This window comes from Podarcis gaigeae (genome assembly GCF_964106915.1).
Source record: "Podarcis gaigeae genome assembly, chromosome: 16".
Lineage (NCBI taxonomy): Eukaryota > Metazoa > Chordata > Lepidosauria > Squamata > Lacertidae > Podarcis > Podarcis gaigeae.
Window position 1 is genome coordinate 18,112,496 of NC_139693.1, and position 140,957 is coordinate 18,253,452.

Here is a 140,957-nt window from a genome sequence, read left to right on the forward strand (position 1 = left end):
CCACCACATGGTCTGAGGGACAGTGGACTGGCCCCCTGCGGAAAAAGTTTGCTGACCCCTGCTAAGTACCTCTGTGATGGACAGCAAAGCCAGACCAGAGTTTGGTGATGCAGTCCCTCAGAATTCCACCAGAGGGCTGGAGCCTCTCTGAATGAGTACTAAGCAGAGTGGGAGGAGGAAAATAAAAGGAGCAGTTTCTGAGGGAGTTTCTAGACTGGGCTTGGTTTGAGTTTCTTGGGAGAGTTTTACACCAGGAGCTAGCTGGAGGGCTGACTTTGAGCCAGGAGAAGTAGCAGCTGTGTGGATACAGCCTACATGGGTCTCATTCTAGTCAGGAGTGGAGAGATCTTCTAGAAAGAGAAGACTCCCAAACCAGTAGCAAGGGGTGTGGCAATCCTCAGGGTCTGTTATACTATTTACTTCAATAAGAGTATGTAAACGCAGTCAGTAACATTGGAAGATATGGATGGATCAAGGACGGCACGCAGGAAGTCACTTACACAGAATTTCCCTCCACAGAAGCAGAAGACAACCATTGGAAGACAAAGAAGGTCATTCATTTCTATAAATCTTTTACGAACTGTATTACACTCTGCAAACATTTCTGTGTGCTCGGATATTCAATTGCCTTCAAACCAGCCATGGCCATTATTGCATGAAATCCATCTTGAACATGATACCATGTCACTGGCACACCATTGTCCTCTAACCGCTTCTTGTACAACAGCCCATCGTCCCGGAATCCATCATATTCACAGGTTAGAATGAAAGCCTCTGGGAGCTGGCGGATTATGTCATCCTCTGCGTGAAGGGGGGCAAACATTGTCTCATAACCTCTTTTAACTTGTTCATAAAGTTCTTCTGAAAATGGAGCAGGTTCTACAGGAACATAGCCCCTAGCTTTAAATTCTTCCGGAATGTTATCAGCATTGATCCATTTTTGGTATTTCTCTCTCAAATCAGGAGGGACATGGGCGCCTTTCAGAACTCCATCTACGTTCATTGTCTTCCCAGTGAGATATGTCAAACCAAAACTGACAGCTCTTTTCCGGAACAAGGGAGGAACTGAATGGTTTTGCTGATAGGATGGCAAATTGAAGTCCATTCCTTGGAGGAATGGGTAAATGAGGACCTGAGCTCGCACTCTTGGGAGGTCCTCTCTGGTCACCAGTTCTTGGCAAATGGTTGCAGCAAAAGTGCCTCCACTACTCTCCCCAGCAATGGCAATGCACTTGGGGTCCACTCCATATTCCTTTGCATTCTTCAGAAAGTGTATTACAGCAGTTAAACAGTCCTCTACAGGGACTGGATACGGATGCTCAGGAGCTAAACGAAACCTAAAGAGAAAATAAGGTATCATCATCATTTGACATCATACTTGGGGCTGAGGTACCTTCAGCACCCCCAAGGAGGCTGGGTCCCCCCCAAGCTGATTGACATTTCCATTCAAATGGTTATGTGCTCCACGTCATGTGATCATTTATGCAATATGGGACTTACCGTGGGGGGGGGGGGCAATATTTACTCAGGTTGGCACCCCTGCTTTCACGCAAGCAAGACAAATTCCAGTCAGGCAGATGCCACTCAAGGAGGGTGAAAAAGAGGGGCAATGGTGCAGAGGTGGGGGTCTGCGGTGATTTCAGAGGGAAGAAGAGGAGTTTGGATTTGATATCCTGCTTTATCACTACCCCCTACCCTGTTTTTCCCAACCTGTAGAAGGACCAGACTCCAGTTTCTCATGGGACGCGGGTGGCGCTGTGGGTAAAACCTCAGTGCCTAGGACTTGCTGATCTTAAGGTCGGCGGTTCGAATCCCCGCGGCGGGGTGAGCTCCCGTCGTTCGGTCCCAGCTCCTGCCCACCTAGCAGTTCGAAAGCACCCTTAAGTGCAAGTAGATAAATAGGTACCGCTTTATAGCGGGAAGGTACCGGTAAATGGCGTTTCCGTGTGCGACACTGGTGCTGGCTCACCAGTGCAGCTTCATCACGCTGGCCACGTGACCCGGAAGCGTCTTCGGATGGCGCCGGCTCCTGGCCTCTTAGGTGAGATGAGCGCACAACCCTAGTCAGTCAAGAATGGCCCGTACGGGCAGGGGTACCTTTACCTTTACCTTTAAGGAGTCTCAAAGCGGCTAACATTCTCCTTTCCCTTCCTCCTCCAAAACAAACACTCTGTGAGGTGAGTGGGGCTGAGAGACTTCAAAGAAGTGTGACTAGCCCAAGGTCACCCAGCAGCTGCATGTGGATGAGCAGGGAATCGAACCCGGTTCACCAGATTACGAGTCCACCGCTCTTAACCACTACACCACACTGGCTCTTCAGGGAGAACTGAAGAGGCCTGGAGTGGAGCATTGAGCCCCAGTGCCTGAGGTTTTCCATGATAATATAATGCTAGTTCACATCCTGTACTCAGTGGCCAGTCGCCAATCATTGGAGAAACTCACAATCAGAACATGAGTCTTGTGGTACTTTCCCTCCCACAGCTTCCAGCAACTGGCATTCAGAAGGACACTGTCTCCACCTGCAAAGGCAGGCTATAGCCATCATAGCTAGTAGCCACTGGTAGTCTTATACCGTGTGCATTTGTTTAATCCTCTTTTAAAGCCACCCAAGTTGGAGGCCATCATTGCCTCCTGAGGGAACAAGTTCCACAGCTTAACTACACACTGCGTAAAGAAGTACTTTCTTTTAGGTGAATCTTCTAGCATTCAGCTTCATTGAATGTCCACATGTTCTAGAGTTAAGAGAAAGGGACAAAAACATTTATCTACCGTAGTTTTCGCCCTATAGGATGCGCCGTCCCATAAGGCGCACCAAGTTTTTTTGGGGGGAAATAAAGGGAAAAAAAATATTTCCCCCCCAGGCGCGGGGCTGGGGCGGGGGAGGCCCGAGCTTCCCCCGACCCCAGTCCCCAAACAGGCAGCTCTCTGCAAGCTGTGGGAGCCCAGCGCTGGCTCTCGCTGCTTGCGGAGAGGTCCGCGAAGCCTGGAGAGCGAGAGGGGTCGGTGCGCAACGACCCCTCTCGCTCTCCAGGCTTAAGCGAAAGCCTGCATTCACTGCATAGGACGCACACACATTTCCCCTTCATTTTTGGAGGGGGAAAAGTGCGTCCTATAGGGCGAAAAATACGGTAGTTTTATGTAAGAGTAGTTTAATGTTCCTTATATGACGCCTTGGAAGGAGTTTTGTCTGAAAGGCAGGATAGAGATAATCGCAACAGATAGAACTAGCATAGATTGAGAAGCCATATCAGCCTCTCATGGTGGATAAGGTTATCCATGAATACTAGTCACAAGGCAGATGGGCCATCTCCACTATCACAGGCAGTAATGCTTCTGAATATCAGATGATGTACGTTGCAACTGTGAGCAGTGCTCCTGTGTCTGAGTCCAGCTTGTGGGCTTTTCATTGGGATATTTGGTTGGCCACCGTGAGAACAGGATGTTGGGCCCCCTTTGGCCTGATCCAGCTTCTTATGCTTAAAGCCAGAGGGACTGGGTCCAAAGGCATAAAAATCAAAATACAAAGGTGAACACCCATTCTAAAGGTTGGCAAATTCACCACATTGGCTTTCACCTCTCGAAGTAATGAGTACAAAAACCATTAATATGAGAAGCAATTGGGCAACTTATGATCAGCTACTAACTAAGGTTGAAGGGAAATGGAAGCTAAAACCGTATGAGCAAACAAAGGAACATGTTTACGATTGGCTACATCACCATCAGGTGAATCAGATGTTTAGTAGAGATATCAAAGAAAGAGGCTATGCAGATAAAGACTCAAAATTCCAGACAGAAATAATAAACAATAAAGTGAAAATTATATCTAAGATATATAGGATGTTGTTGGACTGGAATTTAGGCGATGAGGAAGTCAAATCGGTGATGATCCATTGGTCAAGGGATATAGGTCATAGTATACAGTTTGAGGATTGGGAGAAACTTTGGAAGGAGGGGGTAAACTTTACGGCGTGTACTTCGATAAGGGAAAACGTCATGAAGATGTTTTATAGGTGGTACTTGACACCCATGAAATTATCAAAAATGTATAAGGTGGATAATAAGTGCTGGAGATGTAAAGACATAGAGGGCTCCTTCTACCATATGTGGTGGGAGTGCCGAAGGGTGAAACAATTTTGGGAGAAAGTACACACTGAATTGAAGAAGATATTAAAGTACACGTTCATAAAGAAACCAGAAATCTTTCTTCTAGGGATATTAGGACAAGAGATAAAAAAGGAAGATCGCAGATTGGTATACTATGCGGTTACGGCAGCAAGGGTAGTATTAGCCCAGAAGTGGAAACTACGGGAAACCCCAACGGTGGAGGAGTGGAGATCTAAGTTGTCAGATTACGCAGAGTTGGATAGATTAACAGGAAAAGTTAGATACATAAGAGACCAAGTGTTCACCAAAGATTGGGAAAAGTATGTAGATTATCTGGAATGTATTAGTGAAGGGCAAATAACGCTAAAGGGATTTAGAGACGCACTGTGAAAGACTAAGAGTTATTGTGCAAAGCAAACAGGAATTAGGAATCGGTATAATGACAATATAAGTAATGAAACGTGTAATTTTATTTATTGCTTCGAATGATTTACGGACAGGCTGAAGGAAGCCCCGTAAGAGACAACTATGTTATGGATGATATGGAAATGATAATTGCTGTTTATTATTTTTAATTTTTCTTTTCTGTGTATTTTCTTTGTATTTGTGTGTTACCTTGTGTTCTTTTTGGAAATAACTAATAAAAAAGAATGAGGACAATTCACGATGTTGGCAAAATCAGCCGTTTTCTGGGCTCATGTGGAAGGGTTAGAAACTGAAGCATGAAGATACTTACTCAACACACATAACCACCGAGTCGGTTCCGTGGGCAAGCGAATGGCAGATCCTTTCAGAAGTTCCTGGGAAAAGGCACACAACCTTTAACGAGTTTCTTTTGGCAACAACTAAGCTGAACTGAACCCTTTATAAATGGGGCATCACTAGTTGAAAACCATTATGTACATTTTGTTCCCTCCTGGTCAGCAGTTTCAATGGGTAAAACTCAGAACAGAACAAAAAAATCCATACTTTTAAAGCAAGGTGTGCTAGGAAGAACAAAGACTGGGATCCATTTTGGACTGGCTAGCTAAAGGCTCGCTGGGAAAGATGCGTTTGAGTCCAGTGCTGCACAGCTGTGGGAACAAGCCCTGCTTGAGATGACCAAGGACTCCCTCCATGCAGAATGAACATGTAAATTTGTGAATAAGTCAGAACAGGACCAAACAAACCTCAGAGCACATTTTGGGGCTTATTCAAATTAATTCTGGCCATCTCTGGAAGACCTTTCATAGAAGTCCATTGAAGTACGAAGCACAAATACCTTCTTTGGCATTTGTCATTGGCCTTGACATTAGGAATTAATACAGAACCAGACATCTCTGCAACAGGAAGGCTCAGCCCTGTTTTCTTACCACACAATCCCATCCTGCCATGTTAAGCTGCCTACACTTCGGAAACTTCAGCTGGTGCAGAATTCAGCAGCCAGGTTGCCCACTGTGGTTTGAGCATATAATACCTGCATTATATGACTGCAATGCAGTGTGACTGCATTGGCTGCCAATTTGTTTCTGGGCCCAAGCCCAGAACTGTTGTGGCTCCCCGTTTGTGGAATGCTCTCCCCCGGGAGACTCACCTGGCGCCTTCATTTCATATCGTCAGGTGCCTTTGGCTAATTAACCAATAGACGGCCTTTTAAACTGTGTGTAGGCACAGGTTGTTGACATTGTTTGTTGTTATTCTTTGTATTGTTATAGATTTGGGGGGAGACCACCCTAAACCTTAGAAATTAATAAGTGGTAGGATTTTGATTATTATTTGGAGCAGGCATAGGCAAACTCCGGCCCTCCAGATGTTTGGGACTACAGTTCCCATCCTCCCTGATCACTGGTCCTGTTAGCTAGGGATATGGGAATTGTAGTCCCAAACATCTGGAGGGCCGGAGTTTGCTTATGCCTGATTTGGAGTATGGAAGGGAAGATTGGAGGCCAGCGGAAAAAACACTTTCCACGTCAGTGCCTCACTTGGATAGAGGCCTTAACATGACAAAGGGGCTGGTGGCACATATGCGAGGAATTCTTGGGCCTGAGCAGAAAGAGGTTGTCAGACTCATGGCAATGGGGGGGGGGGGGTTTGAGTTTTCAGGAAAAGAGTTTCTTTAGAGCAGTGTTTCCCAAGCTTGGGTCTCCAACTGTTCTTAAACTACAATTCTCACCATCCCATACTACTGGTTTGGCAGAGAGTGGAGGTGGTACCCAACCTTTGTAGCAGTATTCATAAAGATAAAAATAAAAACCCAGAGGCAGCACAAACCACCCCCACCCCTGCATAGCAAACATTTCATGACCTTTACATTAAAGTATCACCCCAAATTCTCCACAAACAACAAAGTGAACCATTTCAAAAACATTTCAAAGAACTTACGGATGCTTGCAAATAGTGCAATCCCTCCATGAAGAAAGATGATTCCTTTCCTGTTCCCAGCAGGTGATGTCTTGGGCCAGTACAGCCTCACAGGTACCCCATCAAAAACCAGATCCCTTGTGATCATTTTTGGGTCCTTCACTTCTGGAAGGAGTAGGTTTAGGATCCTGAGTATGGAATATCTCTGGCAGATGCCCAGTTTTTCCAGAATTCCTCCCTGTTTAAACCAAACCATTTAGCATTTTAAATCAGCATTATATATATGTATTGCATATATGTATTGCCTATGGAACAGAAACCGTGCATGGGAGATGACTGCGCTGTTTATCCTTTCCTTCCTCTTGGGATGGAAAATTATTCTCTTTGAGCAGCCCAGAAGTGAAGCCCCTGCCCACTCCCCTTTCCTAGTATGCTTCCTGTTATTTCAAACCTTAAGACGCAACACAAATTGGGGGTATTCAGTGTTAGTACTACTCAGGATAAATCCACTGGAGTGCATAAGAACCTAAGTAGTGTAGGAGTACAAATATCCAGAGTGTGGGGATCAGATGGGATTACTATGAGGAATTATAAAATATGCATCAAGCCATTGTGTCAGCTGTGAAAGCATGGTGTTGATTGGGTTTAATTCATTGACAGTAATTTCTGATCAAATCCCACAACCCTCTGCATCTCTGGCCATTTCCTCTACTGTCCATTTCTCTCTGCTTGCGTACACAGCCCAGCTGCCAGTTGCTTTGCCAGGCATCACAGCTGTCAACCGTCCCCTATTTGGCGGGAAACTCCCTTATCCCAGCGCCGTTTCCCGCTGCTGTCCTGGATTGATGATGTCCCGTAAATTTCCCCGGTTTCAAAGGAAGCAGCTCCTCTTCCTCCCTCCCTGCCAGCCAGGGAGGAGGGAGGCTCCAACTGTGTTGCTTGGCTGTGTTGCTCACCCAATAAGGAGTCTAAGAATGACTGGGGGATGGAGCTTGCATGCCTTGTGCCGATCAAATCGGCCGCGTTGCCTGGGGACTCGCCTTTGCTCAGCGCTTCCCAGCGGAGAGGTGACGGTGTGGTAATATTGAGGCTTGGAAGTGAGCAATAGCCCTGGCGGAGCTGGTCTGAGAAACGGAGAAAGGTCTGCTTATGGAAAGTAACTGCAGCACTTACCAAGCAACGGTCAGCGGGACGGAATGAGAAGCAAGGAAAGGTGGGGGGCCACCAGGGGGCGCATTGGAAGATGGCCGACAATAACATCTCTCCGACCCACACGAGGCAATTAAGAGGTTGATATGGGAGTATGCAGCCTCCCTTGCCCCACCCCAAGGGAATGGGGGGACTGCCTTGCCAGCTGTGCCCATAATTCACCCCCGGATTCGAAAGAAGGGGTGACCGGGCACTTGGCACAAAGGCCTTGGGTGGGGCCGCTCTCCCGGACGCTGTTTCTGATCGCGCACTGGTTTGCATTACTTCGAAATATATAATTGGATAAAGAAGCAAATGCACATACTTCAAGTGAAGATCGGGTGTAAAGACTGCTGATTAATGGGATCTATGTGCGGAGCGACAGGCTGGACAATAAATCAAGTGGGGGACAGGAGGCGGGCAGGTGTGGAGGATTCCCTGGTCCTGAATGGGGTAACTGTGCCCCTGAAGGACCAGGTGTGCAGCCTGGGAGTCATTTTGGACTCACAGCTGTCCATGGAGGCACAGGTCAAATCTGTGTCCAGGGCAGCTGTTTACCAGCTCCATCTGGTACGTAGGCTGAGACCCTATCTGCCTGCGGACTGTCTTGCCAGAGTGGTGCATGCTCTGGTTATCTCCCGCTTGGACTACTGCAATGCACTCTACGTGGGGCTACCTTTGAAGGTGACTCAGAAACTACAACTAATCCAGAATGCGGCAGCTAGACTGGTGACTGGGAGCGGCTGCCGAGACCATATAACACCGGTCTTGAAAGACCTACATTGGCTCCCAGTATGTTTCCGAGCACAATTCAAAGTATTGGTGCTGACCTTTAAAGCCCTAAACGGCCTCGGTCCAGTATACCTGAAGGAGCGTCTCCACCCCCATCATTCTGCCCGGACGCTGAGGTCCAGCGCCGAGGGCCTTCTGGCGGTTCCCTCATTGCGAGAAGCAAAGCTACAGGGAACCAGGCAGAGGGCCTTCTCGGTAGTGGCGCCCACCCTGTGGAACGCCCTTACAGCAGATGTCAAAGCGATAAACAACTACCTGACATTCAGAAGACATCTTAAGGCAGCCCTGTTCAGGGAAGTTTTTAACGTGTGATATTTTACTGTATTTTTGGCTTTTATGGAAGCCGCCCAGAGTGGCTGGGGAGGCCCAGCCAGATGGGCGGGGTATAAATAATTTATTATTATTATTATTATTATTATTATTATTATTATTATTATTAAAAGACTGGTATGTTGGACTGAAATGGAAAGGGGGAGGAGGAAAAAACTTTTCTTTTTTTGTCTTATGTGAGTACCCAATAATCCTCCCTCCCAGAGAGAAAGAATCGTTGCAAATTACTAATCACAAGCTGGAGATTAAAAAGCTGTGTGGAAATGAATTATTGATCAAAGAGAGGCTGGTGGGAATATCGGGAATGGAAGGAAAGCTTTGTGACGCAGTTTCAAATGGAAATTCGTCAAGTCGGCCTGCCCACAGGAGGACGGGGGGAGGAGGACCGTGGTCATCGGAATGTGAATGTATGGTTATCGGAACGTGAATTTGACCCGGCAGGGCCCCCTGAGATACAGATTCGCAGGCCGGTAGAAATCACGGACAAACTGTATGAATGTTTTTTATGGAGGTGTGGAAATGGTGGCTGTCCTTTATGTGATATGGCTCCTGGAGAGTGTAAAATCCACACAGGATATGTTTGTTTTCAACCCGCTTGTGAAGATTATCAGAGATCGTAAAGAAAGGAATATATGATTACAATAAGAAGATGAGGAAAACAATAAGGAGACTATCTGGACAGAACTGGATATAACTGTGAAATTAAAGCAGCAGCAAGAGCAATGTTTGGATCTCTTTTGGAGCGCGAAGTATGGGTACCCCCAATAAAATTTTAAAAATTTGGCTGTATAATTTGGAACTAATGTGATTTGGAATTAATGTGATTTGATTGGCCTGTTAATAAAAATTATTTACAAAAAAAAAAGAGAAGCAAAGAAAGGTTATGTTGGGATCCACCTCTGAATTACCTGATGCAATTTGCCAGGAAGGCCACTGGGTGGCAGTACATTACAAGAGACCGAAGCAAAAAGACTGAAACATGAAAAGAGGGTGCCGTGATTGTTTGCAAGGGCAAAAGCCCACCTACAGATTAGCTGAGCTCTTTACTTTGGGAGCTGTGATCCCTTATTCCGGCTGCAGATCCCTTATTTTCAAATCTGAAAGTTGACAGCTATGCCAGGCATGCATCCTGGGCTGTGAAAGATAGTGGGCAGGTTCTTTTGATGTAGCTTTTCTGATATGTTAATCTTAGGATGTTAATCTTAGGGCCGGGAAATAGATCTCACATGAAGGTGATAATGATCCCTGTCCTCCTGGCCTCCTTCTTATCATTTATATTGCTTGTTTGTGACTTCTGGGGTTGCTGGGTGCACTCCTTTGTAGTTCTGTTTTGTTTACCCCAGAAATATGCATGCTAACGGTAATTAGTTTTTGTAGGTTAACTTTGTCCCCACGTGGGGTTTGTTGAAATGCTCAGAGGAAATCTGATTGGTTCTTCCGAGCACGGTGACAAAAGTTCTTTTGTGAATAAAACGACCTGGGCTGGAGGGTGGACAGGAATTATTATTATACGCAACCAGTCTTGCTGGTTCAAGCCTCTGTGTGTATTTTCATAATCAGAGTTCAATTCTTCCTTTACTTTGGGAACGCCTCAAAGCAGAGCCTGCTGGATTAGTACCCATCTACTCCAGCATCTTGCAGTTGTCAACCAGGTGCCCCAATGGGAAACCCACAAACCCGGACCCAAGCACAGGAGCTCTCTCCCCTCCTGTGTTTTCCAGCAACTGGTGTTCAGAAGCATTGCTGCCTCCATCTCTAGAGCCAGAGCTGGTTAATAAGCATCCATAGCTATTGCCTCCATGAATTTCTCTATTTCTCGTTGGAAGCTATTCAACTTGGCAGCCATCACTGCCTCTTGTGAGAGTGACTTCCATGGATTGAATATATTATGTGTGAAGAAGTCCTTTCTTCTATCTGTCCTGAATCTTCCAACATTCAGCTTCATTGGGTTGTCTACAAGTTCTAGTGTCGTGAGAGACGGAGGAAAACCTTTCTCTCTCTATTTTCTCCATAATCTTAAACATTTCTATCACGTCGCCTCTTACTTGCCTTTTCTCTAAACAAAATATTTCAAATGTTGCAGCCCTTTTTAGAGAGGTGTCGCTTCATCTCTGTAATATATGTAAAATAAACTTACCAGTACAAATCCATATCCCACTAAGAGATTTAAAAGTATCAATGGTGCAGGACGGCTCATTCCTCGAGGCACGTGGGTCCTGGCAAGAGTATAAGAAACTCCCCACACTAACAGCAAGAAATGAATGAAAATAGTTGTATATAATATCAGCATCCACAGAGTTCCACCAAATGCCATTTCCCTTCAACTCAGAGGCACAGAGACAAGGACTTCGACTTAGACAAGGCTGGTGGCTTTTATAAAAGAACAGTCGATGTCACCTGCAAGAGAACATCCTCGGCCAACCCACTTAATCTCTCACCTGAGAAGAAAACAAATGGTTTAGGAATGTGGTAATATCGTGCAGGCTAATCATAGACTTGCTTAACAGCTTATCTTTAGAATGACTTGTGGTTAGAATGCCCGAAAACAGGCTGGCTGACAGTTGAAATGGACGCATGCTTCAGCAAATATAGAGCTTGCTTATGCCCAGTGGTTGTCAGTATGTGGCTTTATTGCTTGAGTCATTGTGTAAAAGCATAGGAACACAGACCAAAGAAGGAGGAAAGAAATTAGGAGGAATGGTCATCAAATTCAGAGTAATGGGAGATGTCAACAAAGGGGGGGGGGATTTTAGTATTTTAATTGGGTGGATGTGATAGGCTGTAAACCCTGCACATACCCAGCCAATGGGGAAACAGGAGGGAACCTGCCTCGGATATAAGGGATATAAGCTTCGGTCTTACTATTTTGGGGTGTGTCTGCTTTTGGACATCTGATCTTGCAATTACGTTATTTTGTAATCAATAAACACTCTGCTGCTTATTAATTTTGTTCAGATTTTGAGGATCTCACACCCACTTTTAACATTCCTCACACAGGGTGTGAGTGTATGTTCGTTGGTGTGAATTTGCCTAAACTCCCCTGTCAAATGTCAATCAATGTCCCTGCAGTCATTATTAGCACTAGCTCAGGTTTCCAGACCATTTCCAAATTCAACTCCTTGCATAACACGTTGCAGTAATCCAAATGGAAGGTAGTCAGTGTTGATTTGTCCTCAAAATAATGCTGCAGGCCAGCACCTAATACCATGACACCATAGGGTGGAGGTGATGAGCGCAAGGAAGGAAAGCCAACATTGCTGTGGTGTTGCGTTCGCAAAGTAAAGGAAGGATTGAACTCTGATTAATAAGAATACACACAGAGGCTTGAACCAGCAAGACTCTGGGAAGGGTGCGTATAATCGTGTCTCTCTATGCTTGTCCGTGTTTTTTTCGCAGCCCCCCGGCCCAGGTAGTTTTATTCACAAAAAAGCTTTTTACACAGTGTTCCTAAGAACCAATCATATTTCTTCTGAGCATTTCCACAAACCCACGTGGGGACAAAGTTAGATCAAAAGAAATTATTTTAACTACAAAGACTACTACTCTGAGCATGCATACCTAATCTGAGAGTAAATAAAAGAGGACTAGAGAAACTCCGGAGATCACAAACAGGAGTAAACAAGAGAGGATGGAAGGATGGAAAGGAGATAGGCATCATCATCCTGCTTGGCAGGGGGTTGGACTCGATGGCCCTTGTGGTCTCTTCCAACTCTATGATTCTATGATTATCACCTTCCTGTGAAACTATTTCCAGGCCCTAAGATTAACATCCTAAGATTAATTAAGATTATATAAAAAACTACTTCAAAGGAACTTGCCCACTGTCTTTATGGCCCAGGATGCCTGCCTGGCGAAGCAACTGCTGTGTACGTGACATGTGAGGAAGAGAGAAATGGAACAGGGATGCAGGGGTGTAGATTGATCAAGAATCATTTCAAAATAGTTTAAACCCAGTCAACGCAATGCTTTCATTGCTGACACAGATGGCTTACTCTATATCTGTTATAATTCCTCATAGCAATCCCACCTGATCACTACATCTCTGGATATTTGCACTCCTACATCTCGCCATTTTTTATTTTTATTTTTTATTTATTGTGTACAGAGAAGCTTAAGAGAGGAGAGGCATTGTGTCCTCATAATCTTCCTACATGTGTTTCTGTATCAGACATTCCTGAAGGATGTTACCGGAAAATCCGAGGGCTCCCTTGGGTAAAATCAAGACACCAACGAGATTTGAAGCAAATCAGCAGCCTGTAGGCTTGGTCTTTATTGAAGAAAGACTGTCGCGACAGGACTCCCACCGCCCACAAGGTGAAGCAAGAACAGTAGGGCATCCCTGCCCCTAGGTAAGCAAAGGAACAGGTTCCTCTCACTTCGGGTAGGGAAGCTGCTGGTACATCACTAGAGGGCATTCCAGAGGTGCCTCTTCCCTACAATGGCGATCCATAGGAGAAAATTTATTAGGAAAGGAAACAGTTAATTTAAGGTAAAATTAACAGAAGCTAAAGCGCAGGAAGGACATCCATCAACAATATCCTTAGCTTGTGTCAGAGGAATGAAAAAATAGTTTAAAATCAGCTGCTTAGCTCCCTGGTGTAAAAATGCATGGCTGTCAATTGGATTAGAAAATAATGGACAGAAGGATTTCAGAGCAGAATCAGCATGTTGATTTCCTTCTGAAATTATATCCTTGAATTCTGTATGGGAGCAAAATGTGAGCAGCATAGAAAGGCATAGTTCTATGCATTAAGAGATATTTCAGTGTTGAGATCAAAGAGTAGATTAAAATCTAGCATAGCAGAAAGATAGGAATTAGCCAAAGGTGATAAAAAGATATCCCACTTCACACAAAAATCACAAAATGCAGTGGAAGTGTAGGCTGGTCTCTGTCAGTTTTCTGATTAGCTGCAAAAAAAAATATGCCAGTTATTTTCAGAATCCTTATACGTTAAAACACTCTAGAGGTGTTGGATAGGAACCTGTATTGGACAGAAACCAATTTTCAGGGTACCTGTTGAATTAAAACTAGGCGTGAATCTTTAGGAGGGTTAAAATAAACTATCCCAAGTAAATGTAAACAGATAGGAAAGAAAAGAACTCATTAGGGACTTGTGATCCTGTTTAGAAAAAAGCAAATAATAAGCAGTAATATCAAATCCAGTGTTAGGCAATTCAGAGTGTAGCCACTCTAAAATCACTATTCTGTCAGCAGTGTCTGGGGGAAAAGTAGTCCTGTAGGTGAAAGCATTGCATTAAAAGAATCACGCGTATGAAGTGACCCCAAAACTCTGCAACTGCTGTAAAATAAATTCATTAGGAATTTTAAGTCAGGGAGGAAAGGAGAAAAAACAGTCTGCAAAAAGCGATTAAGAATGAGTCTCACTGTCTGAGGTGGAATCAGACCTGTGTGCTATGTCTTAATTGTATACACCACCATAGGGAACTGGAACTGAAAAGTAGCAAGTTCTGCTGTCATTAGATTCAAACCAGCACTGCCCTTAGCGGCATGGCGCAGATTTGTCACAAGAGACTGTGTGTTAGAAGCAATAGCTGGCTCTGCTAATTTAGCTTCAGTAAAAGACTGACAATCAGCTGGCACAACAGTCTTTGTTTTCCCATTTAAACTCAGGCTGGAAGGCCATCCATTGTGGCATTGCCTGTCTTTAGCAGGATGCACTGAAGGAGACAAAGCTGCTTCTAGGAGCTAGATTTGTGAGTCTCGGTGTCAATATTCTGGCAAGGCTTACTCATTTGAGCAACATCTGTTTCTGGCTTCTGGTACATCAGCATTTTCATTTTCCTAAGCCAATTGTTTCATTGAAACTTCAGAGGCGTCAAGGTTTGGAATTAAAGTACTGGCTGCTCTTAGCCCATCAAGAATACCATGCAAGCCATTTTCTGTCACACTTCGCTTCAATTTTTTAAAAACTGCAAAGGGCAATGATTCATGGGCTCTCTTTTCCCGTGCATTCTGAACAACAGGAGAGACTGCTAATAATGGTAAGGTGTCAGCTGTTTTTTCTTCACTGCTTCCTTCTGCCATAATTGGAATAGTCAATTTTTGCACTGTGGTCTGAGCCCCTTGCAGGCATTGGTCCACCAAAGAAGGTGGCATGGAATTTACATTCGACCCAGGCAAATCTTTGGCAAAGGAAGGTGCCAATGGAATTACCTTTGGCATGACCTCAGAGGAGAGAGGCTGGAAATCTAGAGGCTGAGATGGAGGGAACAATATTATGATAATTTAAAAAGCAGCTAGGGGTTGCAACAATGTGGGAGCATTCACAGAGACAGCTGGTGGCTGGAGCAAAGGGTTAGAGAGCTTTCCAACTGCGTCTCTACACAAATGCCAGGTGTGCAAAACTTGTACAGATGCCTCAGGATGTCTATGGAGTGCATCTCCCAGCTCATTCCATTTCTTAATGTCATAAGTACCCCCCTCTGGAAACCAGGGGCACAGTCTATAAATCTCTAACAACAATTTTTCTACTGGGGTGCTAGATGCTTATCATGCCCTTCCTGAGCTAGCAAAAATAATAAATTATTCCTATGCTTTTCCTGCACATGTGAAAGCTTGCTTCCCATGATCTTACCTGAAGGGTAATAGATGCGCGTCTTTGGGGCTCGTTCCAAGCAAATGAGATCCTAAGTCCGGGAATCGTTTTGCAGGAGATGATCCATCGCAACCGAGGGATAGCAGGTTGCTAGCTCCGAGGAGAGTCCAATCCTGGAGGTTTCCTTTCGCTGAGGTTTCCTTTTGCTGTGCCTCAAATGCTGAGGTTTTCTTTTTAGCTTTGCCTCACACGCTGAGGTCCCCCCCCCCCAAGCCTCACATGGTTCCCTTTTGGGTTTGCCTCACCTGGAGCACCACTCAGTGGCGTAGCATGGGTTGTCAGCACCCGGGGCAAGGCAAGTAATTTGCGCCCCCTAACCCGTGGATTTGCGCCCCCCAAACCCATGGATTTGCGCCCCCTAACCCTTGCGCCCGGTGCGGCCAGCCCCCCCTGCACCCCCCACGCTACGCCACTGGCACCACCTGAGGTGTTCTCAAAGTAAAGGAAGGGTTGAACTCTGATTAATAAGGATACACAGAGGCTTGAACCAGCAAACTCTGGGAAGGGTGCGTATAATAATCTCTGCGTGCCTCCACCCCTCGGCCCAGGTCATTTTATTCACAAAAGAACTTTTACAGAGTGTTCGTAAGAACCAATCAGATTTCCTCTGAGCATTTCAACAAACCCCATATGGGGACAAAGTTAAACTACCAAAACTAATTAAGCACACATATTTCTGGGATAAACAAAACAGAACTACAAAGGAGTACATTTGGCAACCCCTGAGGTCATAAACAAGCAATATACATGATAAGGAGGATGGCCAGGAAGACATTATAACCATTATAACCTTCAGGTGAGATCTGTTTCCTGGCCATAAGATTAACATCCTAAGATTAACATCAGAAAAGCTACATCAAAGAAACTGCCCACTGTCTTTGATGACTCAGGATGCCTGCCTGGCGAAGCAACTGGGCTGTGTAAGTGACTTGTCAAGCAAGAGAGATGGGCAGTAGAGGAAATGGCCAGAGATGCAGAGGGTTGTGGGATTTGATCAGAAATTATTGTCAATGAATTAAACCCAATCAACACAATGCATTCATCGTGGACACAATGGCTTGATGCATAACCTCATAGTAGTTCCACCTGACCCCACACTCTGGATATTTGCACTCCTACAAGGTCATTCATTTCTATAAACCTTTTAAGAACTGTATTACACTCTGCAAACATTTCTGTGTGTTCCGGAATGCAAGTGGCCCCCAACCAGCCAAGGCCATTATTCCGTGGTATCCATCTTGAACATGATACCATGTCACTGGCACACCATTGTCCTCTAGCCGCTTCTTGTACAACAGCCCATCGTCCCGGAATCCATCATATTCACAGGTTAGAATGAAAGTCTCCGGGAGATGGCGGATTATGTCATCCTCTACTAGAAGGGGGGAAAACATTGTCTCAGTACCTCTTTTAACTTGTTCATAAAGTTCTTCTGAAAATGGAGCAGGTTCTACAGGAACATAGCCCCTAGCTTTAAATTCTTCCGGAATGTTATCAGCACTTATCCATTTTTGGTATTTCTCTCTCAAATCAGGAGGGACATGGGCGCCTTTCAGAACTCCATCTACATTCATTGTCTTCCCAGTGAGATATGTCAAACCAACTTTGACAGTTCTTTTCCGGAACATAGGAGGAACTGAATGGTTTTGCTGATAGGATGGCAGATTGAAGTCCATTCCTTGGAGGAATGGGTAAATGAGGACCTGAGCTCGCACTCTGGGGAGGTCCTCTCTGGTCACCAGTTCTTGGCAAATGGCTGCAGTAAAAGTGCCTCCACTACTCTCCCCAGCAATGGCAATGCGGCTGGCGTCCACTCCATATTCCTTTGCATTCTTCAGAAAGTATATTACAGCAGTTAAACTATCCAGTACAGGGACTGGATACGGATGCTCAGGAGCTAAGCGATACCTAAAGAGAAGGCAAGATGTCATCAGCATTCATCATGTTAAGTCATGGGCAAACATATCAGACGACACAGCGATTCTTCCAAAGCAGCTCTTTATTTGTAAGCTGGAACAGAACTGAACAGAGGAGCTCGGTCAGCCTGCTTATATAGAGCTCCACTAGAATGCAACAATAACCATTTTCGGTAACTAGCCGATCACTGAACGTCACTTTCAATCCTTCATTTGAATATAAACTATCCAATCACTGAAAGTCACTTTCGATCCTTCATTTGCATAACTATCTACAGTATCCCCCTGCTGGCCCAGGGTGAGAACTTCAGTACATAACATATCATACACTTTGCAGCATTTTCCTGCAATGGCATATATATCAAGGGTGGCACCCCTAGGGCCACATTCCTTTCTATGCAACCTTCCTGGGGGCCACATGTCAGCTGTGGGTGGGACCAGAGAGCAAAATGGAAAGCAAATGCAAACTTTCCCACTGGACAAGTAGGTTGGTTCCTACACACAGCCACATACCTTTCTCTACCCTCCAACCAAGCAAGCAAGACACATTCACACTAGTCAGATGCCACACAAGGATTGTGCAAAGGAGTGGTATTGGTGCAGGGGTGGGGTCTGGGGTCAGAGGGAAATGAAGTGGCCCAGAGTGCAGCATTCAGCCCCTGTGCCTGATGCTCTGCACCCAAATATAATGCTAGTTCGGCATCCCATTCTCAGTGGCCGCTGGTCAAATCTGATTCCGACCATAGAGGCAGACTATAGCCAGCATAGCTAGAAGCCACTGGTAGCCTTATACTCTGCCCAATTATTTAATCCCTTTTCAAAGCCATCCACATTGGAAGCTATCTCTGCTTTCTGTGGGAATTAGTTCCATAGTTTAACTTTGCACTGTATGGATAAGTTCTTTCTTTTATCTGAATCTTCTAGCATTCAGCTTCATTGAATGTCCGCATGTTCTAGAGTTCAGAGAGAGCGACAAACACATTTCCCCAGGACACATTCCACACGACATGCCTAATATAACCAACTTCTATATTTTGAATGTTTCCTTGATTTAATTTTCCATCTCAGGAAAACAACCCCAGTTCTGAATCACCTCCAGTATGTCCCACCATGCCTTCCTGAGATCAGTGCTTCCCACTCTTTCTGCCCACTTTAAACCATACGGCCTTAAAGCGAAGAACTCCAGTTCACCCACCTTGGCCAGGAGGCTTCAATCATGCACCAAAGGTGCATTTTGGCAGTGAGGGCAGCCATTGGGAGAGATGATGTCGGGAAGGCTTGCCTTGTAAAGGGCTCTGAAGTCCTGGCAAATGACACTTCTCCCATTGCCCAATGTACCACTGTTCTCACTGGATGGTAAGTGTGGCTGACGGGACAGTTGGGAACAGCTTGAGCTTATTTGCCGGAGAGAAGATCACCTTCACTCCAGCTGCACTTTCCCTCTCAACCACAGGGCCATTTTGCCTTAGGAGAAGAATCCTAATGGCTTTTTATGGGTTGATGTGGTGGTTTTCTGTAAAAGTAGTTTAATGGCCTGATCCAGCAGAGCTCTTCTTATCATTAAAGCCAGAGGGATTGGGTCCAAAGGCATAAAAATCAAAATACAAAGGTGAACACCCATTTTAAGGTTGGCAAATCCATTATGTTGGCAAAATCAGCTTTTTTCTGGGCTCATGTGGAAGGGTTAGAAACTGAGGGGAAATACTCTTTTTCTGCTACAACAAGCAAGAAGATACTTACTCAGCACACATAACCACTGAGTCAGTTTGGTGGGCAATGGAACGGCAGATCATTTCAGAGGTTCCTAGGGGGGAGGAAACACATCACACACTGCCTGCTGTGAGCAATTATTTGTTACGCTCCATTACAAATTTCCTTGGTCGTTCACATTGAAAGCACTGTGAGTTGAATCCACTGTGAGTTAGTCCTACTGAAAGTAAACCTGTTGAAATTAACAGATATGACCAATGCTTTTCCCCCCAGGGGGTACACAAGGGTATGCAGGACCGGCACCTCTTTAACAATTTCATGGTGAGTACTGGCACCTCTCTTTCTAGAAAAAAAGGACTGGATATGACTAATATTGCTGTGTCATAAATGTCTGTTTTTAATGTCCATGGAGGCACTGGTCAATTCTGCGTCCAGGGCAACTGTTTACCAACTCCATCTGGAATGCAGGCTGAGACCCTACCTGCCCGCAGACTGTCTCGCCAGAGTGGTGCATGCTCTAGTTATCTCCTGCTTGGACTACAGCAATGCACTCTACGTGGGGCTACCTTTCAAGGTGACCCAGAAACTACAACTAATCCAGAATGCGGCAGCTAGACTGGTGACTGGGAGTGGCCACCGGGACCACATAACACCAGTGTTGAAAGACCTACATTGGCTCCCAGTACGTTTCCGAGCACAATTCAAAGTGTTGGTGTTGACCTTTAAAGCCCTTAACGGCCTCTGTCCGGTATACCTGAAGGAGCGTCTCCACCCCTATCGTTCTGCCTAGACACTGAGGTCCTGTGCCAAGGGCCTTCTTGCAGTTCCCTCACTGCAAGTAGTGAAGTTACAGGGAACCAGGCAGAGGGCCTTCTCTGTAGTAGTGCCCACCCTGTGGAATACCCTCCCACCAGATGTCAAAGGAAAAAAACACCTACCAGATTTTTAGAAGACATCTGAAGATAGCGCTGTTTAGGGAAGCTTTTAATATCTGAAGGACTATTGTATTTTAATATTTTATTGGAAGCCGCCCAGAGTAGGTAAGGAAACCCAGCCAGATGGGCGGGGTATAAATATATTATTATTATTATTATTATTATTATTATTATTATTATTATTATTATTTCATAAAATATATATGCTACTTGATTGTAGAAAACAACAAAAACCATGTATAGGCTGCACAAATCACCCCCACCCCACCCCCGTCCACGGCAAACATTTCAGGATCTTTACATTAAATTACAATGACAAATTGTCTTCTAACAATACAGGCGAACCTCTACTTGCGACCACAATCCGTTCCAGAGGCCCGTCTGTGGCATTTGCCCCCTAGGATGTGTCAAGGAAAGGGTTAAAATGGGTGTGAGGTGATTGGCCAGTGAGAATGTGAGGGGGGAGTAAAAGATAGAGTGGGAGGTTTTGAAAAGTCAGTTGAGGTCTGGGGGTTGACGGTTGAGGTTTGGGAGTTGGGAGTTGAGGTTTGTCAGTTGGGAGTTGAGGCTTGGGTGTGGGAGAAAGAAGAGGGTGGAATACGCAGTGGGGGTTGAGTTGTATTTTGAGAGAGTGAGAGGAATTGTTAGGGAGTTACATAGATAGTTGGGAATAATTCAGATTGAAGTTGTAGGAACTAAGATTAGGAAACTGACAAGAGGAAAATAAACTGCAACCACATGCTTGTTCCTGCTCTTAAAAATAAACTTAATTATTTGTTTATGTTAACAACTGTCTGGACTCCATGTGTCCCCGTGAGAAGTGAGGTGGTGGCAGCAAAGAAAGCAACCACAGTGGTGGCACAGGGTCAATAGACCATGAAACGTCCGGGGACCATGTGTGATCACCACAAAATTGGTGGTGCAGCGGTGGGATAACAACCGAACCTGCCGCCACAAAATTGGCGGCAGTAGCGGGATTCGATAAGTCTAAGTGCCTGTGAGGGGAAACAATACACCTGGAGAGGGGAAGGGTAAAACCAGTGAAGAGATTACCTGGCCTGAGGGTGTGATTGAGGATAAACCCCAGATTGCCGTTTGGCCGAGATAACAATAAGAGCAAGAGATCTCAAAAGACTGTTCTGGCGGAGGCTTAGGCTCAGGATCAGAGGAAGTAAGCTTGAAAGGTTAGAGGAAAACACTTAAAGCTATACTTTGGGGACCGGGGTCTTGGAAAGCCAAGCCAGGAGGAACAGTGCTGCGAGTAAAAGTCTCTTATTTAATTAGTGCAAAATACTGACTCAACCATAATGCCACCCAAGAAGACTAAGCACCCAGTGAGAGAAAACCAACATGAAAGCTCTGGAGAAGAGAATGGGAATCCCCAGGGGGAAGAAACCAGAATAGAAGAGATGACTAAAACCCCACCTGAAGCAGAAGTTCCACAGTTTTCAGAGGATTTTGAAAAGTGGAAATTAGTACAAGAATATAACTTGAAATTAGAGCTTGATAAAAATAGGCTTGAGAAAGCATTGGAAATAGAAAAATTGAGGGCTGAGCAGGAAAGGGAACAGCAGCGGTTCCAGTTAGAGATGAGACGGTTGGAACTAATGGTATTAGAAAATAGTAATAATAGTAATAACACCGATGGGCAGAATCAAATGAAGATAGATTTAAAACGCTTTCCTGAATTTAGAGATAGGAATAGCCCAGAAGCATTTCTAATAGCCTTCGAGAGAGCCTGTCACGATTTTCAAGTAAAAGAGGAAGATAAAATGATGATCTTGAGAGCTAGAATAAGCGGTCCTCTAGCCGAATTATATGCTCAAATGACTGAGGAACAATCCGGAAATTTTGAGGTGTACAAGCAGTTAGTATACACACGCTTTGGGATTACCTCAGAGCAGTTGAGGAAAAAATTTAGAAGTGTGACAAAGGTGAGGGAGGAAACCTATGCGCAGATGAGGGCAAAGATAAAAACTTACCTCACAAGATGGTTAGAGCAAGAGAATGCAGACACAGTACCTAAGATTAGAGAAGTGATGGCGTAGGAGCAATTTTACGACACAATAAATGGCCAATTGAAGTACCTGATAAAAGAAAGAAACCCCAAGACAATAGAGGAAGCAGCAGGTTTAGCCGATAAAATAAATGAAATCTGAGACCATGGATTTGATGGGCCAAAATTTGGTGGGAGATATTGGGAAACAAACAAGAATAACTTTCAGCAAACCAAAGGAAAGTTTACCTCAGAAACCGATAAGAGAGGCAGCCCCTCATCGGGAAGCCCACATGAGAAGGCACACACCCATACAGAGTTTACCGAGGGAAAAGTAAATAAAACAAGTTATGCAGGACCCAAAGACATTTCATGCTGGAGATGTGGGAAATTAGGTCATAAACGTTTTGATTGTAAAACAGGAAAAGAAACATCTAGTTATAGTACCACACAGAAACAGACATATTGTATCCAGTCTGTGGAGCAGAGCCCAACTAGCCAGGTTGTCAAGGAAACAGACATGCCAACTAGGCCTGAGTCTGCTGAGGTAGTAGAGGCCAAAGTCCTGCACTGTTATGTGATTCAACAAGATAATCTCTTGTTAAAGAACGCTGGAGAGTATATCTGGATAGACGGAAAAAGATATCTCGGGTTAAAGGACACGGGATCGCAAGTCACCATAGTCCACCCGGATATAATCAGGGATGATGCCATAATTCCAGGAAAAGGAATGAAATTAAAAGGAATTTCGAAACAAGCAGAAATCCTAAAGGTGGCAGAAATAGATGTCAGATTCAAAAACTGGGCAGGGAAGTGGCAGGTAGCCCTGTCGGAAGAAATTCCCGCCCCTGTGCTCATTGGTTGGGACATTTTAGAACATGTGCAGAGTACTTTCATAGTTACCAGAGCAAAAGGGAGCCCACAGTCACCTAAACCTGAGGGGGGTGGATACAGTAGCAGAGGCAGACAATGCTGAAGGACAGCAAGGGAATGATCAGTGTGAGGAAAGAAAAGACACCTTTTTATTTCCTTTGACTAAAAGTCAAACCTCAAGTTTTGCCAAAAAGCAAAAAGAAGATACTGAGTTACAAAAGTACTTTGAGGCAGCCGAGTCGGAGAGGTCGTTAACTCCTGAGTGCCCAGAACGGTTTTGTTTGAGCAAGGGCCTTTTATATCGAGAAGTCCTTGACCCACCATGCGGGGGGGGGGGGGGGGAGAAGTGAAAAGACAGTTAGTAATCCCTCATACCTATAGAGAAAAGATTTTGCAACAAGCCCATAATAGCATTGTTGGTGCACACATGGGAGTTGTACATCATATCGACACTGGAGATGCTAAGCCAATTGCTGTCAACCCACATAGAATAACTGGAGAGTATGTGGGGAAAGGTAGCAATGAGATAAGGGCAATGCTGAAGGCAGGGATTATAACCACTTCGGAAAGTCCCTGGGCAGCACCCATAGTGTTATTAGACAAACCTGATGGAGCTATTAGATTTTGCCTAGATTATAGGAAGCTGAACCATGTCACTAAAGCGGATGCATATCCAATGCCACGTTTAGATGACCTGAATGAAGCTATAGGCCAGTGTCATTACATCACCTGCCTAGACTTAACAAAGGGGTACTATCAAGTAGAAATGGACCCTAAGGACCAGGAGAAAACTACGTTCAGAAGTCCTTTAGGGTTGTTTGAATTTAAAGTAATGCCCTTTGGCTTAAAGAATGCGCCAGCAACTTTTCAGCGATTGGTGGACAAAATCCTGAATAGCTGAAGCCGTACATCTGGGGCCGAACTTTTACTTTATGTACTGACCATTCACCCTTTTTGTGGTTGAGGACAATGAAGACCAACAGTAAGTTGTTGAGGTGGGCCCTATCACTGCAATATTTTAATTTTATGATTAAAAATGTGAAAGGGACCCTGAATACCGTCACAGATGCTTTGTCCAGAAGACCTGCAGCTGAAAGTTAACTCAATACCTAACATGTAACAGGTTTTTGTATATATATATATTTTACCAGAACACAGTATTTGATGTGCAAATGTTAGATGTGATGTGAAGGGTGAAATGACAGGTTAGGAAATGTTTATTTGCCATAAAAATGTACTGCTGATTGATCACTAGGTTAAGTTATCCCTCCTGAGTCAATCTTCTTAAGGGGGGAGGAATGTGGCGTTTGCCCCCTAGGATGTGTCAAGGAAAGGGTTAAAATGGGTGTGAGGTGATTGGCCAGTGAGAATGCGAGGGGGGAGTAAAAGATAGAGTGGGAGGTTTTGAAAAGTCAGTTGAGGTCTGGGGGTTGACGGTTGAGGTTTGTCAGCATAGGCGCCGACTCCATGGGGCCTGAGGGGGCCCGAGCCCCCTCAAAAATTCGTTTGGGGGGGCTATGCCCCCCCAATAATTTAAGAAAATTATTACCATCAATTTCGCTTTATAACATGCAGATTTTTTCTCCTAAAAAGTAAGGGGAAATGTCTGTGCATGTTATTGAGCGAATGTGTGGTCCCTGGAGCTGACTCCGGGGCGCAGGGGCAAAAATAGGCAAAAATCAGGCAAAAATAAGATCTGGCTGTCAGGCGGAAGCTGCTGCTTTCCTGCATTCTGCCTCAGGGTCTTACTGCCCACCCTCTTCTGTTGCTGCATTTGCTCAAACTCAACAAAGAGCAGGGAATCCCCTGCCCTCCTGGCAAGCAGAGGGTTAAGGAAAGGATCGAGTCCTTCCTTCTAATTCTTTCCTAGTCACACTGCGTGCAGGCTCCAGCCCACCACCTCCTCCTCTCCGTGCTCTAGGGACTCGCAGGTGGGAGAGAGAGAGAGAGAGAGGGCTGGCTTGGGGGGGGGACTTTTGCCTTCCTTTCCTCCCCCCCACCCCGTTAAACTCCTCCCCTGCATTCTTAGCCAGCTGCTTCTCCGCACACCCCTCTTGTGCTTCTTGTCCCTTCTGTGTTTTTCCTTCCCTCCCCATTTAAAACGTGGTGACAAAGCACGGATCCACATGGATCCTCAGGATTTTTGCATTGGGTCACCCCAAATTCACCATCAGATCACATTACATGTCCATGGCTACAGTCTGTACCAAAAAAATCACGCACCCACTGTTGCCTGGGGCTGCAATGGTGCAAAAACGTGGTTACAAAGCATGGATCCACAGGATCTTTGCACTGGGTCACCCCAAATTCACCATCAGATAACATTGCATGTCCATGGCTACAGCCTGCACCAAAAAAATCACGCACCCACTGTGGCCTGGGGCCACAATGGTGCAAAAACGTGGTTACAAAGCATGGATCCTCAGGATTTTTGCATTGGGTCACCCCAAATTCATCCATCAGATCACATAGCATGTCCATGGCTACAGCCTGCACCAAAAAAATCACGCACCCACTGTGGCCTAGGGTCACAGTGGTGCAAAAACGTGGTTACAAAGCACGGATCCACATGGATCCTCAGGATTTTTGCATTGGGCTATTCCAAACTCACTGTCAGATATTAAAAATCTTTATAAAATAGAGAATTAAATACATAGGTAAAGGTAAAGGTACCCCTGCCCGTACGGGCCAGTCTTGCCAGACTCTGGGGTTGTGCGCCCATCTCACTCAAGAGGCCAGGGGCCAGCGCTGTCCGAAGACACTTCCGGGTCACGTGGCCAGCGTGACATCGCTGCTCTGGCGCGCCAGAGCTGCACACGGAAACGCTGTTTACCTTCCCGCTAGAAAGCGGTCCCTATTTATCTACTTGCACCCGAGGGTGCTTTCGAACTGCTAGGTTGGCAGGCGCTGGGACCGAGCAACGGGAGCGCACCCCGCCACGGGGATTCGAACCACCGACCTTTCGATCGGCAAGCCCTAGGCGCTGAGGCTTTTACCCACAGCGCCACCCGCGTCCCTTTACATACAGTATTACAGTATTTACATACAGTATTAGGCATACTGTATTAACTTTATTACCTGTATTAAAGCATTAACTTTGAGATATTATTTTTATTTAATGAACCCTCAGCCTTATTCAAAGTAAGCTTAGATTAGCTATTTCACTTATTAATCAAAGTGCTATTACTGTGCGACAGCAATATTTTATGTTTTATTCTTTTAATGATAGTTTAGGATTTATTTAAATATCATTTCAGTCTTTTCAGAGCTATATATTCACTGCTCTGTAATAGTCTATAAGCATAATTGTTACTGTAAATTAAATTAGCTTTTTACGAAAATACAGTGCGTGTTTATGTTTTGTTTCTTTTTTCAAAGCCAAAAAGTGTTTCAGGCTTGTCAAGTTTCCCGGAGTGTGGAGTTATAGAGAGTCAAGTTTTCGGGGTTCTAATGTTGATCATATGACTCTAAAATACTTTTAAAAAACTTTAAAACTCACTAATTTTCATCTAAAATTTAGAAAACTTCCCGGGGCAGGACCCCGGTATGGCCCCCCCCCATATTTTTTATAAGTCGGCGCCCCTGTTTGTCAGTTGGGAGTTGAGGCTTGGGTGTGGGAGAAAGAAGAGGGTGGAATACACAGTGGGGGTTGAGTTGTATTGTGAGAGAGTGAGAGGAATTGTTAGGGAGTTACAGTGGCGTAGCATGGGTTATCAGCACCCGGGGCAAGGCAGGTAATTTGCGCCCCCTAACCCGTGGATTTGCGCCCCCTAACCTGTGGATTTCCCTAACCCCCAGATGTTGCGCCCGGTGCGGCCGGCCCCCCCTGCACCCCCCACGCTACGCCACTGGGGAGTTACATAGATAGTTGGGAATAATTCAGTTTGAAGTTGTAGGAACTAAGATTAGGAAACTGACCAGAGGAAAATAAACTGCAACCACATGCTTGTTCCTGCTCTTAAAAATAAACTTGATTATTTGTTTATGTTAACAACTGTCTGGATTCCGTGTGTCCCCGTGAGAAGTGGGGTGGTGGCAGCAAAGAAAGCAACCGCAGTGGTGGCACAGGGTCAATAGACCGTGAAACGTCCGGGGGCCCTGTGTGATCGCCACACTGTCCTTATGGCGAAACGGGTCGCTGGGAGAGGCGCCATTGTGCGCAGGCACAGACGACAATTGCCCGCTTCTGTGCAGGTGTGAACGGTAGCAAACCCGCCAGTTACTTCCGGGTTTGCCGTGGTCGCAGCTTAGAATTTCTGCGAGTGGTGACGGTTGTAAATAGAGGTTCTACCATTTCAAACACATTTCACAGAACTTACGAATGCTTCCAGCCACCGCAGCACCTCCATGAAGAAAGATGATTCCTTTCCTGTTCCCAGCAGGTGATGTCTTGGGCCAGTACACCCTCACAGGCACCCCATCAAAAACCAGGTCCTTTATGATCAGTTTGGAGTCCTTCATTATCGGAATGAATAGGCTCATGGCCCTGATTATGGAATATCTATGGCAGATGCCCATTTTTTCCAGAATTCCTACCTGTTTAAAACAAAACATTTAGCATGCATAATTAGCATTAGATATTTTTCTACTTACAATTTTTTAATACTTAAGAAAGTATTTTGGGACCGTCTAATCCAGCCTTCAGAAATGATCATGACCAGTACTTTGACACAGGATGAGATACCTGATACTTGGAAGACCATTCCCTGCTGAAAGGCCCATTTCCCCTTGGCCTAGGGGGCAGGGCCCAGACTCACCTTGAACAGCTAAAAGGGGGTGCTGGGAGGCCAGAGGGGCATTGCTGGAACAACTCTTGGGATGTGGCAACTGCCTAAAAAGTTTTAACATCTTTAATTTTAGTTCCCTGTTTTGTTTTTGTTGGGTTGGGGTTGGTTAAATGTTTTGTTGGGATTGGCAGCTATTTTAATTTGGGTATTATTATTATTATTATTATTATTATTATTATTATTATTATTATTATTATTTTATATTGATTTATACAGGTTTAGTCTGTAGAAGATATTGTGTTTGTTAATGTTTGATGTTTTATTATGCTTATATATGCTGTAAGCCACCCAGAGTGGCTGGGTAAAGCCAACCAGATGGGCGGGATACAAATAATAAAATTGGTATTATTATTAGTATGCCAATATCACACTGATAGCAAAACAAGATCATGACCCAGCCCAAGTCAATAATTATAGACCTATTACTTTGCTTAATTGTAATTATAAATGGATTGCGGCAATATTAGCAAGAAGACTCAAACAAGTGTTAGGAAACTTAATACACGAAGACCAGACAGCATTTCTGCCGATGAGGCAGTTAAAGGATAATGTTACAATTGTTATTAAATGCTACTGAATATTTTGAAAAAAGAAATGATTAGCAATTACCCATGGTTTTTCTAGATGCAGAGAAAGTGTTTGATAATTCACTGGTCAACAAGAAATTTGTTGTCTGCATTTTTTCAGTTGATTTAGGACAAATCTGATGCGCTGAATCCAAAAATCACATTGGTTTTGCTCAATCAGGTCAAGTTTTTGAGCTATGGCCACATGTCGTTTTCTTACGTTTTTGTTCACATGTACGCTTGTCTGGAGCATTTTAGAAGAAGTTGGTGGGGGTAAAATGCCATGTCGAATAATTGTTTTGATTGGAAATGATTATTTTAATGACAAGAAATATTCAGGTCCGATAGTTCTGGGTGGTTATGTCAAAAAGGGATCAGTTTGAAGTCATAAAACCTCGAAATCATCCATAAATTGGTGCACTGTTGATGTGACTGGGATCAACAGAAAGAATCGGAGCAGCCTCAAGTATCCTGATCTTCAATCAGCACGTCGTCCTGTAGCTCTTTGTGATGAAATTCCAGTGCCTATCTTCAGAGAACTTCCTGACATTAGTGACAAAGATTAGTGCGCAGCTTCTGCTCAAGCTTGGAGTGCCACAGTACGAACCCAAAGATTGGAGACTGTTCATTGACAGCAGCAAGCGATCACTGAAATGTGTTCTGCTACACAATGGCAACCAGTTTGCTTCTATACTCCTGGCTCGCTCGAGTACACTGAAGGAGAACTATGAAGCGGTGAAGTATGTGCTGGAGAAAATTGGTTATGATCAGCATAAGTGGTTTATTTGTGTTGATCTGAAGATGGTGAACTTTTTGTTGGGACAACAGTCTGGCTTCACCAAGTACCCATGTTTTCTGTGCATGTGGAAAAGTAGGGAGCGTGCTCAGCATTACACAAAGAAGGACTGGCCTGTGTGGGAGGAATTGGTGCCTTGCAAAGAAAGGAACGTCATCAATGATTCTCTGGTGACAGAATACTCTTCCCACCGCTGTACATCAAGCTTGGCTTAATCAAGCAGTTCACCAAGGCTCTGGACAAGGATGGTGACTGCTTCACTTACTTGTGCCAGGCTTTTCCAGGATTGACCATGGAGAAGTTGAAAGCTGGCATCTTTGACGGTCCTCAAATCCGACAGCTCATCAGAGATTCAGAGTTCGGAAAGTCAATGAACGAAGTGGAACTGGAAGCGTGGAAGGCATTTGTTCTGGTAGTGAAGAACTTTCTTGGCAACAATAAGGCCAGAAGCTACGCAGAACTTGTCAACAATATGCTGACTGCTTTCAGAAACTGGGCTGCAACATGAGCGTCAAGATGCACTACCTATTTTCACATATGGACCAGTTTCCTCAGAAACTGGGTTCAATGAGTGACGAGCAGGAGGAGAGATTCCATCAGGACATGAAAGAGATGGAGACCAGGTATCAGGGTTGCTGGGACGCAGTCATGATGGCTGACTACTGTTGGACTCTGAAGAGAGACCTCCCTGCCGCTGAGCATTCCAGGAGTTCCAAGAAACGGAAGTTCAAGCCCTGAAGTTTGAAAAATGGTGAAGCAACATGCAATTTACGTGTACTTACCTTTATCAATGCCCACCATTCAGTTTACAGTAAACCTGACCTGATGGAGAGAAATGGATGCCATTTCCTGATTCAGCATTGCAAAAATACCCTAAATCAGTTGTAGAAATCTAGACAACATTCAAAAAGTAAAAAATTGTTACCCAGTGTAATGCTTCTTGGAGTTGGGGGCAGGAATTACTAGATAAAATGGGGTTCAGGGAGAAATTTTGAGAGGAATCAATACATTATATACAGAGCGATTTGCAAACAGTAAACAGAATTTTATAAGAAAAATGCATTATTGGCAAGGAAACAAGAGAAGGTTGTCTACTTTCACCATTATTGTGTATTTTGGTTTTAGAAGTGTTGTGTGGGGATACTAGAGAAAATGATATACGAAGCCTCCAAGTGAGTCTTCAAACCTGATGAAAATGTGGTTAAGGTACTGGAAGCAATAAAGCAGCTTGGTGATTTTCTTTTATAAGAGAAAGAAAGTAGTGGGCAGCAGAGGGCGGGAAATAAAATTTTTTTGACCAGATATCAAAATTTACTTGAACGGAAATCACTTTTATGATGATCTCCTATTGAAGCCAGTGCACTAAGGAAATTAAACATCCAAGAGAATTGGGGTACTTGTAGAGACATACTGTGTTTTTCTGGTAATGCATGTAAAATGAAAAAGTTAGAAGAAATTCAAGAATGGGTATCAGATTGGTTTCAATATTTTCAAATTAATTAGCATTTTTTAAAAGAATTATTCTAAATTATTTTATTGACTCTAAGGGGTTGCAGCCCCTTTTATAGAGGTGTCTTCATCCCCATGATATATGTAAAATATACTTACTAGTGCCAATCCATATCCCACTGAGAAATCGTGAAGCAGCATTATTGGGCGATAGGACAGTCCTCGAGGCAGGTGGGTCCTGGTAAGACGATAAGAAACTCCCCACACTAACAGCAAGAAATGAATGAAAATAGTTGTATATAATATCAGCATCCACAGAGTTTCACCAAACGCCATTTCCCTTAAACTCAGAGGCACAGAGACAAGGACTTCGCCTTGGCCAACGCTGGTGGCTTTTATAGGAGAACAATCTATGCCATGTGGAAAAGAACACACTAGGCCAACCCATATAATTCTCAGTTGAGAAGAAAAGAAATAGTTTAATGATCCAGTAAGACATTGCAGCTATCCTGGATTCCTGAAAGACACTGTTGTTCCTCAGACAGGGTGTGGATACGCGTTGGTGGGTGTGAATTTGCCTATCTTCTCCTCCCGAGGGAAGGCATGCATAGGAGTTTGCCTGCCCTCCCACACAAAATCATTGTTCCTCTTCCCTCCCTGAGGAGTTTATTGGGGATAATTAAAAGGGGCGGCACAACGATGCAGGAGGGGCTGGCTGGCACGACACTGCAATGGCATCCTCCCAACCGGAGGGTCACTGCAACTTTCCAGAACTGTGTGGTGAGGAAAGAGGTTTGGCGCTGTGCAGGCTGACCAATGGGAGCCAATCCCACCCAGTCTATTGCTCCACTTTTCATTTATAAAGTCCATTTATTTATTTATTTATAAAATCTTCCTCTGCTTCCTCTACTCTTGGACCCATTGATGGCCTCTTGCTGAACAAAGAGGGGACTTGGATTTAGTTCATTCATTTATTTATAAAAGCTTTCTCTGCTGTTGGACCCATTGGTCATTTGTGGCAATGATACAAAATGGAAGCATCCTGACTTTCTTGGTTGAAGCAATGGAGAACATTAGAGAATTCACATATTCTAGACTTAGAAGGCCATGATAATATTTTTGGTTGGCACGCTTCATTATGGTATGAAAAGGTGAAAGTACATAAAGGATTTATAAATCATATAATTAGGGGGAGGGATTGTATAGAATATGGGATAAATAGAAGCATTTATTAGAGGGGAACCTCTTTGGCTCTCAATGTTGGAAATTATAGAGGTAAATAAAAAGAATATTATTATTATAAATAATAATTGAATTTATATACCACCCTATACCCAGAGGTCTCAGGGCGGTTCACATAAAAGGATTACAATATGATAGAATGGTGGACAGCTTACAAAAAATTATTAAAACAAATGGGAGGAAAGTATAAATTTATAAAAAATAAGGAATTATCAGGAAAACTAACAACAAGGATACAATATCATCATTTGAATGGAGTATTTCAGAAAGATAGGCTACAAGGGTCTGGGGAACAAGTATCACAACTGGAGAGAGACCTGCTGGAAGGGAATGTAAAAGTGCTGTCTATAATGTATAAAATATTATTGGAATGGGAGACAAAGGATGAGGAAGTAAAATCCCCAATGATACATAGTGCAATAGAAATTGGTCATAATACAGACATGGAAGTATGGGGACGATTGTGGAATGTGGATGTAAAATTTACAGCATGTTATGGTTTAAGAGAAAACTATATGAAAATTAACTATCAATGGTATCTAACCATTGGCAAAAATGGCAAAAATGTATAAATCTAAATCAAATAAATGTTGGAAATGTAAAGAGGAAGAAGGTTCTTTTTATCATGTGGTGGTCTTGTAGTAAGGTTAAAGCTTACTGGGAAATGATACATCATGAATAGAAAATATGTTTAAAATAATGTTTGTAAAAAGCCCAGAAGCTTTTCTTTTGGGAATTATAGGGACAGAACTACCTAAACTGTATAGAAACTATACAGCAGCAATGATGCTACTTGACCCAAAATGGAAAGAAGTAGAAGTCCCAGCAAAGGAAGAATGAATACAGAAAACTTAAGGAATATGCAGAAATGGCAAAACTTACCAGAAAAATAAAAAACCCAGATAACAAACTTTTTATAAAAGAATGAAAATGGTTTATTGAATATTTACAGATACATTGTAAACAGAAAAGAACATTGGCAGGATTATTGTTACAACCTGCAGTTTCAAAAGAGTATATATTTAAAGTAGATGAATAAATTAAGTTAATTTGAATATGCAGAAGATATTAAAAATAAATATCCCTCCCTCCCTCCCTCCCTCTCTCTCTCTTTCTCAATGTGAAGTCCCAAAATTGTCACATCATAACTCCAGGCAGATGTTGCTACATAATATCTGCTTGAGTTTGAAGATTTAGCAACGAGAAACATCTGTGCAAAAAGCTAAGCCAAGTCCTTTGGAGTGCAATGGGTCCATTTCATTATACCCACATTAGACAGAATTGTAGTCAAACCCAGATCCCCAGACACACAAAAGGCAAGACATTCTGCTGCTCTCTCCGTATCAGGCCAACAAGCAAGAAGATGTCGTTGGATCTCACCATCCTCTGGTCACTTGACTTCAAACTTTGAGCTGCCAAGGAGAACCTTGAAATGTCATCCAGGCCAATAAGTCAGTGAACAAACAGTTGCAAGCAGTATATCAAGAGCAGGTGTTAAGAAGTGGGTGGTCAGGGCAGCCCTCTGCTGCACCCTATCTGCAAGGGGCTCCCAAAGAAGGACCCACCATCCTAAGGTCCAGCTGGGAAGGGCAAGGGTGTCTATAAAAAAGGTAAAGGGACCCCTGACCATGAGGTCCAGTTGTGGCCGACTCTGGGGTTGCGGCGCTCATCTCGCTTTACTGGTCGAGGGAGTCGGCGTACAGCTTCCGGGTCATGTGGCCAGCATGACTAAGCCGCTTCTGGCGAACCAGAGCAGCACACGGAAACGCCGTTTACCTTCCCGCCAGAGCGGTCCCTATTTATCTATTTGCACTTTGATGTGTTTTCGAACTGCTAGGTTGGCCGGAGCTGGGACCGAGCAACTGGAGCTCATCCCGTCGCGGGAATTCGAACCGCCGACCTTCTGATCGGCTCTGTGGACAGTGCCACCCGCGTCTCAAGGGTATCTATATCCTTCACAAATTAGGGCCATGATACCTGAAGGAATTCCGCACGTGGGCCTATTCAGATCAGACGTGCACACCTGAAAACAGACTGGGATCTATCCAGGCCCAGATGAGATATGGATCTGTTGCCAAGTGCCAATCTATGTCCCAAGAGTCACTATTGGTACTAACTGAAGTTTCAGAATTCAACTCCTTGCATAACACATTGCAGAAATCCAAATGGAAGGTTGCCAGTGTTAATTCTGAGATCAAGATAAAGCTGCAGGCCAGCATTTATTCGTCCTCCCCGCAACCCCACCCCGCTCCTCTTTCTCCATTTGCTCTCCTTTCCCCCTGCTTCCTCAGCACTTCCCTCCATCTGCAGCAGGCTGCTTCTTTCTGTCCCCCTCCGTCTTTCTATCCAGTGGCAGCAGGATGCCTGGAGCTGAGAAGGAAGGTGAGGAGCCGCCCAGGGTGTCACCACTGAGGGGGTGACAAAATACCGGGCGGCACAACAAGGATACAATATCATCATTTGAATGGAGTATTTAAGAAAAATAAGCTACAAGGGTCCGGGGGACAAATATCACAACTGGAGAGAGACCTGTTGGAATGAAATATAAAAGTGCTGTCTATAATGTATAAAATATTATTGGAATGGGAGACAAAATCTAAATCAAATAAATGTTGAAAATGTAAAGAGGAAGAAGGTTCTTTTTATAATGTTGTGGTCTTGTAGTAAGGTTAAATAGCATGTTATGGTTTAAGAGAAAACGAGCTATCAAAATTTACTTGAACGGAAATCACTTTTATGATTATCTCCTATTGAAGCTTAGGCGCAGGGTTGGGGACTTGGACACTACTGTGGTGCCCCCAGCTGCGCTCATGGCTCCGGAACAGACACTTACAGATGACGAGGCTCCACCTACACCTCTCTCGCAGACTGCGGGCATGGAGCCGAACCAAGCCACTTCAGAGGGTTTGCCGGACTTCCCACAGACTCAGAACACTGCCGTGCCTGACATTCCGTCAACTCCACTTTCGTAGGTTCCACCCACAGCAGCGGATCCAGGGGACTTGGTTTCAACGCCACCGAGGGTCACGCCACAGCCTCAGCAAGAATCGGGCAGCCCACTGGACCTGGGTACCATTCCCCGGCAGTCTGGCAGAGTTTCCAAGCGCCCAACTTATTTAAAGGACTATGTTGTTGGACATGTAACACTGTTGAACTAAGTATGTGGAAGTATGTGAAATGTAACTGATATGCTTTTGTGCCTAATTGAACCATTACGTATAGTGCTGTATATAAGGAAACCATTACGATTGTAACTAACGGCTTATCTCAGTGGGGAAGGGTTCTCACCCTGGGCCAGCAGGGGGATACTGTAGATAGTTATGCAAATGAAGGATCGAAAGTGACGTTCAGTGATTGCATGGATACTGTAGATAGTTATGCTAATGAAGGATCGAAAGTGACGTTCAGTGATTGGATAGTTTTAGAAAGTTGTTACAGTAACAAGGTACTGGAGCTCTATATAAGCAGGCTGACTGAGGCCTTCAGTTCTGTTCTGGCATCTGAATAAAGAAGAGTTGTTTGAAGAATCGCTGTGTCGTCTGATATGTTCACCCACAACTTAACAGTATATGACAGATCACATTCAAACATAATTTGCTTCAGCACATGCTGCAGAGGGAAGTGAGGGGCCCATGGGGCTCATCGACCTCGGAAGGTAGCCCATCTCAGAGAAGGAAAACTCTGATCTCTCTCCCTTGGTAGGTGTAGAGTCCAGTTCTACCAGCAACAGCTGGAGTAACTCAATGCAATGGGCTTCATCAACTGCGAGGTGAACCTTCAGATGCTCATTGCCACTGAGGAAGACATTTTTGGTGAATTTTTACCTCATGTCATCTGATTTTCTTGAAATTTTGTACACTTGTTGAACGATCAGAACTAAGTTTAAACCTTAAAAAGTTACTTTTTTTAATCCCATTCCATTTTTTTTAGTTTATGAAGGTTTGAAATTGATAATTTGCACTTTGCCAGACTACACGAAACGTCAAAAGCTCAGCAAGCTACCAGTCTGCTTTGGAACACATTTTTAAAAGAAAAGCCTAACTAGTTTTTCAGATACCTTTTAAATGAATAACTTTTTAAAGAAATGCCTGAAGTGGCTTGAAGTCTTGCTTATTCTGTTATATTTTACTCCAGGAAGACCCATTTATCCTAAACAGAACCCAATAAAGCCGACATGTATGTAGAATATATAGATATAGATGATATAGATATAGATATAGATATAGATATAGATATAGATATAGATATAGATATAGATATAGATATAGATATATAGATATATTTAATGTGATCCCATTGAGATGGGATGAAATTTTGCAAGAAGCTCTTAGAAATATGAAATAGTCAATAAATAAATAAATGGAATTTTTAAAATTATCTTAATTTCTTTAAATCACTTTTTAAAATGTTAAATTATGTAACTTAACTTTTAAATTTGGACCAAGTCCATCATGTGCCATGTCATATTAATGCCCATGAGCTTCTGAAGAGATTGGTATTTTTAGTTTTCAAATATCTCAATTCTGGGCTGAGCTTTTGAGGTTTTTCTGTAGTCTGGCAAGGACAAAACTGTCAGTTTTTTAAAACCCTCGTAACTCAAAAAACGAGCTGACATTTAAAATAAAAACCGATATCTGGGACCTTCTCTTATTCTACTTTTAGGAAACTGAAACTGAAAGCAATGTAAAAGGGTAAGTTAAAAGTCTCTGGATCACTGGACATGGAATGGCCCAACTGCATTGCAAGGGGTTGGGCTAAATGACCCTCAGGATCCCTTCCAATTCTACAATCCATGATCTTATGCTCAAGATCTCCCAGGGTGCAGTGGCGGAGCAAGCCAATCAGGTGCCTGGGGTGGCACATGTGCCCTGCGCCCAGGAGCAGGACCAGCTGCCCGTGGGGCAGGGTGGGGCGACCCGGGCAGGACGCTCTGTGGGGCCTCCGAGGAGTCTGCCTGCCTCCTCCCACTCAGCCGCCCTACAGCTGAGGGGGAGGTGGTGGCGGGCGGACCATTAGGGGCAGAGCGGAGCCTGCGGGCGCCCAAGCCACTGCGTCACTCCCAGGAGAGACGTGTGGCTCAGGCGCACTGCCGCCCAGCATTTTGTCACCACCCTCAGTGGTGAACCCAAGGCGGCCTGCCCCCACCTCACCCCCTTTCCTCCGCCCCTGGCAGGGTGTCTGTCAGAACCCTGAAACGGACCCCCTTTCCTCCCGAGAGGCAGAGCAAAAAGAGACAAAGTTTGAAGAAGAGTGGAGTAAATTTGTTGCATACATAAGAATTAACTGTAGAAGTTTAAAAACTTTAGCAGGGATAACATAAATCCTGAGATGTGTATAGAGGGTAAATGAGAATCTGCAAGAGAAGATATAAATTAAGAAAACCGAAGCAGGGACGGAAGGAATTCTGGGCGTGAACTTACGCAGTGTAAATAAGACAACACAAAGTGTTGATTGTAATAAATTAAGTTTTATTTGTTTGTGAAAAAATCAATAAAAAGCATTTGACAAGACAGCCATTGGAAGGCCAAGAAGGGCATTCATTTCTATAAACCTTTTAAGAACTGTATTACACTCTGCAAACATTTCTGTGTGTTCAGGAATGCAAGTGGCCCCAAACCAGCCAAGGCCATTATTCCGTGGAATCCATCTCGAACATGATACCATGTCACTGGCACACCATTGTCCTCTAACCGCTTCTTGTACAACAGCCCATCGTCCCGGAATCCATCATATTCACAGGTTAATATGAAAGCCTCTGGGAGCTGGCGGATTATGTCATCCTCTGCTAGAAGGGGGGCAAACATTGTCTCATAACCTCTTTTAACTTGTTCATAAAGTTCTTCTGAAAATGGAGCAGGTTCTACAGGAACATAGCCCCTAGCTTTAAATTCTTCCGGAATGTTATCAGCATTGATCCATTTTTGGTATTTCTCTCTCAAATCAGGAGGGACATGGGCGCCTTTCAGAACTCCATCTACGTTCATTGTCTTCCCAGTGAGATATGTCAAACCAACTTTGACAGTTCTTTTCCGGAACATAGGAGGAACTGAATGGTTTTGCTGATAGGATGGCAAATTGAAGTCCACTGCTTGGAGGAATGGGTAGATCAGGACCTGAGCTCGCACTCTGGGGAGGTCCTCTCTGGTCACCAGTTCTTGGCAAATGGCTGCAGTAAAAGTGCCTCCACTACTCTCCCCAGCAATGGCAATGCGGCTGGCGTCCACTCCATATTCCTTTGCATTTTTCATAAAATGTATTACAGCAGTTAAACTGTCCAGTACAGGGACTGGATACGGATGCTCAGGAGCTAAACGAAACCTAAAGAGAAGGCAAGTTGTCATCAGCATTCATCATACACTTTGCAGCATTTTCCTGCAATGGCATATATATCAAGGGTGGCACCCCTAGGGCCACATTCCTTTCTATGCAACCTTCCTGGGGGCCACATGTCAGCTGTGGGTGGGACCAGAGAGCAAAATGGAACTTTCCCACTGGACAAGTAGGTTGGTTCCTACACACAGCCACACACCTTTCTCTACCCTCCAACCAAGCAAGCAAGACACATTCACACCAGTCAGATGCCACTCAAGGATGGTGCAAAAGAGGGGCAATAGTGCAGGGGTGGGGTCTGGGGTCAGAGGGGAAATGAAGTGGCCCAGAGTGCAGCATTCAGCCCCTGTGCCTGATGCTCTGCACCCAAATATAATGCTAGTTCGGCATCCCATTCTCAGTGGCCGCTGGTCAAACCTGATTCTGACCATAGAGGCAGACTATAGCCAGCATAGCTAGGAGCCACTGGTAGCCTTATACTCTGCCCAATTATTTAATCCCTTTTCAAAGCCATCCACATTGGAAGCTATCTCTGCTTTCTGTGGGAATTAGTTCCATAGTTTAACTTTGCACTGTATGGATAAGTTCTTTCTTTTATCTGAATCTTCTAGCATTCAGCTTCATTGAATGTCCGCATGTTCTAGAGTTCAGAGAGAGCGACAAACACGTTTCCCTAGGCCACTTTCCACACGACATGCCTAATATAACCAACTTCTATATTTTGAATGTTTCCTTGATTTAATTTTCCATCTCAGGAAAACAACCCCAGTTCTGAATCACCTCCAGTATGTCCCACCATGCCTTCCTGAGATCAGTGCTTCCCATTCTTTCTGCCCACCTTAAACCATACAGCCTTAAAGCCAAGATCTCCAGTTCACCCACCTTGGCCAGGAGGCTTCAATCATGCAGCAAAGGTGCATTTTGGCAGTGAGGGCAGCCATTGGGAGAGATGATGTCCATTATTGTCGGGAAGGCTTGCCTTGTAAAGGGCTCTGAAGTCCTGGCAAATGACACTTCTCCCATTGCCCAATGTACCACTGTTCTCACTGGATGGTAAGTGTGGCTGACGGGACAGTTGGGAACAGCTTGAGCTTATTTGCCAAAGAGAAGTTCACCTTCACTCCAGCTGCACTTTCCCTCTCAACCACAGGGCCATTTTGCCTTAGGAGAGGGATTTTGCCCAAACCAGAGGGATTGGGTCCAAAGGCATAAAAATCAAAATACAAAGGTGAACACCCATTCTAAAGGTTGGCAAATCCACTATGTTGGCAAAATCAGCTTTTTTCTGGGCTCATGTGGAAGGGTTAGAAACTGAGGGGAAATACTCTTTTTTCTGCTACAACAAGCAAGAAGATACTTACTCAGCACACATAACCACTGAGTCAGTTTGGTGGGCAATGGAACGGCAGATCATTTCAGAGGTTCCTAGGGGGGAGGAAACACATCACACACTGCCTGCTGTGAGCAATTATTTGTTACTCTCCATTACAAATTTCCTTGGTGGTTCACATTATAATCACTGTGAGTTGAATCCACTGTGAGTTAGTCCTACTGAAAGTAAACCTGTTGAAATTAACAGATATGACCAATGCTTTTCCCCCCAGGGGGTACACAAGGGTATGCAGGACCGGGACCTCTTTGTTGTTGTTGTTGAGGGACGGTATCCGCAATATACAAAATACTACTCCAAAATCCCGCAAATCCCCTAGACACAATCAAAAAACAATGGGAGAATGACATAGGCTATGAGATTAACCCCACTCAATGGACCAGAATGTGGTCTAAACCCCCCTTTAAATCCATATCAACAAAAAGAAAAGAACTCACACTGAAACTCACCTACAGGTGGTACCTAACACCAAGGAAACTAGCGCTAATACACCCAGGAACCTCACCAAAATGCTGGAGAGGGTGCACCTCCTCAGGCACATACCTCCACATGTGGTGGGAGTGTACCAAAATTCAACTATTCTGGACAACAGCCATACAAGAAATATGTAAAATAACTAAGCAAGTAATAGACATCACCCCAGAATTGGCCCTACTAAACATCTTCCAAGACAACAATGCCCATTTACACCACAAAGAACTTATAACCCACCTGCTCTCAGCAACCAGAAACATCATAACCAGACACTGGAGAGACCTGTCAGGAGTAAGCATGGACCAATGGTACCAAATAGTATGGGAAACAGCCCTACTAGAAAAATTAACTAATAAACTGAAACTGACACGGGGACAAACAGAAGAAGACGCCTTCACCCCGGTATGGCTCCCCTTTATCACATACACAGCCCAACAGGACAATGACAATAATCCACCAACAGCATACAAATCAATATGGCTAACCTGATCCAAAACACCCACCCACCTCACTCACACACGAAAACAAAGATCACCACAGCCAATCACAAGCAAACAATCACACCCTAAGCCAACCCCAACCTCTCTCACCACCAAAGGAACACAAGTGAACAACACAAGCAACGCTGACATCAAACTCTACATACATTAAACATAATAGAAACACCGCCACCCGACCCCACCCCCCCTTTCTTTTTTCTTTCTGTTTTCTTCTCCCCCTAATGCCTCAACAAATGAAACGGATTTGTAAAAACGTTACATGGAAGAAGAAGAAGAAAAAAATACGAGGCACTACACTTCTGTAAAACAAGAAAATCCTTAATAAAAATATTTTTTTTTTAAAAAAAAAGTATGGCACTTACATTAACAATTTCATGGTGAGTACTGGCACCTCTCTTTCCAGAGAAAAGGACTGGATATGACTAATATTGCTGTGTCATAAATGTCTGTTTTTAATGTCCATGGAGGCACAGGTCAATTCTGCATCCAGGGCAACTGTTTACCAGCTCCATCTGGAATGCAGGCTGAGACCCTACCTGCCCGCAGACTGTCTCGCCAGAGTGGTGCATGCTCTAGTTATCTCCTGCTTGGACTACTGCTATGCACTCTATGTGGGGCTACCTTTCAAGGTGACCCGGAAACTACAACTAACTAATCCAGAATAGGCCAGCTAGACTGGTAACTGGAGCAGCCGCCAAGACCACATAACACCGGTCTTGAAAGACCTACATTGGCTCCCAGTACGTTTCCGAGCACAATTCAAAGTGTTGGTGTTGACCTTTAAAGCCCTTAACGGCCTCTGTCCGGTATACCTGAAGGAGCGTCTCCACCCCCATCGTTCTGCCCCAACACTGAGGTCCAGTGCCGAGGGCCTTCTTGCAGTTCCCTCACTGCAAGAAGTGAATTTACAGGGAACCAGGCAGAGGGCCTTCTCTGTAGTAGTGCCCACCCTGTGGAATACCCTCCCACCAGATGTCAAAGGAAAAAAACACCTACCATGTTTTTTGGAGGCATCTGAAGGTGGCCCAGTTTAGGGAAGCTTTTAATATCTGAAAGACTATTGTATTTTAATATTTTATTGGAAGCCGCCCAGAGTAACTAAGGAAACCCAGCCAGATGGGCTGGGTATAAATTTATTATTATTATTATTATTATTATTATTATTATTATTATTTCATAAAATATATATGCTACTTGATTGTAGAAAACAACAACAACAACCATGTATAGGCTGCACAAATCACCCCCACCCCACCCCCGTCCACGGCAAACATTTCAGGATCTATACATTAAATTACAATGACAAATTCTCTTCTAACAATACAGTGGAACCTCTACTCGCGACCACAATCCGTTCCAGAGGCTCGTCCTTATGGCGAAACGGGTCGCTGGGAGAGGTGCCATTGTGCGCAGGCACGGACGACAATTGCCCGCTTCTGTGCAGGCGCGAACAGCAGCAAACCCGCCAGTTACTTCTGGGTTTGCCATGGTCACAACTTAGAACGTCCGCGAGTGGTGGTGGTTGTAAATAGAGGTTCTACTGTACAGTTAACCATTTCAAACACATTTCACAGAACTTACGGATGCTTCCAGCCACCGCAGCACCTCCATGAAGAAAGATGATTCCTTTCCTGTTCCCAGCAGGTGATGTCTTGGGCCAGTACACCCTCACAGGCACCCCATCAAAAACCAGGTCCTTTATGATCAGTTTGGAGTCCTTCATTATCGGAATGAATAGGCACATGGCCCTGATTATGGAATATCTATGGCAGATGCCCATTTTTTCCAGAATTCCTACCTGTTTAAAACAAAACATTTAGCATGCATAATTAGCATTAGATATTTTTCTACTTACAATTTTTTAATACTTAAGAAAGTATTTTGGGACCGTCTAATCCAGCCTTCAGAAATGATCATGACCAGTACTTTGACACAGGATGAGATACCTGATACTTGGAAGACCATTCCCTGCTGAAAGGCCCATTTCCCCTTGGCCTAGGGGGCAGGGCCCAGACTCACCTTGAACAGCTAAAAGGGGCTGCTGGGAGGCCAGAGGGGCATTGCTGAAACAACTCTTGGGATGTGGCAACTGCCTAAAAAGTTTTAAAATCTTTAATTTTAGTTCCCCTGTTTTGTTTTTGTTGGGTTGGGGTTGGTTAAATGTCTTGTTGGGATTGGCAGCTATTTTAATTTGGGTATTATTATTATTATTATTATTATTATTATTATTATTATTATTATTATTATTATTTTATATTGATTTATACAGGTTTAGTCTGTAGAAGATATTGTGTTTGTTAATGTTTGATGTTTTATTATGCTTATATATGCTGTAAGCCACCCAGAGTGGCTGGGTAAAGCCAACCAGATGGGCGGGATACAAATAATAAAATTGGTATTATTATTAGTATGCCAATATCACACTGATAGCAAAACAAGATCATGACCCAGCCCAAGTCAATAATTATAGACCTATTACTTTGCTTAATTGTAATTATAAATGGATTGCGGCAATATTAGCAAGAAGACTCAAACAAGTGTTAGGAAACTTAATACACGAAGACCAGACAGCATTTCTGCCGATGAGGCAGTTAAAGGATAATGTTACAATTGTATTAAATGCTACTGAATATTTTGAAAAAAGAAATGATTAGCAATTACCCATGGTTTTTCTAGATGCAGAGAAAGCGTTTGATAATTCACTGGTCAACAAGAAATTTGTTGTCTGCATTTTTTTTAGTTGATTTAGGACGAATCTGATGCGCTGAATCCAAAAATCACATTGTTTTTGCTCAATCAGGTCAAGTTTTTGAGCTATGGCCACATGTCGTTTTTTTACCTTTTTGTTCACATGTACGTTTGTCTGGAGCATTTTAGAAGAAGTTGGTGGGGGTAAAATGCCATGTCGAATAATTGTTTTGATTGGAAATGATTATTTTAATGACAAGAAGTATTCAGGTCCAATAGTTCTGGGTGATTATGTCAAAAAAGGATCAGTTTGAAGTCATAAAACCTCGAAATCTTCCATAAATTGGTGCACTGTTGATGTGACTGGGATCAACAGAAAGAATCGGAGCAGCCTCAAGTATCCTGATCTTCAATCAGCACGTCGTCCTGTAGCTCTTTGTGATGAAATTCCAGTGCCTATCTTCAGAGAACTTCCTGACATTAGTGACAAAGATTAGTGCGCAGCTTCTGCTCAAGCTTGGAGTGCCACAGTACGAACCCAAAGATTGGAGACTGTTCATTGACAGCAGCAAGCGATCACTGAAATGTGTTCTGCTACACAACGGCAACCAGTTTGCTTCTATACTCCTGGCTCGCTCGAGTACACTGAAGGAGAACTATGAAGCGGTGAAGTATGTGCTGGAGAAAATTGGTTATGATCAGCATAAGTGGTTTATTTGTGTTGATCTGAAGATGGTGAACTTTTTGTTGGGACAACAGTCTGGCTTCACCAAGTACCCATGTTTTCTGTGCATGTGGAAAAGTAGGGAGCGTGCTCAGCATTACACAAAGAAGCACTGGCCTGCGTGGGAGGAATTGGTGCCTTGCAAAGAAAGGAACGTCATCAATGATTCTCTGGTGGACAGAGACAGAATACTCTTCCCACCGCTGTACATCAAGCTTGGCTTAATCAAGCAGTTCACCAAGGCTCTGGACAAGGATGGTGACTGCTTCACTTACTTGTGCCAGGCTTTTCCAGGATTGACCATGGAGAAGTTGAAAGCTGGCATCTTTGACGGTCCTCAAATCCGACAGCTCATCAGAGATTCAGAGTTCGGAAAGTCAATGAACGAAGTGGAACTGGAAGCGTGGAAGGCATTTGTTCTGGTAGTGAAGAACTTTCTTGGCAACAATAAGGCCAGAAACTATGATGATATATGTAAAATAACCCCATGATATATGTAAAATATACTTACTAGTGCCAATCCATATCCCACTGAGAAATCGTGAAGCAGCATTATTGGGCGATAGGACAGTCCTCGAGGCAGGTGGGTCCTGGTAAGAAACTCCCCACACTAACAGCAAGAAATGAATGAAAATAGTTGTATATAATATCAGCATCCACAGAGTTTCACCAAAAAGACACTGTTGTTCCTCACACAGAGTGTGGATACGCAAAGAAAATTATTATTATTATTATTATTATTATTATTAATTGAATTTATATACAGTGGTGCCCCGCAAGACGAATGCCTCGTAAGATGAAAAACTCGCTAGATGAAAGAGTTTTTCGTTTTTTGAGGTGCTTCGCAAGACGAATTTCCCTATTGGCTTGCTTCGCAAGACGAAAACGTCTTGCAAGTTTGTTTCCTTTTTCGTAAAACCGTTAATACCCAGGGTGCATTGCTTGAAGAGGTGCAGTTGCGACTTGACTTTGAAGAGCTACTCATAGCACACGGTGTGGTAGCCTTTTTTGAGGTTTTTGAGGACTTTGGTGATTTTTGAAGCTTTTCCAAAACTTCTTTTGCAGCCATTTGGTAATTTAAACTTTTAAAACTTTTTGGGGGGATTTTGGATTTTGGGTTGGGGTGTTTGAAATTCAAGGACTTGGTGTTGGGGAGGGGTTTGCAAGAATCTGGGAGCTTGTGTGGTTTTATTCTGCATTTTTATGTTTTCTTTGTGACCATTGGGCCACTCTGCTGTTGTTTTTAAAAAAATTCTGGGTTTGAATTTCTGTGTGGTGGGTGGCTGGGGGAACAGTTGGGGAGGGGTTTGCAAGAATCTGGAAGCTTGTGTGGTGTGTTTTTTTTGAATTTTTGTGATTTTTTATGACCATTGGGCCACTCTGCTGTTGTTTAAAAAAATTTCTGGATTTGAATTTCTGTGCGGTGGGTGGCTGGGGGAACAGTTGGGGAGGGGTTTGCAACAGTTGGGAGGGGTTTGCAACAGTTGGGGAGGGGTTTGCAACAGTTGGGGAGGGGTTTGCAATTTCTGTGTGGTGGGTGGCTGGGAGAACAGTTGAGGTTTTTGAAGACTTTGGTGATTTTTGAAGCTTCTCCAAAACTTATTTTGCAGCCATTTGGTAAGTTAAACTTTTAAAACTTTTTGGGGGGGTTTTGGATTTTGGGTTTGAATTTCTGTGTGGTGGGTGGCTGGGTGCTTTTGAATTTTTTGGATGTGAAGCACTGATTTTTTTGGGGGGGTTGCGAAGGTAAGAGCTGTGCTGCCATGGGACCCAAGAAGACTGCTGCTGCAGAGGCCGGCGAGAGGAAGAAGGAGAAGGTGACGCTGGAAATGAAGAAGGAGATCATCCGGAAGCACGACGGTGGAATGCGTGTGACAGACCTCGCCAGGGAGTATGGGAGGAAGCCATCGACCATTGGGACCATCCTGAAGATGAGGGAGAAGATCCTTGCGACTGATGCAGCCAAGGGAGTCACCAGGATCGTGAAGAACCGCCCAGCTGTTCTGGAGGAGGTCGAGAAGTTGCTGCTCATCTGGTTAGAAGAGAAGTAGCGTGCAGGGGACACAGTGACTGAGGCCGTCATTTGTGAGAAGGCCAAGGCATTGCACACAGACCTCGTCCGGGAACAGCCAGGAACCTCAGGCGAGCCAGAAGTCTTCAAGGCAAGCAGAGGTTGGTTTGACCAGTTCAAGGCAAGATCTGGAATCCACAGTGTGGTCAGGCATGGAGAGGCTGCCAGTTCTGATGTTCCTGCGACTGAAGACTTTGCAGCGGAGTTCCTGGAGGTTGTGAAGACAGAGGGCTACGTTCCACAGCAGGTCTTCAACTGCGACGAGACCGGGCTGTTTTGGAAGAGGATGCCCAAAAGGACTTTCATCACACAGGAGGAGGCCAAGTTGCCTGGCCACAAGCCCATGAAGGACCGTCTGACCCTGCTCTTCTGTGCCAACGCAAGCGGCGACCTGAAGATCAAGCCCCTGCTGGTGTACCACTTGGAGAACCCACGGGCCTTCAAGAAACACAAGGTCAACAAGGAGCAGCTGAGTGTCATGTGGCGATCCAACAGCAAGGCTTGGGTCACACGTGTGCTGTTTGTGGACTGGGTCAATCTTGCTTTTGGCCCTGCTGTCAAACAGTACCTGCTGGACAACGACCTGCCGGTGAAGGCTTTGCTTCTGATGGACAATGCTCCTGCTCATCCTAAAGGCCTTGAGGAGGACTTGTTGGAGGAGTTCAGCTTCATCAGCATCATGTTGCCGTCTAACACCACACCACTGCTCCAGCCGATGGATCAGCAGGTCATCGCCAATTTCAAAAAACTCTACGCCAAGGAGCTTTTCAGGCGATGCTTCGAGGTGACTGATTGCACCACCATCACCCTGCGGGAATTCTGGAAGGACCACTTCGACATCGTCACCTGCTTGAAGATGATCACTACGGCCTGAAACGGGATCAGCCAGAGAAATTTGAATTGTGCTTGGCGCAGCCTGTGGCCGGACTGTGTAGCACCAAGTGACTCTGATGCACCAGAGTCAACAGTGGTGCAGGACATTGTTGCCTTGGGGAGGACCATGGGCCTGGAGGTCACAGAGGAGGACGTCAGCGAGCTGGTGGAGGAGCACGACCACGAGCTGACCACCCAGGAGCTGGTCGAACTGCAGGCAGAGGCTGCGCAGGAGCAGGCCTCGCTGGAAAAGGAGGAAGCAACTGAGGAACGGCTGTCCTCCAAAGAACTGAGGGACATTTGCATGAAGTGGAAGGATGTGCAGGCTTTTGCACAGCGGCACCACCCTGACAAGCACGTGGCACATGACCTTGCGAACACTTTTGATACGAGGGTCATGTCGCCTTTCAGGGAGGTGCTGAAAAGGCGGATGAAGCAGCAGACCATGGACAGGTTCTTCAGCAAGAAGCAAAGAAAGGAAGAGGAACCTTCTTCAAGTTGTCCCCCAGAGTCTTAGAAAATGTACTGTACACTTTGTTGATTTTAAATGTTTTTCTGTCATGTTTAGAAACTTAATTTATTGTTCCATCAATTTTTGAAATGCTCTTTACAGTATGTGTGACTTTAAAGAGCACTTAATAAACTCTTGTTGTACCAAATTTGGCTTTGTTTGGACTTTTTTTGACCATAGGAACACATTAATTGATTTTCAATGCATTCCTATGGGATTTCGTGCTTCGCAAGACGAAAAATTCGCTAGGCGAAAAAACTCGCAGAACAAATTAATTTCGTCTTGCGAGGCACCACTGTACCACCCTATACCCAGAGGTCTCAGGGCGGTTTACATAAAAGGATTACAATATGATAGAATGGTGGACAAATTACAAAAATTATTAAAACAATTGGGAGGAAAGTATAAATTTATAAAAAATAAGGAATTATCAGGAAAACTAACAACAAGGATACAATATCATCATTTGAATGGAGTATTTAAGAAAGATAGGCTACAAGGGTCTGGGGAACAAATATCACAACTGGAGAGAGACCTGTGGAAGGGAATGTAAAAGTGCTGTCTATAATGTATAAAATATTATTGGAATGGGAGACAAAGGATGAGGAAGTAAAATCCCCAATGATACATAGCGCAATAGAAATTGGTCATAATATAGACATGGAAGCATGGGGACGATTGTGGAATGTGGATATAAAATTTACAGCATGTTATGGTTTAAGAGAAAACTATATGAAAATAAACTATCAATGGTATCTAACCACTGGCAAAAATGGCAAAAATGTATAAATCTAAATCAAATAAATGTTGAAAATGTAAAGAGGAAGAAGGTTCTTTTTATCATGTGGTGGTCTTGTAGTAAGGGTAAAGCTTACTGGGAAATGATACATCATGAATAGAAAATATGTTTAAAATAATGTTTGTTAAAAGCCCAGAAGCTTTTCTTTTGGGAATTTAGCAACGAGAAACATCTGTGCAAAAAGCTAAGCCAAGTCCTTTGGAGTGCAATGGGTCCATTTCATTATACCCACATTAGATAGAATTGTAGTCAAACCCAGATCCCCAGACACACAAAAGGCAAGACATTCTGCCTCTCTCTCCGTATCAGGCCAACAAGCAAGAAGATGTCGTTGGATCTCACCATCCTCTGGTCACTTGACTTCAAACTTTGAGCTGCCAAGGAGAACCTTGAAATGTCATCCAGGCCAATAAGTCAGTGAACAAACAGTTGCAAGCAGTATATCAAGAGCAGGTGTTAAGAAGTGGGTGGTCAGGGCAGCCCTCTGCTGCACCCTATCTGCAGGGGGCTCCCAAAGAAGGACCCACCATCCTAAGGTCCAGCTGGGAAGGGCAAGGGTGTCTATAAAAAAGGTAAAGGGACCCCTGACCATTAGGTCCAGTTGTGGCCGACTCTGGGGTTGCGGCGCTCATCTCGCTTTTCTGGTCAAGGGAGTCGGCGTACAGCTTCCGGGTCATGTGGCCAGCATGACTAAGCCGCTTCTGGTGAACCAGAGCAGCGCACGGAAACGCCGTTTACCTTCCCGCCAGAGCGGTACCTAAAGCATAACTCGGGCATAGGCAAACTGGGCCCTCCAGATGTTTTGAGACTAGAGTTCCCATCATCCCTGACCTGTTAGCTAGGGGTGATGGGAGTTGTATTCACAAAACAGCTGGAGGGCAGAGGTTGCCTATGCCAGGCATAACTATTTGCATATGAGCTGCGACCCTTTTACCCTTACTTGTGAGTAAACTCTAAAACCAATGGGATACATTTCTGAGTAAGTGTACCGGGTAGGACAACTCGCTATTAGGATTCAACACGCCCGGGGATTTGGAGATAGAGACTGGGGGGAGAGGGAAAGAAGCAGCATTTCAGAACATTTTTACACCGACCTGGAAACTCGCCCGTTGCTTCGGGGCAACAATTTCAGTCAGTGGTGGAGTTAGCTGAACAGACGCCCGGAGCAGCAGCCATGCCATGCACCTGGGGGGGCGGGGTGAGCTGGGGGGCGCGCTGTGATCTGCTGTGGGCAGTGGTGGCAACTCGAGCCGCTGCACATGGGGCAGCAGGGCGAGCCCCCTGCAGTGTGCCTTTTTGTCACCCCACCTCAGGGATGACACCCAGGGTAGGCTTCCGCCACCGCACCCCCCCTTCCTACGCCCCGGATGCCTCCTAATAATAAAAATTAAGCCTCGTGTCTGTGTTTAGGTGCTTCCACTCCCACCCCCTTTCCTTGCCTTCCAGGTGCAGGTGGACTCTTCTTCAAACTGGCTTTGCCCAAGGAAAGTTCCCCGTTTCCCCTCCCCGCCTCCTCTCAGCCTTCCCCAGGACCAATAACAAGCTGCTCTAAGGGACAGCAGCATCGCGTTTTCAGGTTTGGGCCAGCCTCCCACCCTCTATAAGGGACACGGGTGGCGCTGTGGGTTAAACCATAGAGCCTAGGACTTGCCAATCAGAAGGTGGGTGGTTCGAATCCCCGCGACGGGGTGAGCTCCCGTTGCTTGGTCTCTGCTCCTGCCAACCTAGCAGTTCGAAAGCACGCCAAAGTGCAAGTAGATAAATAGGTACCGCTCCGGTGGGAAGGTAAACGGTGTTTCCGTGCGCTGCTCTGGTTCGCCAGAAGCAGCTTAGTCATGCTGAACACATGACCCGGAAGCTGTACTCCAGCTCTCTTGGCCAATAAAGTGGGATTACTATGATGAATTATAAAATATGCTTCAAGCCATTGTGTCAGCTGTGAAAGCATGGTGTTGATTGGGTTTAATTCATTGACAGTAATTTCTGATCAAATCCCACAACCCTCCGCATCTCTGGCCATTTCCTCTACTGTCCATTTCTCTCTGTTTGCGTACACAGCCCAGCTGCCAGTTGCTTTGCCAGGCATCACAGCTGTCAACCGTCCCTTATTTGGCAGGAAACTCCCTTATCCCAGCGCCATTTCCCACTGCTGTCCTGGATTGATGATGTCCCTTAAATTTCCCAGGTTTCAAAGGAAGCAGCTCCTCTCCCTCCCTCCCTGCCGGCCAGGGAGGAGGGAGGCTCCAACTGTGTTGCTTGGCTGCGTTGCTCACCCAATAAGGAGTCTAAGAATGACTGGGGGATGGAGCTTGCATGCCTTGTGCCGATCAAATCGGCGCCGTTGCCTGGGGACTCGCCTTTGCTCGGCGCTTCCCAGTGAAGAGGTGACGGTGCAGTAATATTGTGGCTTGGAAGTGAGCAATAGCTCTGACGGAGCTGGTCTGGGGAAAGGAGAAAGGTCTGCTTATGGAAAGTAACATCAGCACTTACCAAGCAACGGTCAGCGGGACAGAATGAGAAGCAAGGAAAGGTTATGTTGGGATCCACCTCTGAATTACCTGATGCGATTTGCCAGGAAGGCCACTGGGTGGCAGCACATTACAAGAGACCGAAGCAAAATGACTGAAACATGAAAAGAGGGTGCCGTGATTGTTTGCAAGGGCAAAAGCCCACCTACAGATTAGCTGAGCTCTTTACTTCGGGACCTGTGATCCCTTATTATGGCTGCTGATCCCTTATTTTCGAGGCTGCTGATCCCTTATTTTCAAATCTGAAAGTTTACAGCTATGCCAGGCATGCATCCTGGGCTGTGAAAGATAGTGGGCAGCTTTTTTTGATGTAGCTTTTCTGATATGTTAATCTTAGCATGTTAATCTTAGGGCCGGGAAATAGATCTCACATGAAGGTGATAATGATCCCTGTCCTCCTGGCCTCCTTATCATGTATATTGCTTGTTTGTGACCTCCAGTGTTGCTGGATGACCTCCTTTGTAGTTCTGTTTTGTTTACCCCAGAAGTGCATGCTTTTTCAATTCAATTCAATTTATTTATTTACGGCTATTAGCCCATAAAATATGTACAAACATAAAAGCACAGAAGCATAAAAACCATTACATCTAACAACAGAAGGGGACCACGATGCAAGGGTGGTCATTAAACAGTGACAGTAACGGCTTGGGGCCCGGAAAGATCCAAGGGACGGTTCACAGAAAAAGGAGAACTGGAGACGAGATCCGTCATGCACTCTCATCATGTTGTTGTTGTTTTTTGGTGGTTTTTGTGTGTGAGATAACCGCATTCAGGAATCTCGCCACCTGCAGAGTTACAGAAGGATCTGTATCCTGCAAGAGCAGTGCGGCATGTGACTCAGCAGGCCTGCCAACCAAGTGCAGTAAAGCAGGACCCAGGAATTTAGTCCTAGCTATGCTATGTAAGGGACAGTTGAACATTATATGAGGAAGAGATTCAACTGGTTTCCCATCACACTCGCATAGCGGAGACACCAAACCCTTGGAAAATCTGTAGCTCAACAGGTTCGATGGAAAAACATTGAACCTTGCACGAATAAATGCAAGTCGGTGTGGTACAGATGAAAGAGATGACATGTATGATGGAAGGCCAAGTGGTGGGGTTATTCCGTGATACCTGGGAGAGCAGACACCCCCACCCCTGGAGAGGTTGTGTTGATTTTCAATGTCTGCTAATCTTTGCTCAATAAGGCTTTTGGCTGAGCGTAGGTTCATCTTTAAGGAGTCCGCTGGGGAAATTCCGATGCTCAAAAGTTTGGCATGGATTTTTCCTACCCACGGGTTAACAAAGTCATCCCGCCAGAGGCACTGAAAGAGGTAATGGTCGGGAAGCCTATGCCAGCTGGACAGCCAATAGCCAAAGACTCGCTTCCAGATGGCCGTCTCCAATGATGCAATCCTTAACTCCAGATGTATGGCTGCATTGCTCACACACATGGGGAGTTTCAGGAGGGGTGCATGCTTAATTAGTTTTTGTAGGTTAACTTTGTCCCCACGTGGGTTTGTTGAAATGCTCAGAGGAAATCTGATTGGTTCTTACGAACACGGTGTAAAAAGTTCTTTTGTGAATAAAACGACCTGGGCTGGAGGGTGGACAGGAATTATTATTATACACACCCTTCCCAGAGTCTTGCTGGTTCAAGCCTCTGTGTGTATTTTCATAATCAGAGTTCAATCCTTCCTTTACTTTGGGAACGCCTCAAAGCAGAGCCTGCTGGATTAGGACAATGGCCCATTTAGTTCACCATCTCGCAGTTGTCAACCAGGTGCACCAATGGGAAAGACACAAACCTGGTCCCAAGCACAGGAGCCCTCTCCCCTCCTGTGTTTTCCTGCAACTGGTGTTCAGAAGCATTGCTGCCTCCATCTCTAGAGCCAGAGCTGGTTAATAAGCATCCACGGTTATTGCCTCCATGAATTTCTCTATTTCTCGTTGGAAGCTATTCAACTTGGCAGCCATCACTGCCTCTTGTGAGAGTGACTTCCATGGGTTGAATATATTATGTGTGAAGAAGTCCTTTCTTCTATCTGTCCTGAATCTTCCAACATTCAGCTTCATTGGGTTGTCTATAAGTTCTAGTGTTGTGAGAGACGGAGGAAAACCTTCCTCTCTCTATTTTCTCCATAATCTTAAACATTTCTATCATGTCGCCTCTTACTTGCCTTTTCTCTAAACTATTTCAAATGTTGCAGCCCTTTTTAGAGAGGTGTCGCTTCATCCCTGTAATATATGTAAAATAAACTTACCAGTACAAATCCATATCCCACTAAGAGATTTAAAAGTATCAATGGTGCAGGGCGGCTGATTCCTCGAGGCACGTGGGTCCTGGCAAGAGTATAAGAAACTCCCCACACTAACAGCAAGAAATGAATGAAAATAGTTGTATATAATATCAGCATCCACAGAGTTCCACCAAATGCCATTTCCCTTCAACTCAGAGGCACAGAGACAAGGACTTCGCCTTAGACAATGCTGGTGGCTTTTATACAAGAACAGTCTGTGTCACCTGCAAGAGAACATCCTCGGCCAACCCACTTTAATCTCTCAGCTGAGAAGAAAACAAATGGTTTAGGAATGTGGTAATATGGTGCAGGTGGCGCTGTGGGTTAAACCACAGAGCCTAGGACTTGCCGATCAGAAAGTCGGCAGTTCGAATCCCTGTGACGGGGTGAGCTCCCGTTGTTCGGTCCCTGCTCCTGCCAACCTAGCAGTTCGAAAGCACATCAAAGTGGAAGTAGATAAATAGGTACCGCTCCTGTGGGAAGGTAAACGGCGTTTCTGTGCACTGCCCTGGTTTGCCAGAAGCGGCTTAGTCATGCTGGCCACATGACCTGGAAGCTGTCTGCGGACAAAAGCCGGCTCCCTCGGCCTATAGAGCGAAATGAGCGTGCAACCCCAGAGTCGGTCACGACTGGACTTAATGGTCAGGGGTCCCTTTACCTTTACCTTTAACCATAGACTTGCTTAACAGCTTATCTTCAGAATGACTCGTGGTTAGAATGCCCGAAAACAGGCTGGCTGACAGTTGAAATGGACACATGCTTCAGCAAATATAGAGCTTGCTTATGCCCAGTGGTTGTCAGTATGTGGCTTTATTGCTTGAGTCATTGTGTAAAAGCATAGGAACACAGACCAAAGAAGGAGGAAAGAAATTAGGAGGAATGGTCATCAAATTCAGAGTAATGGGAGATGTCAACAAAGGGGGGGGATTTTAGTATTTTAATTGGGCGGATGTGATAGGCTGTAAACCCTGCACATACCCAGCCAATGGGGAAACAGGAGGGAACCTGCCTCGGATATAAGGGATATAAGCTTCGGTCTTACTATTTTGGGGTGTGTCTGCTTTTGGACATCTGATCTTGCAAGTACGTTATTTTGTAATCGATAAACTCTCTGCTGCTTCATCAATTTTGTTCAAATTTTGAGTCTCACACCCACTTCTAACATTCCTCACACAGGGTGCAGGTGAATGTTCGTTGGTATGAATTTGCCTAAACTCCCCTGTCAAGTGCCAAGCAATGTCCCTGCAGTTGTTATTAGCACTAACTCAGGTTTCCAGACCATTTCCAAATTCAACTCCTTGCATAACACGTTGCAGTAATCTAAATGGAAGGTAGTCAGTGTTGATTTGTCCTCAAGATAATGCTGCAGGCCAGCACCTAATGCCATTAAAACACTTCCCTATATAGGGCTGCCTTCAGATGTCATATAGTTACTTATCTCTTTGGCTCAGGGGTTGCATAATTCCAAACACTCCCAACATTTCTAAATGAAAATAGGCATGTCCTAAGGAAAAGTGGGACATTCTGGGATCAAATCAGAAACCGGGATGGCTTCTGAAAATCTGGGACAGTCACTGCAAATAGGGGCACCTGGAGTGTCTATTCTTGTTTTCCTCTGTCCGTTAGCAGGTTCCTGTAGCATCCTGTGCATCAGTGAAGTTATAATCCCACTAATTGGTATCTACCTGTCCTCCATCCACAGCTCACCTGATCAGGTTGGCAAGACTCCTAGCAATTGCTAATAGCAATGGATACTAGTCACAAGGATGATGTGCCGCTATGAGAGGCAGTAATGCTTCTGAATACCAGTTGCTGGAAACTGGATCTGGGGAGAGAGCTCTTCTGCTCAGGTCCTGCTTGTCCGTTTCCCATTCGGGCATCTGGTTTGCCACTGTGAGAACAGGATGCTGGACTAGATGAGTCCCCTTTGGCCTGATCCAGCAGATTTCTTACTATGTTCAAAGTCAAAGGGATTTGAGCTAGAAATCTAAATACAGAAATGAACACCCATTCTAAATGTTGGCAAAATCACTATGTTTACAACTTTATAAAGCTGGAAAGCATTTCACCGATTGAACTTGAGTCCCAACAAGACAGAAGTACTGTTTCTTCCGGGTTGGCACCATCGATTAATGGCGGATTCCCTCCGAGCTCCGGAGGGAATCGGCTCTGCAGAGACTGGGTCTTACCGCTGCGGCAACACAGGGACCCTTAAAATCACAGGCGCAGAAGCCTGTGAGCGTAGTGACTCGGCGGGCACCAATCCGTGAAGGAGCCTTTTTAAAGGCTTCGGAACGGGGACGGGGTGCGGCACGGTGCTGAGAGTACTCCCTCATCTGCGGAGTGAAGCCGCAAGCCATTATCAGAGAGCGCTGACTTTTTCCTTGGAACATTCGGACTTTAAAACATCAACCCGTGAGTAATACAGAAATTGGAATTTTAAAGAAAAATTTGGCGGATCAGGAACGAGCGGGGAAGGGTTAAAAAGGAAGTCCACCCCCCCCCCCCTTTGTAAACAATTTAAAGCAAAGGACCTGCTAGCTAAGGTCGAGAGAATCTTTTCTCTTTTTTTTAGTAAAAGGCTTTAATTTCACGGTTTTGACATTATAAGAATTTTTGCTGGAGGATAATAAAATTAATTTTGGGAGCTGAAGTTTCACACACACACCCCCGGACCCAGGAGTGTCCCGTGAGAGAGCCTGTTGATGAAAGACTGAAAAGTTTGACAGCTGTCAAGTTGGCTGTCGAGACGGAAAAGGAGAACCTTGTTTTTGTTCCTTCTGTTGGTTAATTTGTAATAATTTGTTGAAAATAAGGAAAGGCTGATACAAAATAATCTGACTTTTGGACTTGAGCTGAAAGGAATATTAAGGAACTAAAATCCCCCTAGAGGGGTTTAGTGACATTACAGGAATGGCTGGAGGAAGGAAAATCCAGGCTGAATTGGACAGAGCTTTTGTTCTCTTGGGAAAGTTACAAGGCCAAACTGATGTTTTGGCTACAAATGTTACAACTCTGGACTTAGCAGTAAAGAACATTGCTGAATCTGATAAGGACTTGAAACAAGAAGCCTATCCAACTGAACAAATAGAGAAAACGGAGAGCTTTGACAATATGGAGCAGTTGACATATGTTGCTCCTGAAGAAAAGGAAGGAGGAGCTGAAACTTTGCAAAAGTTAAAGTAGAGCTGCATTTTGAGACCTGACATGATGACAAAAAAGGAAAATAAAAATTTGATGTGGAGAGCCTGGCCTGAATTGGGGGTGGAAGCTGGAGCTTGGGGGACATTTGGACCTGAAAGGAGGATAAAACAAGATTTGAAGTACCCCATAAGTTTTATTTTTAAATATGGAAGTCTGCCTGGTAGAAACATGGATCCTGTTGGGCTGGAGGTTCTTCGAGATTTGGAGTTTAACATTAAAGACTATCAAAAAGACCGGCAGAGAGGAACTGAGAGAGAATTGAGAGCCTCGGACGTGAGATCTCCAGGCTAAACAGTATATTGAGACTGATGGACTTTTGTTGAGGACTGAAACCAGGAAAAGGGTGGGTGGAGTTTGGGAATCCAAAGGGTATATAAATATAGTTTGCTTTGTTTTTACTTTGCTTTGCTATTGGTATGGAAATTGGGAAAGTCGTGGAAGGGAAATGTTGGTCGACTTTAGGAAAAATGTTTAAGAAAAAATAATGAGGTATAAATATTGATGTGTAAATTTGGGAAGGGTGCGTATAATCGTGTCTCTCTGTGCTTGTCCATGTTTTTTCGCAGCCCCCCGGCCCAGGTCGTTTTATTCACAAAAAAGCTTTTTACACAGTGTTCCTAAGAACCAATCATATTTCTTCTGAGCATTTCCACAAACCCACGTGGGGACAAAGTTAGATCAAAAGAAATTCTTTTCACTACAAAGACTACTACTCTGACCATGCATACCTAATCTGAGAGTAAATAAAAGAGGACTAGAGAAACTCCGGAGATCACAAACAGGAGTAAACAAGAGAGGATGGAAGGATGGCAAGGAGATAGGCATCTTTATCATCTTCCTGTGAAACTATTTCCAGGCCCTAAGATTAACATCCCAAGATTAATATATAAGAAACTACTTCAAAGGAACTTGCCCACTGTCTTTATGGCCCAGGATACCTGCCTGGCGAAGCAACTGCTGTGTACGTGACATGTGAGGAAGAGAGGAATGGAACAGGGATGCAGGGTTGTAGATTGATCAAGAATCGTATCAAAATAGTTTAAACCCAGTCAACGCAATGCTTCCATTGCTGACACAGATGGCTTACTCTGTATCTGTTATAATTCCTCATAGCAATCCCACCTGATCACTACATCTCTGGATATTTGCACTCCTACACTGTGGGGGAAAGGGCACAGAAGAGCAGCTCCCTTGTGACAGGCCTTGCTTGAATCAGAGAGGATTGTTTTACTAGCACTCTTCAATTTCAGTGTTTGCAGGGAGGAGAACTTTTGGCCCCTCAATGTTCTTTGGGTCTCAACCTTGGGTCCCTAGATGTTTCTGAACTACAACTCCCATCATCCTTGAGGACTGGCCATGCTGGGTAGCCATGATCTCCTTCTCGTACGTCTCCTGGATGGTGCCAACTCTTTCCCTTATGGGCTTTCTGTGAATAGGAAATCCCCCTTCTGTCTTTACTATGAGGGAAGGAGTCCCTTACCTCTTTGTAAATGCTCGATTTACCCATGAGAAGAAGGATAAACTCAGTTGACACAGAAAGGAGCATTACTTATCCACGTTGTCAGGGTTTCAGGGACAGAGAGCGAGGGGGAGGGGTCCCAGGGCGACGAGGAAGAGGACGACGACGACCCGAGGTTGTCAGTGAGTCCGTCAAGTGAATCCGAGGATTCCCAAAAGGGAGCCCCCCTGGTCAGGCCAAGGGGCAGTAGAGAGGGAAGCAGTCAGAAGCAGGGGAACGAAGAGGGAATCCCCAGTGGGGGTTGGAGATCGGGACCGGCCTCTCCGTCGGAACGGAGTGAAGGGGGTGGAGTTGCCAGTGTGTCAGAAAGAGCAGAACAGGAAGCAGAGAGGGGAAGGAGTTCGGAGCAGAACGTCCTGCCGGAAGGGGAGGAGTGTAGTACCGAGAGTAGCGTAACGGTCGAAAGGAAGGTCAGAGGCAACGTACGCGCGCCAAGTTCAAATGTGGAGGCGCGCGGAAATGAGGAGAGCCCTGAGGAGGAGCCTGGTCCCAAAGCACGAAGGAGGGGGGAGCAGGCGTCAGAAGACTCAGCCTCGGGGGAGTCCCGGAGGGAGGGAGCACAGGGGGGCAGGAAGACCCTGCGGAAAAGGAAGGAGAGGAAAAGGTGGAGCAGTACAAGCCTCTTAAGCTGGTGCAGGGGCGGGACTGACTCAGAGGGGACTTCTAACATCTAAGGGTAACAGATGCTGAGCCACGGAGCTTGGATGTAACGACAACAATGTTCTTCAATAAAACCTTTTGTATATAACTTGGACTGGATTTTGGTCTCTTGTGAGCTGGGACCTCGGGTGGCTCTGACAGTAAGTCCCCTCCCAAAGAACGCAAAAAATTTTTTTGCAAAGCTCACAAACGGTGACAGCCATGAGTGCGGAGGATCAGCTGACAGCACTGCGAACTACAGTTTCCGAACTCACCGCTGCAGTCCTTGCGTCTCAGAAGAAGCATGACGAAATGGAGAAGCGCTGCCAGGACCTGCAAACAAGGTGGGAGCGTGCAAACAGGGAAGGGTTCCCAGGGTCCAGATCAGAGGGCATTGGACTTGGAAGGCGGGGGGGCAGCCTAGTCACCCACTTCGATGGGAACCTGAAGCACTACCCCAGTTTCAGAGCAGATGTTTTGTATGCATTGCACTTGCTTCGTCATGACTTTAAAGATGAGGAGGAGAAAGTGGGGTTTATTGTTTCTCACTTGCATGGGCCGGCCAGAGACTGGTTGCGCAATTTGTGGCGTGAAGATGGCCCTGCCCGCCGCGATTCTGATGAATTCATTAAAGCGATGGATGCCTGCTTCCAGTCAACCGTAGATTTGGATCTTGCACGCAGGGAGATATTTGGACTGCGGCAAGGCAAAGCCACTGTGCGTCAGTACCATTCCAGATTTTTTGCTTTACTGACTGCGTTACGCTGGGAGAAAGACTGCACACCTGTGAGGGATTTGTTCTGGGAGGGTCTCAGCGGTCCCATAAAGGACGAACTTGCCAGGGGAGACAGACCTCAGACCCTGGAGGAGGTGGTGCAGAGGGCTCTGGCGATTGGGATACGTCACGAGGGACGTCCTTGGCACAATGAGGAAGAACGTCAGGTGCGTCCACCAGCGAGGACGTCTTCTTTCATCCCCAGGGAGTTCAGTCAGTCACATCCCCGCCGCTGGGGAGGCAGGGGGAGGAGCCGATGGAACTTGGTGGTGCTAAGGCTCAAGCAACAGCCAGAGCCCCAGCTTCCGGTGCAGTAAAGGCGAAGCCTCCTAGAGGGACCAGGAAGTGTTACATCTGCGACAGTGCACTGCACATGGCGAAAGAGTGCCCCCAGAGGCTCCAGAAACACACTGCAGCTTTAGCGACGGTAGCTGCAGAAGTGATCCAGGAAGAGGAACCTCAGGGAAACGACAATGCCTGGCTGGAAGCAGAATTGCTGGGGCTCAGCCAGGCGAATCTGTAGAACAGTCCCCAGCGTCTTTGCAACCCACAGACCCTTTACCACCCAAGCCAGCGGTGCAGCTCACTGCAACACTTCAGTTGCCAAATGGGACCACCCTAGAAGTGCCCCTCACGATCGATTCGGGGAGCAACGCCGATTTTGTGGGGATGCAATTCGTCAAGCAGCATCGCATAGCGCTTCTGCCCGCCACAACGCCTCTGAACGTAGTCACGGTGGATGGCAGGAAATTGCTAGGAGGGCAAGTTGTGCAACAGACACCTCCCATGGTGATGCGGATTGGAGATCACCGAGAAGTCATTAGCTTCAATGTCACCCATCTGTCTGACATGCCTATAGTATTGGGCATGAGTTGGCTGGAGAGACACAGTCCTGCTGTAGCGTGGTACCAACGCCAGATCACCTTTTGTTCATCGTACTGTGCTCAAAATTGCATCCAGTCCTGCCAGGAGGAGGGGGCTGAGCAGCAGCTGCGACTTGGCATGGTGCAGGCAGTACCTAGCAAGTACGAAGGGTTCCTGGAGGTTTTCTGCGAGAAGGAAGCTGACCAGTTGCCGCCCCACAGACCTTATGATTGTGCCATCGATCTGGTGCCGGGGGCACAGTTGCCGACTGCAAAGCTGTATTCCATGTCTGAGGACGAAATGCAAGAGCTCAGGGAGTTCATAGAGCACAATTTGAAGCGTGGATTCATCCGGGAATCGAAAGCAGTGGGGGGCAGTCCTGTGTTCTTTGTGAAGAAGAAGGACACGCCCCAAAAGAGACTCATTGTGGACTATAGAACCATAAACAGTATGACCAAACCCAAGGCCTTCCCCATGCCTAAGATTGATGATCTCCTAGCAACCGTGAGGAAGGGGAAGATCTTCACCAAATTGGATCTGCGTGGAGCGTATAACCTCATACGCATCCGGGAGGGCAATGAGTGGAAAACGGCCATGTTCACGCCTCTGGGCACGTATGAATACAGAGTTATGCCGTTTGGTCTCCAAAATGGATCTCACGTCTTCCAAGCCTTTATGCATCACGTGCTAGCGGGACTCCTCTACAAGAAATGTGTGTGTTTCCTCGACGACATCCTGATCTTTTCGGAGACGGAAGAGGCCCACGAGAGGGACGTAAAGGAAGTCCTGCAAAGACTACGGGAGAACAGGCTCTACGCCAAGTTAGAGAAGTGCCAGTTTGATGTGACGGAGGTGGATTTCCTGGGCTACAAGCTGTCCGACAAGGGGCTGGCCATGGACAGCGTCAAGGTCCGCGCGGTGTTGGACTGGAAGAGCCCACGCAATCGGAAGGAAGTCCAGAGATTCATCGGCTTCGCCAACTTCTACCGCAAATTCATCAGAGGTTTTGCAAAGGAGACGGCAGCGATCACGGACACTCTGAGTTCCAAGAAGAAGAGGTTCGTGTGGACGGAACAGGCGGAGCGCTCTTTTCGGAAGCTTAAAAGCCTTTTCGCCTCCGAGGAGCAGCTGCTGCACGTGAATCCAGGCAGGCCCATGCGAGTAGAGACCGACGCGTCAGACAGGGCGGTTGGAGCCGTGCTCCTGCAAGAAGATCCACATGGGAACTGGAGACCCGGTGCCTTTTACTCCCGAAAGCTCAGCAAGGCGGAGCAAAACTACACCATATGGGACAGAGAGCTGTTGGCCATTCACGCAGCGTTCAAAGCGTGGCGACACTTCCTCATAGGAGCCAAGCACACAGTACAGGTCCGCACGGATCACAAGAACCTAGAGTATTGGCGCACGGCGAAGCTCCAAAGCCAGAGACACATGCGCTGGGCGGAATTCTTCGCGGATTTCGACTTTCGGATAGAGTACATCCCCGGAGATTCCAACGTTATAGCCGATGCGCTATCCAGGAAACCGCAATATCTCGATGAAGCGACACCAGCAGCAGCCAGGCACATTTTCGCACCGCAGGCGTGGTCGTGCGCTGCCATCACAGTAGATCTGGACGCAGTGCGACGCGCGTTGCAAGTGGATCAGTTCGCACAGTCCAAGATGGAGGAGTTGTGCAGAGGTGTGCAGAGTGGCGAAGATTTCCAACTACGCGACGGGCTGCTAACTCGCAAAGGTGCCCTCTACGTGCCAAGCGACGAGCTTCGCGCAAAGGTTCTGCAGCAGTTGCACGACGCCCCCAGTGCGGGCCACTTCGGCAAGGAGAAGACAATAGAACTGGTGGCAAGGGACTTTTGGTGGCCTCGGATGCGTGGAGAGGTAGCGGATTACGTCGCCAGGTGTGACACTTGTCAAAGGTCCAAGCCAGTACACCAGAAGCCAGCGGGGCTGTTGGAACCGCTGGAAACGCCACAGCACAGCAACCGTGGGAGAGGGTAGCCCTGGACTTCGTTACTGACCTGCCCAGCTCCAGAGGGAAGACGGCGGTACTGGTGGTTGTGGACCTGTTCACCAAGATGGCGCACTTCATTCCGTGCGCAAAGGTGGCGACGGCGGAACAGACTGCCAAACTCTTCATTGATCACGTGTTCAAGGTGCATGGGCTGCCGCAGTCCATCCTGTCCGACAGGGGGCGCCAGTTTGTTTCCAATTTTTGGCAGAAGCTTTTAGGTATCCTGAACGTCAAGATCAACCTTACGTCGGCGAGACACCCACAGACCAACGGCCAAGCTGAGAGGGTCAACGCGATCATGCAGCAGTACCTGAGATGTTACGCCAATCAGCGACCCGCAGCTTGGGTGGACTACCTGCCGATGGCAGAGTTTGCCTACAACAACACGAAGCACGCGTCCACGGGGGTGACGCCGTTCTTCGCGAACAACGGTCGTCATCCCAGAACCTTCACAGGGTTTGGGGCACCGAGAGAGGGGGTGCCGCAAGAAGCCGACCAGTTTGCAGCGGAGCTGCAGGAGGTGCACGAAGAGTTGCGGAGACATTTGGAGCTGGCCAAGCAAGCATATAAGGTGCAGGCAGACAAAAACAGGAGAGCGGGGGAGGAGATCCAGGTGGGGGACTGGGTGTGGTTAGCGGCCCAAGCGATGCCAGCCAAGTCGTTGGCCAAGAAGAAGCTAGGGCACAGGCAGTTAGGGCCGTACCAGGTGGAGGCTAAGATCAACCCTGTAGCCTTTCGACTAGCCCTCCCTGAAGGTTCCAGAGTGCATCCGGTATTTCACAGGTCGGTGCTCACCCCCTACAAGGCACCGCACAGGTTTCAGGAGTCTGAAACAGTCCCGCAACTACACACTAAGTCACAGGAGAGGGAGAGGGCGCCTAGGGCCAAACCACTCAACGAGGTCACAGAAATCCTGGACTCGAGATGGGGGAAAGAGGGGGTAGAATACTTTCTAGCCACAGAGGGCACTCCAGCCAGTGCCAACGGTTGGGTGCCGGGCTACGCTTTAGACGAACCTCTTCTAAAAGACGAGTTCCATGCCCTTTTCCCGCATAGACCCATGCCAGCCGAGTACTTTGATGACTGGCTCTTTACGCCCACACTCTCAGACAGTACTTTCCAGGGTTTTTCTTCAGCCGAGGAGAGAACGCCAGAATCTAGCCCGCCCAGGGGATCGTGCTCAGGGGTGGACACAGAACCCTCTTATTGGTGGGACGAGCAACCAGAGGAGGACTGGTGCAGGAAATGGCTGACGGGACCTTGGCCAGCAGCACCAGACGAGGTACCAATGGAAGAGGGAGAAGAGAACACTTTGGGTCAAGAACCCGAATTCGAACACTCATACACCGAACTGCAAGCAGAGGATATGGAGGTACACAACCTGTATCCTGCATCCACCTCCGAAGAGCTGCAGCTCCTACAACCTGCACCCGATGGGCGGGAGGGGGGAAGGGGGGGCTTCGAGGGGGGGATGGATGTCAGGGTTTCAGGGACAGAGAGCGAGGGGGAGGGGTCCCAGGGCGACGAGGAAGAGGACGACGACGACCCGAGGTTGTCAGTGAGTCCGTCAAGTGAATCCGAGGATTCCCAAAAGGGAGCCCCCCTGGTCAGGCCAAGGGGCAGTAGAGAGGGAAGCAGTCAGAAGCAGGGGGATGAAGAGGGAATCCCCAGTGGGGGGTTGGAGATCGGGACCGGCCTCTCCGTCGGAACGGAGTGAAGGGGGTGGAGTTGCCAGTGTGTCAGAAAGAGCAGAACAGGAAGCAGAGAGGGGAAGGAGTTCGGAGCAGAACGTCCTGCCGGAAGGGGAGGAGTGTAGTACCGAGAGTAGCGTAACGGTCGAAAGGAAGGTCAGAGGCAACGTACGCGCGCCAAGTTCAAATGTGGAGGCGCGCGGAAATGAGGAGAGCCCTGAGGAGGAGCCTGGTCCCAAAGCACGAAGGAGGGGGGAGCAGGCGTCAGAAGACTCAGCCTCGGGGGAGTCCCGGAGGGAGGGAGCACAGGGGGGCAGGAAGACCCTGCGGAAAAGGAAGGAGAGGAAAAGGTGGAGCAGTACAAGCCTCTTAAGCTGGTGCAGGGGCGGGACTGACTCAGAGGGGACTTCTAACATCTAAGGGTAACAGATGCTGAGCCACGGAGCTTGGATGTAACGACAACAATGTTCTTCAATAAAACCTTTTGTATATAACTTGGACTGGATTTTGGTCTCTTGTGAGCTGGGACCTCGGGTGGCTCTGACACACGTGTAGCATAAGTGGGTGAATGAGAAGTCCCTGCCTCAAAACACTGGGTCCAGTCAGAGAAGAAGCCATTGGGGTCTGACCTGTCCCCTCCAGGGCGGCCATCTTGTTCTGGGGTGGCGGAAGCAACAGGCAAAGCCATCACAGCTATGACACACCTCAGAAGGCAGAAGGGATACCTAAGCATGGTTGAGGAGTCCCACTCATAACACTTGGGGAAGGCAATATGGATTGTTTGCTGGGTCTGAGGACTTCCAAAAGAGAAACCTCACAATCCTGCCCCTCACCCATAAGTAGTGGTGGTGGGGAAGATCACTTAAAGACTACTCAGCAGCCATGATACCCAAGTGCCTTCCCTTGCCTTAAAACCACTCACTAAAAAGAAGAGATGGAAAAGAAAAATATATCTCCATTCACAGAGCAAAGGCAAGGAACATGTCTTTTTACCACAAGGGTTTGTTATTTGGTGAGTAGAAAATACAGTACAGTTGGTGAGGAGTGATAACGCAGAGTATCACCTATGGGGGCCAAGGGCGTCCAGTTAATCCACTGCCCACCCACCCCCTCTCATGCAGGCACGGCAGCTCCCCCCAAAAGCGGGGGTTGGGGGAAACCACCCAAAAAATACAGCCTTGAAGATTGCCTGCTAATGTTCATGCTCCGCTGTAGGAGTGCAAATATCCAGAGATGTAGTGATCAGGTGGGATTGCTATGAGGAATTATAACAAATATAGAGTAAGCCATCTGTGTCAGCAATGCAAGCATTGCGTTGACTGGGTTTAAACTATTTTGAAATGATTCTTGATCAATCCACACCTCTGCATCCCTGTTCCATTTCTCTTTCTTGACAAGTCATGTACGCAGCCCAGTTGCCAGTTGCTTCGCCAGGCAGGTGTCCTGGCAGATAAAAGATAGTGGGCAGCTTCTTTGATGTAGCCTTTCTCATATGTCAATCTTAGGGCCAGGGAACAAATTTTCACATGAAGGTGATAAAGATCCCTATCCTCCTTGCCAGCCTTATTACCATGTATATTGCTTGTTTGTGACCTCAGAGGTTACTGGATGTGCTCCTTTGTAATTCTGTTTTGTTTGCATGCTTAATTAGCTTTTGTAATGTAACTTTGTCCCCACATGGGGTTTGTTGAAATGCTCAGAGGAAATCTAATTGGTTCTTACGAACATGGTGTAAAAAGTTCTTTTGTGAATAAAACAACCTGGGCCAGAGGGTGGACAGGAATTATTATTATACGCACCCTTCCCAGAGTCTTGTTGGTTCAAGCCTCTGTGTGTATTCTTATTAATCAGAGTTCAATCCTTCCTTTACTTTGGGAACGCCTCACTCCGCAGGAAGATAATAAATGAAATGAAACAGAAGCAGCAGACAGCCTAAGCATGTGGAGGGCTCAGGGAAAGGTTTTGTGGGAACCTGTCAGAAGAACCATGTCAGAACAGCCTTGATGTTCTGCTTTCTCTTTCCTCACTGCACACAAACAATAAGCCAGGGGCAGGCAGGGGCGAGACCAGGTTGCATTCCCTTAGAGGAAGTGAGTGCTGTGGGCCCCATCAATCATCCAGCCCCAGGATGCAAAGTGCCCACACTGGCAACAAAATATAGTTATATCCCTCCCCATGTGCAAAAAAAGGAGCTGGTGGGGGGAGGAGAAAGCTTAAAGGCAAACCCCCCCAAGCCTCAGTCAGATTATATTGCACTTTCAACAACACGGAGGAGGCAAAATTGGGGCTTTTTCCAGCCAGCACTCGCAGGAGCTCAGCTCTGGCACCTCTCAGGTAGGCGACATTACTATTATAAGAGAACAAGGGAGGTGAGTTCTGGCACCTCTTTTTCTAGAAAAATAACCAAAGGGAAAAGAGAAACCACACAAGTAGGCTTCTGGTTCCGCTCTGCCTTAATGGAGACAGCCCCCAAGACAGCGGGAGATCGTTGGTGAAGGCAAAACAAGGATGATACGAGGGTAAATCATTCTTACAAATTCCTCCAAGGGCCGGGGAAGGGGGACGGGCTTCACTTGCAGTTCATCTTGGTACCTGGCTCTCGCTCCAGTATGGAATGCAGGAGGCAGGGTTGCGCTGAGTGCAAAAGCATTTCGCCTGCCGATAACCCTCCTATGCCGTCATTAAGAAGCAGAGGTTCTCCTGTTAATTAGAGTTTAATTTGGAGTAATGTACAGGTGCATGCTAGAAGAGATGAGATCACAAACTGCGGAAAAGAACCAGCTGCAAGGTCGTTAAGGTTTGAGCGTGAGAGAAGACTTATTTTGGTGTAAAAGTCAGTGGTGGGGAGGGGAACCTAGGGTTTCTTTATTTAAAGTTTTCTTCTCTGCATTTATGATTCTGCAACTCTCCTCTGAATGTTAGTTCAAAGGACTTGGAATTTTTAATTTAATTGGAAATACAATTGCTCATATATCTTCAGTTGAAAGGCAGGATGAAAGGTGTCTGCGAACTGTCAAGGAACTTCTTCCAGTAGCACCTTAAAGACCAACTAAGTTAGTTCTTGGTATGAGCTTTCGTGTGCATGCACACTTCTTCAGATGGGGGTTGGACTAATGGTCCTCAGGGTCCCTTCCAGCTCTACAATTCAACATGTTCTATTGTATCACCCCTATAGCATTAGCTATTAGCTAGTGGGAAAGGGATTAAAAATAAAAAAGGGAACCCATACGAAGTCACTGTGGCACAGTACTCTGATCTTTTAAACAATACGCTGGACAGGCACAAAGACAGGAAAGCGATAGGTAGGTCTTGCCTCGAAGCAGAGTGAGATTATCCACATCATCCGCTGATCTCCCTGCCAAGCACAAGGGAGAACTGGCTCTGTTCAGCCAAGTGGGGAATGCCATGGCAGGCTGCATGCCTACAGAGAATAAATGAACTCCCCACACATACACAAAGAGAAAGGGGGTGGGGAGAAAAGACAGATGCTTTGTGCATTTTATTCCTGGATAAAAACTTGTAATTTCTGTTGCAGATTACACTGCCCTCAAGAGCCTCTTTAGCAACCAGATTTTTAAACACTCTAAACTAAAAACGGGGGGGGGGGGGAGAAAAAGGGAATAAAAAGGGGGGGAGAACTATCAATAGCATCCCACAGATGTGAAGGGATTCCCCAACCTCCCTTCTTTGCCCTTGTTCTTTCAAAAAGCATGCAACACAGAGACCACTCCACCAAAGTTTGCTGCATCAAAGCACCTTTGACTGGAGGACCAATGGCAAGTACTGGGAGTTGTGGCCGGGGAGAAGAGGGTGGAGAAAAATAGCAAGACATGTTTTTGGATGCATCAAGGAGGCAGCTCACATTCCAAAGGAGGGAGGCTGATAACAAAACATTATTCCAACCCAAGAGCCACCACACCTTATGAGCAGGACAGCTCAGCACCTCTTTTCAATGGCAAATGCTCTCAGGTAATCTCAGCCGCCCACCCCAACTCCACATCTTGACATCCCATAACCACTAAAGATAAAAGCAGGAAGGCAGCGTGATGCTTAAGTCCATCCAGGTTTGAGGCGCTGGAGTCACTGTGCAAAAGGACCACTCCTTTTTTTCTGCCTACTGGAATTTCCAAATCGTGTGCCTTTCTTATTGATGAGAAAAAGTCTTTTGAGTTGGCGGGAGCAGATATTCCCTTCATATTTTGCTTTTGGTCGGAAGGCAGGTGGGCGGGGGAGAAAAGAAATAAAGCTTTTATATGATTTAAAAAGCGAGCTAATCCAACACAATTATTTGGGTTATCTAGAAGTTACACTTTGACCAGTTAGAGTAGGAGCCTCATTTTGGGGGGAACAGGGTGTGGGTGGAGAGGGAAGCAGGGGAGAAACATGTCTCAAAATGGCCGTTTTTCAAGAACTGGAATCATCCATGCACAAGGCAGTTTTTGAAGCATTTCAGAGGAAAACATAGAATGGGATGCACTGAACTGAAGGGGGGGGAGTTATTGTTCCAGTTTTTAAATTCATGGACAGCTGTCGGAGGGCCTGACAATGACAATCCTTGAGAGGTCTGTGTTTTGATATCATGTCGCAGACTGGAGGGGCCTACGATGTTAGGAAGGCTGGGAGCCCAAGAGTCTCTCGATGGCGGCATTGATGTCTCCCCCAGTGGCAATGAGCGCCTGAAGGTTTGCCTCACGGTTGATGAAGCCCATTGCATTGAGCTGCTCAAGCTGCTGCTGGAACCGGACCTCTGGACTCTGCGCCTGCCATGGGGGGGGGGGGGGAGAGAGAGAGAGAGAGAGAGAGAGAGAGAGAGAGAGAGAGAGAGAGAGGTGTGAACTGTACAGCAAGCATGGCTCAAGGCAGGTAATCTGGCACAGACCAAGCGGCCTACCCAAACCCCTCATGCACCCATGGCTTCCAGCAGCCCTTTCACACCCAGTATGGTCATTCCTGGATTGCGATAGCTTGACTAGTGGTCCATGCATTGGTAACCTCATGGTTAGATTACTGCAACATGATCTATGGAGGGGCTACCCTTGGGGTTTATCCAGAGGCTGCAGCTGGTGTAAACTCAGCAACTCGGTTGCATGTGGGGACCAACTAACACCAGCAAATAACACCTCCCTTGTGGGCTTTGCCCTGGCTGCCCCTTTGCTACCTGGCTAAGTTCAAGGTGCTGGTACTAACATGCAAGTCCCTATACAGCTTGGGACCACGGCGCCTGAGATGGCACTTTGTTTTTTATACACCCAGTAGCAGAGTTGAGAAAGGCTGTGCCAGACAGGAATAGAAAGTGCTGGGCTGTGCGATGAAACATCAGATTCATATGTCTGCCTGAGACTGCACTGCACCCAACCAAAAGGTGTCAAGGGAAGAAGAGACAAAGATTCAGGAGAGAAATGCACCACTACCTACTTGAGAATTTGCACCGGCCAGGAGCTGGATCATGTGCTGCATGAGCTGCTGGTGGGGGTTGCTGTCCCCAGCTGGAGAGGCACTAGCAGGTGTTGAAGCGGAGGAGATGGGGGTCTCAGGGATTGTGCTTCCTCCGGCAGAGGGTGGAGGGATGCGAGGGGCTCCAAAAGTCCCAAGGCTGCAAGATGAGACAGGGGGAAGCTACTTAGCGCAAGGCAGCAAATCCCTGAGGGAAGGCGGCCGACTTTAGGGACCTGAAGCAAGCCTTGTGCAGAGGTTGGCCACAATAAAAATCACAGAGAGTGTTGCAGCTACTGGAACAGGGGAGATATGGTTAAGTCGGCCACAGATTCTTGGTTGTAGCCAGTGTTAAAGAGTTGACCCATTAATGTTAACTGGTGTGACTAATTTGGGCCTATTAATTTCTGGAGTCTACTCAAAAAAGAACTGAAACCTTAGAAATCTACAAAGGCAGGAATTGTTGTTTCCAGTTTGCAACACTGGTTGCATTTCAGTCTCTGCTTTAAAAAAGTATCGATTGATTCTGTAGCAGGACCCCCCACCCCATCATCCAGTTTGTACAAACTTCACACACACACACACACACACACACACACACACACTACATATGCCACACTTCTGTTATAAATTAATAGAAAAATCAACCATACATCGGATTTGCACTGTTCCATTTTTATTTTATTCCATATGACAAGGACTATCAAAAGGGGGTGGCTTGGTTCTGGTCAGCCATAATCCCTTCACCATCCCAGCACATCCACAGGAGCCCTGCCCAGTTGTTATGCCAACCCTGATGATCCCAGACAGAAGACAATCAAGATCACAAAGAACTTGCATATGGGAGTGGATTCAGCATGGACTGAAACAAAGGACAATGATCAGATCTTCCCTCTGGGGGCAGGAAACTGCAAACTCCCCTTTGTCTCCTGGAAGTGACTCATGGGGAGGGGGGAAAGGAGGAACCAGCCAGGTGACAGGACACTCAGGTTACCACCACCACCCCTCCCTCAACCCCTCCTTTCTGTAATGTATGCATGATGTTACCACCACAACTCCTCCCTCAACCCCTCCTTTCTGTAATGTATGCATGATGTTTCTGGGGGTGGGCTTGACCTAGAGGAGGGGAATTTCAAAAGTTTTTATAAGACCTTGCACACTATTCTTCTTGGTCTTTCCTCTCACCTGCAAGTGAGGGGAACACCCTGTCGCGACAGTCTTTCTTCAATAAAGACCAAGCCTACAGGCTGCTGATTTGCTTCAATTTACTCTGGTTGGTGTCTTTACTTTTTGTCCAAGGGAGCCCTCGGATTTTTCCGGTAACAATTCTTTCAGGCCTTTGCTGGACACTGATACCAATTGAGTTATTACAATGCCTGTTTTGACTTAACCCTGGTTACTTTTGCATTCCGTAAGCTAAGCTTAAATGCAATTTCCCCTTTTCTACACTGCCTTGTGATGTTAACATAAAAGGCAGTATAGAAAGTCTTAATATGTAACGTAACAAAAAGCCAGAAACGGTATTGTCTTTACCCCTGTAAGAACAGGCTTGCCACATATATTGCCTGTAGGAACAGGCTTGCCACATATATTGTTGACGCAAACAATATGCATCGTGTTGTTCCCAGGACGCCCACAGAAAGGACTTCTATGTTGATCTTAGTAGTTGAAAGCGGGAGGAGCAAGAACCTCCTGCTGCTTTGCTGCCCTTCTTCAGAAGCTGAAACCTGCAGTAGTGCCCCCAAGGCCTGAGTCAGCTCCTACGTTACCTGGAAACCAGTCCTGGGGCCTCCGTTTGCAGCGTTTGGAGTCCCTGCTGGATCTGCAGCAGGGCCTGCATGGCACGAGGGTTGGTCAGGATCGAGAGAGAATCAGGGTTCTGCATCTGGGGTGGGGGCGACAAAAAGCACAAGTGAGCCACCAGTTTCAAGGGAGCATCTCTTGGATGTCTTCTACTCTGGTCCTTTAGTCATAAAGAAAGCTTAAGATTTGGGATACAATTCAATCACATCTTTAACGCATTTAACTAGTGCAATTCCAGCCTTGCACGGTTGAAGGCCAGCTGGTTGAAACTGCACAAATGAAATGCACACCAGTTTTTTCCGGTGTGAAAAAGCTCTCTGCCTTGTACACCAGGCAAGAAGGTCCTCTTGGCACACCAGCTCTGAAAGCCTGGAAATGGTCACATGAGATCTCTGATAGGCCTGTGCTATCTTGCATCCCAGAGCCGGCGTGCTGAGCAGGCCTTGCTCAGTAAGCAAAGCAGAGAGCTCAAAAGTTCTAAGCTTTTGCTTACAGCTCAAGGCCCACTCAGCTCACTGACTCCTGAAGGCAAGGTATGCTTCTGTGGGGGACGTTCCAAGGGTTTGAGTAGATGCATTTTACCCCTGTGTAAAATTTGACGGTACTGTATTGGCTACTGGAAGGGTTTGATACTGTAGCCTTTTTAATCCATGGGTAGGAATAATTGTTGCACCCGAGCAGAGACAAAAGGAGCCAAACGACACCAAGGGGTTAATCCAGAGAAAGAGCGTTTTATTCTGCCATCGGGGGGGGGGGGGGGCAGAGGCACCTGTGTGATTCAGTTCACAAAAGACAGGCCGCGCTGAAAACATTTTACAAGCAGGTTTTATCCTTTTTTCAAACCCCTTTTTTTCCTCTCCCCCTTCACAGATTCTTACATAGAAATGTTGCTTTTCGTTCTCTGGCTCTGTTCCCGGAAGTATGTTGCAAATCAATGTACCAGGACAAGGTTATCTTGGATCTGGGAAGCGAAAAGCTTTACTGTTCTCAGCTATGGGTTTGTTACAGCGTTTTTGTTACAGAGAGGACTGCTTAGCTCATGCTTTTTGTCTTAGAGGGAAATGCAGTTTTTAAAATGCGTACGCTGAGGCCTGGCTGGGGAGGGAATTCACAAACAGTTTTTTAGGGCTTTCTGGGGTAACACTAACTGTACCCCTTCAATACTACTGCCAGTACCGTGAAACTGCTAGATTGTCACTGAACGGCCATCACTGTGTTTCTCTAGCAGGGGTGCTTAACCCACAGCCCAAATCTGGCCTCCTTTCACACGTCCCCACACAATTTGTCTTGTTACTATTACTTTAACAGTTTTATTAATGGCTACCGCTGTGATTTGATTATGCCAAAAGGTTTTTATGCCCCCTCCACCATGGGTCAAATGCAGCCCTCAGCGTGAAAAAGGTCAGCTGTCAACCTCTAATCCTATAGATTACCATTGTTCACTTATAACGTAGCTCTTGATAAAATTCAAAACAAGCAGTTTTTCAATGTTAACTGAGCTTTCAGATGAGAGCTTAAGTGGTTCTGTCTCATAGCTAATCTAAACAATCCTATACCTAAAATATGACTATTTTATTAAAATACGATGGTTTCCATCCTGCATTTTATTCAAATACTCAATTACATTTTTTACCATCTGGTGATATTCAACCTTTGGGGGGTTTTCATTGGCACTGGGCAACCTCCTTTTTCATTTTTTGTCCAGTTACTGGATACACTGGATTTTAATATCAGTTCAACTGCCACCAACTGCCACCAAGGCATGCCGCTCCCTGTGTCTGTCAACTGCAGTTATTGCAGACACAAACACAGCAGAAGAGCACACAATTTGAATACAAAAGGTCCCAGATTCAATCTCTGGTATCTCAAATTAACAACAGATTATCATTATCAATATGAGGCACCCAAGGTGGCTCACGATAGGATCAATTTTTTTTAAAAAAAAACCAACAACCACAAATTAATAAATCTACAAATAAAATGGCAGCAGCAACAAACTCTAACAGAGAATGTAAACTAAATAATAGCAAAGGAACCAGACAAAAAGTCAGGAATGGAAAGGCTGCCTTCAAACAAGTTTTGCTTTGCTTTTCAACTAACCACAGTTTCTTTTTATACTTGAGCCCAACTGAACTGTGGTTAGCCTAAAGTATGGCATGTTGAAAACTGAAGCAAAAGCTTCCAATATCTAACACGCGTGGCTGCGTCAAGAGTCGGAGTGGGGACCACACCAGCCCAATGCGGATGAACGTAATACTGAGTTTAGCATTCCATCCAAACCCCAACATCCAACTGGCCAAAGGGGTGCCTAGAAGAAATAAAGATATTATGATCCATCAGCAGGTAATGAGAAAGACTTTTCTCTGCCCAAAACAATGGTGAGCCAGTCCCAGTCAGAGTAGACAATACTGATAGAAAAGGCCAAATATCTCTGCGGCTTCATAGGGCTGCCGCAAATAAATACGCTGAACAAGGACTCCCCAAATCCCCACAGCAGGGAGACTGCAGACCTGAAAATTATTATTGTGACATGATCACTAAAAGGGCCTGGCCAGTCCATTATGGATTTTTGTTCCTCAGCCTCTACACAAAGCTTCTTTGAAGTCCAGCCCTGAGTAAACTATTACTCCCGAAATCAAGGACAACACTGTTTATGCCGCACCTGCTGTAGAAAGGCAGGTAGCTGGAGTCGCAGGTGCTCCTGAAGCGGGGGGTTGCCGGCGAAGAGGGGAACATTCACCCTCATCTGCAAAGAAGAGCAAAGGCAGCTCAGGAAGGCGGAAGTTGCTATTCCTAGCACATGTCCCAGGCAGCTAGGCAACAGCCGCATATTCTGATGCCACCAAAAGCACACAAATATAGGACCTTTTTAGTCTATTCCTGCTCCCTTTTTGGAAGATTCAGGACAGATGACAGAAAGTCTTTCTTCATGCAGGACATAGTTAATGTATGGAACTCATTCCCCCAAGAGGCAGCAATTGCCACCAATTTACATGGCTTGAAAGGAGGATCAGACCATCTCATAGGAGGCTACTGATCCACAGGTGGAGGCAGCAATGCTTCTGGATACCAGCTGCTGGAAACCGAAGGAGGGGAGAGGGCTCCTGTACTCAGGTCCCGCTTGCTGCTTTCCCACAGGCATCTAGTTGGCCACTTTGAGGGCCAGGATGCGGGCCACTGGACTGATCCAGCTGCAGGGCTCTTCTTCTGGTAGTTTTTAATTCCACATCTAGTAATCAATTCATATGAAGGGGCCAATTCTGCAAACAGCACACACTGCAACTTGTAAAAAGCAAATGTGAGAGTGCAGGAGTCATGAGATTCTGCTGCAGCTTTGTCAGTTACAGATATGAAATTGCTTTTGCTAAGGTAAGAGCGCTGCACTGCTAAACATCACACCAAAAGGAGGCTCCCTGGCTAACAGACACCCCCCCCCCCTCCTTCACGTAATGGGCCCTATGAATGCAGACTGGGCTGTATTCACATGTGCTGCAATGTCAGGGTACTGGCCTAGCTTTTTCCCCCAGGGGGTACACAAGGGTATGCAGTACCGGCACCTCTTTGTTGTTGTTGTTGTTGTTGTTGTTGTTGTTGTTGTTGTATAAAAGTGTGGCACTTACCTTAAAAACTTCATGGTGAGTACTGGCACCTCTCTTTCTAGAAAAAAAGGACTGGATATGACTAATATTGCTGTGTCATAAATGTCTGTTTTTAATGTCCATGGAGGCACAGGTCAATTCTGCATCCAGGGCAACTGTTTACCAGCTCCATCTGGAATGCAGGCTGAGACCCTACCTGCCCGCAGACTGTCTCGCCAGAGTGGTGCATGCTCTAGTTATCTCCTGCTTGGACTACTGCTATGCACTCTATGTGGGGCTACCTTTCAAGGCGACCCGGAAACTACAACTAATCCAGAATGTGGCTGCTAGACTGGTGACTGGGAGCGGCCGCCGAGACCACATAACACCGGTCTTGAAAGACCTACATTGGCTCCCAGTACGTTTCTGAGCACAATTCAAAGTGTTGGTGTTGACCTTTAAAGCCCTAAACAGCCTCCGTCCAGTATACCTGAAGGAGTGTCTCCACCCCCATCGTTCTATCCGTACACTGAGGTCCAGTACCGAGGGCCTTCTTGCAGTTCCCTCACTGCAAGAAGTGAAGTTACAGGGAACCAGGCCTTCTCTGTAGTAGTGCCCACCCTGTGGAATGCCCTCCCACCATATGTCAAAGGAAAAAAAATCTACCAGATTTTTAGAAGACATCTGAAGGCAACCCTGTTTAGGGAAGCTTTTAATATCTGAAGGACTACTGTACTTTAACATTTTATTGAAAGCTGCCCAGAGTAGCTAAGGAAACCCAGCCAGATGGGCGGGGTATATATATATATATATATATATATATATATATATATATATATATGCAGGTTTTGGTGTCCTCGGGTGTCTTCCCGTGTAAAAGTTGGGGTGTCTAGGCGACGTTTCGACGAGGTCTCACTCGTCATCTTCAGGCTGGTGCTTTCGGCTTCTTGTTACTGGAACAGAGCGGGATCTCAATGTTTGAGTTCCTATAAATACTGTAGAGGGGGTGTGGTGTCTAGCCTCCAATGTTCTGGGCAGAGAGGAAGTTCCCAGGCTAGTGTGCCTTTTCTTCTTTTGTTCCTTAATTACTTGAGAGATACCTTGAGTGATTTCTTGAGTGATATCCTGAGTACCACTTAGGTGGGTCATTAGGTGTGGATTAGTTGCTAAAGTCTTTGTGTCTTGACCTCTTGAACTTTGTGAAGAGTTTTCCTGAGAAGATGGCTGTATTGCACTTAGTTGTGCTTTGGCTTGGCTTCGTGTATAGGGGCGAGCTGTGGTTTTGTGGCTTGTGTCAGCCAGATCTGTGTAGGGATTGCAGGGGGGTGCAGCATCCGGAGGTGCCACCATGGATTGGCTACTGGATGGTGTCAGTAATTCATCTGTGGAGAGGGTCTGGGTTTGGGTCTGGTGTGGTTGATTGGTGTTGGCGTTCTGTGTGCCTCTGGATCTGGTGTCAGTTTTTGTGGGGAGGGCTAATTTCCAGATGTCTGGCAAGCGGGATGTGTCGTCACGCTTGTTCATGTTGTGAGGGTGTTTCTCTATCTCGATGGCTTCCATGATTATTCTCTTGTGGTGATGTTCCGTGTTAAAGAGCAATTTGGAATCTGCAAAATTAATTTCGTGTCCTGTTTCTTTCATGTGTTGGAAAAGAGAGGAAGTTTTTTCTTCTTTTTTGACGGCATTCTTGTGTTCTGCGATACGTGCATTTATTCGTCTGTTTGTTTGTCCAATGTACGTGGCTGGGCAGACTTTGCAGGGTATTTCATAGATCCCTTGGTTTTCCAACTGGATTTTATCCTTGGGGTTTCTGAGGATATTGGCTATTTTTTGGTTGGTGCAAAAGGCTGTTTTGATATTGTGTTTATGGAGGATTTTGCTAATTTTATCTGTAGTGCCCTTGATATAAGGAAGGAGGGCCATGCCATTGTTTTCTTCTGTGTCTTGGTTTTTGGGGGGTGTTTCCTTTTGGATTAGCTTCGTAATCCTGTTTTGCTGGTATCCATTGGCAATTAACACATTTGAGAGATTCTGTAACTCAGTTGTCAAGTGGTCTTTGTCAGCCAGGCGTTTGGTTCATGAACAAGCGTGACGACACATCCCGCTTGCCAGACATCTGGAAATTAGCCCTCCCCACAAAAACTGACACCAGATCCAGAGGCACACAGAACGCCAACACCAATCAACCACACCAGACCCAAACCCAGACCCTCTCCACAGATGAATTACTGACACCATCCAGTAGCCAATCCATGGTGGCACCTCCGGATGCTGCACCCCCCTGCAATCCCTACACAGATCTGGCTGACACAAGCCACAAAACCACAGCTCGCCCCTATACACGAAGCCAAGCCAAAGCACAACTAAGTGCAATACAGCCATCTTCTCAGGAAAACTCTTCACAAAGTTCAAGAGGTCAAGACACAAAGACTTTAGCAACTAATCCACACCTAATGACCCACCTAAGTGGTACTCAGGATATCACTCAAGAAATCACTCAAGGTATCTCTCAAGTAATTAAGGAACAAAAGAAGAAAAGGCACACTAGCCTGGGAACTTCCTCTCTGCCCAGAACATTGGAGGCTAGACACCACACCCCCTCTACAGTATTTATAGGAACTCAAACATTGAGATCCCGCTCTGTTCCAGTAACAAGAAGCCGAAAGCACCAGCCTGAAGATGACGAGTGAGACCTCGTCGAAACGTCGCCTAGACACCCCAACTTTTACACGGGAAGACACCCGAGGACACCAAAACCTGCATTCCTGTACCCGTGAAAATCTACGAAAGCAAATATATATATATATATATATATATATATTATTATTATTATTTCATAAAATATATATGCTACTTGATTGTAGAAAACAACAACAACAACCATGTATAGGCTGCACAAATCACCCCCACCCCACCCTCGTCCACAGCAAACATTTCAGGATCTTTACATTAAATTACAATGACAAATTCTCTTCTAACAATACAGTGGAACCTCTACTAGGGACCACAGTCCGTTCCAGAGGCTCGTCCTTATGGCGAAATGGGTCGCTGGGAGAGGCGCCATTGTGCACAGGCACGGACGACCATTGCCCGCTTATGTGCAGGCGTGAACGGCAGCAAACCCGCCAGTTACTTCCAGGTTTGTCGTGGTCGCAACTTAGAATGTCTGCGAGTGGTGGCAGTTGTAAATAGAGGTTCTACCATTTCAAACACATTTCACAGAACTTACGGATGCTTCCAACTACCAAAGCACCTCCATGAAGAAAGATGATTCCTTTCGTGTTCCCAGCAGGTGATGTCTTGGGCCACTACACCCTCACAGGCACCCCATCAAAAACCAGGTCCTTTATGATCAGTTTGGAGTCCTTCATTATCGGAATGAATAGGCTCATGGCCCTGATTATGGAATATCTATGGCAGATGCCCATTTTTTCCAGAATTCCTACCTGTTTAAAAGAAAACATTTAGCATGCATAATTAGCAGTTAAAAGGCAGTTAAAAGATAATTACCCATTGTTTTTCTAGATGCAGAGAAAGTGTTTGATAATTCACTAGTCAACAACAAATTTGTTGTTTGCATTTTTTTAGTTGATTTAGGACGAATCTGATGCGCTGAATCCAAAAATCACATTGTTTTTGCTCAATCAATGTTGCAATTGTATTAAATGCTGTAGAATATTTTGAAAAAAGAAATGATTAGCAGTTACCCATGGTTTTTCTAGATGCAGAGAAAGCGTTTGATAATTCACTAGTCAACAACAAATTTGTTGTCTGCATTTTTTTCAGTTGATTTAGGACGAATCTGATGCGCTGAATCCAAAAATCACATTGGTTTTGCTCAATCAGGTCAAGTTTTTGAGCTATGGCTACATGTCGTTTTTTTACGTTTTTGTTCACATGTACGCTTGTCTGGAGCATTTTAGAAGAAGTTGGTGGGGGTAAAATGCCATGTCGAATAATTGTTTTGATTGGAAATGATTATTTTAATGACAAGAAGTATTCAGGTCCAATAGTTCTGGGTGATTATGTCGAAAAGGGATCAGTTTGAAGTCATAAAACCTCGAAATCTTCCATAAATTGGTGCACTGTTGATGTGACTGGGATCAACAGAAAGAACCGGAGCAGCCTCAAGTATCCTGATCTTCAATCAGCACGTCGTCCTGTAGCTCTTTGTGATGAAATTCCAGTGCCTATCTTCAGAGAACTTCCTGACATTAGTGACAAAGATACCTCCAGTGTTGAAGGACATGAAGAAGAAGTGGTTCTTGAAGATGATGCTCCACATCCATTTTCCCAAAAGGAGTTGAATGATCTAGTTCATGACCTCAGCTTGTAAAGGACTCTGCCGAACTGTTGGCATCCAGATTGAAGGAAAAAAACCTCCTCTCTGACAGTGCTTGCATCAGCTTCTTCCGCAACAGGCATCAAGATTACCTCCGTATTTTCTCGGAAGAGAAGGACGTGGTGTACTGTGCAGATATTGCGCAGCTTCTCATCGCAAAGTATTGGAAGACACAAGATCTACCCACCTTGGAAGAATGGCAGATGAAGGTGATAGACTACATGGGCCTGGCAGAGATGACGAGCAGAATCCGAAACCAGGGAAGAGAAACAGCGGAAGAAGATTGGAAAAAATTTAAGGACTATTTAAAGAAATATTGCAAAATTAATGAATATTAAAATGACGCTGGATTAGAAAATATGCGGTTATTAGCGGTAACGGATAAATTAAAGAAAATAAGTAAGATTAAAATCAAGTTAAAAATAAGGGAAGGATTTGCCGAAAAATTAGTTAAAAATTGGAATACAGAAAGGGGAGGTATGAGGAAGTCGGGAAAGTAAGTTATAAGAAATTAAGGGTTGAATTTATATGTGTTTTTTATATTGCTTTTTGTTTGTTATTTTTATTGTTTTGTTTTGTTTTGTTTTTGTTGTGATAAAAAACTTTTGAAACTTCAATAAAAAATTTATTTAAAAATACCACAGATATTGCGCAGCTTCTGCTCAAGCTTGGAGTGCCACAGTACGAACCCAAAGATTGGAGACTGTTCATTGACAGCAGCAAGCGATCACTGAAATGTGTTCTGTCCCTCTGGTGGACAGAGACAGAATACTCTTCCCACCGCTGCACATCAAGCTTGGCTTAATCAAGCGGTTCACCAAGGCTCTGGACAAGGATGGTGACTGCTTCCTTCAGGAAAAAGGAATACTTGACATAGCAAACTTATCTTTTGGACTGCACAGTCCAGGGAAAGAGACACCACCGACAGAACAAGAACAGTTACTTGGAGCAGTTGGAGGTAAAGTGAAGTAACCCCATCATCATGGCTCTGCAACTTCTAACTTGGAATTGTAATGGTCTTAACTCCCTTCGGAAGAGAAAAAGTGTTTTTCATATACTAAAAAAGGAACAATTGGACTTGATTTGTCTACAAGAAACACATGTAATGAGGCTACACAGGAAAATACTTATTAATAAGAGATTGGGACAATAATTTATTTCATCTGATAAAGTAAAAAAAAAAGTTGTGATATATGCAAAGGAGAGATTATTACCGAAATTATTTTTTAAAGATAAGCAAGGAAGATTTTTAGCAATTGAAATTCAAGTTCAAGGAGAGAAATTTTTGATTGTAGGAATTTATGCACCGAATGAGGGGAAATCTGAATTCTTCAAGAAGTTGCATGAGACTTTACTGGACTATTTGGACTATAATTTAATCTTGATGGAGTAGTATCTACAAACATGGACAAGGCACAAAGACAGGTAGTCACCAAAGATGGTAGACTACCAAAAACTTTTTTTGAATTGACTGACAATATGGACTTGATTGACATCTGGAGAACAAAGAACCCCCTGGGGAGAGAGGGAACCTTTTTCTCTGAAGCCAAGATGACATGGACTAGAATTGACCAAATATGGATAACTAGAGGAATGGCACCAAAGATAAAGAAAGTGGAGATCTGCCCAAAAACTTGCTCCGACCATAATGCTGTAAGGATGGAGATGAAGCAAATAACAACTGGTTCCTTCAGATGGAAGATGAATGACACCTTATTTAGAGATGAAGAAGTGTATAAAAAGGCCCAAAAAACTCTGAGAGACTATTTTGAAATAAACATGAACACCAATGTTGAAAAAAGAGTAATCTGGGAAGCAAGCAAAGCTGTTATGAGAGGGTTTTTGATACAACAGAATGCAATAAAGAAGAGAAGCCGAAATGAGAAAAAAGTTAACATTTTGGAGAAAATAAAAGGAGGGGAGAGGAAATTGAGAGCAAAACCAAAGTCGCAGGAGATCCTGAGAGAAATAAAATTATATCAAGTACAATACATGGAATTGATGAATCAGGAAATAGAATGGAAAATTAAACAAATGAGACAAAAGACATTTGAATCAGCGAATAAATGTGGGAAACTGCTGGCTTGGCAAATGAAAAAAAGACAAAAATTAAACACCATTACAAATTTAGAAGTGGAAGGAAAGAACATACATAACCCAATTGAGATTAGAAATTGCTTCCAGAGGTACTTCAAACAATTATACTCACAAGGGCCACAGAAAGAAATGGATATAGACCGATTTCTGAAGACAGATGGGTTACAAAAAATCTCTAAAGAAAGTAAATTAATGTTGAATTATAAAATATCTGAACAGGAAGTAGAAGGTGCCATCCAAAATATGCAACTAGGCAAGTCTCCAGGACCAGATGGGCTGACTTCCAGATACTATAGATCTTTGAAGGAGTGGTTATTACAACCCTTGAAGGAAGCCTGCAATGAAATTTTGGGAGGGAAAAGGGCACCAGAGTCGTGGAAAGAGGCGTATATCACACTTATACCGAAAACAGAGACTGAAAAGACTCAACTTAAGAACATTTAAGTTATTAAATGTGGATTACAAAATTTTTGCTGACATTTTGGCCAACAGATTGAAAAAAGTATTGATGGAAGAGATTCACAAGGACCAAGCGGGCTTTCTCCCGGGAAGACATCTGTCTGACAATTTGAGGAACATAATTGACATTTTGGAAAAGCTAGAAGTGAATATAAACACTAAAGCAGTTCTGATATTTGTAGATGCGGAGAAAGCTTTTGACAACATCTCTTGGAGTTTTATGAGAAAGAACCTACAGGGGATGAGGGTAGGCCAAGGTTTTGAAAATGGTATAGGTGCAATATACTCTGAACAAAAGGCCAAACTAATTGTAAATACTGTAATGTGGTTACGGAAGAATTCAAGATAGAAAAAGGGACACGACAGGGGTGCCCAATTTCCCCATTGCTTTTTATTTCGGTCCTGGAGGTTTTGCTGAACATGATTAGAAGGGACTGGCTGGTCAAAGGTATACAGGTCGGAGCTAAACAGCACAAATTAAGAGCATTTGCAGATGACTTAGTATTGACGTTCCAGGAGCCAGAATCTAGTACTAAAAGGGTTTTAGAACTAATTCAAGAATTTGGTCAAGTGGCAGGATTTAAATTGAACAAGTTAAAAACTAAGGTTTTAGAGAAAAATTTAACATCAATTGAAAGAGAGAGGTTTCAGAATGAGACAGGTTTGACCGTGGTTAAGAAAGTGAAATACCTGGGGATTAATATGACAGCTAAAAATGGGAACTTATTTAAAGATAACTATGAAAAATGCTGGATGGAAGTGAAAAAAGATTTAGAAATCTGGTCAAATTTGAAGCTTTCCTTGTTGGGTCGAATTGCAGCTATAAAGATGAATGTATTGCCTAGAATGTTGTTTTTGTTTCAAACATTACAAATTGTGGACAAGATGGATTGTTTCAAGAAGTGGCAGAAAGATATTTCTAGATTTGTCTGGTAGGGCAAGAAGCCCAGAATAAAATTTAAGATATTAACTGATGTAAAGGAAAGGGGTGGATTTGCCCTGCCAGACTTTAAACTTTACTATGAATCAGCAGCATTCTGCTGGTTGAAAGACTGGCTGCTTCTTGAGAACACAGACATTTTGGACTTAGAAGGTTTTAACAATGTTTTTGGGTGGCATGCATATTTGTGGTACGACAAGGTTAAAGCACATAAAGCATTTAAAAACCATATTGTCAGGAAAGCATTGTTTAATGTTTGGATAAGATATAAGGATTTATTGGAAAATAAAACCCCAAGGTGGTTGTCACCAATGGAAGCAAAAGCTCAGAAAAAGCTCAATATGGAGGCCAAATGGCCGAAATATTGGGAAATTTTGGAACAAGAAGGAGATAGGTTGAAACTGCAGAGTTTTGAGAAATTAAAAAACAAAGTGTGAGATTGGCTTCACTATTATCAGATAATGGAGGCATATAATTTGGACAAGAAAATTGGCTTCCAGGTGGAAAAATCAAAATTAGAAACAGAGCTGTTAGAACCTAAAACTAAGATTTTGTCAAAGATGTATAACTTGCTGTTGAAATGGAACACTCAGGATGAAACGGTGAAATCTGCTATGATTAAATGGGCACAAGATGTTGGACATAACATTATGTTTGCTGACTGGGAACAGTTATGGACCACAGGTATGAAGTTTACGGCATGTAATGCCTTAAGAGAGAATATTATGAAAATGATATACAGGTGGTATATGACCCCAGTCAAGCTTGCAAAAATTTATCATTTGCCCGATAATAAATGTTGGAAATGCAAGGAAAATGAAGGTACATTCTTTCACCTTTGGTGGACGTGCCCAAGGATTAAGGCTTTCTGGGAAATGATTTATAATGAAATCAAAAAGGTATTTAAATATACCTTCCTGAAGAAACCAGAGGCCTTTCTCCTGGGCATGGTCGGCCAATTGGTGTCAAAGAAGGATAGAACTTTTTTTATGTATGCTACAACAGCAGCAAGAATACTCATTGCAAAGTACTGGAAGACACAAGATCTACCCACTCTGGAAGAATGGCAGATGAAGGTGATGGACTATATGGGATTGGCAGAAATGACTGGCAGAATCCGAGACCAGGGAGAAGAGTCGGTGGAAGAAGATTGGAAGAAATTTAAAGACTATTTAGAGAAATATTGCAAAATGAATGAATGTTAGAATGATGTTAGATAGAAACTAAGTTGTTTCCAGCTGCAATGCTTTAAGAGAATATGGAAAAAAAGGTTTAGAAATAGGTAAAAATTTATTGATAAGGATTTGCTGACTAACGATCTGAATTGGAATACACAAAAGAGAGGTATGAGGAGGTCTGGGAAATAAGTTAATGGAAAATAAGTAATGGAAACTTTGTCTGTTTTTAACTATTTTCATTTTTGTATGTTTGTTAATTTTTTTATTTTTTTTATTTTTGATTTTTATTGTATTACTATTGAAAATTTTAATAAATATTCTTTTTTTTTAAAAAAGGATGGTGACTGCTTCACTTACTTGTGCCAGGCTTTTCCAGGATTGACCATGGAGAAGTTGAAAGCTGGCATCTTTGACGGTCCTCAGATCCGACAGCTCATCAGAGATCCAGAGTTCGGAAAGTCAATGAACAAAGTGGAACTGGAAGCATGGAAGGCATTTGTTCTGGTAGTGAAGAACTTTCTTGGCAACAATAAGGCCAGAAACTACGCAGAACGTGTCAACAATATGCTGACTGCTTTCAGAAACCTGGGCTGCAACATGAGCGTCAAGATGCACAACCTATTTTCACATATGGACCGGTTTCCTCAGAAACTGGGTTCAATGAGTGACGAGCAGGGGGAGAGATTCCATCAGGACATGAAAGAGATGGAGACCAGGTATAAGCGTCGCTGGGACGCAGTCATGATGGCTGACTACTGTTGGACTCTGAAGAGAGACCTCCCTGCCGCTGAGATTCCTGGAGTTCCAAGAAACGGAAGTTCAAGCCCTGAAGCTTGAAAAATGGTGAAGCAACATGCAATTTACGTGTACTTACCTTTATCAATGCCCACCATTCAGTTTACAGTAAACCTGACCTGATGGAGAGAAATGGATACCATTTCCTGATGTAATGCTTCTTGGAGTTGGGGGCGGGAATTACATTATTGGCAAGGAAACAAGAGAAGGTTGTCTACTTTCACCATTATTGTTTATTTTGGTTTTAGAAGTGTTGTGTGGGAATACTAGAGAAAATGATATACGAAGCCTCCAAGTGAGTCTTCAAACCTGATGAAAATGTGATTAAGGTACTGGAAGCAATAAAGCAGCTTGGTGATTTTCTTTTATAAGAGAAAGAAAGTAGTGGGCAGCAGAGGGCGGAAGATGAAAAATTTTGACCAGATATCAAAATTTACTTGAACGGAAATCACTTTTATGATGATCTCCTATTGAAGCCAGTGCACTAAGGAAATTAAACATTCAAGAGAATTGGGCATTTATAGAGACATACTGTGTTTTTCTGGTAATGCATGTAAAATGAAAAAGTTAGAAGAAATTCAAGAATGGGTATCAGATTGGTTTCAATATTTTCAAATTAATTAGCATTTTTTAAAAGAATTATTCTAAATTATTTTATTGACTCTAAAGGGTTGCAGCCCCTTTTATAGAGGTGTCTTCATTCCCATGATATATGTAAAATATACTTACTAGTGCCAATCCATATCCCATTGCGAAATCGTAAAGCAGTATTATTGGGCGATAGGACAGTCCTCGAGGCAGGTGGGTCCTGGTAAGACGATAAGAAACTCCCCACACTAACAGCAAGAAATGAATGAAAATAGTTGTATATAATATCAGCACCCACAGAGTTTCACCAAACGCAATTTCCCTTAAACTCAGAGGCACAGAGACAAGGACTTCGCCTTGGCCAACGCTGGTGGCTTTTATAGGAGAACAATCTATGCCATGTGGAAAAGAACACACTAGGCCAACCCATATAATTCTCAGTTGAGAAGAAAAGAAATAGCTTAATAATCCAGTAAGACATTGCAGCTATCCTGGATTCCTGAAAGACACTGTTGTTCCTCAGACAGAGTGTGGATATGCATTGGTGGGTGTGAATTTGCCTATCTTCCCCTCCCAAGGGAAGGCATGCATAGGAGTTTGCCTGCCCTCCCACACAAAATCATTGTGCCTCTTCCATCCCTGAGGAGTTTATCAGGGATAATTAAAAGGGGCGGCACAGCGATGCAGGAGGGGCTGGCTGGCACGACACTGCAATGGCATCCTCCCAACCGGAGGGTCACTGCAACTTTCCAGAACTGTGTGGTGAGGAAAGAGGTTTGGCGCTGTGCAGGCTGACCAATGGGAGCCAATCCCACCCAGTCTATTGCTCCACTTTTCATTTATAAAGTCCATTTATTTATTTATTTATAAAATCTTCCTCTGCTTCCTCTACTCTTGGACCCATTGATAGCCTCTTGCTGAACAAAGAGGGGACTTGGATTTAGTTCATTCATTTATTTATAAAAGCTTCCTCTGCTGTTGGACCCATTGGTCATTTGCTGCAATGATACAAAATGGAAGCATCCTGACTTTCTTGGTTGAAGGAATGGAGAACATTAGAGAATTCACATATTCTAGACTTAGAAGGCCATGATAATATTTTTGGTTGGCACGCTTCATTATGGTATGAAAAGGTGAAAGTACATAAAGGATTTATAAATCATATAATTAGGGGGGGAATTGTATAGAATATGGGATAAATAGAAGCATTTATTAGAGGGGAACCTCTTTGGCTCTCAATGCTGGAAATTATAGAGGTAAAGAAAAAGAATATTAATAATAATATTTGAATATATACACCACCCTATACCCAGAGGTCTCAGGGCGGTTCACATAAAAGGATTACAATATGATAGAATGGGGGACTTCCGGTGGAGCGCGTCTTCCGAGCGAGAAGGGATTCGGCGGAGAGCGCGATCCCTGTCCGTCAAGGGGGGGGGAAAGGGGGTGCAGAAGGGCGTAAGCACCCCAGAAACACGTCCGGAGGGTGTCCGGAGGTACAGGGGGCCAGCAGAGACCGGACGCGGCTCACTTCGCTGTCAGGTAACCCTCAAAAGGCGAAGAGTACAGCGACGTTGTGCAGCAGGTCCTGGGCAGCCATTTCCTCCCTCCCCAGTATTGGACAGCCCAGTCCTCGCAGAAGGCTAGCGCTCCGCTTCCAAGCATAGGAAACCGGGGAGTGAACGAAGCTTGAAGGAGCAGTAACACTGGAATAGAGAAACCCGGTAAAAAAGGAGAGAAGTTTTTTTTTTTCAGGGTTCAGCCTTTATCAGGAATCAGCGAAAACGCAGAGAGACTCCAGAGCGAGGGAAAGAGAAAGTTACTACTAGTGTCCACTTTGTTCCCCTGAAAGATTCTCCTATTAAAGCATCAGATACCTCTTAAGCAGAGGTGCCTAATACAGGGGACAGAAGGTGAAGTTATAAAATTGGAACCATCTGATAGAGTGAAGGGGGCGCCGAAGAACGCTCCCCCCTATCGTGCTGTTTTCAGTGGAAAAGCGGAAGAGAAGCGCCGACGCCATTAACTGGAGCAAAATGCGGCAATGACTAAAGTAAAAAGACTATCTTTTCCAACAGTACGGACTAACCTGGTTTAAAATTTGCGGCTGTGTTTTCATCCATCTGCTGGTGCCCGGGTGCGGGCTGTACTGATTTGCGATTTGCGAATTTTGATGACGGTCTGGTGACCGAAAGTAATCTTTAATCCTGTGCTGTGGGGCCCTTCGGCTTGCTGCGTAGAGAGTCTACCTCAAAGCTGAACAGCGACGGAGAGAGCCATCTAGTGGACAGAGTGATTATCACGTCTGGGATTCTGTTCTGTTTTGTTTTCCACTCTCTCTCTTCTCTTTTCTCCCTACTTTCATTGTTTCATACCCCCTTTTCCCCGCTTTCTCCCCCTCTCTTTCCCTCTCCCCTCTTTTTCCCGCTCTCCAGCTTACTCCAGGTGGAATCGAGGGGGCTTCGAAGTTGCAAATCCCCACCTCCTGCCTGTTAAAAAACCTTCCAAAACGCTTTTTGAGTTGATTGAGAATATACTCCCCACTGCCTTTACACGAACCCTTGAACTTCTGAACTCTAAGACTTCATGGTTTCTACGGTTTGTTTTTTTTTTTTTATATCCCCAAAGTTACAATACGCTGAAAAGAAGTAAGTGGATCATCGTGTGCAACTTAAGGACTGTTAAAAGACTGTGGGCCGGGTCTAAATTAAGGTCAAACTAGAATTGGTTAATAAGTGTTAGCAATCAAACACTCTGATATATTGAGTATCGGGCATTGGGTATCGCAAAAAAAAAAAGAGAATGTCAAACACTGGGAAAAGACCTGAAGGGGGAACACCAGTGGAAAGAAAGGGATCTAAACAAGAGGGGGACTTTAGAGCAGAGATCCTTAGAATGTTTGCGGAGATAAAACAGAGTGAGAAAAATGTAGAGCACAAGTTAGAACAAGTAGAACACAGAATTGGGGAAGTGGACAAGAAGATAGATGTAACAGTAAATGAATTGAAGAGTCAATTGAAAGAGGTTTTTAGGAGGACGCAGGCAGTGGAGGAAGGTCTGAAAAAGACAAGATCGGAAGTGAGAGATGTAAAACGTGAGGAAGATAAGATAAAAGCTGAGATACTGGAACTGAACAAAAGCCAAGAGGACATGAAAGACTGGATTGCTTTGAATGAATTAAGACAGAGGGAGGCCAATCTTAGGTTGAGAGCCATACCCGAAGTGCAAGGCGAAAACATAAAAGAGAAATTAATAACAGAACTAGCCCTATGGTTAGAGACCCCAATAGAAGAGGTTGAGAAGACAGTCCAATCGGCTTTCAGATTGAAAGTCAAATCAGTAAGGAATAAAAAATTTGTTGGAGACTGTCTAGTTACATTTAAAGAAAGGGAAATGAGGAACAGGATCCTCCAAAAAAATAGAGAGAAAAGGTTAAAAATTGGGGGAAATTACATAATTATTTTCAAAGACATTCCAGTTAGGCTTCTAAAACGTAGGGACCCCTACAAAGAACTGGTACAGATACTGAAAAGAAATAATATTGAATTCAAGTGGGAGTTCCCTGAAGGAATTTCCTTCACATATAGGAGCAAGAGGCAAAAATTGACAAATCCAGAAGAAACAAGCAAATTTTTAAGAAAATATAAAGAACTAAAACCACAAAAAGAAGAAGACAAAGGAGAGGAGGCAGAAGGAGGGGAAAACCCAGAGGAGGAGGAGGGAGGGTCGGGGGAGGGGGAGGGGGAGAGGAGGGGGGGCAGAGGAAGGAGTCTAAAGGGAAATAGTAGCCGTTTTCTATCTTTCTCTTTAGGAAATCAATATGGCGTTAAAAATTTACAGCTGGAATGTTAATGGGATGAACAATAGGGGCAGGAGGAATAAAATTGAGCATATCCTAAAGAAAGAAGGCCTAGATATTATTTGCCTGCAGGAGACGCACATAGCGAGGAAACATAAAAGAGTCTTGACTAACCAAAGACTGGGGAATGAATTTGTATCGTCAGATCGGAGTAAAAAAAGGGGGGTGGTCATCTATATTAATAAACAAATCGAAGCGAAACAATTATTTAAAGATGAAGAAGGAAGGATAGCAGCAGTACAAATTAATTGGCAAGGAGAAAAGGTAATAGTAGTGGGGATATATGCGCCGAATGTTAATAAGTCAGAGTTCTTTAGGAGGCTGGAAGGAAAGTTATCTGATTACGCTGATCAGAAAATTATACTTTTGGGAGACATGAACGGCGTGGTGTCGTTAGAGTTGGACAGGCAAAGGGACACGAAAAGTACAGAAGGAAAGCTACCTAGAACCTTTTTCTCTTTGGTCCAGAACTGCAATCTAGTGGATATTTGGAGATTTAAATACCCCTTGGAAAAACAACACACTTATCATTCAGAACCCAATGACTCATTTTCAAGATTAGACCAGATATGGATTTCGGCAGAATTAATCCCAAGAGCCGCAAGGGTGGGGATACAGGCTAAAACAATTTCCGACCATAACCCAGTAAAAATGGAACTGAAGGGGCTGGAAAGAAGATTAAATAGATGGAAAATGAAAGATTATTTACTGGACGACCAAGAGATAATAGAGAAAGCTCAAAACAGGTTAAAAGAATATTTTGAAGATAATTTAGGTAATGGTACAAAACCAAAGGTGGTGTGGGATGCAGGCAAGGCGGTGATGCAGGGCTTCTTTATCCAACATAATGCAATCAAGAATAAAAAGAGAGAAAAAGGGGGAAAAGAAATTTTACAACAAATATTGGAGAATGAACAGAAATTAACTAAAAATCCCAAAAATAAGAAAATAAAAGAGAACCTCAAAGTTTTACAATCCCAGTACGCGATGTTGATAAATAGAGAGATAGAATGGAAAGTTAAAAAATTAAGACAAAGGAACTTCGAATATGCTAATAAATCTGGGAAGCTATTGGCTTGGCAAATAAAAAAAAGGAAGGAGCAGAATACAATAAACAAAATTGAGGTAGAAGGAGAAGAGATAAATAAGCCCAATGAAATAAGGAAGGCCTTTTTGGACTTTTACAGAGGACTCTTCAAAAACACAGAAAGGAATAACATGAGGAAAATAGAGAGATATTTAAAAGCTAAGAACATCAATAAGATTTCCACAGTAGAAAAAGAGAAGCTGAACGCTCTAATTGAGATAGAAGAAATCAAAGCAACAATTAAGAACTTAAAAAATGGGAAAGCCCCAGGCCCGGATGGGTTTACCGGCAGATACTATAAGGAGATGGAACCAGTTCTGCTGACCCCATTGCAAGAAGTAATGAATAACATCCTCAAAGAAAGAGAACTACCAGAGACGTGGAAGGAGGCATTGATCACATTAATTCCTAAACAAGACTCAGATTTACAGCAGATCAAAAACTATAGATCGATTTCCCTGTTAAATATAGACTACAAGATTTTCGCGGGAATCCTAGCAAAGAGATTAAAAGACATTCTGGTAGAAAGTATACACAAAGACCAAGCCGGCTTTTTGCCGGGTAGGCAAATGAAAGACAACATAAGAAACATAATAAACATCATAGAATACTTAACAGACAGGTGCGATAAACAAGGTTTGTTGTTATTCGTGGACGCCGAGAAAGCGTTTGATAATGTAATATGGGATTTCCTGCTGAAACAATTGGAACATATGGAAGTGGGCACTGAATTTTACAACGGGATAAAAGCAATCTACACAGAACAAAGGGCAAGACTCATAATAAACAACGTAGAGACTGCAGAAATAATAGTAACAAAAGGAACAAGACAGGGATGCCCACTGTCCCCATTACTGTTTGTAATGGTATTAGAGGTCTTACTTAATTCCATAAGAGACAACAAAAAAATAAAAGGAGTAAGGGTCGGTCAGAACGAATATAAAATTAAAGCTTTCGCTGACGATCTGGTTGTAACAATGGAAGACCCAATAGACTCAACAAAAGAGGTACTTGAAGAATTTGATCAATTTGGAAAAGTATCGGGCTTCAAACTTAATAAAAGGAAAACAAAAATGATAGTTAAGAATATGCACAAGGACAAAGTTGAAGAACTACAAAGAGAAACGGAATTAGAGGTGACTAAGAGGGTGAAATATCTAGGAGTATGGGTAACGCCAAAAAATATAGATTTATTTAAAAATAATTATGAAATAGTATGGAAAGGAATTAAGAAAGATATAGAAACGTGGGGCAGGCTCAGATTGTCATTTTGGGGTAGAATAGCCACAATTAAAATGTCCGTACTTCCAAGAATATTATTTCTCTTCCAAAATATCCCAGTGATCAAAGGTACAAGGATATTTAAAATCTGGCATAGGGAGATCTCAAAATTCATCTGGCAGGGGAAGAAGCCCAGAATAAAATTTAAATTGTTGACGGATGTGAAGGAAAGGGGAGGCTTCGCCCTGCCAGATGTGAAATTATATTACGAGGCATCATGCCTATGCTGGGTAAAGACATGGATCAATCTGGAGGACAGAGAAGTGTTGGACTTAGAGGGCCACGACAATCGATTTGGGTGGCACGCCTACTTGTGGCATGGGCGGAGGAGAACGCATAAGGAATTTGGAAATCACATATTTAGGGGCCCACTGATTGAGGTATGGGAAAGGTATAAAGACGTGCTAGAACCTAAAACACCCCACTGGCTGTCACCATTAGAGGTTATGTCCGTTAAAAAGACCAATATGAGGGCCAATTGGGCCACATATGAACAACTGGTCATGAAAGAGGAAGGAAAGTGGAAAATGAGGCCGTACGAGCAGGTCAAGAACCAAGTTTATGATTGGCTACATTACTTCCAGATAAACGACATGTTTAGGAAAGATATCAAAGATAAAGGATATGCTGATAAAAACTCTAGATTCCAAATTGAGATCCTGGAAAATAATATAAAAACTTTGTCTAAAATGTACAATCAGTTACTGGACTGGAATCTAATTGATGAGGAAGTCAAGTCGGTAATGACACACTGGGCCAAAGACTTTGGCCGTAACATCTACTTCGAAGAATGGGAAAAACTATGGAAACAACATCTTAAGTTTACGGCTTGTGTGACACTTAAGGAGAATCTAATGAAAATGTTCTACCGTTGGTATATGACTCCCGTTAAATTAGCCAGAATGTACGGATCCTGTAATAAATGCTGGAAGTGCAAGGAAAGAGAGGGGACCTTCTACCATATGTGGTGGGAATGCCAAAAGGTTAAAGGGTTCTGGGAGAGTGTGTATAATGAAATGAAGAAAATTTTAAGCTATACTTTTGTTAAAAAACCCGAGGCATTCCTGCTGGGATTGGTAGGAAGGGAGATAAAAAGGAAAGACTACAAGCTGTTTCAGTACGCAACAAAGGCAGCAAGGGTCCTGTTAGCTAAAAATTGGAAATTAGAGGGTTTGCCGACAATTGAGGATTGGAGATCAAAATTACTAGATTATGTGGAGATGGATAAGATGACAGGGAAAATCAGATATATAAAAGACCAGAGGTTTGTAAAAGATTGGGAAAGTCTTACGAAATATCTGGAAAACTTAAGCGATGGACAGATAACACTAGTGGGTTTTAAGGGAGCTCTGTAAGAAGCAAAGGGTAATGTCTAAAGAAAAACAGATGAACTAGAATGATTAACGGCACTACAAAATAAGAAATGCGGAATTATTTGCCTTTATTAATACGGATGATTTGTGGAAAGGTTGAAGGAAGTCACTTTTAAAATATGTGTGATATTAAGTGGAATATTATAGTCTGTCTTGTATTTTGATTTATGTAAACTAATAAAAATTACGCATAAAAACAACAACAATATGATAGAATGGTGGACAACTTACAAAAATTATTAAAACAAGTGGGAGGAAAAGGAGGAAGCAACTGAGGAACGGCTGTCCTCCAAAGAACTGAGGGACATTTGCATGAAGTGGAAGGATGTGCAGGCTTTTGCACAGCGGCACCACCCTGACAAGCACGTGGCACATGACCTTGCGAACACTTTTGATACGAGGGTCATGTCGCCTTTCAGGGAGGTGCTTAAAAGCTGGATGAAGCAGCAGACCATGGACAGGTTCTTCAGCAAGAAGCAAAGAATGGAAGAGGAACCTTCTTCAAGTTGTCCCCCAGAGTCTTAGAAAATGTACTGTACACTTTGTTGATTTTAAATGTTTTTCTGTCATGTTTAGAAACTTAATTTATTGTTCCATCAATTTTTGAAATGCTCTTTACAGTATGTGTGACTTTAAAGAGCACTTAATAAACTCTTGTTGTACCAAATTTGGCATTGTTTGGACTTTTTTTGACCATAGGAACACATTAATTGATTTTCAATGCATTCCTATGGGATTTCGTGCTTCGCAAGACGAAAGATTCGCTAGGTGAAAAAACTCGCAGAACGAATTAATTTCGTCTTGCGAGGCACCACTGTACCACCCTATACCCAGAGGTCTCAGGGCGGTTTACATAAAAGGATTACAATATGATAGAATGGTGGACAGCTTACAAAAAATTATTAAAACAAGTGGGAGGAAAGTATAAATTTATAAAAAATAAGGAATTATCAGGAAAACTAACAACATGGATACAATATCATCATTTGAATGGAGTATTTAAGAAAGATAGGCTACAAGGGTCTGGGGAACAAATATCACAACTGGAGAGAGACCTGTTGGAAGGGAATGTAAAAGTGCTGTCTATAATGTATAAAATATTATTGGAATGGGAGACAAAGGATGAGGAAGTAAAATCCCCAATGATACATAGTGCAATAGAAATTGGTCATAATATAGACATGGAAGCATGGGGACGATTGTTGAATGTGGATATAAAATTTACAGCATGTTATGGTTTAAGAGAAAACTATATGAAAATAAACTATCAATGGTATCTAACCACTGGCAAAAATGGCAAAAATGTATAAATCTAAATCAAATAAATGTTGAAAATGTAAAGAGGAAGAAGGTTCTTTTTATCATGTTGTGGTCTTGTAGTAAGGTTAAAGCTTACTGGGAAATGATATATCATGAATAGAAAATATGTTTAAAATAATGTTTGTTAAGCCCAGAAGCTTTTCTTTTGGGAATTATAGGGACAGAACTACCTAAACTGTATAGAAACTTGTTCGTGTATGCTACTACAGCAGCAATAATGCTACTTGCCCCAAAATGGGAAGAAGTAGAAGTCCCAGCAAAGGAAGAATGGATACAGAAAACTTAAGGAATATGCAGAAATGGCAAAACTTACCAGAAAAATAAAAAACCCAGATAACAAACTTTTTATAAAAGAATGAAAATGGTTTATTGAATATTTACAGATACATTGTAAACAGAAAAGAACATTGGCAGGATTATTGTTACAACCTGCAGTTTCAAAAGAGTATATATTTAAAGTAGAAAAATAAATTAAGTTAATTTGAATATGCAGAAGATATTAAAAATAAATATCCCTTCCTCTCTCTCTCTCTCTCTCTCTTTCTCAATGCGAAGTCCCAAAATTGTCACATCATAACTCCAGGCAGATGTTACTACATAATATCTGCTTGAGTTTGAAGATTTAGCAACGAGAAACATCTGTGCAAAAAGCTAAGCCAAGTCCTTTGGAGTGCAATGGGTCCATTTCATTATACCCACATTAGACAGAATTGCAGTCAAACCCAGATCCCCAGACACACAAAAGGCAAGACATTCTGCTGCTCTCTCCATATCAGGCCAACAAGCAAGAAGATGTCGTTGGATCTCACCATCCTCTGGTCACTTGACTTCAAACTTTGAGCTGCCAAGGAGAACCTTGAAATGTCATTCAGGCCAATAAGTCAGTGAACAAACAGTTGCAAGCAGTATATCAAGAGCAGGTGTTAAGACGTGGGTGGTCAGGGCAGCCCTCTGCTGCACCCTATCTGCAAGGGGCTCCCAAAGAAGGACCCACCATCCTAAGGTGCAGCTGGGAAGGGCAAGAGTGTCTATAAAAAAGGTAAAGGGACCCCTGACCATTAGGTCCAGTTGTGGCCGACTCTGGGGTTGCGGCGCTCATCTCGCTTTACTGGTCGAGGGAGTTGGCGAACAGCTTCCGGGTCATGTGGCCAGCATGACTAAGCCGCTTCTGGCGAACCAGAGCAGCGCACGGAAACGCCGTTTACCATCCCGCCAGAGTGGTACCTAAAGCATAACTCGGGCATAGGCAAACTGGGCCCTCCAGATGTTTTGAGACTAGAGTTCCCATCATCCCTGACCACTGGTCCTGTTAGCTAGGGATGATGGGAGTTGTATTCACAAAACAGCTGGAGGGCCGAGGTTGCCTATGCCAGGCATAACTATTAGCATGTGAGCTGCGACCCTTTTACCCTTACTTGTGAGTAAACTCTAAAACCAATGGGATACATTTCTGAGTAAGTGTACCGGGTAGGACAACGCACTATTAGCATTCAACACGCCCGGGCATTTGGAGATAGAGAGTGGGGGGAGAGGCCACTTGAAGAGAGGATAATAAATCTCCAGATGTTAGCTCCACTGGTCCTGTTAGCTAGGGATGATGGGAGTTGTACTCCCAAAACAGCTGGAGGGCCGAGGTTGCCTATGCCTGGCATAACAATTTGCATGTGAGCTGCGACCCTTTCACCTTACTTGTGAGTAAACGCTAAAACCAATGGGATACATTTCTGAGTAAGTGTACCGGGTAGGACAACTCGATATTTAGGATTCAACCCACCCGGGCATTTGGAGATAGAGAGTGGGGGGAGAGGCCTCTCGAAGAGAGGATAATAAATCAAACAGCAGCATTTAAGAGCATTTTTACACCGACCTGGAAACTCGCCCGTTGCTTTGGGGCAACAATTTCAGTCAGTGGTGGAGTTAGCTGAACAGACGCCCGGAGCAGCAGCCATGCCGTGGACCTGGGGGGGGGGCAGGGCGACCTGGGGGGCGCGCTGTAATCTGCTGTGCGCAGCGGTGGCAACTCGAGCCGCTGCACATGGGGCAGCAGGGCGAGCCCCCTGCAGTGTGCCTTTTTGTCACCCCACCTCAGGGATGACACCCAGGGTGGGCTTCCGCCACCGCACCCCCCCCTTCCTACGCCCCGGGTGCCTCCTAATAATAAAAATTAAGCCTCGTGTCTGTGTTTAGGTGCTTCCACTCCCACCCCCTTTCCTTGCCTTCCGGGTGCAGGTGGACTCTTCTTCAAACTGGCTTTGCCCAAGGAAAGTTCCCCGTTTCCCCTCCCCGCCTCCTCTCAGCCTTCCCCAGGACCAATAACAAGCTGCTCTAAGGGACAGCAGCATCGCGTTTTCAGATTTGGGCCAGCCTCCCACCCTCTATAATGGACACGGGTGGCGCTGTGGGTTAAACCATAGAGCCTAGGACTTGCCAATCAGAAGGTGGGTGGTTCGAATCCCCGCGACGGGGTGAGCTCCCGTTGCTCGGTCCCTGCTCCTGCCAACCTAGCAGTTCGAAAGCATGCCAAAGTGCAAGTAGATAAATAGGTACCACTCCAGCGGGAAGGTAAACAGCATTTCCGTGCGCTGCTCTGGTTCGCCAGAAGTGGCTTAGTCATGCTGGCCACATGACCCGGAAGCTGTACTCCGGCTCCCTCGGCCAATAAAGTGAGATGAGTGCCGCAACCCCAGAGTCGGTCACAACTGGACCTAATGGTCAGGGGTCCCTTTACCTTTTACCCGCCCCCTACCCTGCTTTTCCCAACCTGTAGAAGGACCAGACTCCAGTTTCTCACCCTCTGCAAAGCTTTTTCCCCACCCTCCCCTCTCCCCCACCGAAGTTTTCTAAATCCGGCCCGCAGACGGTCCGGGAACCAGCATGTTTTTACATGAGTAGAAGGTGTCCTTTTATTTAAATTGCATCTCTGGGTTATTTGTGGGGCATAGGGATTCGTTCATTTTTTCCCCACTTCAAAATATAGTCCGGCCCACCACGTGGCCTGAGGGACAGTGGACTGGCCCCCTGCGGAAAAAGTTTGCTGACCCCTGCTAAGTACCTCTGTGATGGACAGCAAAGCCAGACCAGAGTTTGGTGATGCAGTCCCTCAGAATTCCACCAGAGGGCTGGAGCCTCTCTGAATGAGTACTAAGCAGAGTGGGAGGAGGAAAATAAAAGGAGCAGTTTCTGAGGGAGTTTTTAGACTGGGCTTTGTTTGAGTGTCTTGGGAGAGTTTTACACCAGGAGCTAGCTGGAGGGCTGACTTTGAGCCAGGAGAAGTAGCAGCTGTGTGGATACAGCCTACATGGGTCTCATTCCAGTCAGGAGGGGAGAGATCTTCTAGAAAGAGAAGACTCCCAAACCAGTAGCAAGGGGTGTGGCAATCCTCAGGGTCTGTTATACTATTTACTTCAATAAGAGTATGTAAACGCAGTCAGTAACATTGGAAGATAAGGACGGATCAAGGACGGCACGCAGGAAGTCACTTACACAGAATTGTATTAATTTGTTATAATTTTTATAATTGGGTTAAAATCTGGAAAATCAATTAAAAAAAAGTGATGAAGAAGTTCCAACAAAAGAGGAGAAGGACTTTAAAACTATTGGACTATATGGAGAAGGCGAAAATAAGAAACCAAAAAGACGAAATGCTTGTGGAGGAGTGAAGATCCTTTTCAGAATATCTGAGAAAATATTATAGTCAAATGAAAACACAGGCTGGACTGGAAATATAAGCAAAGGAAGGAGAATGATAAAGGAATCTAATGTTGGATATTTGTTATAGAAATGAGTATTACATTTAGTAGACAAAGGATTTGAACAGAAACATCATGGAAGTAAGGATGAGGAGTCAAAATGTTGAGGGAATATTGTATTGAAACTGAATTGAATTTGTTAAATTGTATGAAAATTAATTTTTAAAATATGTAATATAAAGAGAACAAGATGCTGCATGAAGTGAGCCAATGGCTTGATCCAGTAGGGCTTTGCTTATGTATTTATAGAGCCCATGGTGATTTTAATAAATTAAACAGAGTAGAACTTTTGATCAGAGTTTTTCTTTTTACTTCAGGATTGGCACAATGAGGAACGATATTTCCCTCCACAGAAGGGGAAGACTGCCATAGGAAGACAAAGAATGTCATTCATTTCTATAAACCTTTTAAGAACTGTATTACACTCTGCAAACATTTCTGTGTGCTCGGATATTCAATTGCCTTCAAACCAGCCATGGTCATTATTCCATGAAATCCATCTTGAACATGATACCATGTCACTGGCACACCATTGTCCTCTAACCGCTTCTTATACAACAGCCCATCGTCCCGGAGAAAATCATATTCACAGGTTAGAATGAAAGCCTCTGGGAGGTGGCGGATTATGTCATCCTCTGCGTGAAGGGGGGCAAACATTGTCTCAGCACCTCTTTTAACTTGCTCATAAAGTTCTTCTGAAAATGGAGCAGGTTCTACAGGAACATAGCCCCTAGCTTTAAATTCTTCCGGAATGTTATCAGCGCTTATCCATTTTTGGTATTTCTCTCTCAAATCAGGAGGGACATGGGCGCCTTTCAGAATTCCATCTACATTCATTGTCTTCCCAGTGAGATATGTCAAAGCGAGTTTAATACCTCGTTTCCTGAACAAGGGAGGAACTGATTGGTTTTGCTGATAGGGTGGCAAATTGAAGTCCACTGCTTGGAGGAATGGGTAGATCAGGACCTGAGCTCGCACTCTTGGGAGGTCCTCTCTGGTTCCCAGTTCTTGGCAAATGGCTGCAGCAAAAGTCCCTCCACTACTCTCCCCAGCAATGGCAATGCGGCTGGGGTCCACTCCATATTCCTTTGCATTTTTCATAAAATGTATTACAGCAGTTAAACAGTCCTCTACAGGGACTGGATACGGATGCTTAGGAACTAAACGAAATCTAAAGAAAAAACAAGATATCATCAACATTTGACATCATACTTGGGGCTGAGGTACCTTCAGCACCCCCAAGGAGGCTGGGTCCCCCCAAGCTGATTGACATTTCCATTCAAATGGTTATGTGCTCCACGTCATGTGATCATTTATGCAATATGGGACTTACTGTGGGGGGGGGCAATATTTACTCAGGTTGGCACCCCTGCCTTCATGCAAGCAAGACAAATTCCAGTCAGGCAGATGCCACTCAAGGAGGGTGAAAAAGAGGGGCAATGGTGCAGAGGTGGGGGTCTGCGGTGATTTCGGAGGGAAGAAGAGGAGTTTGGATTTGATATCCTGCTTTATCACTACCCTAAGGAGTCTCAAAGGGGCTAACATTCCCCTTTCCCTTCCTCCTCCACAACAAACACTCTGTGAGGTGAGTGGGGCTGAGAGACTTCAAAGAAGTGTGACTAGCCCAAGGTCACCCAGCAGCTGCATGTGGATGAGCAGGGAATCGAACCCGGTTCACCAGATTACGAGTCCACCGCTCTTAACCACTACACCACACTGGATCTTCAGGGAGAACTGAAGAGGCCTGGAGTGGAGCATTGAGCCCCAGTGCCTGAGGTTTTCCATGATAATATAATGCTAGTTCACATCCTGTTCTCAGTGGCCAGTGGTCAATCACTGGAGAAACTCACAATCAGAACATGAGTCTTGTGGTACTTTCCCTCCCACAGCTTCCAGCAACTGGCATTCAGTTCAGCAACTGTCTCCACCTGCAAAGGCAGGCTATAGCCATCATAGCTAGTAGCCACTGGTAGTCTTATACCGTGTGCATTTGTTTAATCCTCTTTTAAAACCATCCAGTTGGAGGCCATCATTGCCTCCTGAGGGAACGAGTTCCACAGCTTTACTACACACTGTGTAAAGAACTACTTTCTTTTAGGTGAATCTTCTAGCATTCAGCTTCATTGAATGTCCATATGTTCTAGAGTTAAGAGAGAGGGACAAAAACATTTATCTAGTTTTATGTAAGAGTAGTTTAATGTTCCTTATATGACGCCTTGGAAGGAGTTTTGTCCTGAAAGGCAGGATAGAGATAATCGCAACAGATAGAACTAGCATAGATTGAGAAGCCATATCAGCCTCTCATGGTGGATAAGGTTATCCATGAATACTAGTCACAAGGCGGATGGGCCATCTCCACTATCACAGGCAGTAATGCTTCTGAATACCAGATGATGTACGTTGCAACTGGGAGCAGTGCTCCTGTGTCTGAGTCCAGCTTGTGGGCTTTTCATTGGGATATTTGGTTGGCCACCGTGAGAACAGGATGTTGGGCCCCCTTTGGCCTGATCCAGCTTCTTATGCTTAAAGCCAGAGGGACTGGGTCCAAAGGCATAAAAATCAAAATACAAAGGTGAACACCCATTCTAAAGGTTGGCAAATTCACGATGTTGGCAAAATCAGCCGTTTTCTGGGCTCATGTGGAAGGGTTAGAAACTGAAGCATGAAGATACTTACTCAACACACATAACCACCGAGTCGGTTCCGTGGGCAAGCGAATGGCAGATCCTTTCAGAAGTTCCTGGGAAAAGGCACACAACCTTTAACGAGTTTCTTTTGGCAACAACTAAGCTGAACTGAACCCTTTATAAATGGGGCATCACTAGTTGAAAACCATTATGTACATTTTGTTCCCTCCTGGTCAGCAGTTTCAATGGGTAAAACTCAGAACCAAAAAATCCATTCTTTTAAAGCAAGGTGTGCTAGGAAGAACAAAGACTGGGATCCATTTTGGACTGGCTAGCTAAAGGCTGGCTTGGAAAGATGCCTTTGAGTCCAGTGCTGCACAGCTGTGGGAACAAGCCCTGCTTGAGATGACCAAGTACTCCCTCCATGCAGAATGTGTTAGGATATTTCCGTTCCACCTTAAAAGGGAGCAGGCTGTGTGAGTCACAGAGTCTGCGTATTTCCTGTTTCTCAGGATGTTTATGTTTGCTATTGCTTTCGTTTTCTCTCTCTGCACCAGAACACGCTAGCAGTCAATCATGTTTGTTCTTTGTTCTAACCAACGCTGAATAAACATTCTAAATGATACCCTCCTGAGTGCAACTTCTGCTGTGTGAATTCTGCTGACAGTGTCAGCCCAGGAATGTGGCAATCTATTTCTGGAGCTGGTGTCGCTAAATCGCTGAAACTGTGTGACCACGGGAGGTCGATGGATCGTCGGGCAGCCGGCTTGGGGGCTAAGATGGACTTTATCTCCCTGGCAGTATCCCAACAGAATGAACGTGTAAATATGTGAATAAGTCAGAACAGGACCAAACAAACCTCAGACCACATTTTGGGGATTCTTTCAAATTAATTCTGACCATCTCTGGAAGACCTTTCATAGAAGTCCATTGAAGTACGAAGCACAAATACCTTCTTTGGCATTTGTCATTGACCTTGATATTAGGAATTAATACAGAACCAGACATCTCTGCAACAGGAAGGCTCAGCCCTGTTTTCTTACCACACAATCCCATCCTGCCATGTTAAGCTGCCTACACTTCAGAAACTTCAGCTGGTGCAGACTTCAGCAGCCAAGTTGCCCACTGTGGTTTCAGCATATAATGACAATTCTGGTGTGACTGCATTGGCTGCCAATTTGTTTCTGGGCCCAAGCCCAGAACTGTTGTGGCTCCCCGTTTGTGGAATGCTCTCACCCGGGAGACTCACCTGGCGCCTTCATTTCATATCGTCAGGTGCCTTTGGCTAATTAACCAATAGACGGCCTTTTAAACTGTGTGTAGGCACAGGTTGTTGACATTGTTTGTTGTTATTCTTCGTATTGTTATAGATTTGGGGGGAGACCACCCTAAACCTTAGAAATTAATAAGTGGTAGGATTTTGATTATTATTTGAAGCAGGCATAGGCAAACTCCGGCCCTCCAGATGTTTGGGACTACAGTTCCCATCCTCCCTGATCACTGGTCCTGTTAGCTAGGGATATGGGAATTGTAGTCCCAAACATCTGGATGGCCGGAGTTTGCCTATGCCTGATTTGGAGTATGGAAGGGAAGATTGGAGGCCAGCGGAAAAAACACTTTCCAAGTCAGTGCCTCACTTGGATAGAGGCCTTAACATGACAAAGGGGCTGGTGGCACATATGCGAGGAATTCTTGGGCCTGAGCAGAAAGAGGTTGTCAGACTCATGGCAATGGGGGGGGGTTGAGTTTTCAGGAAAAGAGTTTCTTTAGAGCAGTGTTTCCCAAGCTTGGGTCTCCAACTGTTCTTAAACTACAATTCTCATCATCCCATACTACTGGTTTGGCAGAGAGGTGGTACCCAACTTTTCTAGCAGTATTCATAAAGATAAAATAAAAAACCCAGAGGCAGCACAAACCACCCCCACCCCTCCATAGCAAACATATCATGACCTTTACATTAAAGTATCACCCCAAATTCTCCACAAACAACAAAGTGAAGCATTTCAAAAACATTTCAAAGAACCTACGGATGCTTGCAAATAGTGCAACCCCTCCATGAAGATAGATGATTCCTTTCCTGTTCCCAGCAGGTGATGTCTTGGGCCAGTACAGCCTCACAGGCACCCCATCAAAAACCAGATCCCTTGTGATCATTTTTGGGTCCTTCACTTCTGGAATGAGTAGGTTTAGGATCCTGAGTATGGAATATCTCTGGCAGATGCCCAGTTTTTCCAGAATTCCTCCCTGTTTAAACCAAACCATTTAGCATTTTAAATCAGCATTAGATATATGTATTGCATATATGTATTGCCTATGGAACAGAAACCGTGCATGGGAGATGACTGCGCTGTTTATCCTGTCATTCCTCTTGGGATGGAAAACTATTCTCTTTGAGCAGCCCAGAAGTGAAGCCCCTGCCCACTCCCCTTTCCTAGTATGCTTCCTGTTATTTCAAACCTTAAGATGCAATACAAATTGGGGGTATTCAGTGCTAGTACTACTCAGGATAAATCCACTGGAGTGAATAAGAACCTAAGCAGTGTAGGGGTGCAAATATCCAGAGTGTGGGGATCAGATGGGATTACTATGAGGAATTATAAAATATGCCTCAAGCCATTGTGTCAGCTGTGAAAGCATGGTGTTGATTGGGTTTAATTCATTGACAGTAATTTCTGATCAAATCCCACAACCCTCCGCATCTCTGGCCATTTCCTCTACTGTCCATTTCTCTCTGCTTGCGTACACAGCCCAGCTGCCAGTTGCTTTGCCAGGCATCACAGCTGTCAACCGTCCCTTATTTGGCGGGAAACTCCCTTATCCCAGCGCCGTTTCCCGCTGCTGTCCTGGATTGATGATGTCCCGTAAATTTCCCCAGTTTCAAAGGAAGCGGCTCCTCTCCCTCCCTCCCTGCCAGCCAGGGAGGAGGGAGGCTCCAACTGTGTTGCTTGGCTGCATTGCTCACCCAATAAGGAGTCTAAGAACGACTGGGGGATGGAGCTTGCATTCCTTGTGCCGATCAAATCGGCGGCGTTGCCTGGGGACTCGCCTTTGCTCAGCGCTTCCCAGCGGAGAGGTGATGGTGTGGTAATATTGAGGCTTGGAAGTGAGCAATAATCCTGGCGCAGCTGGTCTGGGGAAAGGAGAAAGGTCTGCTTATGGAAAGTAACTGCAGCACTTACCAAGCAACGGTCAGGAGGGCGGAATGAGAAGCAAGGAAACGTGGGGGGACACCAGGGGGCGCATTGGAAGATGTCCGACAATAACATCTCTCCGACCCACACGAGGCAATTAAGAGGTTGATATGGGAGTATGCAGCCTCCCCCTCCCCTGGGGGGGGGGACTGCCTTGCCAGCTGTGCCCACAATTCACCCCCGGATTCGAAAGAAGGGGTGACCGGGCACTTGGCACAAAGGCCTTGGGTGGGGCCGCTCTCCCGGACGCTGTTTCTGATCGCGCACTGGTTTGCATTACTTCGAAATATATAATTGGATAAAGAAGCAAATGCACATACTTCAAGTGAAGAACGGGTGTAAAGACTGCTGATTAATGGGATCTCTGTGTGCGGAGCGACGGGCTGGACAATAAATCAAGTGAAGACTCATCATTAAAAGACTGGTATGTCGGACTGAAATGGAAAGGGGGGAGGAAAAAACTTCTTTTTTTTGTCTTATGTGAGTACCCAATAATGCTCCCTCCCAGAGAGAAAGAGTCGTTGCAAATTACTAATCACAAGCTGGAGATTAAAAGCTGTGTGGAAATGAATTATTGATCAAAGAGAGGCTGGTGGGAATATTGGGAATGGAAGGAAAGCTTTGTGACGCAGTTTCAAATGGAGATTCGTCAAGTCAGCCTGCCCACAGGAGGACGGGGGGAGGAGGACCGTGGTCATTGGAATGTGAATGTATGGTTATCGGAATGTGAATTTGACCCGGCAGGGCCCCCTGAGATACAGATTCGCAGGCCGGTAGAAATCAAGGACAAACTGTATGAATGTTTTTTTATGGAGGTGTGGAAATGGTGGCTGTCCTTTATGTGATATGGCTCCTGGAGAGTGTAAAATCCACACAGGAGTTTGTTTTCAACCCGCTTGTGAAGATTATCAGAGATCGTAAAGAAAGGAATATATGATTACAATAAGAAGATGAGGAAAATAATAAGGAGACTATCTGGACAGAACTGGAAAGAACTGTGAAATTAAAGCAGCAGCAAGAGTGATGTTTGGATCCCTTTCGGAGCGCGAAGTATGGGTACCCCCGATAAAATTTTAAAAATTTGGCTGTATAATTTGGAACTAATGTGATTTGGAATTAATGTGATTTGATTGGCCTGTTAATAAAAATTATTTACACAAAAAAAAAAAAGAGAAAGAGAGAAGCAAGGAAAGGTTATGTTGGGATCCACTTCTGAATTACCTGATGCAATTTGCCAGGAAGGCCACTGGGTGGCAGTACATTACAAGAGACCGAAGCAAAATGACTGAAACATGAAAAGAGGGTGCCGGGATTGTTTGCAAGGGCAAAAGCCCACCTACAGATTAGCTGAGCTCTTTACTTTGGGAGCTGTGATCCCTTATTCCTGCTGCAGATCCCTTATTTTCAAATCTGAAAGTTGACAGCTATGCCAGGCATGCATCCTTGGCTGTGAAAGATAGTGGGCAGGTTCTTTTGATGTAGCTTTTCTGATATGTTAATCTTAGGATGTTAATCTTAGGGCCAGGAAACAGATCTCACATGAAGGTGATAATGATCCCTGTCCTTCTGGCGTCCTTCTTATCATGTATTTTGCTTGTTTGTGACATCCGGGGTTGCTGGATGCACTCCTTTGTAGTTCTGTTTTGTTTATCCCAGAAATATGCATGCTTACTGTAATTAGTTTTTGTAGGTTAACTTTGTCCCCACGTGGGGTTTGTTGAAATGCTCAGAGGAAATCTGATTGGTTCTTCCAAACATGGTGACAAAAGTTCTTTTGTGAATAAAACGACCTGGGCGGGAGGGTGGACAGGAATTATTATTATACGCACCCTTCCCAGAGTCTTGCTGGTTCAAGCCTCTGTGTGTATTTTCATAATCAGAGTTCAAGCCTTCCTTTACTTTGGGAACGCCTCAAAGCAGAGCCTGCTGGATTAGGACAATGGCCCATCTAGTTCACCATCTCACAGTTGTCAACCAGGTGCCCCAATGGGAAACCCACAAACCCGGACCCAAGCACAGGAGCTCTCTCCCCTCCTGTGTTTTCCAGCAACTGGTGTTCAGAAGCATTGCTGCCTCCATCTCTAGAGCCAGAGCTGGTTAATAAGCATCCACGGCTATTGCCTCCATGAATTTCTCTATTTCTCGTTGGAAGCTATTCAACTTGGCAGCCATCACTGCCTCTTGTGAGAGTGACTTCCATGGATTGAATATATTATGTGTGAAGAAGTCCTTTCTTCCATCTGTCCTGAATCTTCCAACATTCAGCTTCATTGGGTTGTCTACAAGTTCTAGTGTTGTGAGAGACGGAGGAAAACCTTCCTCTCTCTATTTTCTCCATAATCTTAAACATTTCTATCACATCGCCTCTTACTTGCCTTTTCTCTAAACTATTTCAAATGTTGCAGCCCTTTTTAGAGAGGTGTCGCTTCATCCCTGTAATATATGTAAAATAAACTTACCAGTACAAATCCATATCCCACTAAGAGATTTAAAAGTATCAATGGTGCAGGACGGCTCATTCCTCGAGGCACGTGGGTCCTGGCAAGAGTATAAGAAACTCCCCACACTAACAGCAAGAAATGAATGAAAATAGTTGTATATAATATCAGCATCCACAGAGTTCCACCAAATGCCATTTCCCTTCAATTCAGAGGCACAGAGACAAGGACTTCGACTTAGACAAGGCTGGTGGCTTTTATACAAGAACAGTCTGTGTCACCTGCAAGAGAACATCCTCGGCCAACCCACTTAATCTCTCAGCTGAGAAGAAAACAAATTGTTTAGGAATGTGGTAATATCGTGCAGGCTAACCATAGACTTGCTTAACAGCTTATCTTTAGAATGACTTGTGGTTAGAATGCCCGTAAACAGGTTGGCTGACAGTTGAAATGGATACATGCTTCAGCAAATATAGAGCTTGTTTATGCCCAGGGCTTGTCAGTATGTGGCTTTATTGCTTGAGTCAATGTGTAAAAGCATAGGAACACAGACCAAAGAAGGAGGAAAGAAATTAGGAGGAATGGTCATCAAATTCAGAGTAATGGGAGATGTCAACAAAGGGGGGGGGGGGGTTTAGTATTTTAATTGGGCGGATGTGATAGGCTGTAAACTCTGCACATACCCAGCCAATGGGGAAACAGGAGGGAACCTGCCTCGGATATAAGGGATATAAGCTTCAGTCTTACTATTTTTGGGTGTGTCTGCTTTTGGACATCTGATCTTGCAAGTACGTTATTTTGTAATCGATAAACACTCTGCTGCTTATTAATTTTGTTCAGATTTTGAGGTTCTCACACCCACTTCTAACATTCCTCACACAGGGTGTGAGTGTATGTTCATTGGTGTGAATTTGCCTAAACTCCCCTGTCAAATGCCAATCAATGTCCCTGCAGTCATTATTAGCACTAGCTCAGGTTTCCAGACCATTTCCATATTCAACTCCTTGCATAACACATTGCAGTAATCCAAATGGAAGGTAGTCAGTGTTGATTTGTCCTCAAAATAATGCTGCAGGCCAGCACCTAATGCCATGACACCATAGGGCGGAGGTGATGGGGTCAAGGAAGGAAAGCCAACATTGCTGTGGTGTTGCGTTCGCAAAGAAAAGGAAGGATTGAACTCTTAATAAAAATACACACAGAACCTAGGAAAAGAAGGGACTTTCTTTTCTGAAGCTCATCTGACATGGACACGAATCGACCAAATATGGATAACTAGAGGGCTGGCACCTAAGACTAGAAAGGTGGAAATCTGCCCAAAAACCTGCTCTGACCATAATGCTCTGAAAATGGAACTCAGACTAAATACAACCGGATCCTTCAGATGGAAAATGAATGACACCCTACTAAGGGATGAGAAGATTGTTAAGAAGGCCCAAAAAACTTTAAAGGACTATTTTGAGATAAATTTAAATACCACTGTGGAAAAAAGAATAATCTGGGACGCAAGTAAAGCAGTCATGAGAGGGTTTCTAATACAACAAAACACGATCAAGAAAAAACTCTGGAATGAAAAGAAGGAGAAGATATTGGAAAAAATAAGAGATGGAGAAAAAAAACTAAGATCCAGGCCCAAGTCGAAGGAAGTGCTGAGAGAAGTGAAATTTTTCCAAGCACAATATTTGAAATTGATAAATCAAGAGGTGAAATGGAGAATTAAACAAATGAAACAAAGATCTTTTGAATCAGCAAATAAGTGTGGGAAACTGCTAGCATGGCAGTTGAAAAAGAGACAAAAACTTAATACAGTTACAAATCTAGAGATTGAAGGGAGAATGGTACAGAAACCCGAGGAAATTAGAAAGTGCTTCCAGAGATACTTCAAAGAGCTTTATTCACAAGGGCCACAGAAAGATTCGGAGGTGGACCAATTTCTTAAAACCAACGGATTACAGAAAATACCTCAGGAAATGAGAACAACCCTGAATAGTAATATCACACAGCAAGAAATTGAAAGCGCCATTCAGAACCTCCAATTAGGCAAATCTCCAGGCCCCGACGGACTTACCTCCAAATACTATAAGGTTTTGAAGGACTATTTGATACAACCTTTGTTGGAGGTTTGTAACCAGATTATGGAGGGGAAGAAAGCACCAGAAACGTGGAAAGAAGCCTTCATCACATTGATACCCAAACTAGAAACTGAAAAGACTCAGCTTAAGAACTACCGCCCCATCTCACTCCTAAATGTGGATTACAAAATTTTTGCAGACATTTTGGCAAGTAGGTTTAAAAAAGTGCTTAATGAAGTGATCCATAAGGACCAGGCTGGCTTTCTCCCTGGTAGGCATTTGTTTGGCAACACAAGAAACATTATTGATATTTTGGAGCTTTTACAAACAAAGCTAAACACTAGAGCGGTGCTAATCTTTATTGATGTGGAGAAAGCCTTTGACAATATTTCCTGGATGTTTATGAAGAAAAATTTGGAAGGGATGGGAGTGGGGCGGGGGTTTGAAAATGGAATAGAAGCAATATATTCAGAACAAAAAGCGAAATTGATAGTAAACAATGTGGTGACAGAGGAGTTTAAAATTGAAAAAGGGACACGGCAGGGGTGCCCCCTATCCCCCCTATTGTTTATTTCAGTTCTGGAGGTGCTATTGAACATGATTAGAAAGGACCGGTTGGTACAGGGAATTGAGGTCGGAGTGAAACAATATAAATTGAAAGCATTTGCAGATGACCTGGTATTAACATTGCAGGAGCCTGTCTCTAGTACTAAAAGAGTGTTAGAATTAATTTTGGATTTTGGTCGGGTGGCGGGATTTAAGCTGAACAAGCAAAAAACTAAGGTTATAGCAAAAAATTTGACAAGTACAGAAACAGATGAGTTTGTGAAAGAAACAGAATTAAATGTGGTTAAAAAAGTAAAATACCTAGGGGTGTATCTGACCTCCAAAATTTTGAATCTGTTTAAGGACAACTACGAGAAATGTTGGTCAGAAATCAAAAGAGATTTGGAAACATGGTCAAGATTGAAACTTTCCTTGTTGGGCCGAATAGCAGCTATAAAGATGAATGTATTGCCAAAAATGTTATTTTTGTTTCAGACCCTACAGATCGTGGACAAGGTGGAATGCTTTGGAAGGTGGCAGAAGGATATCTCTAAGTTTGTTTGGCAGGGCAAAAAGCCCCGAATAAAGTTTAAGATATTAACTGATGCGAAAGAAAGAGGGGGATTTGCCCTGCCAGACTTGAGGTTATATTACGAATCCGCAGCCTTCTGCTGGTTGAAAGATTGGATCTTACTGGAAAACACTGATGTCCTAGATCTGGAAGGGTTTGACAACGCCTTTGGGTGGCATGCATATTTGTGGTATGACAAGGTCAAAGTGCATAAACTGTTTAAAAACCACATTGTCAGGAGAGCAATTTTAATGGTCTGGACAAAGTATAAAGACTTATTGGAGAGTAAGACTCCGAGGTGGCTCTCACCGGTGGAGGCCAAGGCACGTAAGAGACCTAATATGGAAGCCAATTGGCCTAAATATGAGGAAATTATTGAAAAGATTGGAGACAATTGGAGGTTGCAGAGCTTGGAAAAACTAAAAAACAAGGTGCGAGATTGGTTGCATTATGCACAAATTCAAGAGGTCTTTAAAGTAGACAAGAAGGTTGGATTCCAGGTGGAAAAATCGAAACTAGAGACAGAACTGTTAGAACCAAAAAGTAAATTACTTTCGAGAATGTATAACCTGCTGCTTAAATGGAATACTCAGGATGAGACAGTCAAATCCGCCATGATAAAGTGGGCGCAGGATTTGGGGCATAACATTATGTTTGAAGACTGGGAAAGGTTATGGAACACCGGAATGAAATTTACGGCATGTAGTGCCTTGAAGGAAAACATTATGAAAATGATATACCGGTGGTACATGACCCCAGTCAAGCTTGCTAAGATATATCACCTGTCTGATAATAAATGCTGGAAATGTAAAGAGGCGGAAGGGACATTTTTTCACCTCTGGTGGACCTGCCCGAAAGTGAAGGCCTTTTGGGAAATGATTCATAATGAACTAAAAAAGGTACTTAGATTTACCTTACCTAAGAAACCAGAGGCCTTCCTCCTGGGCATGGTGGACCAGAGAGTGCTTAAGAAGGACAGAACCTTTTTTATGTATGCTACTACAGCAGCAAGGATCCTGATTGCAAAACATTGGAAGACACAAGATTTACCCACACTGGAGGAATGGCACACACAGTTGATGGACTACATGGAACTGGCCGAAATGACTGGCAGAATCCGAGACTTGGGAGAAGAAACATTCGAGGAGGACTGGAGAAAATTTAAAGACTATTTGGAAAAACATTATAAGTTGTATGAATGTTAAAAAACGCACCTTTTAGGAAATTCTAGCTTCAGTAATGTTAAATTAAAGAAATGGAAATTAAGGTACAAGGAGTCAGAGATAGAATAATGAAACAACTTTATTGTGTTAAAATGAAAACGTACATGATTTGGGCCATAATATATTTGAAATTGGGTAACATGATAAAATGGAAGATACAATAAGTTATTGAAACAAGTTAACAAATTGCAGACGTTATGCATCACAGAGAATGCAGGGTTGGGAGGACGCGGGGAAGTCCAATAGATTTGGAAAAAAGAGTAAGAAAAATTTGTAACTTTCTTTTTCTACTTTTATAATATGCTCTTTATTCTTTTTTCTGTATTTCATAAAACTAATAAAAAATATTATAAAAAAAAAAATACACACAGAGGCTTGAACCAGCAAGACTCTGGGAAGGGTGCGTATAACTGTGTCTCTCTGTGCTTGTCCGTGTTTTTTCCGCAGCCCCCCGGCCCAGGTCATTTTATTCACAAAAAAGCTTTTACAGAGTGTTCCTAAGAACTAATCATATTTCTTCTGAGCATTTCCACAAACCCACGTGGGGACAAAGTTAGATCAAAAGAAATTATTTTAACTACAAAGACTACTACTCTGAGCATGCATACCTAATCTGAGAGTAAATAAAAGAGGACTAGAGAAACTCCGGAGATCACAAACAGGAGTAAACAAGAGAGGATGGAAGGATGGCAAGGAGGTAGGCATCATCATCCTGCTTGGCAGGGGGTTGGACTCGATGGCCCTTGTGGTCTCTTCCAACTCTATGATTCTATGATTCTATGATTATCACCTTCCTGTGAAACTATTTCCAGGCCCTAAGATTAACATCCTAAGATTAATTAAGATTATATAAAAAACTACTTCAAAGGAACTTGCCCACTGTCTTTATGGCCCAGGATGCCTGCCTGGCGAAGCAACTGCTGTGTACGTGACATGTGAGGAAGAGAGGAATGGAACAGGGATGCAGGGGTGTAGATTGATCAAGAATCATTTCAAAATAGTTTAAACCCAGTCAACGCAATGCTTTCATTGCTGACACAGATGGCTTACTCTATATCTGTTATAATTCCTCATAGCAATCCCACCTGATCACTACATCTCTGGATATTTGCACTCCTACATCTCACCATTTATTTATTTATTTATTTTATTGTGTACAGAGAAGCTTAAGAGAGGAGAGGCATTGTGTCCTCATAATCTTCCTGCATGTGTTTCTGTGTCAGACATTCCTGAAAGATGTTACCGGAAAATCCGAGGGCTCCCTTGGGTAAAATCAAGACACCAACGAGATTTGAAGCAAATCAGCAGCCTGTAGGCTTGGTCTTTATTGAAGAAAGACTGTCGCGACAGGACTCCCACCGCCCACAAGGTGAAGCAAGAACAGTAGGGCATCCCTGCCCCTAGGTAAGCAAAGGAACAGGTTCCTCTCACTTCGGGTAGGGAAGCTGCTGGTACATCACTAGAGGGCATTCCAGAGGTGCCTCTTCCCTACAATGGCCTCTCCTTCTGAACCCCTGACACCTAGGCTCTATGGTTTAACCCACAGCGCCACCCGTGTCCCTTATAGAGGGTGGGAGGCTGGCCCAAATCTGAAAACGCGATGCTGCTGTCCCTTAGAGCAGCTTGTTATTGGTCCTGGGGAAGGCTGAGAGGAGGCGGGGAGGGGAAACGGGGAACTTTCCTTGGGCAAAGCCAGTTTGAAGAAGAGTCCACCTGCACCCGGAAGGCAAGGAAAGGGGGTGGGAGTGGAAGCACCTAAACACAGACACGAGGCTTAATTTTTATTATTAGGAAGCATCTGGGGCGTAGGAAGGGGGGGGTGCGGTGGCGGAAGCCCACCCTGGGTGTCATCCCTGAGGTGGGGTGACAAAAAGGCACACTGCAGGGGGCTCGCCCTGCTGCCCCATGTGCAGCGGCTCGAGTTGCCACCGCTGCGCACAGCAGATTACAGCGCGCCCCCCAGGTCGCCCTGCCCCCCCCAGGTGCACGGTATGGCTGCTGCTCCGGGCGTCTGTTCAGCTAACTCCACCACTGACTGAAATTGTTGCCCCGAAGCAACGGGCGAGTTTCCAGGTCGGTGTAAAAATGCTCTGAAATGCTGCTGTTTGATTTATTACCCTCTCTTCAAGAGGCCTCTCCCCCCACTCTCTATCTCCAAATCCCCGGGTGGGTTGAATCCTAATAGTGCGTTGTCCTACCCGGTACACTTACTCAGAAATGTATCCCATTGGTTTTAGAGTTTACTCACAAGTAAGGGTAAAAGGGTCGCAGCTCACATGCAAATTGTTATGCCAGGCATAGGCAACCTCGGCCCTCCAGCTGTTTTGGGAGTACAACTCCCATCATCCCTAGCTAACAAGACCTGTGGTCAGGGATGATGGGAACTCTAGTCTCAAAACATCTGGAGGGCCCAGTTTGCCTATGCCCGAGTTATGCTTTAGGTACCGCTCTGGCGGGAAGGTAAACGGCGTTTCCGTGCGCTGCTCTGGTTCGCCAGAAGTGGCTTAGTCATGCTGGCCACATGACCCGGAAGCTGTACGCAGACTCCCTCGACCAGTAAAGCGAGAATCCTTTTATGTGATGATATTGTATCCATGTTGTTAGTTTTCCTGATAATTCCTTATTTTTTATAAATTTATACTTTCCTCCCACTTGTTTTAATAACTTTTTGTAAATTGTCCACCATTCTATCATATTGTAATCCTTTTATGTGAACCGCCCTGAGACCTCTGGGTATAGGGTGGTATATAAATTCAATTCTTATAATTATTATTATTAATAATATTTTTCTTTACCTCTATGATTTCCAACATTGAGAGCCAAAGAGGTTCCCCTCTAATAAATGCTTCTATTTATCCCATATTCTATACAATTCCCCCCCCCAATTATATGATTTATAAATCCTTTATGTACGTTCACCTTTTCATACCATAATGAAGCGTGCCAACCAAAAATATTATCATGGCCTTCTAAGTCTAGAATATGGTACCTCTCCCAGAGACCCGTTTCGCCATAAGGACAGTGTGGCGATCACACAGGGCCCCCGGACGTTTCACGGTCTATTGACCCTGTGCCACCACTGCGGTTGCTTTCTTTGCTGCCACCACCCCACTTCTCACGGGGACACACGGAATCCAGACAGTTGTTAACATAAACAAATAATCAAGTTTATTTTTAAGAGCAGGAACAAGCATGTGGTTGCAGTTTATTTTCCTCTTGTCAGTTTCCTAATCTTAGTTCCTACAACTTCAAACTGAATTATTTCCAACTATCTATCTAACTCCCTAACAATTCCTCCCACTCTCTCACAATACAACTAACCAACCCACTCCTAACCCACCATCTTCCTTCTCCAACACCCAAGCCTCAACTCCCAACTGACAAACCTAAACTCCCAACTCCCAAACCTCAACCGACAACCCCCAGACCTCAACTGACTTTTCAAAACCTTCCACTGTTTTCTACAATCAAGTAGCATATATATTTTATGAAATAATAATAATAATAATAATAATAATAATAATAATAATAATAATAATATATTTATACCCCGCCCATCTGGCTGGGTTTCCTTAGCTACTCTGGGCGGCTTCCAATAAAATATTAAAATACACTAGTCCTTCAGATATTAAAAGCTTCCCTAAACAGGCCTGCCTTCAGATGTCTTCTAAAAGTCTGGTAGGTGTTTTTTTCCTTTGACATCTGGTGGGAGGGCATTCCAAAGGGTGGGCACTACTACAGAGAAGGCCCTCTGCCTGGTTCCCTGTAACTTCGCTTCTTGCAGTGAGGGAACTGCAAGAAGGCCCTCGGCGCTGGACCTCAGTGTCCAGGCAGAACTACAGGGGTGGAGACGCTCCTTCGGGTATACTGGACAGAGGCCATTAAGGGCTTTAAAGGTCAACACCAACACTTTGAATTGTGCTCGGAAACGTCCTGGGAGCCAATGTAGGTATTTCAACACTGGTGTTATGTGGTCCCGGTGGCCACTCCCAGTCACCAGTCTAGCTGCCGCATTATTCATTAGTTGTAGTTTCCAGGTCACCTTGAAAGGTAGTCCCACATAGAGCGCATTGCAGTAGTCCAAGCAGGAGATAACAGACATTTATGATACAGCAATATTAGTCATATCCAGTCCTTTTTTTCTAGAAAGAGAGGTGCCAGTACTCACCATGAAATTGTTAAGGTAAGTACCACACATTTATACAACAACAACAAAGAGGTGCCGGTCCTGCATACCCTTGTGTACCCCCTGGGGGGGAAAGCATTGGTCATATCTGTTAATTTTAACAGGTTTACTTTCAGTAGGACTAACTCACAGTGGATTCAACTCACAGTGATTTCAATGTGAAGGACCAAGGAAATTTGTAATGGAGAGTAACAAATAATTACTCACAGCAGGCAGTGTGTGATGTGTTTCCTCCCCCCTAGGAACCTCTGAAATGATCTGCCGTTCCATTGCCCACCAAACTGACTCAGTGGTTACGTGTGCTGAGTAAGTATCTTCTTGCTTGTTGTAGCAGAAAAAAGAGTATTTCCCCTCAGTTTCTAACCCTTCCACATGAGCCCAGAAAAAAGCTGATTTTGCCAACATAGTGGATTTGCCAACCTTTAGAATGGGTGTTCACCTTTGTATTTTGATTTTTATTCCTTTGGACCCAATCCCTCTGGCTTTAATGATAAGAAGAGCTCTGCTGGATCAGGCCATTAAACTACTTTTACAGAAAACCACCACATCAACCCATAAAAAGCCATTAGGATTTTTCTCCTAAGGCAAAATGGCCCTGTGGTTGAGAGGGAAAGTGCAGCTGGAGTGAAGGTGATCTTCTCTCCGGCAAATAAGCTCAAGCTGTTCCCAACTGTCCCGTCAGCCACACTTACCATCCAGTGAGAACAGTGGTACATTGGGCAATGGGAGAAGTGTCATTTGCCAGGACTTCAGAGCCCTTTACAAGGCAAGCCTTCCCGACAATAATGGACATCATCTCTCCCAATGGCTGCCCTCACTGCCAAAATGCACCTTTGGTGCATGATTGAAGCCTCCTGGCCAAGGTGGGTGAACTGGAGTTCTTGGCTTTAAGGCCGTATGGTTTAAAGTGAGCAGAAAGAATGGGAAGCACTGATCTCAGGAAGGCATGGTGGGACATACTGGAGGTGATTCAGAACTGGGGTTGTTTTCCTGAGATGGAAAATGAAATCAAGGAAACATTCAAAATATAGAAGTTGTTTATATTAGGCATGTTGTGTGGAATGTGGCCTAGGGAACTGTGTTTGTCGCTCTCTCTGAACTCTAGAACATGTGGACATTCAATGAAGCTGAATGCTAGAAGATTCAGATAAAAGAAAGTACTTATCCATACAGTGCAAAGTTAAATTATGGAACTAATTCCCACAGAAAGCAGAGATAGCTTCCAATGTGGATGGCTTTGAAAAGGGATTAAATAATTGGGCAGAGTATAAGGCTACCAGTGGCTCCTAGCTATGCTGGCTATAGTCTGCCTCTATGGTCGGAATCAGATTTGACCAGCGGCCACTGAGAATGGGATGCCGAACTAGCATTATATTTGGGTGCAGAGCATCAGGCACAGGGGCTGAATGCTGCACTCTGGGCCACTTCATTTCCCCTCTGACCCCAGACCCCACCCCTGCACTATTGCCCCTCTTTTGCACCATCCTTGAGTGGCATCTGACTGGTGTGAATGTGTCTTGCTTGCTTGCTTGGAGGGTAGAGAAAGGTGTGTGCCTGTGTGTAGGAACCAACCTACTTGTCCAGTGGGAGAGTTTGCATTTGCTTTTCATTTTGCTCTCTGGTCCCACCCACTCACAAATCTGGCCTCCTAGCAGCAGCTTTGTCTCCTTCAGTGCATCCTGCTAAAGACAGGCAATGCCACAATGGATGGCCTTCCAGCCTGAGTTTAAATGGGAAAACAAAGACTGTTGTGCCAGCTGATTGTCAGTCTTTTACTGAAGCTAAATTAGCAGAGCCACCTATTCCTTCTAACACACAGTCTCTTGTGACAAATCTGCGCCATGCCGCTAAGGGCAGTGCTGGTTTGAATCTAATGACAGCAGAACTTGCTACTTTTCAGTTCCAGTTCCCTATGGTGGTGTATACAATTAAGACATAGCACACAGGTATGATTCCACCTCAGACAGTGAGACTCATTCTTAATCGCTTTTTGCAGACGCGCTGTCCAGAAAACCGCAGTATCTGGAGGCAGAGGCACCGGCGGCGGCCAAGCACATTTTCACACCACAGGCGTGGGCATGCGCATCAGCCACAGTGGACCTGGACGCGGTGCGCCGCGCGCTGCAAACGGACTCGTTTGCCCGAGCCAAGATGGAGGAGGTGTGCAGTGGCAAGGCGAGGGGCGACGAATTCCAAGTGCGCGACGGCCTGCTCCTACGCAAGGGAGTCCTCTACGTACCAGGAGACAGCCTCCGCGCGAAGGTCCTGCAACAGCTGCACGACGCGCCCAGCGCGGGGCACTTCGGCAAGGAGAAGACGGTGGACTTAGTAGCCAGAGACTTTTGGTGGCCTAAGATGCGGGGGGATGTCGCGGACTATGTCAATAGGTGCGACACCTGCCAAAGGGCTAAGCCTGTGCACCAGCCGCCGGCGGGCCTGTTGGAACCGCTACAGACACCGTTCGTACCGTGGGAGAGGGTGGCCCTGGACTTTGTCACAGATCTACCCAGCTCGAGGGGCTAGACGGCAGTGCTCGCGGTAGTGGACCTGTTCACCAAGATGGCCCACTTCATTCCGTGCGCGAAGGTGGCCACGGCCGAGCAGACCGCTAAGATGTTCATAGACCACGTGTTCAAGGTGCACGGCCTACCACGGTCTATTTTGTCCGACCGGGGGCGCCAGTTCATCTCCAACTTCTGGCAAAAGCTGATGGGATTCCTGAACGTCAAGGTCAGCCTGGCGTCGGCGAGACACCCGCAAACTAACGGGCAGGCGGAAAGGGTCAACGCCATCATGCAGCAGTACCTGAGATGCTACACGAACCAGCAGCCATCGACCTGGGTGGACTATCTACCGTTGGCCGAGTTTGCCTACAACAACACGAAGCACGGGTCCACGGGGGTGACACCATTTTTCGCCAACTACGGGAGGCATCCCAGAACCTTCCCGGGTCTGGACACAGTGCGGGAGGGGGAGCCACAGGGAGCAGAGGACGTGGCAGCGGAGTTGCAGGAGATCCACGAGCAGCTCAGGAGGCAGTTAGAGTTGGCAAAACAGGCTTACAAAGTGCAGGCAGATCGACACAGGAGGGTTGGGGAGGACATCCAGGTGGGAGACTGGGTCTGGTTGGCAGCACAAGCAGTTCCAGCCAGATCGTTAGCCAAGAAGAAACTAGGGCACAAGCAGCTAGGGCCTTACCAAGTAGAGGCGCAGATCAACCCAGTGGCCTTCCGGTTGACACTCCCGGAGGGTTCCAGAATGCACCCGGTCTTTCATAGATCAGTGCTCACGCCCTACAGAGAGCCCCACAGGTTTCAAGCACCGGGGAAGGCGCCAGACCCGCTCAGAGAAGCGCCCAAAAAAGGGGGGTCGCCGAAAGGGGAGCCACTTAATGAAGCCACTGAGATTTTAGACTCAAGGTGGGGGGAGGACGGGATTGAATATCTTCTCGCCACAGAGGACACCCCGGCCAGCGCCAACAGGTGGGTGCCGGATTACGCAGTGGAAGAGCAGTTGCTCAAGGAAGAATTCCACACACTTTTCCCGCACAAGCCTATGCCGGCGGGCTTTTTCGAGGATTGTTTGTTCACACCCACACTCTCGGCCAGCACTTTCCGGGGTTTCTCGTCAGCTGAGGACTCGGCTCCGGGAGGCAGCTCCCCAGAGGGATCACTTTCAGGTTTTGGCACGGGGGGATCTTATTGGTGGGAGGACCAACCCGAAGTGGGCTGGCGCAGAGACATGCCGAAGGGGCCCTGGGAGGTGGACCCCCATCAAGCAACAGGGGGAGGAGGACTCTTGGGTGATTTGGGGTCGAGCTCAGATTTCGAGCACACCGCGCAGGAGATGGAAGCGGAGGAGGTCGTCGTCGACGAGCCCATGGGGGACTTCCCGGACTTATCTCGATGGTTGCAAGCCTCAGGGGACGAGCTGTATCCTGGACTCACCCCTACAACAATGGAGCACCCGGAACCCGCACCGGAAGAGGGGGAGGGGGGAAGGGGGGGCTTCGAGGGGGGGATGGATGTCAGGGGTTCAGAAGGAGAGACACAGGAGGGGGAGCAAATGGAGAGTGAGGAGGAGGAGTACGAGGGGGGCGCAGGCAGTGACAGTGGCCAGAGTTATTCCACAAGCCTCTCTAGCGAATCGGAGGACTCACAGAAGGGAGCGCCGGTGGCCAGAGCAAGGGAGATTCCAAGGGAGAAACCTCAAGAGGGAGGGGCCAGCGGGGAGTCCCTGAACAGCAGCTGGAGATCAGGGCCAGCGTCTCCACCAGAGCGCAGTGGGGAGGGGGAGTCCCAGGAGTCGGGACCAGTGTCCTCACCACCAGAGGGAGGAGAGGAGTCAGGTTTGGCAACACCCACATCAGGAAGCGGGGAAACGGTCAGAAGGAAAGTCACCGGCTGGGCGCGCGCGCCAAGTTCAAATGTACAGGAGCGCGGCACAGCGGGGAGCCCGGGAAGGGAGCCAGGTCCTAAAGCCCGCCGGAGGGAGGGGCAAGACTCAGGAGGCTCCGCGTCAGAGGAGTCCAGGAAGGAGGGAACCCCAGAGGGCAGAAGGACCCAACGCAGGAAAGAGCAGCGCAAGAGGTGGAGCAGGGCTAGAATCTTAAACTGGTGTGGGTGGAGCAGTGAGTCAGAGGGGACTTAGCCGGTCTAGCGTTAAGACGTGGGTCTGCGCGCCCAGAGCTTGGAAATGGAAACTAAACTTCAATAAAGACTTTTGTATATAATATCCACTGGGCGTTGGTCCTCTGTGAGCTGGGACCTAGCGGCAGTCCTGACAGTAAGTCCCCTCTCTATTTTCACCAATTTTGCAACCTCGTGGAGTGCGGGAAAGCAGCGAGGGGTGAAGATTGGTGCTTCGCGAGCTCACGAAAAACAGGGAAATGACTACCGAAGAGAGGATAGCGAGTTTGCAAAACGCAGTGACGCAGTTGACTGCAGAAATTGCGGCTTCCAGAAAGAAAGAACAGGAAGCAGCTGCTGCCTGCCAGGATCTGCGAACCAGGTTAGAAGTGCTAAGTACACAGAGGCTACCGGCCACCAGACCAGAAGGGATTGGGCTGGGAAACAGAGGAGGGAGCCTGGTATCTCACTTCAATGGGGACCTGCAGGAGTATCCTAACTTCAGAGCAGATGTAATTTATGCATTGCAGCTGCTTGACAAAGACTTTAAAAATGAGGAAGAGAGAGTGGGATTTATTATTTCGCATTTACGGGGGGAGGCAAAATCGTGGCTGCGCAATCTATGGAGAGACAAGGATCCAGCCCTCCAAAATGCGGCTGCCTTCATTAAAGTGATGGATGCGTGTTTTTTATCTGAGATTGATGTGGATATCGCTAGGAGGGAGATTCACGGACTAAGACAAGGTAAAGCCACTGTGAGGCAATATCATTCACGTTTTTTCGGATTGGTGAATGTACTAGCCTAGGAGAAAGAATCGCCTGCCGTCAGAGACCTGTTCTGGGAGGGGTTGAGCGGAGCTGTGAAAGACGAGATCGCAAGGGGGGGAAGACCCCAAACCACCAAGGACGTGGTGGAACGGGCACTCTCCATTGGGGTTCGGTTGGAAGGACGCCCTTGGGGCAAGGAGGAAGGGCATTTGGGACGCACGCCAGCGAGAGGACTGCCTCCCTTCCCCAAGGAGGCGGCGCGCGCTCGATCCATGCCTCCGCTGGGAGGGGGAGAGGAGCCGATGGAGATAGGTGGTGCTAAGGCTCACTCCACAGTCGGAGCCCTAACTCCGGGAGCAGTCAAGATGAAGCCTCCTAGAGGAACCAGGAAGTGCTACATCTGCGACAGTGCTCAGCATATGGCAAAAGAGTGTCCCCAGCGGTTTCACAAGCATACTGCAGCCGCAGCGACAGTAACAGACGCAATTCAGCAGAGGGAGTCGCAGCAGGAAAACTCCACTGTCTGGCTGGAGATGGCGTCTCTGGGGACCAGCCAGACAAGTCAGTGAAGCAATCCCCAGGGATCTTACAGCCCACCGACCCCCTCCCACCCAAACCAGTAGTGCAGCTCACCGCATCCCTTCAGCTCCCCAATGGGCTACTTGTGGAAATTCCCATCACCATCGACTCGGGGAGCAATGCAGATTTTATAGACATGCAGTTCATCCAGCAACATGGCATAGCCCTTCTGCCAGCGGCGGTACCTCTGAAAGTCGTCACAGTGGACGGCAGGGAGCTACTGGGAGGGCAAGTGCTACAGCAGACGCCGCCAATGGTGATGCGCATTGGAAACCACCGTGAGGTCATCAGCTTCAACGTCACCCGCCTGTCAGACACACCCATAGTGTTGGGAATGAGTTGGCTGGATAGGCACAGCCCGGCATTAGCTTGGTACCAGCGGCAACTGACCTTCGGCTCCTCTTACTGCGCAGAACACTGCATCCTGGCGGACTTGGAAGATGAGGGGCACGAGGATGGACCACAGCTGAACTTGGGCATGTTGCAAGCGGTGCCTAACAAATACAAGGAGTTTTTGGAGGTCTTCTGCGAGAAAGAGGCGGATAAGCTGCCACCCCACAGACCCTACGACTGCAAGATCGACCTCCTGCCCGGGGCGACGCTCCCGACGGGGAAACTGTACTCCATGTCTGAGGATGAATTGCAAGAGCTCAGGGAGTTCATAGATCACAACCTGAAGCGGGGATTCATCCGGGAGTCCAAGGCGGCAGGAGGCAGTCCCGTGTTCTTTGTAAAGAAGAGGGATACGCCCCAGAAGAGGCTGGTCGTTGATTTCCGCTTCTTGAACCTCAAGACCAAGCCCTCAGCCTTCCCTATGCCCAAGATCGATGACCTGCTGGCGACGGTGAGGAAGGGTCGCATCTTTACCAAGTTGGATCTGCGCGGAGCGTACAATCTCATTCGCGTACGGGAAGGCGACGAGTGGAAAACAACCATGTTTACGCCGCTGGGCACTTATGAATACAGAGTTATGCCTTTTGGATTAAAAAATGGTTCCCACTGCTTTCAAGCCTTCATGCATCATGTCTTGGCGGGTCTCCTCTACAAGAAGTGCGTCTGCTTCCTGGATGACATCCTAATCTTCTCGGAATCGCCGGAGGCTCACGAGAGAGATGTTAGGGAAGTTCTGCAGAGGCTGCGGGAGCACAGGCTGTACGCCAAGCTGGAGAAGTGCCAGTTCGACAAGACGGAGGTGGATTTCTTGGGCTACAAACTGTCCGACAAGGGACTGGCTATGGACGGTGCCAAGGTACGTGCAGTACTGGACTGGAAGAGCCCACGCAATAGGAAGGAAGTACAGAGGTTTGTCGGTTTTGCCAACTTTTATCGCAAGTTCATCAAGGGTTTCGCCATGCAGACAGCGGCCATCACCGACACCCTCAGTTCCAAGAAGAAGAGGTTCATCTGGACGGAGCAGGCAGAGCAGTCCTTTCAGAAGCTCAAGCAGCTCTTCGCTTCCGAAGAGAACCTACTGCACGTAAATCCCAGCAGGCCCATGAGAGTGGAGACGGACGCCTCAGACAGGGCCGTGGGAGCCGTTCTGTTGCAGCAAGACCACCAGGGGGACTGGAGGCCGTGCGCTTTCTACTCCAGAAAACTCAGCAAAGCGGAGCAGAACTACACCATTTGGGACAGGGGGTTGCTGGCCATACATGCAGCCTTCAAGGCGTGGCGGCACTTCCTCGTCGGAGCCAAGCACACGGTGCAGGTCCGCACAGACCATAAGAACTTGGAGTACTGGCGCACGGCGAGGTTCCTGAACCAGCGACACATCCGCTGGGCGGAGTTCTTTGCAGATTTCGACTTCAGAATTGAGTACATCCCAGGAAACAGCAACGTCTTGGCGGACGCGCTGTCCAGAAAACCGCAGTATCTGGAGGCAGAGGCACCGGCGGCGGCCAAGCACATTTTCACACCACAGGCGTGGGCATGCGCATCAGCCACAGTGGACCTGGATGCGGTGCGCCGCGCGCTGCAAACGGACTCGTTTGCCCGAGCCAAGATGGAGGAGGTGTGCAGTGGCAAGGCGAGGGGCGACGAATTCCAAGTGCGCGACGGCCTGCTCCTACGCAAGGGAGTCCTCTACGTACCAGGAGACAGCCTCCGCGCGAAGGTCCTGCAACAGCTGCACGACGCGCCCAGCGCGGGGCACTTCGGCAAGGAGAAGACGGTGGACTTAGTAGCCAGAGACTTTTGGTGGCCTAAGATGCGGGGGGATGTCGCGGACTATGTCAATAGGTGCGACACCTGCCAAAGGGCTAAGCCTGTGCACCAGCCGCCGGCGGGCCTGTTGGAACCGCTACAGACACCGTTCGTACCGTGGGAGAGGGTGGCCCTGGACTTTGTCACAGATCTACCCAGCTCGAGGGGCAAGACGGCAGTGCTCGTGGTAGTGGACCTGTTCACCAAGATGGCCCACTTCATTCCGTGCGCGAAGGTGGCCACGGCCGAGCAGACCGCTAAGATGTTCATAGACCACGTGTTCAAGGTGCACGGCCTACCACGGTCTATTTTGTCCGACCGGGGGCGCCAGTTCATCTCCAACTTCTGGCAAAAGCTGATGGGATTCCTGAACGTCAAGGTCAGCCTGGCGTCGGCGAGACACCCGCAAACTAACGGGCAGGCGGAAAGGGTCAACGCCATCATGCAGCAGTACCTGAGATGCTACACGAACCAGCAGCCATCGACCTGGGTGGACTATCTACCGTTGGCCGAGTTTGCCTACAACAACACGAAGCACGGGTCCACGGGGGTGACACCATTTTTCGCCAACTACGGGAGGCATCCCAGAACCTTCCCGGGTCTGGACACAGTGCGGGAGGGGGAGCCACAGGGAGCAGAGGACGTGGCAGCGGAGTTGCAGGAGATCCACGAGCAGCTCAGGAGGCAGTTAGAGTTGGCAAAACAGGCTTACAAAGTGCAGGCAGATCGACACAGGAGGGTTGGGGAGGACATCCAGGTGGGAGACTGGGTCTGGTTGGCAGCACAAGCAGTTCCAGCCAGATCGTTAGCCAAGAAGAAACTAGGGCACAAGCAGCTAGGGCCTTACCAAGTAGAGGCGCAGATCAACCCAGTGGCCTTCCGGTTGACACTCCCGGAGGGTTCCAGAATGCACCCGGTCTTTCATAGATCAGTGCTCACGCCCTACAGAGAGCCCCACAGGTTTCAAGCACCGGGGAAGGCGCCAGACCCGCTCAGAGAAGCGCCCAAAAAAGGGGGGTCGCCGAAAGGGGAGCCACTTAATGAAGCCACTGAGATTTTAGACTCAAGGTGGGGGGAGGACGGGATTGAATATCTTCTCGCCACAGAGGACACCCCGGCCAGCGCCAACAGGTGGGTGCCGGATTACGCAGTGGAAGAGCAGTTGCTCAAGGAAGAATTCCACACACTTTTCCCGCACAAGCCTATGCCGGCGGGCTTTTTCGAGGATTGTTTGTTCACACCCACACTCTCGGCCAGCACTTTCCGGGGTTTCTCGTCAGCTGAGGACTCGGCTCCGGGAGGCAGCTCCCCAGAGGGATCACTTTCAGGTTTTGGCACGGGGGGATCTTATTGGTGGGAGGACCAACCCGAAGTGGGCTGGCGCAGAGACATGCCGAAGGGGCCCTGGGAGGTGGACCCCCATCAAGCAACAGGGGGAGGAGGACTCTTGGGTGATTTGGGGTCGAGCTCAGATTTCGAGCACACCGCGCAGGAGATGGAAGCGGAGGAGGTCGTCGTCGACGAGCCCATGGGGGACTTCCCGGACTTATCTCGATGGTTGCAAGCCTCAGGGGACGAGCTGTATCCTGGACTCACCCCTACAACAATGGAGCACCCGGAACCCGCACCGGAAGAGGGGGAGGGGGGAAGGGGGGGCTTCGAGGGGGGGATGGATGTCAGGGGTTCAGAAGGAGAGACACAGGAGGGGGAGCAAATGGAGAGTGAGGAGGAGGAGTACGAGGGGGGCGCAGGCAGTGACAGTGGCCAGAGTTATTCCACAAGCCTCTCTAGCGAATCGGAGGACTCACAGAAGGGAGCGCCGGTGGCCAGAGCAAGGGAGATTCCAAGGGAGAAACCTCAAGAGGGAGGGGCCAGCGGGGAGTCCCTGAACAGCAGCTGGAGATCAGGGCCAGCGTCTCCACCAGAGCGCAGTGGGGAGGGGGAGTCCCAGGAGTCGGGACCAGTGTCCTCACCACCAGAGGGAGGAGAGGAGTCAGGTTTGGCAACACCCACATCAGGAAGCGGGGAAACGGTCAGAAGGAAAGTCACCGGCTGGGCGCGCGCGCCAAGTTCAAATGTACAGGAGCGCGGCACAGCGGGGAGCCCGGGAAGGGAGCCAGGTCCTAAAGCCCGCCGGAGGGAGGGGCAAGACTCAGGAGGCTCCGCGTCAGAGGAGTCCAGGAAGGAGGGAACCCCAGAGGGCAGAAGGACCCAACGCAGGAAAGAGCAGCGCAAGAGGTGGAGCAGGGCTAGAATCTTAAACTGGTGTGGGTGGAGCAGTGAGTCAGAGGGGACTTAGCCGGTCTAGCGTTAAGACGTGGGTCTGCGCGCCCAGAGCTTGGAAATGGAAACTAAACTTCAATAAAGACTTTTGTATATAATATCCACTGGGCGTTGGTCCTCTGTGAGCTGGGACCTAGCGGCAGTCCTGACACTAGGACTTGCCAATCAGAAGGTGGGTGGTTCGAATCCCCGCGACGGGGTGAGCTCCCGTTGCTCGGTCCCTGCTCCTGCCAACCTAGCAGTTCGAAAGCATGCCAAAGTGCAAGTAGATAAATAGGTACCACTCCAGCGGGAAGGTAAACAGCATTTCCGTGCGCTGCTCTGGTTCGCCAGAAGTGGCTTAGTCATGCTGGCCACATGACCCGGAAGCTGTACTCCGGCTCCCTCGGCCAATAAAGTGAGATGAGTGCCGCAACCCCAGAGTCGGTCACAACTGGACCTAATGGTCAGGGGTCCCTTTACCTTTTACCCGCCCCCTACCCTGCTTTTCCCAACCTGTAGAAGGACCAGACTCCAGTTTCTCACCCTCTGCAAAGCTTTTTCCCCACCCTCCCCTCTCCCCCACCGAAGTTTTCTAAATCCGGCCCGCAGACGGTCCGGGAACCAGCATGTTTTTACATGAGTAGAAGGTGTCCTTTTATTTAAATTGCATCTCTGGGTTATTTGTGGGGCATAGGGATTCGTTCATTTTTTCCCCACTTCAAAATATAGTCCGGCCCACCACGTGGCCTGAGGGACAGTGGACTGGCCCCCTGCGGAAAAAGTTTGCTGACCCCTGCTAAGTACCTCTGTGATGGACAGCAAAGCCAGACCAGAGTTTGGTGATGCAGTCCCTCAGAATTCCACCAGAGGGCTGGAGCCTCTCTGAATGAGTACTAAGCAGAGTGGGAGGAGGAAAATAAAAGGAGCAGTTTCTGAGGGAGTTTTTAGACTGGGCTTTGTTTGAGTGTCTTGGGAGAGTTTTACACCAGGAGCTAGCTGGAGGGCTGACTTTGAGCCAGGAGAAGTAGCAGCTGTGTGGATACAGCCTACATGGGTCTCATTCCAGTCAGGAGGGGAGAGATCTTCTAGAAAGAGAAGACTCCCAAACCAGTAGCAAGGGGTGTGGCAATCCTCAGGGTCTGTTATACTATTTACTTCAATAAGAGTATGTAAACGCAGTCAGTAACATTGGAAGATAAGGACGGATCAAGGACGGCACGCAGGAAGTCACTTACACAGAATTGTATTAATTTGTTATAATTTTTATAATTGGGTTAAAATCTGGAAAATCAATTAAAAAAAAGTGATGAAGAAGTTCCAACAAAAGAGGAGAAGGACTTTAAAACTATTGGACTATATGGAGAAGGCGAAAATAAGAAACCAAAAAGACGAAATGCTTGTGGAGGAGTGAAGATCCTTTTCAGAATATCTGAGAAAATATTATAGTCAAATGAAAACACAGGCTGGACTGGAAATATAAGCAAAGGAAGGAGAATGATAAAGGAATCTAATGTTGGATATTTGTTATAGAAATGAGTATTACATTTAGTAGACAAAGGATTTGAACAGAAACATCATGGAAGTAAGGATGAGGAGTCAAAATGTTGAGGGAATATTGTATTGAAACTGAATTGAATTTGTTAAATTGTATGAAAATTAATTTTTAAAATATGTAATATAAAGAGAACAAGATGCTGCATGAAGTGAGCCAATGGCTTGATCCAGTAGGGCTTTGCTTATGTATTTATAGAGCCCATGGTGATTTTAATAAATTAAACAGAGTGGAATTTTTGATCAGATTTTTTCTTTTTACTTCAGGATTGGCACAATGAGGAACAATATTTCCCTCCACAGAAGGGGAAGACTGCCATAGGAAGACAAAGAATGTCATTCATTTCTATAAACCTTTTAAGAACTGTATTACATTCTGCAAACATTTCTGTGTGCTCGGATATTCAATTGCCTTCAAACCAGCCACGGCCATTATTCCATGAAATCCATCTTGAACATGATACCATGTCACTGGCACACCATTGTCCTCTAACCGCTTCTTATACAACAGCCCATCATCCCGGAGAACATCGTATTCACAGGTTAGAATGAAAGCCTCTGGGAGCTGGCAGATTATGTCATCCTCTGCTAGAAGGGGGGCAAACATTGTCTCATAACCTCTTTTAACTTGTTCATAAAGTTCTTCTGAAAATGGAGCGGGTTCTACAGGAACATAGCCCCTAGCTTTAAATTCTTCTGGAATGTTATCAGCATTGATCCATTTTTGGTATTTCTCTCTCAAATCAGGAGGGACATGGGCGCCTTTCAGAACTCCATCTACATTCATTGTCTTCCCAGTGAGATATGTCAAACCAAGACTGAGAGCTCTTTTCCGGAACAAGGGAGGAACTGAATGGTATTGCTGATAGGATGGCAAATTGAAGTCAAATCCTTGGAGGAATGGGTAAATGAGGACCTGAGCTCGCACTCTTGGGAGGTCCTCTCTGGTCACCAGTTCCTGGCAAATGGCTGCAGCATATGTGCCTCCACTACTCTCCCCAACAATGGCAATGCAGTTGGGGTCCACTCCGTATTCCTTTGCATTTTTCATAAAATGAATTGCAGCAGTTAAGCAGTCCTCTACAGGGACTGGATACGGATGCTTAGGAACTAAACGAAATCTAAAGAAAAAACAAGATATCATCAACATTTGACAGCATACTTGGGGCTGAGGTACCTTCAGCACCCCCAAGGAGGCTGGGTCCCCCCAAGCTGATTGACATTTCCATTCAAATGGTTATGTGCTCCACGTCATGTGATCATTTGTGCAATATGGGACTTACCGTGGGGGGGGGCAATATTTACTCAGGTTGGCACCCCTGCCTTCATGCAAGCAAGACAAATTCCAGTCAGGCAGATGCCACTCAAGGAGGGTGAAAAAGAGGGGCAATGGTGCAGAGATGGGGGTCTGTGGTGATTTCAGAGGGAAGAAGAGGAGTTTGGATTTGATATCCTGCTTTATCACTACCCCCTAGCCTGCTTTTCCCAACCTGTAGAAGGACCAGACTCCAGTTTCTCATGGGACGCGGGTGGCGCTGTGGGTAAAACCTCAGTGCCTAGGACTTGCTGATCGTAAGGTCGGCGGTACGAATCCCCATGGCGGGGTGAGCTCCCGTTGTTTGGTCCCAGCTCCTGCCCACCTAGCAGTTCGAAAGCACCCTTAAGTGCAAGTAGATAAATAGGTACCGCTTTATAGCGGGAAGGTACCGTAAACGGCGTTTCCGTGTGCGGCACTGGTGCTGGCTCACCAGTGCAGCTTCATCACGCTGGCCATGTGACCCGGAAGCGTCTTTGGACAGCGCTGGCTCCTGGCCTCTTAAGTGAGATGAGAGCACAACCCTAGAGTCAGTCAAGACTGGCCCGTACGGGCAGGGGTACCTTTAAAAGGTAAAGGTAAAGGTACCCCTGCCCGTACGGGCCAGTCTTGACAGACTCTGGGGTTGTGCGCCCATCTCACTCAAGAGGCCAGGGGCCAGCGCTGTCCGGAGACACTTCCGGGTCACGTGGCCAGTGTGACATCGCTGCTCTGGCGAGCCAGAGCCGCACACGGAAACGCCATTTACCTTCCCGCTGGTAAGCGGTCCCTATTTATCTACTTGCACCCGGAGGTGCTTTCGAACTGCTAGGTTGGCAGGCGCTGGGACCGAGCAGCGGGAGCGCACCCCGCCGCAGGGATTCGAACCGCCGACCTTTCGATCGGCAAGTCCTAGGCGCTGAGGCTTTAACCCACAGCGCCACCTGCGTCCCAGGGGTACCTTTACCTTTACCTTTAAGGAGTCTCAAAGTGGCTAACATTCTCCTTTCCCTTCCTCCTCCACAACAAACACTCTGTGAGGTGAGTGGGGCTGAGAGACTTCAAAGAAGTGTGACTAGCCCAAGGTCACCCAGCAGCTGCATGTGGATGAGCAGGGAATCGAACCCGGTTCACCAGATTACGAGTCCACCGCTCTTAACCACTACACCACACTGGCTCTTCAGGGAGAACTGAAGAGGCCTGGAGTGGAGCATTGAGCCCCAGTGCCTGAGGTTTTCCATGATAATATAATGCTAGTTCACATCCTGTTCTCAGTGGCCAGTGGTCAATCATTGGAGAAACTCACAATCAGAACATGAGTCTTGTGGTACTTTCCCTCCCACAGCTTCCAGCAACTGGCATTCAGAAGGACACTGTCTCCACCTGCAAAGGCAGGCTATAGCCATCATAGCTAGTAGCCACTGGTAGTCTTATACCGTGTGCATTTGTTTAATCCTCTTTTAAAGCCACCCAGGTTGGAGGCCATCATTGCCTCCTGAGGGAACGAGTTCCACAGCTTAACTACACACTGCGTAAAGAAGTACTTTCTTTTAGGTGAATCTTCTAGCATTCAGCTTCATTGAATGTCCACATGTTCTAGAGTTAAGAGAGAGGGACAAAAACATTTATCTACCGTATTTTTCGCCCTATAGGACGCACCGACCCATAAGGCGCACCAAGTTTTTTTGGGGGGAAATAAAGGGGAAAAAATTATTTTCCCCCCAGGCGCGGGGCTGGGGCGGGGGAGGCCCGAGCTTCCCCTGACCCCAGTCCCCAAACAGGCAGCTCTCTGCAAGCCGTGGGAGCCCAGCGCTGGCTCCCGCTGCTTGCGGAGAGGTCGGCTAAGCCTGGAGAGCGAGAGGCGTCGGTGCGCACCAACCCCTCTCGCTCTCCAGGCTTAAGCGAAAGCCTGCATTCACCGCATAGGACGCACACACATTTCCCCTTCATTTTTGGAGGGGGGAAAGTGCGTCCTATAGGGCGAGAAATACGGTAGTTTTATGTAAGAGTAGTTTAATGTTCCTTATATGACGCCTTGGAAGGAGTTTTGTCTGAAAGGCAGGATAGAGATAATCGCAACAGATAGAACTAGCATAGATTGAGAAGCCATATCAGTCTCTCATGGTGGATAAGGTTATCCATGAATACTAATCACAAGGCGGATGGGCCATCTCCACTACCACAGGCAGTAATGCTTCTGAATATCAGATGATGTACGTTGCAACTGGGAGCAGTGCTCCTGTGTCTGGGTCCAGCTTGTGGGCTTTTCATTGGGATATTTGGTTGGCCACCGTGAGAACAGGATGTTGGGCCCCCTTTGGCCTGATCCAGCTTCTTATGCTTAAAGCCAGAGGGACTGGGTCCAAAGGCATAAAAATCAAAATACAAAGGTGAACACCCATTCTAAAGGTTGGCAAATTCACGATGTTGGCAAAATCAGCCGTTTTCTGGGCTCATGTGGAAGGGTTAGAAACTGAAGCGTGAAGATACTTACTCAACACACATAACCACCGAGTCGGTTCCGTGGGCAAGCGAATGGCAGATCCTTTCAGAAGTTCCTGGGAAAAGGCACACAACCTTTAACGAGTTTCTTTTGGCAACAACTAAGCTGAACTGAACCCTTTATAAATGGGGCATCACTAGTTGAAAACCATTATGTACATTTTGTTCCCTCCTGGTCAGCAGTTTCAATGGGTAAAACTCAGAATAGAACCAAAAAATCCATTCTTTTAAAGCAAGGTGTGCTAGGAAGAACAAAGACTGGGATCCATTTTGGACTGGCTAGCTAAAGGCTGGCTGGGAAAGATGCCTTTGAGTCCAGTGCTGCACAGCTGTGGGAACAAGCCCTGCTTGAGATGACCAAGGAGTCCCTCCATGCAGAATGAACGTGTAAATATGTGAATAAGTCAGAACAGGACCAAACAAACCTCAGAGCACATTTTGGGGCTTATTCAAATTAATTCTGGCCATCTCTGGAAGACCTTTCATAGAAGTCCATTGAAGTACGAAGCACAAATACCTTCTTTGGCATTTGTCATTGGCCTTGACATTAGGAATTAATACAGAACCAGACATCTCTGCAACAGGAAGGCTCAGCCCTGTTTTCTTACCACACAATCCCATCCTGCCATGTTAAGCTGCCTACACTTCGGAAACTTCAGCTGGTGCAGAATTCAGCAGCCAGGTTGCCCACTGTGGTTTGAGCATATAATACCTGCATTATATGACTGCAATGCAGTGTGACTGCATTGGCTGCCAATTTGTTTCTGGGCCCAAGCCCAGAACTGTTGTGGCTCCCCGTTTGTGGAATGCTCTCCCCCGGGAGACTCACCTGGCGCCTTCGTTTCATATCGTCAGGTGCCTTTGGCTAATTAACCAATAGACGGCCTTTTAAACTGTGTGTAGGCACAGGTTGTTGACATTGTTTGTTGTTATTCTTTGTATTGTTATAGATTTGGGGGGAGACCACCCTAAACCTTAGAAATTAATAAGTGGTAGGATTTTGATTATTATTTGAAGCAGGCATAGGCAAACTCCGGCCCTCCAGATGTTTGGGACTACAGTTCCCATCCTCCCTGATCACTGGTCCTGTTAGCTAGGGATATGGGAATTGTAGTCCCAAACATCTGGAGGGCCGGAGTTTGCTTATGCCTGATTTGGAGTATGGAAGGGAAGATTGGAGGCCAGCGGAAAAAAACACTTTCCACGTCAGTGCCTCACTTGGATAGAGGCCTTAACATGACAAAGGGGCTGGTGGCACATATGCGAGGAATTCTTGGACCTGAGCAGAAAGAGGTTGTCAGACTCATGGCAATGGGGGGGGGGGGTTTGAGTTTTCAGGAAAAGAGTTTCTTTAGAGCGGTGTTTCCCAAGCTTGGGTCTCCAACTGTTCTTAAACTACAATTCTCATCATCCCATACTACTGGTTTGGCAGAGAGTGGAGGTGGTACCCAACCTTTGTAGCAGTATTCATAAAGATAAAATTAAAAACCCAGAGGCAGCACAAACCACCCCCACCCCTCCATAGCAAACATTTCATGACCTTTACATTAAAGTATCACCCCAAATTCTCCACAAACAACAAAGTGAACCATTTCAAAGAACCTACGGATGCTTGCAAATAGTGCAACCCCTCCATGAAGAAAGATTATTCCTTTCCTGTTCCCAGCAGGTGATGTCTTGGTCCAGTACAGCCTCACAGGCACCCCATCAAAAACCAGGTCCCTTGTGATCATTTTTGGGTCCTTCACTTCTGGAAGGACTAGGTTTAGGATCCTGATGATGGAATATCTATGGCAGATGCCCAGTTTTTCCAGAATTCCTCCCTGTTTAAACCAAACCATTTAGCATTTTAATTTTAAACCAAAACATTTAGCATTTTAATTTAGCATTTTAATTATATCAGCATTAGATATATGTATTGCATATATGTATTGCCTATGGAACATAAACCGTGCATGGGAAATGACTGCGCTGTTTATCTTTTCCTTCCTCTTGGGATGGAAAATTATTCTCTTTGAGCAGCACAGAAGTGAAGCCCCTGCCCACTCCCCTTTCCTAGTATGCTTCCTGTTATTTCAAACCTTAAGATGCAACACAAACTGAGAGTATTCAGTGCTAGTACTACTCAGGATAAATCCACTGGAGTGCAGAAGAACCTAAGCAGTGTAGGAGTGCAAATATCCAGAGTGTGGGGATCAGATGGGATTACTATGAGGAATTATAAAATATGCCTCAAGCCATTGTGTCAGCTGTGAAAGCATGGTGTTGATTGGGTTTTATTCATTGACAGTAATTTCTGATCAAATTCCACAACCCTCTGCATCTCTGGCCATTTCCTCTACTGTCCATTTCTCTCTGCTTTCGTACACAGCCCAGCTGCCAGTTGCTTTGCCAGGCATCACAGCTGTCAACCGTCCCTTATTTGGCGGGAAACTCCCTTATCCCAGCGCCGTTTCCCGCTGCTGTCCTGGATTGATGATGTCCCTTAAATTTCCCAGGTTTCAAAGGAAGCAGCTCCTCTCCCTCCCTCCCTGCCAGCCAGGGAGGAGGGAGGCTCCAACTGTGTTGCTTGGCTGTGTTGCTCACCCAATAAGGAGTCTAAGAACGACTGGGGGGGTGGAGTTTGCATCCCTTGTGCCAATCAAATCGGCCGCGTTGCCTGGGGACTCGCCTTTGCTCGGCGCTTCCCAGTGACGAGGTGACGGTGTGGTAATATTGAGGCTTGGAAGTGAGCAATAGCCCTGACGGAGCTGGTCTGGGAAAAGGAGAAAGGTCTGCTTATGGAAAGTAACTGCAGCACCTGTCAAGCAACGGTCAGCGGGACGGAATGAGAAGCAAAGAAAGGTTATGTTGGGATCCACCTCTGAATTACATGATGCGATTTGCCAGGAAGGCCACTGGGTGGCAGCACATTACAAGAGACCGAAGCAAAATGACCGAAACATGAAAAGAGGGTGCCACGATTGTTTGCAAGGGCAAAAGCCCACCTACAGATTAGCTGAGCTCTTTACTTTGGGACCTGTGATCGCTTATTTTGGCTGCTGATGCCTTATTTTCCAGGCTGATGATCCCTTATTTTCAAATCTGAAAGTTTACAGCTATGCCAGGCATGCATCCTGGGCTGTGAAAGATAGTGGGCAGCTTTTTTTGATGTAGCTTTTCTGATATGTTAATCTTAGGATGTTAATCTTAGGGCCAGGAAACAGATCTCACATGAAGGTGATAATAATCCCTGTCCTTCTGGCGTCCTTCTTATCATGTATTTTGCTTGTTTGTGACATCCGGGGTTGCTGGATACACTCCTTTGTAGTTCTGTTTTGTTTACCCCAGAAATATGCATGCTTACTGTAATTAGTTTTTGTAGGTTAACTTTGTCCCCACGTGGGGTTTGTTGAAATGCTCAGAGGAAATCTGATTGGTTCTTACGAACACGGTGACAAAAGTTCTTTTGTGAATAAAACGACCTGGGCGGGAGCGTGGACAGGAATTATTATTATACGCACCCTTCCCAGAGTCTTGCTGGTTCAAGCCTCTGTGTGTATTTTCATAATAAGAGTTCAAGCCTTCCTTTACTTTGGGAACGCCTCAAAGCAAAGCCTGCTGGATTAGGACAATGGCCCATCTAGTTCACCATCTCACAGTTGTCAACCAGGTGCCCCAATGGGAAACCCACAAACCTGGACCCAAGCACAGGAGCCCTCTCTCCTCCTGTGTTTTCCAGCAACTGGTGTTCAGAAGCATTGCTGCCTCCATCTCTAGAGCCAGAGCTGGTTAATAAGCATCCATAGCTATTGCCTCCATGAATTTCTCTATTTCTCATTGGAAGCTATTCAACTTGGCAGCCATCACTGCCTCTTGTGAGAGTGACTTCCATGGATTGAATATATTATGTGTGAAGAAGTCCTTTCTTCTATCTGTCCTGAATCTTCCAACATTCAGATTCATTGGGTTGTCTATAAGTTCTAGTGTCGTGAGAGACGGAGGAAAACCTTTCTCTCTCTATTTTCTCCATAATCTTAAACATTTCTATCACATCGCCTCTTACTTGCCTTTTCTCTAAACTATTTCAAATGTTGCAGCCCTTTTTATAGAGGTGTCGCTTCATCCCTGTAATATATGTAAAATAAACTTACCAGTACAAATCCATATCCCATCAAGAAATTTAAAAGTACCAATGGTGCAGGACGGCTCATTCCTCGAGGCACGTGGGTCCTGGCAAGAGTATAAGAAACTCCCCACACTAACAGCAAGAAATGAATGAAAATAGTTGTATATAATATCAGCATCCACAGAGTTCCACCAAATGCCATTTCCCTTCAACTCAGAGGCACAGAGACAAGGACTTCGACTTAGACAATGCTGGTGGCTTTTACACAAGAACAGTCGATGTCACCTGCATGAGAACATCCTCGGCCAACCCACTTAATCTCTCAGCTGAGAAGAAAACAAATTGTTTAGGAATGTGGTAATATGTTGCAGGCTAAACATAGACTTGCTTAACAGCTTATCTTTAGAATGACTCGTGGTTAGAATGCCCGTAAAGTGGTTGGCTGACAGTTCAAATGGATACATGCTTCAGCAAATATAGAGCTTGCTTATGCCTAAGGGTTGTCAGTATGTGGCTTTATTGCTTGAGTCAATGTGTAAAAGCATAGGAACACAGACCAAAGAAGGAGGAAAGAAATTAGGAGGAATGGTCATCAAATTCCAAGTAATGGGAGATGTCAACAAGAGGGGGGGGGATTTTAGTATTTTAATTGGGTGGACATAGAATCATAGAGTTGGAAGAGACCACAAGGGCCATCGAGTCCAACCCCCTGCCAAGCAGGAAACACCATCAGAGCACTCCTGCTCTGATAGGCTGTAAACCCTGCACATACCCAGCCAATGGGGAAACAGGAGGGAACCTGCCTCGGGTATAAGGGAAATAAGCTTCGGTCTTACTATTTTTGGGTGTGTCTGCTTTTGGACATCTGATCTTGCAAGTACGTTATTTTGTAATCAATAAACACTCTGCTGCTTATTAATTTTGTTCAGATTTTGAGGATCTCACACCCACTTCTAACATTCCTCACACAGGGTTAGAGTGTATGTTCATTGGTGTGAATTTGTCTAAACTCCCCTGTCAAGTGCCAATCAATGTCCCTGCAGTCGTTATTAGCACTAACTCAGGTTTCCAGCCCATTTCCAAATTCAACTCCTTGCATAACACGTTGCAGTAAGCCAAATGGAAGGTTGCAATTGTTGATTTGTCCTCAAGATAATGCTGCAGGCCACCACCTAATGCCATGACACCATAGGGTGGAGGTGATGAGGGCAAGGAAGGAAAGCCAACATTGCTGTGGGGGAAAGGGCACAGAAGAAGAGCTCCCTTGTGACAGGCCTTGCTTGAATCAGAGAGGATTGTTTTACTAGCACTCTTCAATTTCAGTGTTTGCAGAGAGGAGAACTTTGGGCCCTTCAACTCAGTTGACACAGAAAGGAGCATTACTCATCCACGTGTAGCATGTGGGTGAATGAGAAGTCCCTGCCTCAGAACACTGGGCCCTGTCAGAGAAGAAGTCTGACCTTTCCCCTCCTGGGCGGCCATCTTGTTCTGGGATGGCGGAAGCAACAGGCAAAGCCATCACAGCCTTTGGCAGAGGTGTGTAATAATATATTGAGAGTGGAGAGGGCACCTGAATCCTGGAGAGACGCATTTATAACTCTGATACCGAAATCTGAGCAAGAGAGATCAGATATAAAGAATTATAGACCAATCTCACTACTTAATGTGGATTATAAAATATTTGCAAATATTCTGGCTAATAGATTGAAAAAAGTTCTATCAGAATATATACATAAAGACCAGGCAGGCTTTCTGCCTGGAAGACATATGAAAGATAATATTAGAAATATAGTGGAAATTTTGGGAAGATTAGAGGCTAAAAGAAATACTAAATACATTTAGAAAGAATAAGAAATACATTATTAATGTTTATTGATGCGGAGAAAGCCTTTGATAACATTTCTTGGCTTTTTATGGGGGGGGAATTGGAATGTATTGAGGTTGGTCAACAATTTTTAAACAGTATCAAAGCAATCTATTCTGAACAAAAAGCTAAAATTATTATTAATAATGTGGTATCGGAAGAAATTAAAATTGAGAAAGGAACCAGGCAAGGGTGCCCGCTTTCCCCTCTATTATTTATTTTGGTCCTGGAGGTCTTGCTGAATAGTTTGAGAAAAGAAGGAAAAGTCAAGGGTATTGTAGTGGGCTCTAAGCAATATAAATTAAAAGCCTTTGCTGATGACTTGGTTCTAACTTTACAGGATCCAGAGACCAGTGCGGTGAAAGCACTGGAGATGATACAGAAGTATGGGCAGCTGGCTGCTTTTAAATTAAACAAGAGCAAAACCAAAGTACTGGACAAAAATTTAGATGAAGATGAAAGAAAAACCCTTATTAAAAAAAAGGCCTAGCATTTACGAAGGTTAAATATTTGGGTGTGACCTTAACAGCAAAGAATTTGAATCTCTATAAAGATATTTATGAGAAAGTATGGAATGAAATAAAAAGAGACTTAGAGATTTGGTCAAATTTAAAATTCTCACTTATGGGCCGAATATCAGTGGTTAAGATGAATGTATTGCCGAAAATGCTGTTTTTGTTTCAAACTTTACCTATTATTGATAATGTCAAATGTTTTAAAGAATGGCAGAAGGTCCTGTCCAAATTTATCTGGCAAGGGAAAAAACAGAGAATTAAATATAAATTACTTACGCATTCAAAAGAAAGAGGTTTTTCCCTGCCTGAGCTAAAGATATATTTTGAGGCTGTGGCCTTCTGCTGGATTAAAGACTGGATTCATCTAGAAAATGAAGATATTTTGGATTTAGAGGGATTGGACAATAGGTTTGGTTGGCATCCATATCTTTGGTATGACAAAATAAAGGCCCATAGTGGTTTTAAGAATCATATAATTAGGAAGGCACTATACAATGTGTGGATTAGATATCAGGACCTTTTGGTAAGAAAAACACCCAAAAGGATCTCACCAATGGAAGCGCAGGCACAAAAAAAGGCACTGTTGTGCAGTGGTTTCGCTCCTTCCTCCTGGGCTGGGTTCAGAAAGTGGTGGTGGGGGATGAGTGTTCAGACCCCTGGGCCCTCACTTGTGGGGTGCCTCGGGGTTCCGTCCTCTCCCCCATGCTTTTTAACATCTATATGAAGCCGCTGGGAGAGATCATCAGGGGGTTTGGACTGGGTGTCCATCAATATGCAGATGATACCCAGCTCTACCTCTCTTTCAAATCAGAACCAGTGAAGGCGGTGAAGGTCCTGTGTGAGTGCCTGGAGGCAGTTGGAGGATGGATGGCGGCTAATGGATTGAGGTTGAATCCTGACAAGACAGAAGTACTGTTTTTGGGGGACAGGGGGTGGTGGTGTGGAGGACTCCCTGGTCCTGAATAGGGTAACTGTGCCCCTGAAGGACCAGGTGCGCAGCCTGGGAGTCATTTTGGACTCACAGCTGTCCATGGAGGCGCAGGTCAATTCTGTATCCAGGGCAGCTGTCTACCAACTCCACCTGGTACGCAGGCTGAGACCCTACCTGCCCGCGGACTGTCTCGCCAGAGTGGTGCATGCTCTGGTTATCTCCCGCTTGGACTACTGCAATGCGCTCTACGTGGGGCTACCTTTGAAGGTGACTCGGAAACTACAACTAATCCAGAATGCGGCAGCTAGACTGGTGACTGGGGGCGGCCGCCGAGACCACATAACACCGGTCTTGAAAGACCTACATTGGCTCCCAGGACGTTTCCGAGCACAATTCAAAGTGCTGGTGTTGACCTTTAAAGCCCTAAATGGCCTTGGCCCAGTATACCTGAAGGAGCGTCTCCACCCCCAGCATTCTGCCCGGACGCTGAGGTCCAGCGCCAAGGGCCTTCTGACGGTTCCCTCATTGCGAGAAGCAAAGCTACAGGGTACCAGGCAGAGGGCCTTCTCGGTAGTGGCGCCTGCCCTGTGGAACGCCCTCCCATCAGATGTCAAAGCGATAAATAACTACCTGACATTCAGAAGACATCTTAAGGCAGCCCTGTTCAGGGAAGTTTTTAATCTGTGATATTTTAGTGTATTTTTGGTTTTTATGGAAGCCGCCCAGAGTGGCTGGGGAAACCCAGCCAGATAGGCGGGGTACAAATAATAAACTATTATTATTATTATTATTATTATTATTATTATTATTAATATGGAAAATAAGTGGTTGAGATATTCAGATTTATTGGATGAAGATGGGGAGGGATTTAAGTTAAAAATCATTTGAACAAATCAAAGACAAGGTAAACTGGCTTCAATACTACCAAATTAATGAACTATTTAAGATTGACAAGAAAAAAGGTTTTGCAACTGAAAAAACCAAATTGGAAACGAAGTTGTTAGATACTAATGTTAAAAACATATCTAAGGTGTATAGTTTGTTATTGGAGTGGCATACAAAAGATGAGCAAGTAAAATCGGTTATGCTTGATTGGGCACAAGATGTGGGACGTAATATAATGTTGGAGGATTGGGGTAGACTTTGGAAGAAAGGGGTTAAGTTTACTGCATGTACAATGTTAAAGGAGAATGTAATGAAAATGATGTATAGATGGTACTTAACCCCTGTTAAATTGGCAAAGATCTACCACAATAATGATAAATTATGTTGGAAATGTAAAGAAAAGGAAGGTACTTTTTGTCATATGTGGTGGACTTGCTCCAAGGTAAAATTATGTTGGAAATGTAAATAAAAGGAAGGTACTTTTATCATATGTGGTGGACTTGCTCCAAGGTAAAAGACTTCTGGGGAAAAAATTGTAATGAATTAAAAAAATGATGAAATATACTTTTATGAAGAAACCAGAGGCCTTTCTCCTTGGAATAACAGGTGCTGAACTGCCCAAAAAAGATGTTTTATACTCTTTTTCTTTTTCTATTTTATGCTTTTTCTTTATTATTGTCAATTTTTTCTTTTGTTATGTTTATGTACTGAAAATAATAAATATTATTATATATATATAAAAGAAAAATTGCCACACACAGGGAGAACAAGGACATAGTTTGAGTTTCAAATAATAGCATTAAAAAATGAAGAGGGGGGAAAATAATTAAAAAGGGAAAAAGAGCAAAAAAATTACCTCCCATTTGAATCACTTATAAAAAGATAAAAAAACAGAATAGTATTACTAAGAAGAAAAACAGTCAGTTAAAAATATTTTGCAGGTGTCCAAATAGAAAGAAATAGGCCTATCCATTTTCATTCATGTCAAAAAATGCTTCAATCTTTGTCTGAGAATAAGAGGGACTTAAAACATAGATGTCAGTTTTGAGAGTAACAACATTGCCTTTAAGAAGGACGTTTTATCATTAGGAGCTGCTAGGTTCTCCTGATCATTACGAGCTGCTAGGTTCCCCTTCATGGATCACTGCCTTGCCGTGGCGAAGGGGCTTGAAGAACTCAGAGAAGCTATGAACTATGCCGAGCAGGGCACCCAAGATGAACAGGTCATAGTGGAGAGTTTTGACCAAACGTGATCCACCTGGAGGAGGAACCGGCAAGCCACTCCAGTATCCCTGCCAAGAAAACTCCATGGACAAAGACAACAGGCATATAAAAGTTATGACGCTGGAAGATGAGCCCCTCAGGTCGGAAGGCGTCCAACATGCTACTGGGGAAGAGCGGAGGGCAAGTACAAGTAGATCCAGAGCTGATGAAGCGGCTGGGCCAAAGCCGAAAGGACGCTCAGTTGCGGATATGCCTGGAAGCGAAAGGAAAGTCCAATGCTGTAAAGAAAAATATTGCATAGGAACCTGGAATGTAAGAACCATGAACCTGGGTAAGTTGGAGGTGGTCAAAAATGAGATGGCAAGAATAAATATTGACATCCTGGGCATCAGTGAACTAAAAGGGATGGGAATGGGTGAATTCAGTTCGGATGACCATCATATCTACTACTGTGGGCAAGAAACCCGTAAAAGAAATGGAGTGGCCCTCATAGTCAACAAAAGAGTGGCGAAAGCTGTACTGGGATGCAATCTCAAAAATGATAGAATGATCTCGATACGAATCCAAGGCAGACCTTTTAACATCACAGTAATCTAAGTTTATGCACCAACTACTGGTGCTGAAGAAACTGAAATTGACCAATTCTATGAAGACTTACAACACCTTATAGAAGTGACACCAAAGAAGGATGTTCTTCTCATTATAGGGGATTGGAATGCTAAAGTAGGGAGTCAAGAGATAAAAGGAACAACTGGCAAGTTTGGCCTTGGAGATCAAAACGAAGCAGGGCAAAGGCTAATAGAGTTCTGTCAAGAGAACAAGCTGGTCATCACAAACACGCTTTTCCAACAACACAAGAGACGACTCTACACATGGACATCACCAGATGGGCAGCATCGAAATCAGATTGATTATATTCTCTGCAGCCAAAGATAGAGAAGCTCTATACAGTCAGCAAAAACAAGACCTGGAGCTGACTGTGGCTCAGATCATCAGCTTCTTATAGCAAAATTCAAGCTTAAACTGAAGAAAGTAGGAAAAACCACTGGGCCGGTAAGATACAATCTAAGTCAAATCCCTTACAGTGGAAGTGAGGAACAGGTTTAAGGATTTAGATTTGGTGGACAGAGTGCCTGAAGAACTATGGATGGAGGCTCGTAACATTATACAGGAGGCAGCAACGAAAACCATCCAATGAAAAGGAAATGCAAGAAAGCAAAGTGGCTGTCCAATGAGGCCTTACAAATAGCGGGGGAGAGAAGGCAAGCAAAATGCGAGGGAGATGGTGAAAGATACAGGAAATTGAATGCAGATTTCCAAAGAATAGCAAGGAGAGACAAGAAGACCTTCTTTAACGAGCAATGCAAAGAAATAGAGGAAAGCAATAGAAT

The 140,957-nt window shown here is 45.4% G+C and overlaps 6 protein-coding genes and 3 long non-coding RNA genes across 14 annotated transcripts; 3 read left to right on the plus strand and 6 right to left on the minus strand.

Moving 5' to 3' along the window:
- Window positions 1–506: 506 nt before the first annotated feature.
- Window positions 507–11,168, minus strand: LOC310834060 (arylacetamide deacetylase-like 4). 2 transcript variants are annotated; one of them, XM_083717390.1, is made up of 4 exons: window positions 10,892–11,168; window positions 6,466–6,682; window positions 4,841–4,904; window positions 507–1,337 (listed from the first exon to the last, which is right to left on the minus strand). In XM_083717390.1, exons 1-4 carry the CDS (start codon window positions 11,066–11,068, stop codon window positions 563–565), a joined length of 1,233 nt encoding a protein of 410 aa, XP_083573516.1. In that variant the 5' UTR covers window positions 11,069–11,168; the 3' UTR covers window positions 507–562. The 2 variants fall into 2 exon arrangements, with proteins under 2 accessions (XP_083573516.1, XP_083573515.1); XM_083717389.1 differs by lacking the exon at window positions 10,892–11,168 and adding an exon at window positions 7,401–7,947 and having other exon boundaries at window positions 6,466–6,609.
- A 4,742-nt stretch (window positions 11,169–15,910) lies between these two features.
- Window positions 15,911–30,848, minus strand: LOC310834184 (arylacetamide deacetylase-like 4). The gene is made up of 4 exons (XM_083717664.1): window positions 30,559–30,848; window positions 27,121–27,337; window positions 19,028–19,091; window positions 15,911–17,279 (listed from the first exon to the last, which is right to left on the minus strand). The coding sequence occupies exons 1-4, from the start codon at window positions 30,733–30,735 to the stop codon at window positions 16,505–16,507; spliced, it is 1,233 nt and encodes a 410-aa protein (XP_083573790.1). The 5' UTR covers window positions 30,736–30,848; the 3' UTR covers window positions 15,911–16,504.
- Window positions 17,611–39,404, plus strand: LOC310834300. Its single transcript, XR_014559165.1, has 2 exons — window positions 17,611–18,896; window positions 39,200–39,404. It is a non-coding gene; the product is annotated as an uncharacterized lncRNA (long non-coding RNA).
- LOC310834120 (arylacetamide deacetylase-like 4) lies at window positions 37,154–44,401 on the minus strand. Its single transcript, XM_083717553.1, has 4 exons — window positions 44,259–44,401; window positions 41,917–42,133; window positions 39,333–39,396; window positions 37,154–37,959 (listed from the first exon to the last, which is right to left on the minus strand). The coding sequence occupies exons 1-4, from the start codon at window positions 44,298–44,300 to the stop codon at window positions 37,185–37,187; spliced, it is 1,098 nt and encodes a 365-aa protein (XP_083573679.1). The 5' UTR covers window positions 44,301–44,401; the 3' UTR covers window positions 37,154–37,184.
- A 22,582-nt stretch (window positions 44,402–66,983) lies between these two features.
- LOC310834238 (ubiquilin-4-like) lies at window positions 66,984–87,799 on the minus strand. Its single transcript, XM_083717784.1, has 6 exons — window positions 87,796–87,799; window positions 74,235–74,260; window positions 73,413–73,496; window positions 70,717–70,832; window positions 68,930–69,107; window positions 66,984–68,274 (listed from the first exon to the last, which is right to left on the minus strand). Exons 3-6 carry the CDS (start codon window positions 73,494–73,496, stop codon window positions 68,122–68,124), a joined length of 531 nt encoding a protein of 176 aa, XP_083573910.1. The 5' UTR covers window positions 74,235–74,260; window positions 87,796–87,799; the 3' UTR covers window positions 66,984–68,121.
- An 8,686-nt stretch (window positions 87,800–96,485) lies between these two features.
- LOC310834293 lies at window positions 96,486–97,815 on the plus strand. The gene is made up of 2 exons (XR_014559153.1): window positions 96,486–97,534; window positions 97,681–97,815. It is a non-coding gene; the product is annotated as an uncharacterized lncRNA (long non-coding RNA).
- On the minus strand, window positions 97,137–105,898 carry LOC310834092 (arylacetamide deacetylase-like 4). 4 transcript variants are annotated; one of them, XM_083717465.1, is made up of 5 exons: window positions 105,674–105,898; window positions 103,535–103,648; window positions 102,051–102,194; window positions 100,073–100,136; window positions 97,137–98,567 (listed from the first exon to the last, which is right to left on the minus strand). In XM_083717465.1, exons 3-5 carry the CDS (start codon window positions 102,175–102,177, stop codon window positions 97,793–97,795), a joined length of 966 nt encoding a protein of 321 aa, XP_083573591.1. In that variant the 5' UTR covers window positions 102,178–102,194; window positions 103,535–103,648; window positions 105,674–105,898; the 3' UTR covers window positions 97,137–97,792. The 4 variants fall into 4 exon arrangements, with proteins under 4 accessions (XP_083573591.1, XP_083573589.1, XP_083573590.1 ...); XM_083717463.1 differs by having other exon boundaries at window positions 102,051–102,267; XM_083717464.1 differs by lacking the exon at window positions 103,535–103,648.
- Window positions 100,146–101,998, plus strand: LOC310834361. The gene is made up of 2 exons (XR_014559225.1): window positions 100,146–100,458; window positions 100,862–101,998. It is a non-coding gene; the product is annotated as an uncharacterized lncRNA (long non-coding RNA).
- Window positions 105,899–125,933: 20,035 nt separating the features above from the next.
- LOC310834404 (arylacetamide deacetylase-like 4) lies at window positions 125,934–134,531 on the minus strand. Of its 2 annotated transcripts, none has more exons than XM_083717898.1 (4): window positions 134,173–134,531; window positions 131,646–131,862; window positions 130,032–130,095; window positions 125,934–127,364 (listed from the first exon to the last, which is right to left on the minus strand). In XM_083717898.1, the coding sequence occupies exons 1-4, from the start codon at window positions 134,347–134,349 to the stop codon at window positions 126,590–126,592; spliced, it is 1,233 nt and encodes a 410-aa protein (XP_083574024.1). In that variant the 5' UTR covers window positions 134,350–134,531; the 3' UTR covers window positions 125,934–126,589. The 2 variants fall into 2 exon arrangements, with proteins under 2 accessions (XP_083574024.1, XP_083574025.1); XM_083717899.1 differs by having other exon boundaries at window positions 131,646–131,789; window positions 134,173–134,528.
- Between the last annotated feature and the right edge of the window lie 6,426 nt (window positions 134,532–140,957).

What these genes read in the sequence shown, in the direction of transcription:
- LOC310834060 (XM_083717389.1), bottom strand. Translation starts at nt 7,914, where the DNA reads ATGCAAACCAGTGCGCGATCAGAAACAGCGTCCGGGAGAGCGGCCCCA. An exon ending in ATTCTTAGACTCCTTATTGG is followed by an intron (nt 6,610 to 7,400) that starts GTGAGCAACACA and finishes TACTCCTTCCAG; the next exon opens with AAGTGAAGGACCCAAAAATG. An exon ending in TCGGTGGTTATGTGTGTTGA is followed by an intron (nt 1,338 to 4,840) that starts GTAAGTATCTTC and finishes TTTTCTCTTTAG; the next exon opens with GTTTCGTTTAGCTCCTGAGC.
- LOC310834404 (XM_083717898.1), bottom strand. Translation starts at nt 134,349, where the DNA reads ATGGCATTTGGTGGAACTCTGTGGATGCTGATATTATATACAACTATT. An exon ending in TGGGATATGGATTTGTACTG is followed by an intron (nt 131,863 to 134,172) that starts GTAAGTTTATTT and finishes TGGTTTAAACAG; the next exon opens with GGAGGAATTCTGGAAAAACT. An exon ending in TGCACTATTTGCAAGCATCC is followed by an intron (nt 130,096 to 131,645) that starts GTAGGTTCTTTG and finishes GCCTTTTCCCAG; the next exon opens with GAACTTCTGAAAGGATCTGC.
- LOC310834092 (XM_083717462.1), bottom strand. Translation starts at nt 105,850, where the DNA reads ATGGCATTTGGTGGAACTCTGTGGATGCTGATATTATATACAACTATT. An exon ending in TGGGATATGGATTTGTACTG is followed by an intron (nt 102,268 to 105,673) that starts GTAAGTTTATTT and finishes TGGTTTAAACAG; the next exon opens with GGAGGAATTCTGGAAAAACT. An exon ending in TGCACTATTTGCAAGCATCC is followed by an intron (nt 100,137 to 102,050) that starts GTAGGTTCTTTG and finishes GCCTTTTCCCAG; the next exon opens with GAACTTCTGAAAGGATCTGC.
- LOC310834184 (XM_083717664.1), bottom strand. Translation starts at nt 30,735, where the DNA reads ATGGCGTTTGGTGAAACTCTGTGGATGCTGATATTATATACAACTATT. An exon ending in TGGGATATGGATTGGCACTA is followed by an intron (nt 27,338 to 30,558) that starts GTAAGTATATTT and finishes TGTTTTAAACAG; the next exon opens with GTAGGAATTCTGGAAAAAAT. An exon ending in TGCGGTGGCTGGAAGCATTC is followed by an intron (nt 19,092 to 27,120) that starts GTAAGTTCTGTG and finishes CCTCCCCCCTAG; the next exon opens with GAACCTCTGAAATGATCTGC.
- LOC310834238 (XM_083717784.1), bottom strand. Translation starts at nt 73,496, where the DNA reads ATGAGGGTGAATGTTCCCCTCTTCGCCGGCAACCCCCCGCTTCAGGAG. An exon ending in GCCCCAGGACTGGTTTCCAG is followed by an intron (nt 69,108 to 70,716) that starts GTAACGTAGGAG and finishes CTCATCTTGCAG; the next exon opens with CCTTGGGACTTTTGGAGCCC. An exon ending in TGGCCGGTGCAAATTCTCAA is followed by an intron (nt 68,275 to 68,929) that starts GTAGGTAGTGGT and finishes CCCCCATGGCAG; the next exon opens with GCGCAGAGTCCAGAGGTCCG.
- LOC310834120 (XM_083717553.1), bottom strand. Translation starts at nt 44,300, where the DNA reads ATGCTGCTTCACGATTTCTCAGTGGGATATGGATTGGCACTA. An exon ending in TGGGATATGGATTGGCACTA is followed by an intron (nt 42,134 to 44,258) that starts GTAAGTATATTT and finishes TGTTTTAAACAG; the next exon opens with GTAGGAATTCTGGAAAAAAT. An exon ending in TCAGTGGTTATGTGTGCTGA is followed by an intron (nt 37,960 to 39,332) that starts GTAAGTATCTTC and finishes CCTTCTCTTTAG; the next exon opens with GTTTCGTTTAGCTCCTGAGC.